Source organism: Sminthopsis crassicaudata, chromosome 4 (genome assembly GCF_048593235.1).
Source record: "Sminthopsis crassicaudata isolate SCR6 chromosome 4, ASM4859323v1, whole genome shotgun sequence".
NCBI classification, from domain to species: domain Eukaryota; kingdom Metazoa; phylum Chordata; class Mammalia; order Dasyuromorphia; family Dasyuridae; genus Sminthopsis; species Sminthopsis crassicaudata.
The window spans coordinates 236,164,684-236,308,862 of NC_133620.1; the positions used below are offsets into that span (position 1 = coordinate 236,164,684).

The 144,179-nt window shown below is 33.6% G+C and overlaps 1 pseudogene; it reads left to right on the forward strand.

Moving 5' to 3' along the window:
* The first annotated feature begins 9,594 nt into the window (after positions 1 to 9,594).
* LOC141540717 (casein kinase II subunit beta pseudogene) lies at positions 9,595 to 117,550 on the forward strand (annotated as a pseudogene).
* Positions 117,551 to 144,179: the final 26,629 nt, after the last annotated feature.

Consider the following 144,179-nt stretch of genomic DNA (forward strand, 5'->3'; position numbering starts at 1 on the left):
ATTACCCCCATAGGATTATTTAATTAAAAGGAAACAATATTACATTAGGTAATCTGATTTCAAATTAGATGAAAGATTAAGAGTTCCACATTTTGAGGGAACAGTAAAGAGGTACAATTTCCTGAAATAAGAACAGAAAGTATCCCACTCCCCACATATCTATAAACAATCAAAAGAACTTAGAAACATTAATGGATTGATCATTACTGGGCCATTTTTAAATAAGAAGTGAGTTGTTTGAGATGTACAAGTGTGAGAAAACTCTTTGCATTTATTTTTGGATCTGACTAAATCTGTAGTCTGTACTATGTCCATAATTGAAGGTCTGTAAATAGTATGTAGAGATGCTACATTTTCTCAGCCATGCCATGCTAGGGTCAAATAAAATAATATTTTTTTTACAATTTACACAATTGAATAAAATTTTCTCACAAAACAGAACTTGTATCAGAGCCATAATTGAATAGGAATAGAACTGAGCTGGCTCTAGAATTGAGTCACAAGATGGAGTCAGTATGATTCACTCAATTCCCACAAGTGATCACTTACAGTGCTATTCTCCTCAATGCTTTCTATTACTCCATTGTATGACAGAAGTAACTTGGGAAAACTGATGAAAATCTGCCTAAAAGAAGAGGAATAGTGCATAATTATTCAGTTGCAACAAACAATAGAAAATTTGGCCTAGTTGCTCCACATCAAGGAACTTTACCAACTTTACCAAGGAACTTTACCAACCTTTCCTTTGATCCTATTTTTAAGGCTTTCTAAAGTACAAATTCTGAGTGTTTTGATTTGTTTTTTATTGTTTATGCACTCTAGATTTGCTGCCCATTTCGCCATACTAAGAGTATAAATTATAGAGTAATATATAGTATACATTAAAAAGAGTAATAATGTAAATATGCTTTTTTTTTCTTTTTCATCTTTTATATCAACCAGTCTCCTAATATGAATGGCGTATCCTTCTTGAAAGCTTTATGATTAATGTGTTTTTTTCAGGAGGAAACTGAGGCATTTTAAAGTACTGTATTCATTAATTTGTTAAATTTGACCTAAAAATTAAACTAAAACTTTCAACCTCTATTCTTCTTTTATGTACAATACTTTCACAAATATTGAATCCAAATGACACTCAGATGTCATAAAAGAGTTTCTATAAGATGAAATAGAGGTCGAATGTCTTTTTTGAGAAGTCATATAAGTTGATATCATAAATGTATATCAAATAATTTTTCAGAAATTCAAAAAGCATAGCAAATAATAAAGCTTCTCTGAAAATTATAAGCAGTCTTTATCTAAAACCAAGTGCAAGCATTATCTGTAATGAGGATAAAATAGAAATATTCCCAGTAACATCAGGAGTAAGGCAAGGATGTCCATTGTCACCATTATTATTCAATATTTTACTAGCAATGCTATCTTATGTAAATGTAAAAGAAGATATCAAAGGAATCAAAAGTGGCAATGAGGAAACAAAATTATAACTCTTTGCAGAAGATATGATAGTATATTTAGATGGAGAATTAATTAGAAAACTTGTTGAAACAATTAACAACTTTAATAAAGTCAAAAATATAAAATAAATCTACATAAATCATCTGCATTTCTATATATTTCCAAAAAACAGTAGGAAGATAGAGATATTCCATTTAAATCAACTGAAGACAATACAAAATACTTGGAAATCTACCTCCCTAGACAAACTCTGGAAGTAGATGAAGACAATTATGAAATTCCATGCAAGTAAAGGTATCTTAAAAATTGAAGAAATATTAGTTCCTCATTTGTAGTTACAGAATGTTATACAATAGTATTATTAACAGTAGTACAGAGTGTTATATGATAGTTATTGCTAGGCATGTCTTAAAGTTAACTAAAACCTGCTCATGAGAGCTAATTGTTCAGTTTTTTAGAATGAGTATTTATAATTCAACATTTGAAAACTGCTATAAATTAAGCCATGATTTTTGTTTCTTATTGTTTTGTTGACTAAGTTAAAAATGATGGAGAAAATGCCAACGATTCTGTTTAAATTTAAAATTATGTCATGCATATTTTCCCCAAAAAGCTAGTTTTTAAACATTTATCAGAATGCCCTTGGATATTGCCCTACCAAATACTCATAATCTCCAAGCTACATGGCCTCGAAAAACTTCCCCAAATAGAGATATTAAAAAATCAAAATCCTGTGTGAACAGAATGAAGTGCATATCATTGTAAATGTAAATGTAAAATCATTTTTACGTAGGGAAATAGAGTCTCAGAGAAATTATTGCATAACATAGTGACAGCAGATCCTTGTAGAGGCATGTAATACATTCAATTCTTTGATTCCTTTAGTAAATAAAATGTCTTGTCTAAGACTCATAACCATACTTTTAGATAGGTGCAAGAATCATAAGCCCCATTTTGTAAATACAGAATTTGAGTCTTTGAAAGCTTTGTCTAAATTCATACATCTTATAAATGGATATGTAAGTATTCTATACCAAATTTTTCATTCCAATATCCTTTCTGTAATGATTTTGATGCATTTTTGAAGACTGAGAAGACCACTTACAGGTCCAGGAAAGTTGGGACATTGTACCTACTCCCTTTCTGCTAAGATAATCTTCTCTTCTGGAGCACTTAGGGTAGATGGGATTCAATGCTAGAAAACACTGACTTCTAAAAAGAAGGATCAAACTCCAACCCCTCCCCTCTACAATCTTTGGATTGTAATGTATTCTACATCATTGTCCTAATGGATAATTGCTTAAGGCTTAAGTGTTGGTTGATCTCTAATGTCTCTATGAAAAAGAAGAAACATGTACTTAGTGTACACTATGAATCAGGTATGGGACTGATATTTCTTTTCTTCATGTAAAGGAAATGTGAAACACGCATGTTTAATAACTGAAATAACTGAACCTGAAGAATGAACAATGCTAAATACTGTGATCCGCTAAAAAAAAGAGTTGTAAAATAATTTTAAAATGAGGAATGCTGATGGGGTATAGTTATATTTCATTTTGGCTATTCATTATCTCCTCAAATTACATGTCTGTCAATGTTATCCTTTCTGATCCTGTGTCACCAGTTAGCTAATTATGTGCCCAGGATCTATCAAAATCAAAAGGTCAACTAAAAAACTAGACATGTCCAGTGCAATAACAATGTTTTTCACTTACCCTGGAAAGAAAGCTATATATATATATATATATATATATATACACACCTTTATGTTTACACATGCATATATTTGGCAATCAGTTTTATTTTTTGATTTTCTCTAGAATTCAAAACCAAAGCCTGTACTGGACATGATCTAAAAAATTGAATATAACAATTATTAGATGTAGTTACAATTATAATTAGATATAAAATGTAAAAAAGTAACACACTTGGGAAACTCTGGGTAAGGTATAAGACCCTTCAGCTCAGAGGAAGCCTGCTAACAACATCTGGTTTGGCTCCCCATCTCCTCAAAGGCTCTCAGTCTTCCTGAGAAGTCAGGGGATGGTGACAACCTGTATTGAGATTGAAACAGAATGAGACCAGGTGGAAGAGTGATAGTAGGTGGCAAACTATGTACAATAGCAAGTTGTTTATGTGGTCCCACATGCTCAGTGTTGTTTTTGTTATATTATATAAAGAAGAAAGTCCTTGAAATAAATGGACCCCATTTTTCCACCAAAAAAAAGTAACACACTTAAAGAATCTGTATTTTTTTTTTGCAGAATACATAAATATTTTTACTTTTTATATACATTTTATTTAATTTATTTGTTTAAGCATTTCTCTAGCAATTGTTTTGACATTTTGTGGTCTCAAATTAAATATATTGGTGAATGAAATTAACTCAAGTTTATGTGTACATGTGTATGTGAGTGTGTTTGTATTTATGCATACATATAAACACATTAATACATACCACATATTCTATGGATATGTGTTGGTATACCTACACACTTTTCTTTTTTGTGCTTTACCCCCCCCCCCACCAAGGAAACAAGTGTATGTATGTGTATATTTTTTCCAGGAAAAAAAAATACACACTCACATATGTTTATGTGAATACATACATAGATTTATGTATATACATTTCCATATACATTATTGTAGTCATTGTATATATGCTTCTCTGGTTCTACTTAACTTTGTATCATTTCACATAGTTTCCTATGTCTCTAGTATTTATATTATTATTTCTCATGGGACAATAATGTTCCATTAATTCATTTATCACAATTTGTTTAGCTGTTCTCCCTTCAAGAAGCATATTTTCTTTTCACATGTTTTTCTGATAGAAAAAAATACTATGATGAATATTTTTTTTTTTTAATTTTATTTTTTTTTTTATTTTTAATTTTTTATTTTATTTTATAATTATAACATTTTTTGACAGTACATATGCATGGGTAATTTTTTACAACATTATCCCTTGCACTTACTTCTATTCAGATTTTTTCCCTTCCTCCCCCAACCCCCTCCCCCAGATGGCAAGCAGTCTTATATATGTTAAATATATTACAGTATATTCTAGATACAATATATGTGTGTAGAACCGAATTTTTTGTTGCACAGGAAGAATTGGATTCAGAAGGTAAAAATAACAGTTTACATTCATTTCCCAGTGTTCCTTTTCTGGATGTAGCTGGTTCTGTCCACTATGATGAATATTTTGCCATATATGGAATTTCTCCCATGTATTAGATTTCTTTGGGATCAAAATCTGGTAGTGAGTCCCCTAGGCTTAAGTGTCATAAATACTTCAATTTTTAAAAATGAAGATATTTCTAAGGGGATAATATAGCATGGGTTCAATCTAAAGTAGGAATAAGAAATGTTTTCATTAGGTGTGTGTGACAAATTTTGTTGGTGGGGAAAGAAAATTGAGGTAATATTTTTGCGTAATCTTCTCAAAATGGACAATGCAGCAATGAATACATTTTGGAGACAGAAACTGGGGCAATGGGTGGAGACAAGTTTCAGAATCTTTGGAATCAATGTGAAATAAATAGTATGAGAATCATACAAGTTCATATTGAGTTACATATTTAGGCATATGTGCTGCTTTGCATTCCCTAATTACAAAACAAAACAAAGCTATCATTCTGAATTGGTTAGGATTTCTGAAGTCTTCTCTATTCCATTCTTTAATGATAGTTCTTTCTATGGAATTCTTCACAAGAGGTTATCCATTTTCTAATTGTTTTTGACTTCTTAGTCCAACACAAAGTTATTTGACTTTTTTTTTATTTTGAGAATCAGAGATTTGGAATGACTCTAGTTGCCAGCTAGTTCAACCCTTAATTGAATAATGTTTTCCATTGCATAATTTTGGCAAAATAGATATTTAGTGTCTAGTGGTGATGGCTTTAACCAATTCCTGAAGTTGTCAATTCTATTTTTGGATTATAAATATTAGAAACTTCTTTCATGACTAGTTCTATTATCTAGCATTTCCTTTAGTTAGAATAATTACCTTCCCCCATATCACACTGCACAATACTCATGCAAAAAATACTTTTGAGGTGAATGGTATGGGGTTTTTCATGGTTACAGAACCATAGACTTTTAGAAGACATACAGTGTAACATTCTTGTTTTACAGATGTGGAACTGAAGATTAGTGAATTTAAATAATTTGCCCAAGATCACAGATGTATTTGAACAAGTGGTAGAATTTCAGTTTGAGTAGAGATTCCTAGCATTACAAATTTAGCACTCTTACCAAACATCAATGAATATTTGGGCCAAGTATTTATCATCTAAATACATCAAGAAGTTCCTAAATTTCATTTGATCAATATGACAGTGAGAAAACCACCTCATCTCTGGTATTTACTTATAATGTGAGAGTAAAACATATCAATAATCCTAAGAATGAATATTTATTAGATATTGTTAGTATTTGTTCATTCAGGCACCAAGTATAGAGTTGGAACAGTTTTCACAATGACTCAGAGGAAAAAAAGCAAAACAAAACAAGAAAAACCACTAACAGGTTTTGGTGGCTTGCATAATTTAGCTTTGCTGATATGCATTGATTGAATTCATCAGAGAAGTGCTTAACTGAACTTCTTTCTTTGCCTTCTGCAAACATACAGTATTAAATCTCTGGATAAATGTTAAGTGATGGGAAGAATGTTGTTTATTATGCAATCCAATAATCTAGCAATGGAGTTGCTCATTAGGTGATTATGAGAAGAAAAGAATAAGACAATTACCATCCATTACTACAAGCTAGCATATATAATTGGATAAATTAGTGAAACAATTATGGGGAAATTTAGAATCTCTGCTATCAGTAAATAACACAATGGAAAGTGATGGAAGGAGCAATATGAGAGAAAAAAGAAATACCATTATGAAGACTCAATCAATCCATTAACCTGTAAGACTTACTATGTGCCAGGCATTGTGTTAGGCTTGGATATATACAAAGAATGAAGCTATGCCTATTTTCAAAGAACTTTTATTCTTATCTTATAAGATATACATACATACATATATACAATCACACACACACACACACACACACACACACACACACATATATATGTGTGTGTATAAGTGTGTATGTGTGTGTGTGTGTGTATGTATATCTTATAAGCAAAATACTAGATCTGTTTTAAAGGAATTCCAGGCAAGTTTTGGTAGATCAAAAGGTACCTGGAGAGAGTAAGGTGATTACTAACAAAGGGAGAAACTTAGGACAATAGTCCTAAGGACTATTAATAGCCATGGGCTTGAAGGATTTAAGAAAAGTATTTTAAGGATGGGGAAATTTAGACATATTTGTAGATGGTAGGGAAGATAAAGAGTACATAGAGAATATCTACATTTAAATGGGATTGGGCAAATATTGGTGAGAAAGATTGGACATAAGTTTGGGGGAAACATGTCAGAGAAGATGGGAGAAGAATGAAAATGTGAAGAACAAAGGTGTAAATAGAATGATTAGCTTAATAATAAAAGACTACTTTGTTATTAGTAATTGAGTGAAAGGAAGAAAGAGTGGGGCATAATGTCAAGTAAAATGAGATGTAGAGAATAGTGAACTCATAACAAATAATTTTTAAAAAGAAAAGTATGAAGCTAGTTTCTTATTTTAGAAATAGGGCAGAGGGGATATCTAGGAAATGTGAGAAGGGAAGAGAATTATCTGTAACATCTTCTGTTCAGAGACAGAAAATCAATTAGTGAAGAATGAAAGGATTGCTTTTCTTCAGCAAGTGCCAGTTGAGATTAGAGAACATAATTTTGTAGTTTACTCAATCAGTACAGTTGTCTGACTTCCTTCAGCTCTGTTTCTTTGCATACAAATAGAGGCAGAGTGAGTAGATGGTGGAAATAATTCAGAGTTGAGATGTGACAAATCAAAAGCAATAAAACTGGGCATGAAGTGTTTGAAAGTAAAGGACAATATGAAGTTAAATTGGTTAGGGTTAAATTGGTTATAGATTGGGATAAATTTTTGAAGTGAGGAAAATTTATACAGAGGTACGGATGTATGGGAGAATGAGATGAGAGTTAGAGGATTTGTGGAATAGCAGAGATTATTGTCAGATGAAGAAAAATCAGAGTTTTGGATCAAGGAAATGAAAAACTTATAGATGATGATGAGATTTAGAATATGACCTTTCTTTCTGCAGGGCTAAGTTGAGGAGACAAAAGGACTTGGAAAGTTAATAAGCTTCAGAGAATTTTCTTTTTTTTTTTTTAATAATACTAACTTTTTAAAAAATATGAGAAAGAAAAAAAAACACAAACAAGCAAAAAAAAAAAAAAAAACTCATGTAAACCACCACAACAAGAAAGGTGAAAATACTATGTTATATATACATTCAATTTCCATAGTCCTCTCTCATGATGCAGATTTTGAGAGAACTTTCACATGTTGAAGTCCCCTAGTATAATATTAGGAGTTGGGGTAAGGGAAGGAATTCTGAACTAATTTTTGAAGAAGGGAGAATGATCTAGGGGGAAGCTATACAATAGTAACATTGAATTTTTTCACTTGTAGATAGTGAAAAAAAATAATACTGTGAACTTTAAGAGAGATGAAATTATTAAGCAGTGATAGATATGTTTGATCAATATCCTATGATGCAGACCTTAATAGCTTTCATTACCACCTTTCCCCCTTTAAGTCTTTTTGTTATGATTCTGAGTTAGCTCCTTTTCTCGTCTTTGACATCTTTCATTATTCTGGGATATATAAGGAAATAAGCATGGGAAAGAACCAGAAGTGTGAATTAATTTTGAACCTAGCAGTTATACCCCAAAGCTATCCCTTTTGGCAAGAAATCTATAAACTCATCTTTATAAATTAAGCAAGAAGATTGAGAGAATACACAAAACTTTCTTGTAAGATTTAACTTGGGGATAACTAAGTATATTGTATTAAAGTAATTATTTATTTGATCCTTAGGCTCTAAGTTTTCCTTTTCTGAATTATACACTCTGTCCAAGCTACATAGATGGGGATGGGGACAGAGCTGTTGCAGTCAAGTACAAAAGATAAGAGAAAAGCAATTATTAGAATCCAACAAAAAAGTTTAAAATGATTAAATATAAAACAAAAATGAATTTTAATCATATTGATGAACAAGGAAAACTTGATTTTTTAAGCACAAAATGTCTCATTCTCAGTCCCTTGAAATTGAAAGAAAAACTCTGTCACTTTTTTTGTATAAATCATTTTTAACATTCAGCAGCCTTCAGGGATAAAGATTCTGTCTGGGGTCCTAGAATAGACTTCATATTGGATTGCAAAGTAAATTTGTCTTCCAAAGAACTGAAGGGTGAGTTTGTTTCATTATGACAGAATTAAGCATTCCAATAATGAGATGAGCAGTTGGAAGGAAGTACAAGCAAGAACATAAAACAGAAAATTTAGCATAAGGGAAACTGCAACATCGCAAGCCAATTATCATGGAAGCATTCAACATATTTGAGAATCAAATTATCTTGTCATTTCTGTTAGTAGAGAGTTCATAAGTAATGAAGGAAGAAGAAACTTCACACACAATCTCTTTTTTTTCTTTTTTCCCTGAGGCAACTGGGGTTAAGTGACTTGCTCAAGGTCACACAGCTAGGAAATGTTAAGTGACAGATCAAATTTGATTGACTCACTCAACAGCTTTCTGGTATAGTTCAATTAGTGAGGAAAATAGAGAAACTATGTTGTGATAGAAAGACTCCTCAATCTTAAGTCAGGAGAGATCAGAATTTGAATGTCATATCAAACTTCAATTTTCTCCTAACTCATAGAACTATTGGAAGAGATCAAAAGTGATCATGTAAATAAAATTATTTTCAAATCTTAATGCATTATGTGAATTTAAGAGATATTACTTTAGGAAGAAGTCTTCTATTGTTAGAGACAACTATGCTGTTAGAAAGAGCTCAGAATGAGAGGCCAGCCAAAATAGAGGAATAAAGTCAGAAACTTGCTTAATTTCTCCCCCAAACCATTCCAAGTTCCTTTAAATAATGACTCCAAACAAATTTGAGAGCATCACAATACCCCAAAAGATAGAGGAGAACATTTTCCAACTGAAGACAACTTAGAAGGTCAGCATAAAAGATTTGTGACACCAGGATGAGAGTCCAGCCTGAAGTCCTGGTACAGGCCTTGCCAGCAGAATTCCAGCTCCATCCCAGTCCAGGCCTGGCCCTAATGTCAGCTAAGCAGTACCTCTTGAGTCAACAGCAGTAATGGTAGATTCCAGATCTCTCAGCATGGAGAACTTAGAAGGTAAGCAAAAAAGATCTATAGAACCAGGATGGGAGCTCAGTATATAATCCCAGCTCAAACCCTTGCCTCTCCCCAGCCTGAGCCCTTGTCTCCTACCCAAACCCAGACCCAACCTCAGCCCCAGATGCCCAGAGGTTGGACCTCTGAATCAGCAGCAGTACTGGAGGCTTCTAGACCTAGCCTGGGGACACCAGAGAGCATTTAGAAGGTCAGCAGAGAATGTCTGTGGCAATGGGTTGGCAGTCCAGTGTTCAGTCCCAGTGCAGGCTGTACCAGTGTAGCCCCATCCCCAGAGCCAGCATTAGCAAAGTAGGACTCTATTGCTTTAACATTAGATTTTACAGCCACAGGGGGACAGGACACTCCTAACAACTCCAGAACAAAGGATTTGTGTGGTTAGGTTGCCAGAAGGACCTCTGAAAAAAGCTGCACCAAACTCCTGAAGCTTGGGACAGTGAGCCTTAAACCTTGGAAACAGAACTTTATTTAAGCAAAGAGTTAAAAGCTGAGTAATAGGCTAGGAAAAAGAGCAGACAATGGAAAAAAGTTTTTGGCCATTGAAAGTTATTGTGGTGACAGAAAAGATCAAAACATATACTCAGAAGATAACAAAGTCAAAGCTTATACATCCAAACACTCCTAGAAAAATAAGAAGGCCATGGGAGAATCCAAAAAGGTTTTTGAAAGTCAAGTAAGAAAGACAGAAGAAAAATTGGGAAAAGAATTCAGATTGATGCAAAAGGAAGTAGAAATACCTAATAAAGAGAAGATTGCCTTAAAAAGCAAAACTAGCTAATTGGGAAAGGAGGTACAAAAGCTCACTGAGGAAAATAATTACTTAAAAATTAGAGAGCAAATGAAAGTGGATGCGTTTATGAGAAATCAAGATACAATAAAGTAAAGCCAAAAAATGAAAAAAAAATAGCAAAAATTGTGAAATATCTCATTGTAAAAACAACTAGCCTTTAAAATAGATCCAGCAGAGCGAATTTAAAAATTATTGGTCCAACTGAAGGTCATGATCAAAATAGAAGAGTCTGGACATCATCTTTCAAAAAATCATCAAGAAAATTTGTCCTGATATTCTAGAACCACAGAAAGAAATCTCAAAAAAAAAAGAAAAGAAACAACCTCCCAATAATATTATAGACACATTGCAGAACTCCCAGGTCAAGGAGAAAATATAGAAAGCGTTCATAATGAAACAATTCAAGTATAGCTAGTATTACAACCAAGAATCACCTGCCTAGCAAAAATGAATATAATCATTCAGAGGAAAAGGTGGTCATTTAATGAAATAGAGGGTTCTCAAGCATTCATGATGAAAATACCAGAGCGGAATGGAAAATTTTATTTTCAAATATAGGACTCTTGAAAAGCAGAAGGAGGAAATCAGAAAAGTGATATCATAAGGGAATTCGTAAATTTTATCAGTTTACATTCTTATATGGGAGAATGATGCTTGTAACTCATTGGAACTTTCTTCTTATTATGATAGTTAGAGGTAGTATATATAGACCAAGGGTATGGGTGTGAGTTGAATATGAAGGGGTGACATTTTTTAAATTATAAAATAGAACTGGAGTGGTGCAAATTATCTTCCATAAAAAGAGGTAAGAAAAAGCTTTTATAGTGGAAGCAAAGAGGAGGAAGAGAGGATGAGTGAATGAACTTTATTCTCAACATATTTGGTTCAAATGGGAAAGAGCATACATACTCAATAGGAGTGTAGACATCTATCTTACTTTGAAGGAAAAAAGGGAAGGGAATAGGATAAGGGAGGGGTGATAAAAATAGGGCATATTGAGAATGAAGTGTACAGTACCAAAATATTTTTGAGGAGGGATATGGTGAAAGGAGAGATAATAAATGGGGGGAATACAGTTATTAATAGTAATTGTAAAAAATTATTTTGAAGCAAATTTCTCTAATAGGGCCTCATTTTTCAAATAGAGGAAACTGAGTCAAATTTATAAAAAATAAGAGTCATGGCCCAATTGATAAATAATCAAAAAGATATGATTTGTACCCAAAAGATTATAAATTCATGCATATCCTTTGATGTAACAGCACCATTATTAGGCATGAATATCAAAAGAGATAAGAAAGAAAGAAAGAAAAAGGAAGAAAGAAAGAAAGAAAGAAAGAAAGAAAGAAAGAAAGAAAGAAAGAAAGAAAGAAAGAAAGAAAGAAAGAAAGAAAGAAAGAAAGAAAGAAAGAAAGAAAGAAAGAAAGAAAGGAAGGAAGGAAGGAAGGAAGGAAGGAAGGAAGGAAGGAAGGAAGGAAGGAAGGAAGGAAGGAAGGAAGGAAGGAAGGAAAGAAGGAAGGAAGGAAGGAAGGAAGGAAGGAAGAGAGGAAGGAAGGAAGGAGACAGGGAGAGAGGAAGGGAAGGAAAGGAAGGAAGGGAAGGAAGGGAAGGAGGGAAGGAAGAAAGAAGGAAGGAAAAAAGAAAGGAAAGAAGGAAAAAAGAAAGAAAAAAGAAGGAAAGAAGGAAGGAAGGAAGGAAGGAAGGAAGGAAGGAAAGAAGGAAGGAAGGAAGGAAGGAAGGAAGGAAGGAAGGAAGGAAGGAAGGAAGGAAGGAAGGAAGGAAGGAAGGAGAAATCAGAACTGTACTCACATGCTGGTTTTGATACTTCCTAGTTGTATCACCTAATAATGCACTACCCTTATAATAGATTTGTGAGGGAGTAACTTTGTAAACCTTAAAGAAATGATCAAAATATTGTTACCCTCACTACTTCTATGCAACTGACTCCTCTGATTGTCCAGTATAATAATACTGAGAAAGAAATAGCATAGGTATCAGTAAGGAATATTCTGATCCACTAGAAAAAAGAAAATCAGCATTCCTGTCCATAGATTAATTAAAGTCTCTTGTGATTTTGATTAGTATGAATTTTCTAGAGTCTGCCCCACCCAAATCATTGGATTATGCAGAAGAGAATACCAGAGCTTGGAGGGATTTGGGGGACTAGCTCCCTTTGACATTTGTGGCAATGAAGAGGTATGACTTTTTTGTAGTGAAATATAATATAAAATTTCTGAACTTTTAAAAATTGTTGACCAGATTCTGGATACTTTTTTTCCCAGCCAAGTATCACTTTCTGCAGAAAATCTTTGTGATCACTCCAACTGCCAGTCCCCTCACTTCTTAACTGCTCTGTGTTTCATTACTTTATATTTATGTTAAATTTGTTATATAGTATTATACACACATATAGTAAATTTCTATATACACATATATATCAAATTCTGCATAAATAAAAATACATGCAAAACATGTGTAATAAAAAATGAATTATGGACAAACATATCTTCCCTGATGGAATGAAAACTCCCTCTGAATAGAAAGTATCATTTTAAAAATCTTTATATTCCAATATTTAGCAGGTACATAATAAGTATTTAGTAAATATTTTTCAACTAAATGGTTGAATTTTTTATATGGAAATTGAAGTAATTAAGAAAGTGAAAGTACATTTAGAAAACATTATCAACTGAAAGTACTTTGATAAAAATAATTTTATACATCTATGTGTAAACAGCAACGACTGAAGATGAAGAACATAGTGCCTTGGTGGGTATGGTTAACCTCAAAGTCCCTGGGATATTTATTTGATCTGCCTAGATTTCTACCTTAGTTAAAAGTTTCACTTTTCTCAGTTCAATCAAAATTCACCATTTGCAGCAGGCTTGCATTGTGCACACTGGTATTTATTGATTCCCATTATTATCTGAGATGGCTGATACTTTGCTTTCATAGGCTGCATTGATAAAGTATGGTTAACTTCCTTGACATTTTACTGATACCCATTTTCATCTTGATTGTTCAAAAAGATTCTTTTGAACTCTAGAAGGAATGCTCTTATTTTTCCTTTGGGCTTTTGGGGAAACACAGAGAAAATATAGAGATTTAATTTCATTGATTTCATTGATTTAATTTCATTTATTTAATTTAATTGAAAGGCAAATATGCTGCCTTTCAAGCACTGAATAGCAGCATCAACATACACATTTTTGCTAGTAAAGATATTATAATTCTCCTAATCACTAAATTCTCTTAATTCACTAAAACAAGGCACTACTTATAGGGAAATATATTCAATTTTACTTTATCAGAGCTAACATCACTAATACAGATGTCTGTTTTTGATGAAGATAAAAAGTGGCAATCTAGTTCTTTCTCTTTGTTAATCAAAGCTTTTTATTCACTCTTGAAAATATTATTTGTTATATTAGATGACTCATGGGAAGAGATTGAGAAGGGATATTGAGAGAAATTTTGGTGATATTATTTTGGTGCCAATGCTTTTCAGGTATGGTTTAGATTAATCCAACATTTTAAATTTTATTTCATGACCCAAAATGTGGTTTCATAACTGAATGAGGGAGTTAGAAAATTATGATTTATTTTCAATTAATGTTTGATTTGTATACTCATTTTAGGTTACTACTTGCTCAGGGGCATGTAAAAATTTATTGGGTATAAAAGGGACATGAGTATAAAAGTTTAAGAAGCCCTGGATTAAATGAACTCTGAAGTCCCTTAACAATTTAAAAACGAATCAGCAATTCTGCATTTCAAAGTCTTCAGTAGACCAGGAGTTAAATATAAATATTACAGTGCAACCAGCTTAAGTGAATTTTATCTTGATCTTGAGATACAGAGTGGGAAGGAGAGAGAAACACAGAGATACATACTGGGAGAGAGACACTAAACCAGAGAGGCAGAGGCAGAGAAACAGAGACAGAGACAGACAGGATGGGAGACAGCAAAGAATTTGGCATTGTTTAGACTGAAGAAGAGAAATTTCAATAAGTATCAGTAGTACTAATCATAATTTAAAGGGTTGCCATATGAGAAACAAGAAGAGTATGTGGAAGTTCCAGAAATATAAGATGGCAGGAAAATTTCAAAAATTTTCATTATAATTGTATTTGATCCTGGATGATTTCAGAAGAATAGAGATTCTCCCTCTCTGAAAATTTTCTTATTTTTTAATTATTAAAGCCTTTTATTTTCAAAACATATGTATAGATAATTTTCAACATTCACCCTTGCAAAACTTTGTTTTCCATTTTTCCCCTTCCCTTTCTCACCCCTTCCTCTAGATGGCAAGTAATCCAATATATGTTAATGATATGCAATTCTTCTATACATATTTCCACAATTATGCTGCACAATAAAAATCAGCTCAAAAAGGGAAAAAAAATACATAAGAAAGAAAACCAAATTCAAGCAAACAACAACAAAAAGAGTGAAAATACCATGTTGTGATCTACACTCAATCTCCACAAATCTTTCTCTGGGTGCAGATGGCTCTCTTCATCACAAGACCATTGGAATTAGGCTGAAACATCTTACTGTTCAAAAGACTTACATCCATCAGAATTGATCATTGATTTTTCTGTGTTCAATGATCTCTTGTTTCTACTCACTTCACTTAGCAAAAGATCATGTAAGTCTACTTGGATCTCTCTGAAATCATCCAGCTGATCATTGCTTATTCCATAATATTATTCCATAATATTCATAAACCATAATTTATCCAGCCATTCTCCAACTGATAAGTATCCATTCATCCTCCATTTTCTTGCCACCACAAAAAGGACTGCCACAAGCATTTTTGCACATTTGGTTCCTTTTCTTCCTTTATGATCTCCTTGGATCACTGCTGGATCAAAAGGCATGAAAAATTTGATAGACCTTTGGACATAGTTCCATATTGCTCTCCAGAATGGTTGGATCAGTTCACAATTCCACTAAGAATGTATTAGTGTCCCTGTTTTCCCACATTTCCTCCAACATTCATTGTTATCTATTCCTGTCATCTTTGCTAATCTTAGAGGTATGTAATGGTAACTCAGAATTGTCTTAATTTGTATTTCTCTGATAAATAGTGATTCAGAGCATTTTTAGAATGACTAGAAATGATTTTAATTTCTTCATCTGAAAATTGTTCATATCCTTTGACCATTTATTAATTGGAAAATGGTTCGAATTCTTATAAATTTGAGTCAGTTGTCTATATATTATAGAAATGAGGCCTTTATCACAACTCTTGAATGTGAAATTTTTCTCCCAGTTTATTGTTTCCCTTCTAATCTTGTCTGCATGTTTAAACTTAATATAATCAAAATTATCCATTTTGCCTTCCATAATGTACTCTGGTCCTTTTTTGGCCACAAATTCCTGTATAATGTTTTCTCTGTGAGCAGGTTTCTTGGGAGCTCTGAATCTCTTCCAGCTCTTGTCCTTCCCCAATCCAGACCGCTTGTCCAGGCCCAATGTTGTCTTCTTTTATCCTCCTAGAGAATGGGCATGTGAGAACTTAGGGGCTTGTAGGAAAATTACTTCAACCAATGAACTTGTTCCTTTTAAAGGTTGTGTAAACTCCTTTTCAGAATTCCTTTAAAAAGTGTTAACTCCTTTAAATATGTAAACTCCTCCTCAGAAGTTCAAAGGTGTAAACTCCCTCTAAAGGCCTTAATTAAAGGTGTGAATTCTGGGCTAGAGAATTGCGCAGACAACCTGAGTTCTTACCTTATCTTGGTAGAGGATGTTTGATGTGGGTCAATGACTAGTTTCTGCCATACTAATTTCCAATTTACCCCACAATTTTTGTCAAAAGTTCTTTTCCCAGAAGCTGGGGTCTTTGGGTTTATGAAATACTAGTTTACTATAGTCATTGATTATTGTGTCTTAGGAACCTAGCTTATTTCATTAACTTATCACACTGATCCTTAGCCAGTACCAAATGGTCTTGATGACCACTGCTTTATAGTATAATTTTAGGTTGGGTACAACTAGGCTACCCTCATTTGCATTTTTTCAATAATTCCCTTGAAATTCTTGAACTTTGGTTCTTTCAGATGAATATTGTTATTATTTTTCTAGCTCTGTAAATTAATTTCTTGGGAATTTGGTTGATATAGAACTGAATAAGTGGATAACATTTGGTAGTTTTGTCATTATTATTATATTAGCATGTTTTGTCCATAAGCACTTGATATTTTTCCAATTGATTATATCTGACTTTATTTGTGTAAACACTGTTTTGTAATTGTGTTCCTATAGTTCCTGAGTTTGTCTTGGTAAATAGACTCCCAATATTTTATATTATCTACAGATATTTTAAATGAAAATTATCTTTTTGCTCTCTTGTTGCTGGATATTATTGGCAATATATAGAAAGGTCAATTACTTATGAGAGTTAATTCCATATCCTGCACTCTTTGCTATAAATAATTTCTAGTAGTTTGCTTTTAGTAGTTTTTTTTAGTTTCTTCTCAAGGATTCTCTAAATATACCATCACATAATCTCAAAAAGTGATAATTTGTTTTCCTCATTACCTATTCTAATTCCTTTAATTTTGTTTTCTTCTCTTAGTGCCCAAGCTAACATTACTAATGCAACATTAAATAGTAATTCTGATAGTGAGCAACCTTGTTTCACCCTTGATTTTAATGGGAATGGTCCTAGTTTATTCCCATTACATATGATGTTTGCTAATGTTTTAAACAGATGCCATAAATAATTTTAAGGAAAACTTCATTTATTCCTATACTCCCTAGTGTTTTTAATAGGAACGGGTTTTGAATTTTGTTATATGCTTTTTCTTCATCTATTGAGCTAATCATATGATTTTGGTTAGTTTGGTTATTGCTATTGTCAATTAAACTAATAGTTTTCCTAATATTGAACCAACCTTGCATTCCTGGCATAAATCTTAATTGGTCTGAGTGTATTATCTTGGAGATAATTTGTTTCAATCTCTTTGCTAATATTTTATTTAATATTTTTTCATCAATATTCATTAGGAAAATTGGTCCATAATTTTCTTTTTGTTTCTGGTTTAGGTATCAGCACCATATCTGTGTCATAAGAGGACTTTGGTAGGACTCCTTTTCCTCTATTTTTTCTAATCATTTGCAAGTAATCAAATTAATTGTATTTTAAATGTTTGATAGAACTCACATGAGAATCAATCTGCGCCGGAGATTTTTTCTAAGAAGTTGAATAATATCCTGTTTAATTTCTTTCTTTTTTTTTTTTTAATGAGACTATTTAAATAATTTATTTCTTCTTCTGCTAATCTGGACAATCTATATTTTTCTAAGTATTCATCCATTTAATTTAGATTATTAGATTTATTGGCATATTGGCAAAATGAGTCATAAATATTGCTCTAATTTCCTCTTCATTGGTGGAAAGTTTACCCTTTTCATTTTTGATACTAATAATTCAATTTTCTTTTTTTCCTAATTAAATAAACTAAAGTTTTATCTATCTTGATGGTATTTTCATAAAGTCAATTCTTAGTTTTGTTCATTAATTCAATAGTTTTTTCACTTTAAATTTTATTAATATCCCCTCTTATTTTCAGAATTTCAAAATTGGCATTTAACTATGGGTTTTTAATTTGTTTCTTTTTCCTAGCTTTTTAAATTGCAAACACAATTCATTGATATTCTTTCCTCTATTTTATGCAAGTAAGAAAATAGAAATGTAAAATTTCCCCTGACAACTACTATGGCTACATCTCATAAATTTTGGTATGTTGTCTCTTTATTGTCATTTTCTTGGATGAAATTATTGATTGTGTCTATGATTTTTTTGTTTCACCAACTCATCCTGTAGGGTTAGATTATTTAGTTTAAAATTAATTTTGGTCTATTTCCCCCTGGCATTTTATTACATATAATTTTTATTACATCATTATCTGAAAAAGTGCATTTACTATTTCTGCCTTTCTGCATTTGATTTTGAGGTTTTTATGCCCTAATCCACAGTCAATTTTTGTGTAGGTTCCATGTACCACTGGAAAAAAAAAAAAAAAAAAAAAAGGATAGTCCTTTCTGCCTCCATTCCATTTTCTTCAAAGTGCCTAATTTTTATAAAATTCTATTTGTCGAGGCGGGTGGAGCCAAGATGGCAGAGAAGATACACGTGAATTTGTAAGCTTCCATCTTCCCTCAATACCAACTAGTTAAATCAGCCTCAAAAATAACGCTGGACTGATAAAAACCACAAGAATTAGAAGCACAATTTACCAGCTGAAGAGAATCTGGAATTTCAACAGGAAAGGTAGGTTTCCAAGGGAAGAAAAAAAGATCAGCATGGACAGGGTTAGGTGGTAGCACACTGTGTCAAATGGGCTGGGGAGAACTCTGGGATCAGAGAAGCCACTGAGATAGAGGAATCTGGCACAGGCTGATAGCTCTACTCTGCTTATAAAAGAGCATATCAGAAGAGAAATCAAGCCACTTTAAAATATAAAGCCAGATCCTACATCCACCCCAATCTGGAAGTGGCCTAGCACCAATCTCAGCATGGCTGTGCAGCTGCCTTCTCCTGCCCGGGGCTTCTCCTTGGGGTAGTTGAGAGCCTGAACAGTGGGGGACACAACCCAGGGCAGCCTCTAATCCACATATTGTGAAGCTCAACCTGAGGCAGTGGAATTCTAGCAGCAGCAGAACTCCAACAGTAGCAGAACTCCCAGAGAAACAGAACCTTCACAGCAGGGAATGTGGTTTCCAGGCATTTGCTTCTGGTTTGAAAGCAGGGACTTTTAGTGTCAGCTGTTAATATCCACGGCCCCATGGGAGGCTTTGACTGGTGTCTGTGACATTTTCACTGTTCAGCCTTAAAACTCAGGGCATTTGCTAGGCTACACAGTGGGGCTCCTCACTGGGCACTCATTGCAGCACAGCGGTGCTAACCATCTCTGAGGCATTTCCAGGAAGGGGGGGAGGGGAACTCTCTCCCAGAGCTTTCTCTTAGCCCAGGTACAGGATTGCTGTCATCCAGTCTGGGAGGAAGCTGATAAATAAATTTGTTATCCAAAGGCACCCCCCCCCCCATAGAGTGTTAACAACGAGTAAGAAGTTGAAGAGAATGATTGACACCTTTTATACAAAGAAAGAGAGGGTATCCAACCCTGAAGAGGCTAACAGCAGACAGTCTCCAGGTAACACCCTAAAGAGGATTGATACCTGCCCCTCATCGCAGAAGAGACTACTAAAAAGTTAAGAGAGTTTGAAGGAAAATGGGGAAAGGAAAGAGAAGCTATGATAGAGAATAACAATGTCCAGAAATTTGAGTTGTAAAAAATAAAGAATTCACAGTAGGTGCAGGGAAACAAAATTTTTGAATTAGAAAAGTTAAAAAATCACAGGAAAGTAGGATTTCTGAATTGGAAAAGATAAAAAATTCCCAAGAAAGTAGGATTTGTGATTTGGAAAAAGAAAATAATTCACACGCTCAAAAAATAGTGAAATGGAAAAAAAATTCAACAGAGCAAAATAATTCATTAAAAAACTCAATTGGAGATATACAAAAAGAACTAAAAGATGTGAATGAAGAAAATAACTCATTAAAAATGAGGATGGAACAAATAGAAATGAATGCTTCATAGAGAACCCAAGAATCAGTCAAATAAAACAACAAAAAAAAAAAAAAAGAAAGAAAGAAAAAAAAAAAAAAGAAAAGAAAAGCTGGAGAATAACGTCAAATACTTACTGGGAAAATCTATGACCAGAAAAATCTATAGATCTGGAAAATAGATCTATGAAAGATAACCTGAGGATCATTGGACTTCCCAAAAACTATGATCAAAAAAAGAGCCTAGATTCTATTTTACAGGAAATCATCAAAGAAAACTGTCCAGAGATAATAGAAACAGAAGGGAAAATAGGTGTTGAAAGAATTCATCAAACACCTTCTGAAAAAGAACCTAAAAAAAGAACTCCACAGAACATTGCGGCTAAGCTGCAGAACTACCAAACAAAGGAAAAAATATTGCAAGCAGCTAGAAAAAAGCAATTCAAATATCAAGGGGCCACAATAAGGGTCATTCAAGATCTGGCTGCCTCCACATTAAAAGATCGAAGGGCCTGGAACCTGATATTCTGAAAGGCAAAAGATCAAGGATTGCAACCAAGAATAAACTACCCAGCTAAGTTTAGCATTTTCTTCCATGGAAGAAGATGGTCATTTAATGAAACAGAGGAATTCAATTAGTTTCTAAGAATATCTATCACATCTGAGGGAATTTAGAGAGGGGGAGAAACATCGTGTGAATCTTACTCTCATCAGAGTAGGCTCAAAGAGTAAATAATTGACATATTTGTTTTTCAGAGAATTCTCTCTTACCTCATTAAAAGGGGGGAGAAGAAAAAGGGAACAGGAAAAGAGGAATAAGGGAAGGGTACAAGAAAGGAGAAGGGACTTAAAAGGAGGGGGGAGGGATACTAAAAAGAACCGGCTGTGGGGTCCATAAATTCAATATTGGGGAAGGGGTTCAGGGGGGACAAGGGGAAAAAAGCATAATCAGGGGATAATATGATGGCAGGAAATACAGAATTAGTCATTTTAAGTGTAAATGTGACTGGGATGAACTCTCCCATTAAACGGAGGAAGATAGCAGACTGGATCAAAAGAAAGAACCTTACAATATATTATTTACAGGAAATACATATGAAGTGTTAAGATACATACAGGGGAAAGGTAAAAGGCTGGAGCAGAATCTATTATGCTTCATGTAAAGCCAAAAAAGCAAGGGTTGCCATCCTTATCTCAGATCAAACAAAAGCAGAAATAAATCTAATTAAAACAGATAAGGAAGGAAACTATATCCTGCTAAAAGGTAGCATAGAGAATGAAGCCATATCAATACTAAACATATATGCACCAAGTGTATAGCATTTAATTTCCTAAAGGAAAAGTTAAGAGACTTGCAAGAAGAAATAGACAGCAAAACTATAATAGTAGGAGATCTCAACTTTGCACTCTCAGAATTATATAAATCAAACCACAAAACAAATAAGAAAGAAATTAAAGAGGTAAATAAAACATTAGAAAAACTAGGTATGATAGACCTTTGGAGAAAATTGAATGGTGATAGAAAGGAGTATACTTTCTTTTCAGCAGTTCGTGGAACCTATCCAATAATTGACCATATATTGGGACATAAAGATTTCAAAATTAAATGCGGGAAGGCAGAAATAGTAAATGCCTTTTTCTCAGATCACAATGCAATAAAAACTACATTCAATAAGTAGTTAGGGGAAAATAGACGAAAAAGTAATTGGAAACTAAATTATCTCATCTTAAAGAATGACTGGGTGAAACAGCAAATTATACAAACAATAAATAATTTCACCCAAGATAATGATAAAGATGAGACATCATACCAAAATCTGTGGGATGCAGATAAAGTAGTAATAAGGAGAAATTTTATATCTTTAGAGGCTTATTTGAATAAAATAGAGGAAGAGCAAACTAATGAAATGGGCCTGCAACTTAAAAAGCGAGAAAAAGACCAAATTAAAACACCCCAACCAAAAACTAAACTGGAAATTCTAAAATTAAAAGGAGAAATCAATAATATTGAAAGTAAAAAAAAGGTATTGAATTAATAAATAAAACCAAGAGTTGGTTTTATGAAAAAGCCAATAAAATAGATAAACCTTTGGTAAATCTGATCAGAAAAAGGAAAGAGGAAAATCAAATTGTTAGTCTTACAAATGAAAAGGGGGATCTTTCCACCAATGAAGAGGAAATTAGAGAAATAATAAGGAGTTACTGTGCCCAACTTTATGCCAATAAATTTGATAACTTAAGTGAAATGGATTACTACCTCCAAAAATATAGGCTTCCTAGATTAACAGAGGAGGAGGTAAACTGCTTAAATAGTCCCATTTCAGAAAAAGAAATAGAACAAGCTATTAATCAACTCCCCAGAAAAAATCCCCAGGACCAGATGGATTTACATGTGAATTCTACCAAACATTTAAAGAAAAATTAGCCCTAATGTTATATAAACTATTTGAAAAATAGGAAATGAAGGAGTCCTACCAAACTCGTTTTATGACACAGACATGGTACTGATACCTAAATCAGGTAGATTGAAAACTGAAATAGAAAACTATAGACCAATCTCCTTAATGAATATTGATGCGAAAATCTTAAATAAGATATTAGCAAAAAGACTTCAGAAAATCATCTCCAGGATAATACACTATGATCAACTAGGATTTATAACAGGAGCACAGGGCTAGTTAAATATTAGGAAAACTATTAGTATTATTGACTGTATTAATAATCAAATAATAAAAACCATATGATCATCTCAATAGATGCAGAAAAAGCTTTTGATAAAAACATCCATTCCTACTAAAAGAGTATAGGAATAAATAGACTATTCCTTAGAATAATCAGGAGCATATATTTAAGACCGTCAGTAAGCATAATATGCAATAGAAATAAACTGCAACCTTTCCCAGTAAGATCAGGAGTGAAACAAGGTTGCCCACTATCACCATTACTATTCAATATAGTACTAGAAACACTAGCCTTGGCAATAAGAGCGGAGAAACAGATTCAAGGAATTAGAGTAGGAAATGAGGAAATCAAACTGTCACTCTTTGCAGATGATATAATGGTATACTTAGAGAACCACAGAGACTCTAATAAAAAGTTATTAGAAATAATTCACAACTTTAGCAAAGTGGCAGGATACAAAATAAATCCACATAAATCCTCAGGATTTTTATATATCACCAACAAAATGCAACAGCAAGAGATACAAAGAGAAATTCCATTCCAAATAAATGTCGAGAGTATAACATATTTGGGAATCCATCTACCAAAGAAAAGTCAGGAATTATATGAACAAAATTACAAAACACTTGGCACAAAAATGAAGTCAGATTTAAATAATTGGAAAGACATTCAGTGCTCATGGATAGAACAAGTGAATATAATGAAGATGACAATACTCCCCAAACTAATCTATTTATTTAGTGCTATTCCAATTAGACTCCCAAGAATCTATTTTAATGACCTAGAAAAAATAACAACAAAATTTATATGGAGGAATAAAAGGTTGAGAATTTCAAGGTAATAAATGAAAAAAAAAAAAGTCAGATGAAGGTGGTCTAGCTGTACCCGATCTAAAGCTAGATTATAAAGCAGCAGTCACCAAAGCCATTTGGTATTGGCTAAGAAATAGACCAGTCGATCAGTGGAACAGATTAGGTACACAGGACAAAATAGGGTACAACTATAGCAATCTAGTGTTTGACAATCCCAAAGATACCAACATTTGGGTTAAGTATTCATTATTTGAAAAAAAAAAAAAAACAACTGTTGGGCAAACTGGAAATTAGTATGGCAGAAATTAGATATGGACCCATACTTAACACCATATACCAAGATAAGATCAAAATGGGTCCATGATTTAGGCATAAAGATGAGATCATAAATTGATTAGAGGATTAGAGGATAGTCTACCTCTCAGACTTGTGGAGGAGGAAGGAATCTATGACTAGAGGAAAACTAGAGATCATTACTGATAACAAAATAGAAGATTTTGATTACATCAAAGTAAAAAGCTTTTGTACAAACAAAACTAATGCAAATAAGATTAGAAGGGAAGTAACAAATTGGGAAAATATTTTTACAGTTAAAGATTCTGATAAAGGCCTCATTTCCAAAAGCTATCAAGAACTGACCCTAATTTATAAGAAATCAAACCATTCTACAATTGATAAATGGTCAAAGGATATGAACAGACAATTCTCAGATGATGAAATTGAAACTATATCCACTCATATAAAAGAGTGTTCCAAATCACTACTGATCAGATAAATGCAAATTAAGACAACTCTGAGATACCACTACACTCCTGTCAGATTGGCTAAGATGACAGGAACAAATAATGATGAATGTTGGAGGGGATGTGAGAAAACTGGGACACTGATGCATTGTTGGTGGAGTTGTGAAAGAATCCAACCATTCTGGAGAGCAATCTGGAATTATGCCCCAAAAGTTATCAAACTGTGCATACCCTTTGATCCAGCAGTGCTTCTACTTGGCTTATATCCCAAGGAAATACCAAAGAAGGGAAAGGGATCTGTATGTGCCAAAATGTTTGTGGTAGCCCTTTTTGTAGTGGCTAGAAACTAGAAAATGAACGGATGTCCATCAGTTGGAGAATGGTTGGGTAAATTATGATATATGAAGGTTATGGAATATTATTGTTCTGTAAGAAATTACCAACAGGAGGAATACAGAGAGGCTTAGAGAGACTTACATCTACTGATGCTTTGTGAAATGAGCAGAACCAGAAGATCACTATACACTTCAACAATATGGTATGAAGATATATGCTGATGGAAGTGGATATCTTCAACATAAAGAAGATCCAACTCACTTCCAGTTGATCAATGATGGACAGAAACAGCTACACCCAGTGAAGGAATACTGGGAATTGAATGTAAACTCTCAGCACTACTATCTACCCAGGTTACTTATACCTTCGGAATCCAATTCTTAACGTGCAACAAGAAAATTGGGTTTACACACATATATTGCATCTAGGTTATACTGTAACACATTTAATATGTATGGGATTGCCTATCATCTAGGGGAGGGAGTAGAGGGAGGGAGGGGAAATTTTGGAAAAAATGAATACAAGGGATAATATTGTAAAAAAATTACTCATGCATATGTACTGTCAAAAAATTATAATTTTAACATTAATAAAAAAAGAAAAGGGGAGACACTCTAAGGGGGGGAGGGAACCAAAATATTGAGGGATGAGTGAGGCAAGTGGTGCTCACAAGTTTAATACTAGGGAAGGAGGTAAGGGAGAAAGGAAAGACAAAACCTTAATCTGGGGTTAGCAAGATGGTAGGAAATACAGAATTAGTAATTTTAACCATAAATGTGATGTGGGTAAACTCCCCCATAAAGTGGAATTAGATAGCAGTTGGATTAAAGGTCAGAATCCTACAATATGTTGTTTACAGGAAACACCCTTGAATGAGGGTAATACATACAGAGTAAAGGTAAAAGGCTGGAGCAGAATCTACTATGCTTCAGGTGAAGCCAAAAAAGCAGGGATAGCCATCCTCATCTCAGATCAAACAAAAACAAAAATTGATCTAATTAAAAGAGATAAGGAAGGTCATTATATCCTGCTAAAGTGTAGCATAGATAATGAAGCAGTATCAATATTAAACATATACACACCAAGTGGTATAGCATCTAACTTCCTAAAGGAAAAGCTAAGAGAGTTGCAAGAAGAAATAGACAGCAAAACTATAACAGTGGGAGATCTCAACCTTGCCTTTTCAGAATTAGATAAATCAAACCACAAAAAAATAAGAAAGAATTCAAAGAGGTAGATTACTAGAAAAATTAGATATGATAGATCTTTGGAGAAAACTAAATGGAGACAGAAAGGAATATACTTTCTTCTCAGCAGTTCATGGAACCTATCCAATAATTGACATAATAAAAATAGGACATAAAAACTTCAAACTCAAATGCAATAAGACAGAAATAGTAAAAACATCCTTTTAAGACCACGTTGCAATGAAAATTACATTCAATAAAAAGCCAAGGGAAAATAGACCAAAAAATAATTGGAAATTAAATGATCTCATACTAAAGAACTATTGGGTGAAACAGCAAATCATAGACATAATTAATAACTTCACTTGAGAAAATGACAATAATAAGACATCATACCAAGACGTGGGATGCATCCACAGCAGTAATAAGGAGAAATTTCATATCTCTAGAGACCTACTTGCATAAAATAAAGGAAGAAGATTAATGAATTGGGCTTGCAACTAAAAAATGCTAGAAAAAGAACAAATTAAAGACCCCCAGTCAAGCTCTAAACTTGAAATTCTAAAAATAAAAGATATCAATAAAAGTGAAAGTAAACAACTATTGAATTAATTAATAAAACTTAGAGTTGGCTCTTTGAAAAAACACAACAAAATAGAAAATCCTTAGTAAATCTGATTTACAAAAGGAAAGAGGAAAAACAAATTGTTAGTCTTAAAAATGAAAAGGGAAAAATCCCCACTAAAGAAGAGGAAATTAGAGCAATAATGAGTTACTTTATGCCAATAAATTCAATAACTTAAATGAAATGGAAGAATACCTTCAAAAATATAGCTTCCCCAGATTAACAAGGGAAGAAGTAAATTGATTAAACAGTCCCATTTTAGAAAAAAGAAATAGAACAAGCTATTAACCAAGTCCATAAGAAAAAATCCCCAGGACTAGATGGATTTACACGTGAATTCTACCAAACATTTAAAGAACAATCAACTGCAATGCTATATAAACTATTTGAAAAAATACAGATTGAAGGAGTTCTAACAAATTCCTTTTATGACACAGACATTGTACTAATACCTAAACCTGATAGGTTGAAAACAGAGAAAGAAAATTATAGACCAATCTCCCTAATGAATATTGATGATAAAATCTTAAATAAAATATTAGCAAAAAGATTACAGACAATCACCCCTAGAATAATACAGTATGACCAAGTAGTATTTATACCAGGAATGCAAGGCTGGATCAATATTAGGCAAAAACACTATTAGCATAATTGACTATATCAATAACCAAATTAACAAAAAAAAAAATATGATCATCTCAATAGATGCAGAAAAAGCATTTGATAAAATCCAATATCCATTCGTACTAAAAATACTAGAGAAGATAGAAAAAATTGACTTTTCCTTGAAATAGTCAGGAGCATATATTTAAAACCGTCAGTAATCATCATAGATAATGGGGAAAAACTGGAGCCTTTCCTAGTAAGATCAAGAGTGAAACAAGGTTGCCACTATCACCCTTATTATTCAATATTGTATTAGAAACCCTAGCCTCGGCAATAAGAGTCAAGAAAGAAATAAAAGGAATTAGAGTAGGTAATGGGGAAACCAAACTATCACTCTTTGCAGATGATATGATTGTATACTTAGAGAACCCCAAAGATTCTACTATAAAGCAATTAGAAATAATCCACACCTTTAGCAAAGTTGTAAGATACAAAATAAACCCATATAAATAATCAGCTATCTTATATGTCACTAACAAAATCCAAAAGTTAGAGTTACAAAGAGAAATTCCATTTAAAGTAACTACTGATACTATAAAATATTTAGGAATCTATCTGCCAAGGGAAAATCAGAAACTATATGAGCAAAACTACAAAACTCCTTCCAAACAAATTAAGTCTGATCTAACCAATTGCAAAAATAGTAAATGTCTTGAATAGGGTGAGCAAATATAATAAAGATGACAATACTAACTAAATGAATCTATTTTTAGTGCTATACCAATCAGAGTCCTGAAAAATTATTTTAATGACCTAGAAAAAATAACAACAAAGTTCATTTAGAAAAACAAAATGTCAAGAATTAAAAAGGAATTAATGAAAAAAAATCAAATGAACATGGCCTAGCTGTAGTAGATCTAAAATTATATTATAAAGCATCAGTTACAAAAACCATTTGGTATTGGCTAAGAAATAGACCAGTTGATCAGTGGAATAGGTTAAGTCCAAAGGATAAAATAATCAATAACTAATAATCTAGTGTTTGACAAACCCAAGGACCCCAGCTTTTGGGATAAGAACTCAATGTTTGACAAAAATTGCTGGGAAAATTGGAAATTAATATGGCAGAAACTAGGCATTGACCCACATTTAACACCACACACTAAGGTCAGGTCAAAATGGGTTCATGACCTAGGCATAAAGAATGAGATTATAAATAAATTGGAGAAACATAGAATAGTTTACCTATAAGACCTGTGGAAGAGGACTGCATTTATGTTCAGAACATAACTAAAGATCATCTTTGATCACTAAGATCTTTTATTATATCAATTTGAAAAAAAATTTTGTACAAACAAAACTAATGCAGATAAGATTAGAAGGGAAACAATAAACCAGGAAAACATTTTTACAGGCAAAAGTTCCAATAAAGGCCTCATTTTCAATTTATATATGGAATTGACTCTAATTTATAAGAAATCAAGCTGTTCTCCAATTGATAAATTGTCAAATAATATGAACAGACAATTCTCAGATGAAGAAATTGAAATTATTTCTAGCCATATAAAAAGATGCTCTAAGTCATTATTAATCAGAGAAATGCAAATTAAGACAACTCTGAGATACCAATACACACCTGTCAGATTGGCTAGAATTACAGAGAAAGATAATGCAGAATGTTTGAGGGGATGTGGGAAAACAGGGGCATTGATACATTATTGGTGGAACTGTGAAAACATCCATCCATTCTGGAAAGCAATTTGGAACTATGCTCAAAAAGTTATCAAACTGTGCATACCCTTTGACCCAGGAGTGTTACTACTGGGCTTATATCCCAAGGAAATACTAAAGAAGGGAAAGGGGCCTGTATGTGCAAGAATGTTTGTGGCAGCCCTATTTGTAATGACCAGAAACTGAAAACTACATGGATGCCCATCAATTGGAGAATGGCTAAATAAATTGTGGTCTATGAATATTACACAATATTATTGTTCTGTAAGAAAGGACCAACAGGATGATTTCAGAAAGGCCTGGAGAGACTTACATGAACTGATGCTGAGTGAAATGAGCAGGACCAGGAAATCGTTGTATACTTCAACAACAATACTATATCATGATCAATTCTGATGGATGTGGCCATTTTCAACAATGAGATGAACCAAATCAGTTTCAATAGCATAGTAATGAACTGAACCAGCTAATCCCAACTAAAGAAGTCTGGGAGATCACTATGAATCACTACATAGAATTCCCTCTAATTTTGTCTGCCTGCATTTTGGATTTCCTTCACAGGCTAATTGTACACTGTTTCAAAGTCTAATTCTTATTGCACAGCAAAACAACTGTTTGGTTTTATATATATATATATATATATATATATATATATATATATATATATATATATATATATATATATATATATATAAAGCTATTAGAAATAATCCATACCTTTAGCAAAGTTACAGGATACAAAATAAATCCACATAGATTCTCAGCATTTTTATACATCACCAACAAAATCCAACAGCAAGAGATACAAAGAGACATTCCATTAAAAATAACTGTCAATATCACAAAATATTTGGGAATCTAGCAATGAAAGGAAAGTCAGGAATTATATGAGCAAAATTACAACACATTTTCCACACAAATAAAGTCAGATTTAAATACTTGGAAAATTATTAAGTGCTCTGGGATAGGCTGTGCAAATATAATAAAGATGACAATACTCCCTAAAGTAATCTATTTATTTAGTGCCATACCAATCACACTCCCAAGAAATTATTTTAATGACCTCGAAAAAATAACAACAAAATTCATATGGAAGAACAAAAAGTTGAGAATTTCAAGGGAATTAATGAAAAAATAAAATAAAATGAAGGTGGCCTAGCTGTACCTAATCTAAAACTATATTATATTACTATTGATCAGGAAATGCAAATGAAGACAACTCTGAGATACCAGTACACTCCTGTCAGATTGGCTAAGATGACAGGAAAAAATAATGATGAATGTTGGAGGGGAAAACTGGGACACTGATACATTGTTGATGGAGTTGCGAAAGAATCCAAGCATTCTGGAGAGCATTCTGGAATTATGCCCCAAAAGTTATTAAACTGCATACCCTTTGATCCAGCAATGCTACTAACTGGGCTTATATCCCAAAGAAATACTAAAGAAGGGAAAGGGGCCTATATGTGCCAAAATGTTTTTGGCAACCCTTTATGTAGTGACTAGAAACTGGAAAATGAACGGATGCCCATCAATTGGAGAATGGTTGGGTAAATTATGGTATATGAATGTTATGGAATATTATTGTTCTGTAAGAAATGACCAATAGGATGAATTCAGAGAAGCTTGGAGAGACTTACATCAACTGATGCTGTGTGAAATGAGCAGAACTAGGAGATCATTGTACACTTCAACAATGATGCTGTATGAGGATGTATTCTGATGGAAGTGGATATCTTCAACAAAGACAAGATCCAATTCAGTTCCAATTGATCAATGATGGACAGAATTAGCCACACCCAGAAAAGGAACAATGGGAAATGAGTGCACTTTTGTTTTTCTTCCCAGGTTATTTTTGCCTTCTAAATCCAATTATCCCTGTGCAGCAAGAGAGCTATTTGGTTCTATTGTATCTAGGATATATTATAACATAATTAATATGTATAAGACAGCTTGCCATAAAGGGGAAGGAGTGGAGGGAGGGAAGGGAAAAGTCAGAACAGAAGTGAGTGCTAGGAATAATGTAAAAAATTACTCAGTAATATGTTCTGTCAATAAAAAGTTAAAATAAAAAAAATTGCTAAGAATATGTGATTTAAAAAAAAGAAAAAGAAAAGAAGAAAATCAAATTATTAGTCTTAAAAATGAAAAGAGAGAACTTTCCACCAATGAAGAGGAAATAGGAACAATAATAAGGAGTTACTTTGCCCAGCTTTATGCCAATAAATTTGAAAATCTAAGTGAAATGGATGATTACCTCCAAAAATATAGTATTCCCAGATTAACAGAGGAGGAAGTAAATTGCATAAATAGTCCCATTTCAGAAAAAAGAAATAGAAAAACGTTATTAAACAACTCCCTAAGAAAAAAATTTCCCATACCAGATGGATTTACATGTGAATTCTACCAAACATATAAAAAACAATTAGCTCCAACACTATATAACTATTTGAAAAAATAAGGAATGAAGGAGTCCTACCAAATATCTTTTATGACATAGACATTGTACTGATACCTAAACCAGGTGGGTTGAAAACAGAGAAAGAAAATTATAGACCAATCTCCCTAATGAATATTGATGCTAAAATCTTAAATAAGATATAGCAAAAGACTACAGAAAATCATCCCAGGATAATGCACCATGATGAAGTAGGATTTATACCAGGAATGCAGAGCTTGTTCAATATTAGGAAAACTATCAGTATAATTGATCATATTAATAACCAAGTTAATAAAAACCATATGATCATCTCAATATATTTTGAAAAAAAAACAGTTAGTAAAATATAACATCCATTCCTATTAAAAACATTTGAGAGCATAGGAATAAATGGACTTTTCCTTAAAATAATCAGTAGCATGTATTTAAAACTATTGGTAAGCATCATATGTAATGGGGATAAATTGCAACCATTCCCAATAGATCAAGAGTGAAACAAGGTTGCTCACTATCACCATTTCTATTCAATATTGTATTAGAAATGCTAGCTTTTGCAATAAGAGTCGAGAAAAAGATAAAATGGATTAGAGTAGGTAATGAGGAAACCAAACTATCACTCTTTGCAGATGATATGATGATTTACTTAGAGAACCCTAGAGATTTTACTAAAAAGCTATTAGAAATAATTCACACCTTTAGCAAAATTATAGGATACAATATAAACCCACATAAATCATCAGCAATCTTATATGTCACTAACAAAATCCAATATTAGAGTTACAGAGAGAAATTCCGTTTAAAGTAACTACAGATAGTATAAAATATTTAGGAATGTATCTGCCAAGGGAAAATCAGAAATTATACGAGCTAAACTACAATACACTTTCCATGCAAATAAAGTCTAATCTAACCAATTGGAAAAATATTAAATGTTCTTGGATAGTGCAAGCAAATATAATCAAGATGACAATACTCTCTAATCTAATCTATTTATTTAGTGCTATATCAATCAGACTCCCAAAAAAACATTTTAATGACCGAGAAAGAATTACAACGAAGTTCATATGGAAAAACAAAAGGTCAAGAATTCAAAGGGAATTAATGAAAAAAAATCAAATGAACGTGGCCTTGTTGTATCAGATCTAAAATTATATTAGAAAGCAGCAGTTGCAAAAACCATTTGGTATTGGCTAAGAAATAGACTAGTTGATCAGTGGAATAGGTTAGGTTTAAAGGACAAAACAGTCAATAACTTTAATAATCTAGTGTTTGACAAACCCAAAGATCCCAGCTTTTGGGATAAGAACTCATTGTTTGACAAAAATTGCTGGGAAAATTGGAAATTAGTATGGCATTAACCAGGCATTGACCCACACTTAACACCATATAACAAGATGAGGTCAAAATGAGTTCATGACCTAGGCATAGAGAATAAGATTATAAATAAATTAGAAGAACATAGGATAGTTTAACTCTCAGATTTGTGGAAGAGGAAGGAATTTATGATCAAAGAAGAACAAGAGATCATTTTTGATCAGAAAATAGAAAATTTTGATAATATCAAATTGAAATGTTTTTGTACAAACAAAATTAATGCAGATAAGATCATAAGGGAAGCAATAAACTGAGAAAACATTTTTACAGTCAAAGATTCTGATAAAGGCCTCTTTTCCAAAACATATAGAGAATTAACTAAAATTTATAAAAACTCAAGCCATTCTCCAATTGATAAATGGCCAAAGATATGAACAGACAATCCTCAGACAAAGAATTGAAATTATTTCTAGCCATATGAAAAGATGCTCCAATTCATTATTACTCAGAGAAAATGCAAATTAGGACAACTCTGAGATACCACTACACACCTGTCAGATTGCCAAGAATGACAGGGAAAGGTAATGAGTAATGTTAGAGGGCATGTTGGAAAACTGGGACAGTGATACATTGTTGGTGGAATTGTGAATACATCAAGCCATACTGGAGAGCAATTTGGAACTATGCTCAAAAAGTTATCAAACTGTGCATACTCTTTGATCCAGCAGTGCTATTACTGAGCTTATATCTTAGCGATTTTAAAGAAGGGAAAGGGAAGAATGTTTGTGTCAGCCCTCTTTGTAGTGGCCAGAAACTGGAAACTGAGTGGATGCCCATCAATTGGAGAATGGCTAAATAAATTGTTGTATATTTCAACAACAATACTATATTATGATCAGTTCTGATGGACATTGCCATCTTCAACAACGAGATGACCCAAATCAGTTCCAACAGAGCAGTAATGAATTGAACCAGACACATCCAGCAAAAGAACTCTAAGAAATGAGTATTAACCCTTACATAAAATTCCCAGTCCCTCTATTTTTGTCTGGTTGCATTTTTTATTTCCTTCACAGATTAATTGTACACTATTTCAAAGTCTGATTCTTTTTGTACAGCAAAATAACTGTATAGATATGCATACATATATTGTATTTAAGATATTTAACATGTACTGGTAAACCTATCATGTTGGCGGAGGCAGTGGGGGGAAGGAAGGGCAAATTGGAACAAAAGATTTTGCAATTGTCAATGCTGAAAAATTATCCATGCATATATATTGTAAATAAAAATTATAATAAACAAGAAATAATATATTTTGTCCCTATGTTAACCTTTCTGCTTCTCCTGAGTCCTGTGTTTACAGATTAAATTTTCTGTTTATTTACATTTTTTTTAATAGAAATGATTGAAAGTCTCTTACTTTATTGAATCTCCATTACTTATCCTCGAGGATGATTCTGAGTCTCATAGTGTAGTTAATTCTTTGTTTAACCCTTTAACCTTTAATTCCAAGAATATGTTTTTCTAGGCCCTTTGTTCTTTTATTGTAGAAGCTACAAGATCCTGGGTAATCCTGACTTTTGTTCCTTGATATATGAATTGTTTTTGTCTAAAAACTTGTAGTATTTTGCCTTGAGATTGTAGTTTTGATGTTTTGCAACAGTGTTCCTTGGAGTTTTCCTTGTTGGGTCTCTTTCCAGAGGTAATCAATAGATTCTTTATATGAATATTTCCTCCTCTATTTAGAGAATATCTGTGAAGTTTTCATTAATAATCTCTTGCTATCCAGCCTCTTTTGTTGTTCATGACTTTCAGGTAGGCCAATAACCTTTAAATTGTCTCTTCTGGATCTATTTTTCCATGTAGTCTATTTTTCGAATGAGATATTGAATGTTTTCTTCCTTTTTTTTTTCATTTTTAGTTTGATTGAAGTTTGCTATCTCCACAGTCATTAGTCTCCATTGTCCTGTTATAGTTATTAATGTGTGACTTTATTCATTTAGCTTTTGTATCTCTTTTTCCATTTGGCTAATTCTATTGGTTAAGGTATTGTTTTCTTTGAACATTTTTCCCCTTCCCTTTCCAAGCTGTTGAGTCTCTCATGCATACCTCTCATTGCCTTTCTCATTTTTTTCATCTACCTCTCTTACTTGCCTTTTGGATTCTTTCATGAGCATTTCCAGGAAACCTATTTGGGGTTGAGACAAATTCATATAACACTTTGAGATTTCCTCTGAGGACATTATATCCTAGTTTGAGTTTGTGTTTTTGTGTTTTGTTCTGCCCTCTTACCATAGTAGTTTTTTTTTTTTTTTTTTTATGTTCAAGTTTCTTTTCTGTTTCTTGCTCATTTTCTTTTCTTTTGGTATTCTCTCTCTCTCTCTTTCTCTCTCTCTCTTCTCTTCTCTTCTCTTCTCTTCTCTTCTCTTCTCTTCTCTTCTCTCTCTCTCTCTCTCTCTCTCTCTCTCTCTCTCTCTCTCTCTCTCTCTCACTTTTACAGTTACCTGTGCTCCTGGGATAAAGAGAGCTGTCCTAAGCTTCCTGTGCAGCTCTGAGCCTTGGCTTTGTGTATATAGGCAGTTTGCCTTCTGAACTGGGACTGGAAGCTAACCCTCTGATCTGCTCTTCGACTGACCCAGTATTGAGGGACTTAATTGATGATTTACTGTGATTATGACCTTCTCACTGACTTTCCCAGAGTCTCTCTGACCTGGACTGAACATGCTTTTCACTTCAATGAGAATGACCTTTCCTGAAGGTTTTCCAGCCTATCTTTAACTGAAGGATGGTTTCATTCTATCAGAGTCTCTGCAGAGGCTTGGTTTCATTTTTTTTTTTGAGGGAGACTGAGAGAACTTGAGCAGTTTCCTGATTGTACTCCTCCATTTTGGTTCCACCACACTTGTACATCATTATGTATGTAGACATATATGGAAAATAAACATAAGGTATTTATTTAAAATTGATTGTATTCTATGATATTTTGATGTTTGCAATCACTTCATGTACATTTTCTCATTTGATGCTTATGACAACCCTGTGAGGGAAGTGTTGTTATTCTCCCCATTTAGTAAATGAAGAAACTGAAACACAGATACTTTAAATGACTTACCCAAAGTCACTAAGTGTCTGAGAGAGATATAAAACCCAGATTTTTCTGATTTCAAATACAGTGCTCTGTTCACTAAATCAGATTTCTTTTTGATCTATTTCACCCAATTCACAAAGTTATTGTGAGAAACAGATGAGTATAAAATACTCATTAAGCCTTAAATATCAGCTCTTATTATTAACTTCTAATTCTTATTAGCTGTGTTAGCTTCATGCTATTGTTGCTGTTCCTGCTGGTGCTGTTAAAACTGTTGTCTGTCCTTCATTTTCAAAGAGGAAGAATGGAATCATGGATAATGTTTTGAATTGTAGGTGAATTTAAATGAGGCAAAATTGTTCTTAATCTTAACTTGTCTTTCATAGTCACTGAAGTACACTGGCAAGGCAAATATAAAAATAATAGGCAATAGCCAAGGATGCAATGGATGACCAAGTTCTAAATGCTCCACAATATCTGTTTTAGCTTCTTTCATGGATGTTGGAGACAATTGTTCTTTTCTGGCCATTCTGCCAGGGAGGTGTCTTCACATGCTTGGGTTATATATCCCTAACTAACTGATTAGTTTGAGATCTGTTGATTATTCTCAATCTGGTTCAGCAGTCTGACAAGATAGGTACTGAAGTGTAATTGCTGTGTAATACTTATTCATGCTGTATATGATTTACTTTATTTATCTTTACTATAATGAAATAAATATATTTTTTTCTTTGTGTGTCTAATGTCTAATATAGTATTTAGAACTAAATATAGGAGATGTTTTTGTTGTTTTTTTCATTGATTTGTTGATTTATTACCTGAATCAAATTCTGATGATTTCAACTCTGTGATTGTTTGGATTCTGGATTTAATATACTTCATAATTTCTGGATTTGTAATATGAGTGGAAAAATTAGCAGTTGAAAGGAACTTCAGTGGCCATTGAGTCTAAACAATACACAAAAACAATCTATACCACAATAAATATAAAAGTAGACACTCAATCTATGCCTTAAAACTTTCAAAGAGGGAAACATACTGTCTCTTATTGCAGACCATTCTCATTTGGAATTACAAAGTGCTAATTTAGAAAATTTTTTTCTTTCTTTTGGACACTAACTTAACTTTGTATCTTTGCAGTCAAGAATCTCTCCTCTGGGGCCAAAAGGAAAAATCTATTCCCTTTCAATCTCTTAAAAAAAACAAAACAAACAAACAAACAAACAAACAAAACACCTCTCCTTTCCTTCCTGAATCTTTTTTTTTTTTTCTCTCCTGGCTAATCATCCAGTTCTTTCAATGGCTACACAAATGCTATGTAAATGTAATAATCTTTCTGGCACAGGTTGAACTGGCTGCCTTGCAAAAGGCACTGAGTCTCTAAAGACCCTGAAAATAATAATTCTCAGCTCAGTAAAAGAAAAAGTCAATATGAGCTCAAGATTAGAAGACAAAGTTTTCACTCCTATATTGGGAATTTTAAGGATCCCTCAAGAGAGAAGAGAAAATACACAGAGAAGAGAGAGATTTCAGGGGTTACCACATTTACTACCCTGCTTCAAACAAGACCTAAAACAGTTGTATCCCAGGAAATATCAACAGTTTCCCTCATCACACTCAAATAAAATATAAAATGATAAGCTGCAAAGTATAGGATTCAGAAGCTTGTATAATATATAGCTCAGTTGGCTGAAGCATTAAAACAAAAACAGAATATAAGAGGAATTAGAGCTTTTACTATTTTATCTTTTCTATTCCAAAAGGATGTGACTAGTACCTTTTTCTAAGTGCATCTTTTTATTTGATTAAAAACTACAGACCCCATGACTGAAATAACCTCATTTCTTTTTACAAAACTGTGATTGAACTTATCCTTTCTCTTTGCTTATGTCATTTTATTCAAGCCATAAGTGGGGAAAAACATTCTTTTTTTTTCATGGCTAGGATTTAAATGTAACCTCACTATTAGATGCTCAAAATCCTTCAACAATTTGGTTGTACAAACCTGGATAATTTCCAGTTTAACAATTACTTTTTTCAACATATAGCACATAGAACTAAATCCCCTGTTTTAAAAGAGGTCTGATATACCAGAACTATCACTTCTCTGTTCTTGGAAGCTATCTGCTCTTAATGACATCAGCTTTTCTGGTGCCTCACATCATTTGGAGTGATTACAAAATGGGGAGATATGAGAATTAGTAAGTAGTTGATGAGGAGATCTTTGGGGGCATAGAAATATTAAGGAATATAGAGAATAGAAAACAAGTAAGGTGCCCTGTTTCTAAAATGTTGGCAAGATGGACCAAAGTTGACTTATATATCGCTAGTGTTTATGATTTTATAATAAAGGCATTTTCTTTCTGGGAAGACTCACAGGAAGTAATGTGCAAATTATGTAGGATTTTCATGCCAGGGAAGGCATTTCCATTTTGTGTTTTGCAGCTCTTTAGTGGTTAGGGAAACACATATTTTATTGACTGCTGAGTTAATGGATGCTTTTGGTAGTTTGTGTGTATATATGTGCCCAGAGCTGTGTGTAACAATAATCTTCCCAACTTTAAAAATAAGCATTTTAAAAGAACAAATAATATTTCTGAAAGCTTGTTTAAAGGTCTTATATCTTTATATTAGCTCTTTCATCTATTTATTGTTCCAAGATTCCAAGATTTGGAACATTCTGCATGTATTTGATGCACATAAGCAGAATATGAAACCATTAGATATTTGCTTTCAAGATTTTTTTGAACACTCAATTCTTTCATTGCCCTTGCCAAATATTGCTCTAATATGTATTTTACTGCATTTTCTAAGTATCATATTTACTGCACCAATGTCAAGACAGCTATAATATTATTCATTCATTTGGGAATTTTTGGGCATGGAAATTAAAGCAGTTTGTCATTTCCTTCTTTAGCTCATTTTACAGATGCACTGTAAATAAGGTAAATAGTATTAAGTGACTTGTCTAGGGTCACACACTAGTAAATGATTAAAGTCATATTTGAACTCAGGAAGGTGAGGTTTCCTGATGTCAGGAACAGCACTCTAGCCACTGCATCACCTAGATGCCGCCAAAGCAGATATGCATGTTGATGGAAACTGGGCATCATATACATTGTTAAGTTTTTCAACCTATGAAAGGTTGAATCAAGAGAGTATTTACACATATCAGATGTGATTTTCATTGACAAAGACAGATTTTCATAAAAGTCATATTTTGAATTACTTATTAGTTAAATCATAGAAAAGCAATAGATTTCTTTGTGGAATCATATATTTGACTGGGGAATAGGGAAGAAAGGCAACAATTATCAATTTTATCACAACCTCTAATTCAAGCCCTTCCTAAATTCCTTCAACATCTCCTCCCCCATTGCATGTGTATTTTCTCCAAACTACCTTGTATTCATTTTGTACCTATTTTATAAATACTTATTTAAATACATTTTCCTCTTATGAAACATAAGCTCTTTGAGGCAGGGACAGTTTTATTTTTGTCTTATGTATCTACCATCACCTAGCAAAGTATTAGGTACATATTAATGTTCAATGAATATTTATTGATACAAATTAATAGCATTATAAAAAGAAATCCTTCTGCACATTATCTTGTTTTTATTTATAACTTTTACCTTCTTTGGCTAATGAGAATACTCCCTTAAGTAAGAGATGAGAAGAGAATCCTCAGTTCTTGCTCTTTATGGCTAATTTATCTCAAGTATCTTTTGTGGTTCATTGTATGATTGATAAAAGGATATTGAGAAGAACTACACAAAATCTGTGTGTAATTTTGAGCTAACTTACCTATCCTTAAAATCTGCTCTTATTGATATTAAATAAGAAATTCAGACAAAAGCATGGGAGTTTGTGCTTGAACTTCATGTGAAAAGCTGATCACAGAGAAATTAAGTGACTTTTCCTGAGCTGTAGTCAGAGATGGGAAACATAAGTATATTCCTTTCTGTTGAAACTGGAGTATGAGGTAATTTGTCCCAGTTATTCCAGGACATTTTCACAGATGTAATAAAAGGTGTCTTTTTGCCTACCTCCATTTTTATCTAATCAATATGTCACCATCACTTGAAGCAATTTTCTCAAAAAGAATTTGAGAGAAAAATTTGTAGTCATTTAAAAAAAAAAGCAAGTCTGACTTTCAGAAGTGTATGGGAGAGGATGGGGCGGAGCCAAGATGGCTGAGAAGATACACGCGACTCTGTGAGCGTCCTTATTCCCTCACAACCAATTAGATAAATTCAGCTTCAAAAATAGCGCTGGGCTGATAGAAACCACAAGGACTGGAAGCACTACTTACCTGCTGAAGAGAATCTGGAGTTTCAACAGAAAAGGTCAGTCCCCAGGGGAGGAAAAAAACAAAAAAGAGGCCACCACAGACAGTTGGGTGGTGGCACACTCTTCCACTTGCGCTGAAGAGGGCTCTGGAATCAGAGAAGTCACTGAGACAAAAGAATCTGGCACAGGCTATTACTTCTTCTCTGCTTATAAAACAGCATTTCAAAAGAGAAATCAAGCCACCTTAAAATTTAAAACCAGATTAGAACTTCCCTGATCCTGGGGGGTGACTCAGCAGATCTCTGCACTGTGGGTGTGGCCAACTTAAAAGGAGAAATCAATAATATTGAAAGTAAAAAAACTATTGAATTAATAAATAAAACCAATAGTTGGTTTTATGAAAGAGCCAATAAAATAGATAAATCTTTGGTAAATCTGATCAGAAAAAATAAAGAGGAAAATCAAACTGTTAGTCTTACAAATGAAAAGGGGGATCTTTCCACCAATAAAGAGGAAATTAGAGAAATAATAAGGAGTTACTTTGCCCAACTTTATGCCAATAAATTTGATAACTTAAGTGAAATGGATGACTTCCTCTAAAAATATAGGCTTCCTAGATTAACAGAGGAGATAAATTGCTTAAATAGTCCCATTTCAGAAAAAGAAATAGAACAAGCTATTAATCAATTCCCCAGGAAAAAATCCCCAGGACCAGATGGATTTACATGTGAATTCTACCAAACATTTAAAGAACAATTAGCCCCAATGCTATATAAACTATTTGAAAAAATAGGGGATGAAGGAGTCCTACCAAACTCCTTTTATGACACAGACATGGTACTGATACCTAAACCAGGTCGATCGAAAACTGAGAAAGAAAATTATAGACCAATTTCCTTAATGAATATTGATGCTAAAGTCTTAAATAAGATATTAGCAAAAAGACTTCAGAAAATCATCCCTAGAATAATACACTATGATCAAGTAGGATTCATACCAGGAATGCAGGGCTGGTTTAATATTAGGAAAATTATTAGTATAATTGACCATATTAATAATCAAATTAATAAATACCATATGATCATCTCAATAGATGCAGGAAAAAGCATTTGAAAAAATCCAACATCCATTCCTACTAAAAACTCTTGAGAGTATAGGAATAAATGGACTATTCCTTAGAATAATCAGGAGCATATATTTAAGACCGTCAGTAAGCATAATATGCAATAGAAATAAACTGCAACCTTTCCCAGTAAGATCAGGAGTGAAACAAGGTTGCCCACTATCACCATTACTATTCAATATACTAGAAACACTAGCCTCGGCAATAAGAGCGGAGAAACAGATTCAAGGAATTAGAGTAGGAAATGAGGAAATCAAACTATCACTCTTTGCAGATGACATGATGGTATACTTAGAGAACACCAAAGACTCTGCTAAAAAGTTTTAGAAATAATTCAAAATTTCAGCAAAGTGGCAGGATACAAAATAAATCCACATAAATCCTCAGGATTTTTATATATCACCAACAAAATGCAACAGCAAGAGATACAAAGAGAAATTCCATTCCAAACAAATATTGAGAGTATAAAGTATTTGGGAATCCATCTACCAAAGAATAGTCAGGAATTATATGAGAAAAATTACAAAACACTTGCCACAAAAATAAAGTCAGATTGAAATAATTGGAAAGACATTCAGTGCTCTTGGATAGGCCGAGCGAATATAATAAAGATGACAATACTCCCCAAACTAATCTATTTATTTAGTGCTATACCAAACAGACTCCCAAGAAACTATTTTAATGACCTAGAAAAAATAACAACAAAATTCATATGGAAGAATAAAAGGTCGAGAATTGCAAGGGAACTAATGAAAAAAAAAAAAGTCAGAGGAAGGTGGTCTAAGTGTACCTGATCTAAAGCTATATTATATAGCAGCAGTCACCAAAACCATTTGGTATTGGCTAAGAAATAGACCAGTAGATCAGTGGAACAGATTAGATACAAAGAACAAAAAAAAGGGTACATCTATAGCAATCTAATCTTTGACAAACCCAAAGATACCAACATTAGGGACAAAAATTCATTATTTGAAAAAAACTGTTGGGAAAACTGGAAATTAGTGTGGCAGAAATTAGATATGGATCCACACTTAACACCATATACCAAGATAAGATAAAAATGGGTCCATGATTTAGGCATAAAGAATGAGATAACAAATAGATTAGAGAAACAGAAAATAGAATAACTCTCAGACCTGTGGAGGAGGAAGGAATTTATGACCAGAGGAGAACTAGAGATCTTTATTGATCACAAAATAGAAGATTTTGATTACATCAAACTAAAAAAGTTTCTGTACAAACAATACTAATGCAAACAAGATTAGAAGGGAAGTAACAAATTGGGAAATATTTTTTAAAAGTAAAGGTTCTGACAAAGGTCTCATTTTCAAAATATATAGAGAACTGACCCTAATTTATAAGAAATCAAACCATTCTCCAATTGATAAATGGTCAAAGGATATGAACAGACAATTCTCAGATGATGAAATTGAAACTATTTCCACTCATATGAAAGTATTCCAAATCACTACTGATCAGAGAAATGCAAATTAAGACAACTCTGAGATACCACTACACACCTGTCAGATTGGCTAAGATGACAGGAACAAATAATGATGAATGTTGGAGTGGATGTGGGAAAACTGGGACACTCATACATTGTTGGTGGAGTTGTGAAAGAATCCAGCCATTCTGGAGAGCAATTTGGAACTATGCCCAAAAAGTTATCAAACTGTGCATACCCTTTGACCCAGCATTGCTGCTATTGGGCTTATATCCCAAAGAAATACTAAAGAGCGGAAAGGGACCTGTATGTGCCAAAATGTTTGTGGCAGCTCTTTTTGTTGTAGGTAGAAACTGGAAGTTGAATGGATGCCCATCAATTGGAGAATGGTTGGGTAAATTATGGTATATGAAGGTTATGGAATATTATTGCTCTGTAAGAAATGACCAGCAGGAGGAATACAGAGAGGCTTGAAGAGACTTACATCAACTGATGCTGAGTGAAATGAACAGAACCAGAAGATCACTGTACACTTCAATGCTGTATGAAGATGTATTCTGATGGAATTGGATATCTTCAACATAAAGAAGATCCAACTCACTTCCAGTTGATCAATGATGGACAGAAATAACTACACCCAGAGAAGAAACACTGGGAAGTGAATGTAAATTTTTAGCACTAATGTCTATCTCCCTAAGTTACTTATACCTTCGCAACCTAATACTTAATGTGCAACAAGAAATGGTATTTGCACACATATATTGTATCTAGGTTATATTGTAACACATGTAAAATGTATGGGATTACCTGTCATGGGGGGAGGGAGTAGAGGGAGGGGGGATAATTTGGAAAAATGAATACAAGGGATAATATTATATAAAAAAATTACTCAAGCATATATACTGTGGGAAAAAATTCTAAATAAAAAAATAAATATTTCTCATAATAAAATTATATTTATCTGCCACATGTCAAATATCTTTAGGGAAAGAAAACAATAAAGGATTTCGTATTAAAGACATTTTGACTGATGATTCTTGGGGAAGCCAACATTTAATTTAACATATCAAGCTGAGAGCATTCCCACCAAATGCTAGTGGCATGAAATAACTTCATTAATCATGAATAAATATCTTTATCAAAATAAGCAGTAGAAAGTAATTTTGGGTGGCAGCTAGGGAGCTCAGTGGGTAGAGTACCAGCCTTGAATTTAGGAGGACCCAAGTTCAAATCTGATCTGAGACACTTAACATTTCCTAGCTGTGTGACCCTGGGCAAGTCACTTAACCCCAGCCTCAAAAAAAAAAAAAAATGAAAAAGAAAAAAGAAAGAAAGAAAGAAAGAAAGAAAGAAAGAAAGAAAGAAAGAAAGAAAGAAAGAAAGAAAGAAAGAAAGAAAGAAAGAAAGAAAGAAAGAAAGAAAGAAAGAAAGAAAGAAAGAAAGAAAGAAAGAAAGAAAGAAAGTAATTTGGGAAATTATACAAAATAGGTTTAATGGAACAGAGGTGAACTCTTGGGTTGGGGTATTAAAAATACCTCAGCTTTACCAAAGTTAGAACAACATCATTTAATAGATATCTTAGCATTCTATAAGGTTGCAAGTGCTGAACATCAGAGATGAAGAGATATGCTTCCTCACTAATTGTTAATTCCAAGAAGCTGTATCTCTAAATACACAAAAGTTCACACATGTTTCTTTCAATCATATTTCTTGAAGTTTTTGCATCTGAGAACTAGCAATTTTGCTCTTATAAGCACCAGGTGTTTAATTTTCTAATTCTTAGACATTCAAGAAAAATGCCCAACCCACCTAGACAGAATGAGATGTTATAGTAATAAAGTTCATTTCCCAACCCATTCTAGTTTGCATCACATTTATAACTAGCAAAGTATTTTATCTGAGATTTTTTTTTCTTTTTTTAAGAATTAATTTATTTTGAATACACATTGCTTTTTAAATCATGTTAGGGGAGAAAAATAAGAGTAAAAGGGAAGAATCATGGGAGAGAAAAAAACAAACAGAAAAAAGAAGTGAACAGAGCATATGTTGATTTACATTCAATCATCATAGTTCTTTTTCTTTATGCACATGACATTTTCTATCCAAAGTCTATTGTGATTGTCTTGGATCAGTGAACCAATAAGAAAAACCAAGTCTTTCACAGTTGACCATAAGACATTTTTGATGTTATTGTGTACAATATATTATTGTTTTGGCTTCTTTCTCTTAGCCTCAGTCCGTGTAAATCTTTCCAGGCTTTCTAAAATAAACTTGTTCCTAATTTTTTATAGAAAAATAATATCCCATTATTTCCATATACAACATTAGCAGCCATTCTTCAATTGATAGGCATCTATTCATTTTCTAATTCATTGGTACCACAAACATTGGTGCTGCAAACATGTGTGCACATGTGAGTTTTTTTCCCCTCATTTATGATTTCTTTGGGCTATAGACCCAGAAGTGGCATTACTTGGTCAAAGAGTATACACAGTTTTATAGCTCTTGGGGCATGGAGTGGTTGCATCAGTCTTCTTCAAAGATCACATAGATAAATTGCCACTTGCTCTCCTATTTCCTTATAATATCACTTTTATGCCCAAATCAAATTCCCATTTTGACTTTATTTTTGCATGGAGTGTGAGATGTAGGTTTATGCTAAGTTTTTGACATCTTATTCTCCAATTTTTCCATCATTTTTTTTTAAATAGTGAGTTCTTATTGCAGAAGGTGGAATTTAGGGATTTATCAAATAGTAGATTGCTATGGGCCTTGATTATTGTATCATGTATATCTCATCTATTCCAGTGATCTACCACTCTATTTCTTAGCCAGTATGAAATGGTTCTGATGACTGCTTCTTTATAAAATAGTTTTAGATTTGGTACTATCCTTTTTTTTTAATTAATTCCATGTATATCCTTGGTCTTTTGTTCTTCCAGATGAATAGTGTTATTATTTTTCTAGTTCTATAAAATAATTTTAGGCAGTTTGTTTGGTAAGGTACTGAACAAGTAGACCAATTTAGGCAGAATTGTCATTTTTATTATATTAACTCATGAGCAATTGCTATTTTTACAGTAGCTTAGATCTGACTTTATTTGTGTGAGAAATGTTTTTTATTATTTTCATTTTCTTGGTAGGTTGACACGCAGATATTTTATTTTGTCTACAGTAATTTCAAATGGAACTTTTCTCTTATCTCTTGCTACTGGGCTTTGTCAGTAATATATGGAAATGCTGATGATTTATTTGTGCTTGTTTTATATCCTGCAACTTTGCTAAAGCTATGAATTATTTCAGAAAGTTTTTGTTTTTCTAGGATTCTTTAAGTATATCATCATATCATCTGCAAAGAATGATCATTTTATTTCCTCATTGCCTTTTATAATTCCTTTAATTTATTTTTCTTTTCTTATTATTAAAGCCAACATTTCTAGTACAATGTTTAATAATAGTAGTGATAACGGGCATCCTTGTTTCACCCCTGATCGTACTATGGATTCATCCAGTTTCACTCAATTACAAATAATTCTTGTTATTAGTTTTAGATAGATATGGCTTATTATTTTAAGGAAAACTACCTTTGTCCTATACTTTATCTAATACTTTAATTGAAATGGATATTGTATATTGTCAAAAGCTTTTACTGCACCTACTGAGATTTTCATCTGATTACTATTGTTAATGATATCATTGATTAGGATAATAATTTTCCTGATATTAAACCAGCCTTGGATTCCTGATATAAATTTGACTTGGTCATAGTGTATTTTCCTGCTGATAAGTTTTTAATCTCTTTTTTTTATCAAAGCTTTTTTTTTATTTTCAAAACATATGAATAGCAATTTTTCACCATTGACCCTTGTAAAAAAAATCTTATGTTCCAATTTTGCCATCACCCTACCCCCTCTCCTACATGGCAAGTAATCCAATATATGTTAAACATGGTAAAATACATGTCAATCTAATATAGGCATTGTATATATATACAATTAGATTGCTGCACAAGAAAAATCAGACAGTGGGAAATCTTGTTACAACCTTGATCTTATTGGGAATGCTTCTAGTTTGTATCCATTACATATGATGGTCATGGTTTTCAATAGTTGCTTCTTATCATTTTAAGAAAAATCCATTTATTTTTATACTCTGTAGTATTTTCCAATAGAAATGGGTATTGGATTTTGTCAAATGCTTTTTCTGCATCTATTTAGGTAATCATATATTTTTTGTTAGTTTGGTTATTGATATAGTCAATTATGCTACTAGTTTTTCTAATATTAAAACAGCCCTGTATTCCTGGTATAAATACTACTTGATCATGATGTATTATCCTGGGGCTGACTTTCTGTAACCTCTTTGCTAATATAAATTTAAGATTTTTGCATCAATGTTCATTAGGGAAATTGGTTCATAATTTTCTTTCTCTTTTTTCACCCTATTTGGTTTAAGTATCAGCACTATATCTGTGTCATAAAAGAAATTTTATAGGACTTCTTCTTTCCCTATTTTTAAAAATAGTTTATATAGTATTGAAATTAATTGTTCTTTAAATGTTTAATAATTCCATCTGGCCCTGGAGATTTCTTCTTAGAATTGATTTATAGCTTGTTCTATTTCTTTTTCTAAAGTTAAATTTAAATAATTTATGTCCTCTTCTGCTAACCTGGGCAAGTTATATTCTTATAGATTACCCTTCATTTCACTTAGATTATCAAATTTATTGATATATAATTGGGCAAAATAGCTTCTAATTATTGCTCTAATTTTCTCTTCATTGGTGGAAATTTTTCCATTTTCATTTTTGAGAAACAATTTGATTTTCTTTTTTTTTCTTTTTTTCTAATTAAATTAACTAAAAATTTATCTATTTTGTTGTTTTTTTAAAAAATCAACTCTTAGTTTTATTTATTAATTCAATAGTTTTCTTATTTTCAATTGTATTAATCTCACCTTTTATTTTCAGAATTTAAAATTTTTTATTTAATTGAGCATTTTAATTTGTTCTTTTTCTAGCTTTTTTTAGTTGAAGTTTAATTCATTGATCTTCTCTTTATTTATGCAAATAAACATCTAGAGATAGAAAATTTCCCACAATAACTACTTTGGCTGCATCCTATAAATTTTAGTATGTTAACTCATTGTTGTCATTCTTTTAGATGAAATTGTTGATTATTTCTATGATTTGTTATTTCATTCATTGTTAAGATTAGATTATTTAGTTTCCAATTAATTTTTGTTCTATTTTCCCCAGGTCTTTTATTGTATGTGATTTTTACTGCATCATGATCTGAAAAAAATGCATTTACTATTTGTGCCTTTCTGCATTTGATTTAGAAGTTTTTATGCCTTAATACATGGTCAATTTTTTTATAGTTTCCATGAGCCACTGAGAAAAAAAATACACTCCTTCTGGTCTCTATTCAATTTTCTCCAAAGATTTGTAATACCTAACTTTTCTAAAATTCTATTTACCTCCTTAACTTCTTTCTTCTGTAAAAGTCTTGAGTTTTTTGTGAATTGTAGCTTTAATATGAGCTAATAATATGAAATAAGTAAGAAACAATATGAGCTAATGACATGATAAATAAGAATATGACAGTAATATTATATAAGTAAGAAGAAGAAACAATATGAGCTAATAATATGACATGATAAATAAGAAACTAATTTAAACTGAGGCAGCATTAAGAGTGAAATAGCATCCTGGAATTAGAAGGCATTATCTCTCTTGTATTCTTATAAATTTGACAGGTTTTATATATTTTTAACATGAGATCTTTATCAGAGACACTGGCTATAAAATCTTTCCCCAGAAATTTTTTGTACTTGTGATATGATTTATTTTGAGTTTGACTGAATTTAATCATTAATTTGGTATGATATTCTAGCTTTTTAAAGTCTTTTTTTGTTTCTGGTTATTTTCCTAAGTTTCAGTTACTCAATAAATATTTGTAAGGTGTTAACTATATGCCAAGAACTGTTCTAAACTACTAGGGATTTAAAAAAAAATCAATCCTTATATTTAAGGAACTCATATTCTTCTTTCTTTTTTAATTCATAGAAAAGGTTATGTCATTTAAAAATAATAATTATTATTAGCTTGGGTTTTTTTTATTAAAGCTTTGTATTTTCAAATTACATGTGTAAATAATTTTCAACATACTCTATATGTGAAACCTATGCTACAAATTTATTCTTCTCCCCTTCTTGACTCCATCTCTTTCTCTAAATGACAAGTAATCCAATATATGTTAAATATGTGCAATTTTTCTATACATATTTCCACAATTATCATTCTGCACAAGAAAAATAAGATCAAAAATAAAAAAAAATATGAAAGGAAACAAAATTCAAGCAAACTATGATGGAAAAGTGAAAATATTGTGTTATGATACATGGGAATCACTTCACTGGTGAAAAGAGCCACAATTATGAGAACTGATCATTTGTATAATCTTGCTATTGCTGTGTACAATGTTCTCCTGGCTCTACTTGCTTAATTGAACATCAGTTTATGTAAGTCTCTCCAGGCCTCTAAAATTATCCTGCTGATCATTTCTTTTCTTTTTTAAATAGCTTTTTTATTTACAAGATATATGCATGAGTAATATTTCAGCACTGACAATAGCAAAACCTTTTGTTCCAATGTTTCCTCTCCTTTCCCCCCTCCCTTCTCCTAGATGGCAGGTTGACCAATACATGTTAAGTATGTTAAAGTAAAAGTTATAGATAATATATGTATACATGTCCAAACAGTTATTTTGCTGTACAAAAAGAATTAGACTTTGAAATAATGTACAATTAGCCTTTGAAGGAAATAAAAAATGCAGGCAGACAAAAATAGAGAGATTGGGAATTCTATGTAGTGTTTCATAGTCATCTCCCAGAGTTCTTTAGTTGGGGTTAGCTGGTTCAGTTCATTACTACGCTATTGGAACTTATTTGGTTCATCTCATTGTTGAAGAGGGCCACGTCCATCAGAATTGAACATCATATAGTATTGTTGTTGAAGTATATAATGATCTTCTGGTCATGCTCATCTCACTCAGCATCAGTTCATGTAAGTCTCTCCAGGCCTTTCTGAAATCATCCTGTTGGTCATTTCTTAAAGAACAATAATATTACATAATATTCATGTACCACAATTCATTCAGCCATTCTACAGTTGATGGGCATCAACTCAGTTTCCAGTTTTTGGCCACTACAAAGAAGGCTGCCACAAACATTCTTGCACATACAGGTCCCTTTCCCTTCTTTAAGATCTCTTTGGGATATAAGCCCAGTAGTAACACTGCTGGATCAAAGGGTATGCACAGTTTGATAACTTTTTGAGCATAGTTCCAAATTGCTTTCCAGAATGGCTGTATATATTCATAATTCCACCAACAATGTATCAGTGTCCCAGTTTTCCCACATTCCCTCCAACATTCCACATTATCTTTCCCTGTCATTCTAGCCAATTTGACAGGTGTGTAGTGGTATCTCAAAGTTGTCTTTATTTGCATTTCTCTGAATAATAATGACTTGGAGCATCTTTTCATATGGCTAGAAATAGTTTCAATTTCTTCATCTGAGAATTGTCTGTTCATATCATTTGACCATTTTTCAATTGGAGAATGGCTTGATTTCTTATAAATTAGAGTCAATTGTCTATATATTTTAGAAATGAGGCCTTTATCAGTACCTTTGACTACAATAATGTTTTCTCAGTTTATTGCTTCCCTTCCAATCTTGTCTGCATTAGTTTTGTTTGTACAAAAAACTTTTCAATTTGATATAATCAAACTTTTCTCTTTTATGATTAATAACTTCTTATTTGGTCATAAAATTCTTTTTCTTCCACAGGTCTGAGAGGTAAACTATCCTATGTGCTTCTAATTTATTTACAATCTCATTCTTTATGCCTAGGTAATGAAGCCATTTTAACCTTATCTTGATGTATGATGGTAAGTGTAGGTCACTAGTCTATCTCTTAGCCAATACCAAATAGTTTTGGTAACACCTGCTTTATAATATAATTTGACATCTGGTACAGCTAGGACACCTAAATTTGATTTTTTTTTCATTAATTCCTTTGAAATTCTTGACCTTTTGTTTTTCCATATGAACTTTGTTGTTATTTTTTCTAGGTCATTAAAATAGTTTTTTGGGGGGAGTCTGATTGGTATACTGCTGAATAAATAGATTAGTTTAGGTAGTATTGTCATCTTTATTATATTTGGTCACCCTATCCAAGAGTATTTAATATTTTCCCAATTGGTTAGATCTGACTTTATAGTTTTGCTCATATATTTTCTGATTTTCCCTTGGCAGATAGATCCCTAAATATTTTATACTATCAGTAGGTACTTTAAATGAATTTTTTCTTTGTAACTTTAACTGTTGGATTTTGTTAGTGATATGTAAGAATGCTGATGACTTATGTGGGTTTATTTTGTATCCTGCAACTTTGCTAAAGGTGTGGATTATGTCTAATAGCTTTTTAGTAGAATCTCTGGAGTTCTCTAAATATATCATCATATCATCATCAAAGAGTGATAATTTGGTTTCCTCATTGCCTACTCTAATTCCTTTAATCCCTTTCTCCACTCTTACTGCCAAATCTAGCATTTCTAATTCAATATTTAATAGTAATGGTGATAGTGGGCAAGATTGTTTCACTCCTGATCTTATTGGGAATGGTTCCAGTTTATCCCCATTACATATGATGCTTACTGATGGTTTCTAATAGATGCTATTATTTTAAGGAAAAAGTCCATTTATTCTTATATTCTCAAGTGTTTTTTTAATAGGAATGGATATTGGATTTTATCAACTGCAACTAGTGAGATGATTGTATTTTTTTTTTGTTAATTTGATTATTAATATGATCAATTATACTAATAGTTTTCCTAATATTGAACCAGCCCTTCATTCCTGGTATAAATCCTACTTCTATTTGATCATGGTCTATTTTCCTGGGGATGATTTTCTCTAGTCTTTTTTTCTAATATTTTATTTAAGATTTTAGCATCAATATTCACTAGGGAGATTGGTCTATAATTTTCTTTCTCAGTTTTCAACCTACCTGGTTTAGGTATCAGTACCATATTTGTGTCATAAAAGGAATTTCATAGGACTCCTTCATTCCCTATTTTTTCAAATAGTTTATGTAGCATTGGGGCTAATTGTTCTTTAAATATTTGGTAGAATTCACATGTAAATCCATCTGGTTGTGGGGATTTTTTCTTGGGGAGTTGATTAATACCTTGTTCTATTTCTTTTTCTGAAATGGGACTATTTAAGCAATTTACCTCCTCCTCTGTTAATCTGGGAAGTCTATTATATTTTTGTATGTAGTCATCCATTTCACTTAAGTCATCAAATTTATTGGCATAAAGTTGGGCAAAGTAACTCCCTATTATTGCTCTAATTTCCTCTTCATTGGTGAAAAGATCTCCCTTTTCATTTTTAAGACTACCAATTTGATTTTCCTCTTTCCTTTTTCTAATCAGATTTACCAAAGATTTACCTATGTTATTGTTTTATTCATAAAACTAACTCTTAGTTTTATTTATTAATTCAATAGTTTTTTTAATTTCAATATTATTAATTTCTCCTTAATTTTTAGAATTTCAAGTTTAGTCCTTGATTGGGGCTTTTTAATTTGCTCTTTTTCTAGCTTTTTAAGTTGTAAGCCCAATTCGTTGATCTTCCCTTTCTCCATTTTATCCAAGCAAGCCTCTAAAGATATAAAATTTCCACTTATTACCGCTTTGGCTGCATCTCACAAATTTTGGTATAATACTCATCTTTGTCATTATCTTGAGTGAAATAATTAATTATATCTATAATTTGCTGTTTCACCCAATCATTCTTTAAGATGAGACTATTTAGGTTCCATTTACTTTTTAGTCTATTTACCCCTAACTTTTTGTTAAATGTACTTTTTATTGCATCATTATCTGAAAAGAAAGCATTTACTATTTCTGCCTTCCTGCATTTAATTTTGAGGTCTTTATGTCCCAATACATGGTCAATTTTTGTGTAGGCTCCATAATGTGGAGAAGAAAGTATAATCCTTTCTGTCACCATTCAGTTTTCTCCAAAGATATATCAAAGCTAATTTTTCTAATATTCTATTTTTATTCTATTCTATTCTATTCTACCCTATTTATTTATTTAATCTATTTTTCTATTCTATTTTTTCTAATATTCTTTTTACCTACTTAATTTTTTTCTTATTTATTTTGTGGTTTAATTTATCTAATTCTTAGAGTGCAACACTGAGATCTCCCAGTATTATAGTTTTACTGTCTATTTCTTCTTGCAACTCTCTTGACTTCTCCTTTAGGAAGTTAGATGCCATATGACTTGGTGCATACATGTTTAGTATTGATATTGCTTCATTGTCTATGCAATAAATCTTTAGCAAGATATAATTTCCTTCCTTATCTCTTTTAATTAGATCAATTTTCACTTTTGCTTTGTCTGAGATAAGGATGGCTACCCCTGCTTTTTTTACTTCACCTGAAGCATAATAGATTCTGCTCCAGCCTTTTCCTTTTACTCTCTATGTATCTCCCAGCTTTAAATGTCTTTCCTTTAAACACCATACTGTAGGGTTCTGACTTTTGATCCAGAATGCTATCTATCTCTGCTTTATGGGAGAGTTCATCCCATTCAAATTTACAGTTCAAATTACTAATTCTGTATTTCCTGCCGTCTTGTTATCTCCAAATTATGCTTTTCTTTTTCTTGCCCCTCTTTACCCTCTTCCCCACTATTAAATTTATGGGCCCCATGTGCATCACACAGCTCTCCCTCTTTAGGATCCCTTCCTCCTCCCTTTGAATCCCTTCCCTTTTCTTGTACTCTTCCCTTATTACTCTTTTACTTTTCCCTTTTCCTATACCACTTTGTAATGAGGTGAGAGAAGATACTTTGTAAAACAAATATGTCACTTATTTTCTCTTTGAGCCAATTTTGATGAGAGTAAGATTCATACAATGTTCCTCCCCCTTTCTATATTCCTTCAGATATGATAGGTTTCCTTTGCTTCTTCTTGGGATGTAGTTTCCCTCTTTTTATCTCCCCTTTTTCCTTTTTCTGACACTATCCCCTTTCCATTTCTACTTCCCTTTTTATATTAGATTGGTAAAATCCAATTATACATGTGATCTTTATGTATATCCACAACATCAATACAGTTCACAAGAGTTCCTTTTACCTTTATCTGCTTCTCTTGAGTCCTATAGTTGGAGATCAAAATTTTTGCTTAGATCTGATTTTTTTTTTTCCTTAGAAACAAATGTCATTCATCTGTTTTATTAAATACCCATATTCTTCCATGGAAGAAAATGCTCAGCTTAGCTGGGTGGTTTATTTTTAGTTGTATTCCAAGTTCTTTTGTCTTTAGGGATATCAGATTCTAAGCCTTTCGATCCTTTAATGTGGAGGCAGCCAGATCTTGAGTGACTCTTAATTGTGGCACCTCGGTATTTGAATTGCTTTTTTCCTGGTTGCTTGTAATATTTTTTTCTTTATTCTGATAGTTCTGAAATTTGGCCACAATATTCCTTGGAGTTTTTATTTTAGGGTTCTTTTTCAGAAGGTGTTCGATGAATTCTTTCAATGCCTATTTTACCTTCTGATTATATTACATCTGGGCAGTTCTCTTTGATGATTTCCTGTAAAATAATATCTAAGCTCTTTTTTTTTCATCATAATTTTTGGGAAGTCCAATAATCCTCAGATTCCCTCTCCTAGATCTATTTTCCATGTGTGTTGCTTTTCCAAGTAGATAGTTAACGTTTTTTCTAATTTTTCATTTTTTTGGTTTTGCCTGACTTATTCTTGATATCTCGATGAATCATTCATTTCTATTTGTTCCGTTCTGATTTTAATGAGTTATTTTCTGAATTACCTTTTTTTTAAACTTCTTTTTGTATGTGTCCAATTCAGTTTTTAAGTGAGTTCTTTTGTTCTATGGATTTTTTTTTCCATTTCACTATTTTTTTTAGAGAGTTATTTTCTTTTTCCAATTCATAAATCCTATTTTTTTGGGAACTGTTAATGTTTTACATTCACAAATCCTACTTTCCTGGAAGTTTTTTATCTTTTTCCAGTTCACAAATTCTGTTTCCCTGCACTTTGGGGGAGTTCTTTACCTTTTTCAATTCATATTTCAGGAAGTTGTTACTCTCTTGCATAGCTTCTCTTTCCTTTCCCCATCTTTATTAGCTCTCTTTTAAGATTTTTAATAGTTTCTTTTAGGAGATATTTGCGTGACAGGGGCCAGGTTACATCCTTCTTTGAGGTTTTGTCTGGAGACTGTCTGCTATTAGTCTCCTCAGGGTTGAAAATCTGCTCTCTTTCTGTATAGAAGTTATTGATCTTCCTTTTCATTTTTTTACTCATTTTTTAAAAGCCTGTAGGGGGGCAGCTAGGTGGTGAAGTGGATAGAGCACCAACCTTGAATTCAGGAGGACCTGAGTTCAAATCTGATCTCAGACACTTAACACTTCCTACCTGTACGACCCTGGGCAAGTCACTTAACCCTAGCCTCAGGAAAAAAAAAAAAAAAAAAAAAAAAGCCTGTAAGGCCTGTAGGTTTCCAAAGTGTTTCCAAATATAACTTCTAATTTGAGCCTTTTAATAATTTTTAAGTAGTGATCATAGGTATTGTTATCCATTTTTACTCATAAAAATACTCTAATTCACAAACACAAATCTTGTGGATGTCAAGTCCAAAAACTTTCCACTAAGCCATATTTTTTGAAAGGAAATATTTTAGTTGATTATTTGCTAAAAGTGATAATAAGCAGATTCACTTCTGCCTTGGAATCTACAAATTTTTTTTTAATATAAAAGAAAGAAGGTTGATGGAAAACATGGAAGTTCTGTACTTCCTATGTGTGGGTAAATATTGGGGGAATGTGGAACAGGATAGGTAAGGGAAAATATAAAATAGAACCTTTAAAATGGGTTCATTTAAGTTGCTCTTGAAAATTTTGGCATGCCAATGTGATCAAGATTTTCCAATTTCTCTGAACAGCTGTTCTAGGATATGTGATAAGAAACAAATAAAATATGAATAAAAGGGAGGGATTGGTTAACACTAGATAATATGCACTTATAATTAACCAGGATTATATGCCCTTGTAATTAACCAGGTCTATCCACGGTTTTTATCATTTTCATAATGCACTGATGCCTGGATATAGGGAGTATAGAAAAAAGGCATTGGGGTTTATCAAATACTGAGGATTGGTGCACCAGAAGACAAAAGTGAACCAAGCATTTGATGAGTACTTATTATTTTCCAGGCACTATAATGTTCTTCTCTAAAATATAATTTCTCTGGGTGCAGGTTTCTTGGTGGGGCTTCTGGAGGCAGCCTTCCTTTCAGTTCAGTTCAATAATCACCTCAAATGCAGCCTGGAGTTGAAATCCAGATCCTTTATTTTCTCTTTCCAAATATTGTCTCCTTCCTTGGACCCAGTTAACTTTCTTAAAGGTCTATCTCTCTTCTTGGTTCCAAGAGCTCTTGCTGCTAGTCCTTTGCCTCTGCCACCTTCAGCTGTTCTTTTTCTGAATGTCTTCAGTCAGCAGAAAGGTGGAAGTTGAAATGAATCTGACTCCGCCTCCAAGAGTGGGCTTGTGTGTTAGTGGGCTTGTGGGAGCTCCTCCTTATATAAGCTCTCTTAAAGATGTGAATCTTGTGGAATTTTACTAAGTACTAAGTCATAATCATTATCTCTAACAATTCCAGTGACTTAGCACCTTGTAAGAATTCTAACAAGGCACTGTGATAAGTACTGGGAATACACATTCTGAATGAATGACAAACCTTCCTTTCAAGATGCTTATATTTTAATAGAAGAAGAGAGAGCCTAAAAAAGCTAAAAAAAAGATGTTGGATAGGAACACCTCCTAAGGGGGCACAATATAAAAAGTCAAGAGTTCCACTGGAGAAGCTCAAAGACATGGCAGATTTGTGTCTTGTATTTCTAAAATCAAATGTTTTTCAATAGTTCTCAAATATACATGAAAGGATTTAGGGGTGGAAAACATTTCTAATATGTGAAATTCAGTTCTAGAATTACCTTCAAGCATGAAGAATTTTTTGAGGCAGAGTGGAACAAGTTCACAAATGCAAATATGTCATGTCAATGCAGATAAATATTGTTGTTTTATTTGTTCTTTGAACTTGAAGAGATCCAAAATGACATCATAACATTGGGGTCAAGATATAGTGTAACTGGATGTGGATGACAGTGCAAGCTCAGAAGACTTTACTGGGCACATACAGTATATATAAACATTTGGGAGAAAAATGTCTTTAAGTTTGCACATCTCATGTTTCTTTTGAGCTATTATAATCTGCTTTGCTCACAGAGCACAATATTATCTTTGATATGGGCATACCATCCTGGACAAATGTCTCACAATCAATACTAAGGAACTTTAAAAAGTCTTTGAGCATATCCTTATATCATGTCTTCTGACTACCATGTGAACACCTATTTTGTGTGAGTTCTCTGTAAAAGAGTCTTTTAGGCAAATTTGCATTTGGTATTTGAACAATGTATCTGGTTCTTTGGCAGTTCATTTGAAGAAAGGACTTTACTAAGAGGATTCTGAGAAGATGGCAAACTAAGTTACAAAACTTTTAGCTCTCCAAATTTCCTCTCCAAAAAAAAGTCAGAACATGGACTCAGAGCAGCAAAAATAAACACAGGGCAAAGCAGTGTCCTCCTATAATAATTTGAAAAAGCCCCAGGAAAGACCTGAACTCTGAGGTTACATTTGTTCTAAAGTGCAAACATGTTTTGGCCTGCTCTGCAGAATTAATCAATAATAAGTCCCAGGGGCACCTGGGTTGAGAGGAAATCTTAGACTGAGAAACTTTTACCTTAAACACAGTGTGAGAATCTGATGACTGAGTAGCAGAAGACTAAAGAACCTTTCACTGTCAAGGGACACAGTTCTATTGAAGAAATGCATTCTAGGCTGTGTTTGTAGGGTGTCTAGTGAGTGCAGTAGCTAGGGGTTGAGACTCTGTTGGCTGTGGGCACTTGCAGGAAAGTAGTATCTCTTGTTTTAGGTCAAGGATACATAATACAGCTGTAGTTTGCAAGTATCAGAGGGATGGAAGGCTGCAAGATCATTTGTGTGGCTGGGAATCCTAGCTGTGGCTTAGGAGTGAAGAGGAGAGTCCAAGATTGGGCCCCAAGACAGATAACAGAAAATAAAAGTCATAAGAACTTGAGTCTTGGGGCATCATTTCTCTATATCTTATGACTGCAACTTAATTTCAATAATAACTGCTAAAAGCAAAATAAAACAATAATAAATAAAGATAAGTAAGCAAAGGAGAAAGAACCCAGTAATAGTTACTATGGGAATAGAAATGATCTGGATTCATATTCAGAGGAAAATAAGGGATCTAAAAAGTTTCTCCTTTTTCAGTGAAAAATGTCGAATGGTCCTAAGCATAAAAATGTTTCTTGGAAGAACTTAAAAAGGACTTTAAAATTTAAATGTGAGAGCTTGAGGAAAAATTAAAAAAAAAAAAAGAGCAATCCAATAAAATCAAGAAAATAATGAAAAAAATCAACCAAGTAGAAATAGAGAATCAAAAACTTAAGGAAGAAAATAATTTTTGAAAAATTAAAATTGTCCAGGAGGAAGATAATGACATTCTAAGACACCAAGAAATCATAAAACCAAATCAATATAATGAAAAAAGGGAAAAGAAAGTGAAACATCTCATCAGAAAAACAACCAACCTGAAGAATAAATTGAGAGGAAATTATACAAGAATAGTCACAGTACCTGAAAATTACAATTTAAAAAAAAAGAATCTTGATATTACAAAATGTTATTTAATTAATATTATAAGAAATTTTCAATGAAAATTGCTACAAAGTTCTAGAACAATAGGAGAAAGTAGAAATAGAAGAAATCCTACTGATCATTACCTAAAAGAGACCCCAAGTGGAAAACTAACAGGAATGTTGCAGACAAATGTCAAAGCTCCCAAGTCAAGGAAAAAATATGGAAGCAACAAGAGAAAACCACTTTAAATATCATGAATCTACAATAATGATCATAGAAGATTGAGCAGCTACTATGTTAAAGGACTGTAGGTCTTGGAATATTATATTCTGAACAGCAAATGAGCTGGGATTACGTATGGGTAACTTATTTAGCAAAGTTATGCTTTTCTGAAAAAAAAAATGAAATTTAACAAACTCAAATACGTTCAATTTTTTTTTTTTTTTTTTTTTTTTTTTTTTTTTTTTTTTTTGTGAGAGAAACCGCAGAATTGAAGGGAAAATTTGGCATGTAATATCTAGGAGAAATATAAGGTAAACAATAAAGACCAATCATAAGAGACCCAATAAGGTCAAATCCTTTACTATATATATATAATTATATATATAAAATCAGTATTCAAAATTGTTATCATAATTTTAGTAGTTTGAAAGAAAGGTATGGGCTGTGATCAGTATGATGAGGTGATTTTTTTTTTTATATATATATATATATATATTTTATAATATTATCCCTTGTATTCATTTTTCCAAATTAGCTCCCCTCCCTCTATTCCCTCCCCCCGACGACAGGCAATCCCATACATTTTACATGTGTTACAATATAGTCTAGGTACAATACATGTGTGTGAATATCATTTTCTTGTTGCACAATAAACATTAGAATCCGAAGGTACATGCAACCTGGGCAGACAGATATTAGTGCTAACAATTTACATTCCCCTCCCAGTGTTGCTTCTCTGGGTGTAGCTACCTCTGTCCATCATTGATCAACTGGAAGTGAGTTGGATCTTCTTTATGTTGAAGATTTCCACTTCCATCAGAATACATCCTCATACAGTATTGTTGTTGAAGTGTACAGTGATCTTCTGGTTCTGCTCATTTCACTCAGCATCAGTTGATTTAAGTCTCTCCAGGCCTCTCTATATTCCTCCTGCTGGTCATTTCTTACCGAGCAATAATATTCCATAACCTTCATATACCACAATTTACCCAACCATTCTCCAACTGATGGACATCCATTCATCTTCCAGTTTCTAGCTACAACAAAAAGAGCTGCCGCAAACATTTTGGCACATATATGTTTCTTTCTGCTCTTTAGTATTTTTTTGGGATATAATCCCAGTAGTAGCGCTGCTGGGTCAAAGGGTATGCACAGTTTGGTAACTTTTTGGGCATAATTCCAGATTGCTCTCCAGAATGGCTGGATTCTTTCGCAACTCCACCAGCAATGTATTAGTGTCCCAATTTCCCCACATCCCCTCCAACATTTGTCATTATTTGTTCCTGTCATCTTAGCCAATCTGACAGGTGTGTAGTGGTATCTCAGAGTGGTCTTAATTTGCATTTCTCTGATCAGTAGTGATTTGGAGCACTCTTTCATGTGAGTGGATATAGTTTCAATTTCTTCCTCTGAGAATTGTCTGTTCATATCCTTTGACCATTTATCAATTGGAGAATGGTTCGGTTTCTTATAAATTATGGTCAGTTCTCTATATATTTTGGAAATGAGACCTTTGTCAGAACCTTTGTTTTTAAAAATATTTTCCCAATTTGTTACTTCCCTTCTAATCTTGTTTGCATTAGTATTATTTGTACAGAAACTTTTTAGTTTGATGTAATCAAAATCTTCTATTTTGTGATCAATAATGATCTCTAGTTCTCCTCTGGTCATAAATTCCTTCCTCCTCCACAAGTCTGAGAGGTAGATTATCCTCTGTTCCTCTAATCTATTTATTATCTCCCTCTTTATGCCTAAATCATGGACCCATTTTGATCTTATCTTGGTATATGGTGTTAAGTGTGGATCCATATCTAATTTCTGCCATACTAATTTCCAGTTTTCCCAACAGTTTTTTTCCGAATAATGAATTTTTATCCCTAATGTTGGAATCTTTGGGTTTGTCAAAGATTAGATTGCTATAGATGTACCCTTTTTTGTCCTTTGTATCTAATCTGTTCCACTGATCTACCGGTCTATTTCTTAGCCAATACCAAATGGTTTTGGTGACTGCTGCTATATAATATAGCTTTAGATCAGGTACACTTAGACCACCTTCCTCTGACTTTTTTTTCATTAGTTCCCTTGCAATTCTTGACCTTTTATTCTTCCATATGAATTTTGTTGTTATTTTTTCTAGGTCATTGAAATAGTTTCTTGGCAGTCTGATTGGTATAGCACTAAATAAATAGATTAGTTTGGGGAGTATTGTCATCTTTATTATATTCGCTCGGCCTATCCAAGAGCACTGAATGTCTTTCCAATTATGTAAATCTGATTTTATTTTTGTGGCAAGTGTTTTGTAATTTTTCTCATATAATTCCTGACTTTTCTTTGGTAGATGGATTCCCAAATATTTTATACTCTCAACATTTGTTTGGAATGGAATTTCTCTTTGTATCTCTTGCTGTTGCATTTTGTTAGTGATATATAAAAATGCCGAGGATTTATGTGGATTTATTTTGTATCCTGCCACTTTGCTGAAATTTTGAATTATTTCTAGTAGCTTCTTAGCAGAGTCTTTGGGGTTCTCTAAGTATACCATCATGTCATCTGCAAAAAGTGATAGTTTAATTTCCTCATTTCCTACTCTAATTCCTTGAATCTCTTTCTCGGCTCTTATTGCCGAGGCTAGCGTTTCTAGTACTATATTGAATAGTAATGGTGATAGTGGGCAACCTTGTTTCACTCCTGATCTTACTGGGAAAGGTTGCAGTTTATTTCTATTGCATATTATGCTTACTGACGGTCTTAAATATATGCTCCTGATTATTCTGAGGAATAGTCCATTTATTCCTTATACTCTCAAGAGTTTTTAGTAGGAATGGATGTTGGATTTTGTCAAATGCTTTTTCTGCATCTATTGAGATGATCATATGGTTCTTATTCATTTGATTATTAATATGGTCAATTATATTAATAGTTTTCCTAATATTAAACCAGCCCTGCATTCCTGGAATAAATTCTATTTGATCATAGTGTATTATCTTGGAGATGATTTTCTGAAGTCTTTTTGCTAATATCTTATTTAAGATTTTAGCATCAATATTCATTAAGGAGATTGGTCTATAATTTTCTTTCTCAGTTTTCGATCTACCAGGTTTAGGTATCAGTACCATGTCTGTGTCATAAAAGGAGTTTGGTAGGACTCCTTCATCCCCTAGTTTTTCAAATAGTTTATATAGCATTGGGGCTAATTGTTCTTTAAATGTTTGGTAAAATTCACATGTGAATCCATCTGGCCCTGGGGATTTTTTCCTGGGGAGTTGATTAATAGCTTGTTCTATTTCTTTTTCTGAAATGGGACTATTTAAGCAATTTATCTCCTCCTCTGTTAATCTAGGGAGCCTATATTTTTGGAGGAAGTCATCCATTTCATTTAAGTTATCAAATTTATTGGCACAAAGTTGGGCAAAGTAACTCCTTATTATTTCTCTAATTTCCTCTTCATTGGTGGAAAGATCCCCCTTTTCATTTGTAAGACTATCAATTTGATTTTCCTCTTTCTTTTTTTTTGATCAAATTTACCAAAGGTTTATCTATTTTATTAGCTTTTTCATAAAACCAACTCTTGGTTTTATTTATTAGTTCAATAGTTTTTTTTTACTTTCAATATTATTGATTTCTCCTTTTAATTTTTGTATTTCAAGTTTAATTTTTGGTTGGGGGTTTATAATTTGGTCTTTTTCTAGCCTTTTAAGTTGTAAGCCCAATTCGTTAATCTTCTCTTTCTCAATTTTCTTCAAATAAGCCTCTAAAGATATAAAATTTCCCCTTATTACTGCTTTAGCTGCATCCCAAAGATTTTGATATGATGTCTCATCATTATCATTATCTTGGGTGAAATTGTTAATTGTTTCTATAATTTGCTCTTTCACCCAGTCATTCTTTAAGATGAGATTATTCAGTTTCTAATTACTTTTTGGTCTATTTACCCCTAACTTTTTACTGAATGTAGCTTTTATTGCATTGTGATCTGAGAAGAAGGCATTTATTATTTCTGCCTTCCTACATTTAATTTTGAGATCTTTATGTCCTAATATATGGTCAATTTTTGTATAGGATCCATGAACTGCTGAGAAGAAAGTATATTCCTTCCTATTGCCATTCAGTTTTCTCCAAAGGTCTATCATACCTAGTTTTTCTAATGTTCTATTTACTTTTTAAATTTCTTTTTTGTTTGTTTTGTGGTTTGATTTGTCTAAATCTGAGAGTGCAAGGTTGAGATCTCCCACTATTATAGTTTTACTGTCTATTTCTTCTTGCAGTTCTCGTAACTTTTCCTTTAGAAAGTTAGATGCTATACCACTTGGTGCATATATGTTTAGTATTGATATGGCTTCATTATTTATGCTACCTTTCAGCAGGATATAGTTTCCTTCCTTATCTTTTTTAACGAGATCTACTTCTGCTTTTGCTTGATCTGAGATAAGGATAGCTACCCCTGCTTTTTTGGCTTTACCTGAAGCATAATAGGCTCTGTTCCAACCTTTTACCTTTACTCTGTATGTATTTCCCTGCTTTAAGTGTGTTTCCTGTAGGCAACATATTGTAGGGTTCTGCTTTTTGATCCAATCTGCTATCCGTCTCCGTTTGATGGGATCGTTCATCCCATTTACATTTACAGTTAAAATTACTAATTCTGTATTTCCTGCCATCGTATTATCCCCAAATTATGCTTTTTTCCCTTGACCCCCCTGATCCCCCTCCCCGATATTTAATTTACAAACCCCCCTTGTGACGCGCAACCCTCCCTCTTTTTTTTTTTTTTTAGGATCCCTCCCCTCTCCCTCCAAGTCCCTTCACTTATTCTCCTTTTCTTTTTCCCTTTTCCTCTCCCCCCTTTTAATGAGGTGAGAGAAAATTCTCTGAAAAACAAATATGTTAATTATTTACTCTTTGAGCCTCTCCTGATGAGAGTAAGATTCACACAATGATTCTCCCCCTCACTAAGTTCCCTCAGATATGGTGTATTTTCTATGTCTCTTCCTGGGATGTAGTTTCCCTCTTTTTATCACTCCTTCCCCTTTTTCTGAACCGACCTCCTTCCCTTTACTACACCCCCCTTTTTTTCTTTTATATCAGTAAAATCAAATTATCCTTGAGTATTTTTTATATACCCACAACAGAGTTACAGTTCTCAAGGGTTCTGTGTACCTTTTTCTGTTTCTCTTCAGTCTTGTGGATGTAGATCAAATTTTTTGTTTAAGTCTGGTTTTTTTCTTAGAAACATATAGAATTCATCTGTTTCATTGAATGACCATCTTCTTCCATGGAAAAAGATGCTAAACTTAGCTGGGTAGTTCATTCTTGGTTGCAGTCCTTGATCTTTTGCCTTACGGAATATCAGGTTCCAGGCCCTTCTATCTTTTAATGTGGAGGAAGCCAGATCTTGGGTGACCCTTATTTTGGCACCTTGGTATTTAAATTGTTTTTTTTCTAGCTGCTTGCAGGATTTTCTCCTTTGTGTGGTAATTCTGCAGCTTAGCCACAATGTTCCGTGGTGTTCTTTTTTTAGGGTCTATTTCAGAAGGAGTTCGATGAATTCTTTCTACATCTACTTTCCCTTCTGTTTCTATTATCTCTGGACAGTTCTCTTTGATAATTTCCTGTAAAATAGAATCTAGGCTCTTTTTTTGGTCATAGTTTTCTGGAAGTCCAATAATCCGCAGATTATCTCTCCTAGATCTATTTTCCAGGTCTATAGATTTTCCCAGTAAGTATTTGACGTTGTTCTCCAGCTTCTCATTTTTTTTGTTTTGTTTGACTGGTTCTTGGGTTCTCTGTGAATCATTCATTTCTATTTGTTCCATCCTGACTTTTAAGGAATTATTTTCTTCTTTCACAGTTTTTAGTTCTTTTTGTAAATGCCCAATTTCATTTTTAAATGAATTATTTTGCTCTATTGAATTTTTTTCCATTTCCCTAATTTTTTTTTGAGAATTATTTTCTTTTTCCAATTCAGAAATTCTATTTTCTTGAGACTTTTTTATCTTTTCCAATTCAGAAATCCTAATTTCCTGTGTTTTTTTAACCTTTTCTAATTCATAAATTTTGTTTCCCTGCATCTCCTGTGAATTCTTTATTTTTTCCAACTCCAATTTCAGGACATTATTATTCTCTATCATAGCTTCCCTTTCCTTTCCCCATTTTTCTTCAAACTCCCTTATTTTTTAAGAGCTTCTTCTAGGAGAGAGTTATGATATGGGGGGCAGGAATTGTTCCCCTTTAGGTTGTTATCTGCTGACTCTCTGCTGTTAACTTCCTCGGGGTTGGATACCCGCTCTTTCTCTGTATAGAAGGAATCTATGGTTTTTCTAGCTTTTTTGCTCATATTTAAAAAAATCTTTTGGGGTCTGTCCCTGGGGTAGGAAATTATTTACTTCTTTACCAGCTTCCTCCCAGACAGGATGGATGCAGTGGCTCCTGTGCCTGAGCTAAGATAGAGCTCTGGGAGAGAGTTCGCCACCCCCTCCCTGGAAGTGCCTCAGAGGTGATTAGCACTACTGTGCTTCGAGGGCGTAGAATAGTAAAGACAGCACGAAGCCCAGCCTATGTGTCCGGGTGGGGAGTGGATGTCTGCAGCAGGTGACGTGAGAAGCCCCTGTGCTCAAACTGGAAGTGTCTGCCAGAAACCGCCGTCCCTAGTTCAAAGGTTCCGCTTCTCTGGGACTTCCTGGAGCTGAGTTCCACTCCCTCCAGCTAAACTAGGCAGTGTGTGTTGCCTTGGGCCGTATCCACCCACTTGTCATCTCTTAACTATTCTCAGGAGGTAGCTGAGGCCACACCCCCTGGTGCCAAGTCTCTGCTGAGTCACCCCCAGGATCCGGGGAAAATCTAATCTGAGTTTTAAAATATTTTGGCTTTCTCTTCTGAACTGCTAAATAATTAGCAGAGAAGAGCTAACAGCCTGTGCCAGATTCCTTTACCTCAGTGGCTTCTCTGATCCCAGAGCCCTTCCCAGCGCAATGGGCGCAGTGTGCCACTACCCCACTGTCTGTGCTGGTCTCTCTTATTCCTCCCCTGAGAACTGACCTTTCCTGTAGAGACTCCAGATTCTCTTCAACTGGTAAGTCGTGCTTCCCGTCCTTGTGGTATCTATCAGTCCTGAGCTAATTTTGAGACTTAATTTATCTAATTGGTTGTGAGGGAGTGAGGACGTTCACTGAATCATGTGTTTCTTCTCCGCCATCTTGGCTCTGCCCCTGAGGTGATTTTTTTTAAGTTAATACTTTTTAAAAATGTATTTATTTAAAACAAATGCAGAGTAAGACAAAAAACAAAATTAAAAAAAGGCAGAAAAAGAAAAAAATTGTCATGCGCCCTGCAGAACATCAGGGAAGATTCAAAATATGAAACAATAAATTTCCATTTCATGGAAGCTTATATAATAATGGAACACATTATAATCATGAAATTATATCATATATATTATATAATGACATTATTATATATTAAATTACTATTCAATTTTCTTAGCTTCCTTGAAGGTTTTTTTTTTGTCCCCTGTTGTGTACTTTTTACTTTATTCTTTTCCCCCTTTCCTCCCCCCACATCCTCCAAGTAGATTACAGTTAATCACAAATATATTTATGTGTGTATATATATATATATATATATATACACATACATATACACTCAGACACATGCAACCACACCCACCCACATATACATATATCTATCTATATACACAAATGGATATATATATATATACACACATGCATGTACACAAACACACATACATTTAAAACAATATTAATGTGGCCTATATATAAGGTAGATTTCTGTTGAGATTACTAGGTGCTAACTCAGTTGTCTAATATAGCATAATACTTAACAATTCTCTAGCTCACACCTTTAGTTCACACCTTTAGTTCAAACATTTAAATGAGTTTACACCTTTAAAAGGAGCTAGTTCATTGGTTGTAGGAGTTCCCACATGCCATTGGGAGTACCCACAAGCCCATTCTCTGGGAAGATAAAAGGAGGCAACATTGAGTCTGAAGAGTAGTCTGGATTGGATCATGGACGAGATTTCCCAGGAGAATTTCAGGGAAGCTGGAGGAGATTCAGAGCCAGGATTCAGGAAGAAGGGGATTCGAGATTCTACCTTCATGCTGACTGGAGGCTTTGGATTCTACCTTCATGCTGACTGGAGGCTTTGGATTCTACCTTCATGCTGACTGGAGGCTTTGGATTCGGAGAGAGAGAGATTCAGAGAGACTGAAGCTGGCTGGAGAGATTCTGACAGGAAAAGATTCAAGACATTGAAAGACACAATACAGAATTAAAGCTAAGGCTGCCTCCCCAGAAGCTCCCCAAGAGATCTCCTCCTAGAGAATGATCACAAATCTAGAGACAACAGAACATTTACAGATTTCTAACATGGTTGAATCTTTAAATTTGACTTTGTCCAAGGTCAAGGATTACTAGCCCTAATTTTTTTTCCTACCTGATTATTGTTATTGTTTTAATGAATATTATTTCTCCTTAATATTCCACCTGCCTTCTTACGGCAACAAGAATGCTCCGTTTTTCTAAGCTCTGCTTTCACTTTACTTTTGATGGAGTTAAATTCTTCCTTTATACTGCTAGTAGACCATGTAAAGCTTTTATTTTTCAGCTAACAGGTTTTGAATTTTTTCTTCATTTTTATCAAACCAATTCTGATATTTCTGAGTGTTCTGGCCCAGATGAGTAAATTTTGTTCTCTACATGAAATCTCTTAAACACTGTCCATTCCTTTTCTGTTCTATTGTTGCCAAAAACATGTTGGCTCAGCTTCCCCTCCAAATTCAGATGCAGAGAAGCATTGTAATCTGTTGACATTCAGTCTTCAGTTACTTGTCACACTTTGCTGAATGCTTTGATTGAATGTGAATGGTTAGGTTGAAAAAAGCTATAATTGTTCAGCATTCTGTGCCATACAATACTTTAGTCACTCTCAAATCCTGTCTATCCCTTTTCCTTACAATGACATACTTTATTAAATGCCAATGTTTTCTGGGAAGGTACATCCATGAAACTTTATTGCATGTAGGTAAATAGAATATAGTATTGATGATAAGAGTCATGACATGAAGAAGTCTTTTGTTGTTACCATTGCTGTTGCTATTACTGATTATCCCAAGAAATCCCTTCCATGTATGATACTCTGTATTTGTTCTGGTATTAAAATCACCCAGAATTACAAGTTTGTCCTCTTTTGGCATATTGATGATGAGAAGGATCTTCAGACTTTCATATTTTTTCTTTGACTTCATCAGGTTTTATTTTGAGGAGTGTACACACTGATCATGATTGTATGGTATTTTCCTGAAAGTGGAAATTGCATTATCATCACTTTTTTGAGGCATATAAGCTTGTTGATTAGATTATATTTCATTGTGAATCCTACCTCAGCTTCATGGAATTCCCCATCAATGCAGCCACTTCAGAAAAAAAAGAAAAGGAAAAAAAAAAAAGCCTATCCAGTTCTGATTTTGTTAAGTTGGTGCTGCAATAAGATTTTTTTTAAACTGGGTTTCTTGTCCATAAACATGCAATTTTTGTACATTTTAAAAGCTATTTTTGTAATTTGAACACAGGCCAAGGGTAGACAATTTTCAGTGTACTAAAAGGCCTCTTTTTTTTTTTTTTAATCAATTTATGGTGATAGGCCGTTTTATGCCTAAGTAGATTGATTTTTCAAAAAAAAAAAAAGGTACAAAAAAAGTGCTTACTTTGCTGCAGAGATCTATTATATTTGAATTTCTGATCTTGTGGCATAGATTTTGAGACCCTTTTTCACTTGCATGAAGAGATTTACTGATAAATATTTAATGACTTTATCTAAGGGGGAGATATGCCAGAAATAACAGAAATGAAAAAAGCATAATGTATATTTGTAAGTATTTCCACATTTATCACATTTTACAAAAAAAAAGTTGAACCAACAGGGGAAAAATGAGAAAAAAAATTAACAAACAAAAAAGATGAAAATATTATGTTTTGATCCACATTCAGTCTTCATAATTCTCCCCCTAGTTGCTGACAGTATTTTCCACCTTAAGTCTATTATAACTGCCTTGGTTCAACAATTATTGAGAGGAAACAAGTCCATCAGTTTTTAATCTATATTTCTAATAGTTTCTCTATCAATTTCTGTAACATTCAACAAACCATAAGCCAAGCCTTGATTTATGGGATTTGCTAATTTTTGAGGACCAGAAACTTAGATGTACTTTACCATTCTAAACACTAATGGAATGAATAGAATGGGACTATTTTATCTTTTGTACTTGTTTCATGGATTACCATGGTCAAAGTTTTTATTTTTCATCAAGTGGCGAACCCATTGGCACAACAAAAATATTCAAAACATTTAAAGAAAATGATGGCAATACAGGGATATCCTGCTCTATTTATATACTTCTTTCAACCAACCAAAAAGATGTTTAATTGAAATTTTAAACAGGTGATATACAGAAAGTCATAGAGAAATGCCCCACAGTTTAAGTGCCTTTTTTGGTATTTGGTTTTCTTGGAGGTGCCCCATAGTTATCACAGGACAAGAGTAACAGCAAGTCCTGACCCATTTGTCTATTTATTCAGCAAATGTTATTTAGGAATTATAAGAACATAATTGTGCATGGTGAATTTGGACATGAAGATAAAAAAAAGAGCCAAAGAGACTGCCAGTTCTCTGACTCAAAGGTGGCAGTCAGAGGACAAGAAGTCAGTCTTGGTCACAAGTAGAATTCTCCTGTTCTGCAAAGGATAACAACTTAACAAAAAGATAAACAAAAAGGCAAATAATACGGAAAATTCACAGCATAACTATCCTATTGGACCCATTTATATTTTCATTATTGACTATTCATTTTATTATTATGTAGATCTAGTTGCAAGACAGAAGCAGAACTCAGACATATCATTATTGTAAATATGTAGATTTATAAACCTTCTATTAGCAGACATTTCAATGCAACTGTTAGCTATAAAAATTGTCTTTCAGGCAGAGACTGCAATTTAGCTCATACATTGTCTGCCATATTTACAAACATGAAAAGTGATTATAAATGAAAAGCTCAACAATAGTCCCTTGTGGGCAGATTGGTAAGAGGAATAGCAACATATGTGCTGTTCCCCATATTTCACCAATAGGTGGCACCATCTTCTTCTATAATTTTTCATTATCTTTTAAAAAGAGGAATTTGAGGGTTTAGTTTACTTTTTTTTTTTTTTTTGTATTTTGAATACAACATCTAATGTATACATGCATACACAATATATATGCCTATATTCCCAGCTACAAACTATCAAGATTAACATAGAACAAATCTCTTTTCACTCAGTAGTGCTATCTTCCTTCATTTCATCTGCATCCTACAACTATGGTAATTTTATTATCATTGTCTTTTTAAATTTTACTTAAGGGAAAACAAAACTATGGATTTGTAATAAAGGTGTCAAAGGAAAAAAAGTTTTATTTTGTTATGTTTTGCCTTATTAGTTAATACATAGGTATATCAAGTATGGGGGGGCAGGTAGGTGTTCCAATAGAAAGAATGCCAGGCCTAGACCTAAGAAAACTTTTGTTCCTGAATTCAAATATTCAAATTTGGCCAGAGACACTAGATATGTAACTTTGGGCAAGTCACTTAAATTAGTTTGCTTCAGTATCCTCATCTATAGAGCAAACTGGTAAAGGAAATAGCAAATCACTTCATTATCTTTGCCAAGATAATCCCCAAAAAGTGGTAATAAAGAATCAGACACAATTCCAAAAATAAAAAGGGAAGCTACAAATATCAAGTATATAAAGATCATGTCTATAAATACACACACACATACATACACAAAATGCACAAATACATGTAGGAATTGCATAGAAAAGATGCCTACACAGGGATAGAGTAAGAGATTAAAAACATATCAAAATTTAAATCTTAGTGGAGATTTTGTTTTGTTCTGGTATTTGTAGTTAATTAAGATCTCTTTCTTAGATCTCCTACAATTTTTTCAGGATAAAGATCATTTCATTATGTCTAAAGTCCATTGTCAATGAACCAAAGGAATTGTAGTTACATGAATACATAAGTTAGATTAAAAATGTTAACTGTAGATCTGTAGATATGAGTTAAGAAAATGCCTTTCTTCTAGGAAACAATTATGTTTTCAAAGAAGAGGAGGACACTTTATAGGGAAAAGTAGTTTCTCTTTTTGTTGTAAAAGATTGTAGTAAAATGACTGAAGTCTTACTTATCTAGTATATTGCTTTTACTAGTATTTTTTCCTTTTGCTTTTTCTATCTTTTTGTTTTGTTTTTCTTTTTCTTTTTTTTTTTTTTTGATTTGCCAGAGTGAATGGGAATATGTCATCATGTACATGAATGACATACTGAATAAACTCAGTGAAGATATAATGAGAAAAACTGCTGATTGCAGAAAAAAACCCCAATCTTTTAATTAAAAATCTGATATTGTAGGCATACATGTAAATTAAATATACACTTAATACATAACTAAGAGCTATTCCACCAAGGAATAAGTGGTCAAATGATATGAAAAAATAATTTTCAAAAGAGAAATTTAAAATTGTTTACCAACAATATTAAAGCCTGTTGTAAATCATTAATAAAAGTACCTATGAATCAGAACTTTTTTAGTTTGCCTCATAGTTGGCAAATTGTCAAAGAAAGTATAAAAAGTTGTTTGGGGTAATGTCAGGGGAAGATAACTTTTCTAATATACAATCAATAAAGCTGGGAAAATTTTCCAACCATTCTATTATTTTGGAATTATGATAAAAAAGTTATTAGAATGTTCAAATATTTTCATATCTCTTCACATAGACATCCTGTGCCAGGAATCTAATCCCAAAGAAGAGAAAAATTAACAAAAAATATCCAAAGCAACACTTTTTCTGTTCAGTAAAATACTTGACTTAAAGTAGGTGCGTCACTTGGGGAATGAGTAACCAAATTGGTACATCATTATAAGGGAATATTATTATAGCCTTTATATTTAATATAGAAGTTTGGAACAGAAAACAAGAAATGCTTGAGAGGCCATTTCATTGTCTGACCTCTCTCTTCTTCCCTCCGCCTCCAATTTATCTCATTCCCCATCCGCAACACCAGTGTTAACAAAGGCTGCCTAGAAACTCCTTCAGATATTATGATCCACAGCTGTGGAGACTCTCAGAGAATTGACCTGCCATTTAACACTATATTATGACAATTTCCCCTTACTATGAGCAATAAAAGAGAATAAGAATACCTGGTATTCTCAAATATGGACAAGGCATTTTTTTATACCTGTGTATAAAGGAGAAAACAAGACCATGGATACAAAAGGGAATGCCCAAATCATGTTCTTCTCTAACACAAAAACTGGATGACTAATTTATACTCTCAAAACTAAGCTGAAAAGAGAAAGAATATATAGAGGATATGGCATAGAATTGAAAGATGAATGGATTAAGCCTAACTTTGAAAGACAGAATTATAAAGTCAAGAGATGTGTGAAAATACCTAATTAATGAGTACAGTCATCAAGTTGTGACTGGACAGTCAATAAAACATTGTTTTTTGTGGAACAAATTTTTAAAAATATTCAATGTCTTCATAATGTCTTTGGTTAAACAAGATGTTACAATTTGTTATCAGTTGTATCTGAACAATTTTCTTCAACAAAGATGCTTTTGTCACCAAGAATGTTATCTATGACCTATGATCTGTGTAAACATAGACATAAATGAATAAAACAAGCAGGTATTAACATTTATTGCCCTGCTTTTGAAAATACACAATGTCCATGGGCATGATTAGTCCAGTTAATCTCAGGCCAATGCTCAGTGTCATTGCCTGAAGTTTATGATAGTTTTCAAATTAACTGCATAATAAGCACATGGCATTGGTTTCTGAAAAAAATACTCTGATCCTGTTTACAGAACTTTCTTTTGACTTTTCTTTAATCTTGTCTATCTTCATTGTTGCTATATTCTTCAAGTCTATTTTAGTTTTCAATCAATCCACTATAGCACCTATTATGTATCAGGTACTGTGTTAAGTACTTTTTATTACTATATCTCAGTTTATTGTCATAATGACACTAAGAATTATATATACACTATTATTTCAGTTTTCAATCAATCCACTATCACACCTATTGTGTATCAGACATTTCACAGTTTAGGAAACCAACAAACAATTAGAAAGTGTTTGAAGCTGGATTTGAATTTGCCTACTTTATTCTAGGCCTAGCCATCCATGCACTGTTCCATTTAGGGGCTCTTTAAGCATCTTGGAACTCTTTAAATGTTTATTTTCTAATTCCGTGAACTATTTAAGTAAGGTAAGGGATCTACTTGTCTTCCACCTCCCTTCTTCATGAAAAACCTACCCCTTGCTAATAATGAAATATAGTAATATGATACAATCATGATGTAATGCCATTCTACCTCTAATCTCTGTGCTTTTGAACAAAGGATCCCTCTGCCTGCTAATATTTAGCCCCCTGCTATCTCTAGATTTTTGCAAGATTTATTTCACATGATACTTTCTACATGAGATTTTTCCTAATTTTCCCATAGATGTTAGTATATTCCTTCTTATTTACAATTAATTGCATTTATTTCTATATGGTTTACTGTTATGGGCCAGAACTTTTGTACTTGAAACAAGCATTCTTACAAGGTGTTAAGTAAGTGGAATTGATAAGACAATGGTTATTTTACTTTAGCATGGTGATTAATAGTTCTCTAGTTCAGTACATGTACTTAATATAGTTCTAGAAGATTCATACCTACAATGATGTAATTATAATAGAGGATATAACAGCCAGGAGGGAATGAGAGACAGATTCATTCCATAGTCCACTTTTGTGGTGGCTGGAGGCTGAAACACAAGCCCTTGGATTCAGAGACAGATTCATTCAACTTGATCTCACACCACTGTGGTGGCCTGGCCTCCTGCATTTCCCCCATTGAGACCAAAGCTGGTCTGAAAGGCTCTCCAGAAATCTGGCCTGGGCCCCAGACAAGGAAACTAGATTGTGAAGGAGATAATAAAGGATTTGGACTTTAACACCTGGCTATTCTTGTGGTGATTACTCAACTGAAAGGAAGGCTGGTCCAGAGACCTCTAGAAACTAACAAGAACATCTAAATAAAGTAAATTACAAATCCATTTGCATATAAATATCAGCTATTATTAATATGTGACTTCTGTTTTCAATAGGCACTAACATTTTTGTTTGGTAGGAGTGGGGATTAGGATATGGTAGAGTCTGGAATTATGATTTTGTCAGCATGAACAATTTCTGGTTTGGAAACTTCCTTTAGCTATAAACATTGTCAATTTATTTGAGACTTAAAGTTTTTAAAAGTTGTGGGGAGGGGCTGTTAGTTGGTATAATGGATAGAGCACCAGCCCTGAAGTCAGGAGGACCTGAGTTCAAATCTGTTCTCAGACACTTAACACTTCCTGACTATATAACCCTGGGCAAGTCACTTAGCCCCAGGGACAAAAACAAAAAAACAAACAAAAAAAAATGTTGTGGAGGAACACAGAAAAGTTAAGTAATTTACTCATTAATACTTAGCTAATAACTGTTAGAGGAAAGATTTATATACTGGTTTTCCTGACTTCCAAGACCAATTCTCTATCTGTTTGCTATATCACCATCTATCAGATGTTCACATTAGATGGTATTTAATGACATGATAGATGGTATGTAATAAGATCAAGTTCTCTAGCTACCTTGCTCTTTATAAAGAAATTGAAATAGAGATGAAATGACCTATTAAGAGTTCATAATCTAGCAAGTAATAAATCTGAATATAGTGTTCTTTCCATTTTGCCCTCCCTAGATTAAGTAATAGCAGTGTGTTTATCTAAGTTATAATGAAGTTTTACAAACTATTTGGCAAAATAAAAATCTGAAACAGTGAAATTTTAAATTATAGGTTCTTTGTTGTTCAGTAATGGCAGTTTTCTCAAAGCTTTCCTCCTATAGTTATACAATCCCTTTTACTTCTGCACATACCAAATATATATATATATATATATATATATATATATATATATATATATATATATATATATATATATATATATATAGTTCTGTTGATGGGTCTACTTTCAAACTTCAAGATAAAATGCATTCATATTAAGTATATCCATTTATAGACATTATACTAAAAATTGATCAGTGTATTCCTTTAGGTATGTTAAATATGACTTCTTGTTCACTTATACATAATTTTACTATGCTTCACAACTCTTTATAATTAGTACAAAAGAAACTTCAACCCAGGCTAAAGGTGGAATTGTGACTCTGAAAGAAAATGCCTTCTTTCTATACTTATTCTTTCTTCTCCTTCCACATCAAACTACTCTTAAGAATTTATGGAGATACAGAAGGTCTAGTCCAATCCATACCTAAACTCCCTCTATAACATCCCTGAACAATGGTCATCCAACTGAAACTTGAAGATATCCAGTGAGAGAAAAATCAATACTTCATTGAAATAGCCATTTCATTTTTGTGTAGTTCTGGGTTTTTTGGAAGCTTGTTGTAATTTCTAAATATTGTTTCTTGTTCTATGTACTACATTTAAAAAAAATCATATTCTAGCCTTTTTAATCTAATAGTCTTTTAAAATACTTGAAATTAAGTCAAATCAATAAAGATTTTTTTAAGTGCCTTTCATCTAAAGAATATTGTGATAAGCACTGGAAAATTGAATACAAACTAAAAGAAAGACAGTTCTAGCACCAAAGAGAAAAAAGGGAAGAAAATAGAAAAATGTAGATTAAAATGGAAGGAGAAAGTGTTAATGTACTATCATCAGGAGTGGGAAGGATGAGAGAGAAATCCTGAAATATTAAAGTGAATCCTAGACAGAATTGAATAAGTGAACATGTCTGGCCCATGTTGTTATTTAAATGGATGGTCTGAAGAGAACTGATTAATCTGGGTGACAAAATCATTTGGAATTTTGTGGGACAGGTACTAAACCCCCTTTCCAAAATTAATTAATCAGAGACATCTTCAGGTACAAAGAGAAAGCGTTTACTTAGTCCCAGCAGGGAGAGGCCCAAGCATACCTGGGAAGCATCCCAGCTCCCACCATGTGCTCCTGTCTCTGACAAGCCAGAAGGTTGTCAGGAGTTAAATATCAAAAGACCCAAGTTTTTTCATTGGATAGACTAAAAAGGAAGTAACCATCCTTGACCAATGATCACCAATGCTGCCTAATTCCTGTAGGTCCTGTCACCTCCTGTCACTTCCTGTAGTTGACCTAAAGTCTTATTCTTTTAGAGACCTCTAGGCCCAGAGACCATGTGACTTCCTGCAACCAAGGGCCCAAGGCCTGATCTTTTGCCTGTGGAAACAGGAATCACATGACTTAGATCTAGTCTTATAAACCGAAAATGTCACCCAATCAGTCCCATTCAGAATGAAAAGGTTTGGGCAGCTAGGTGGCACAGTGAATAGAGCACCAGCCCTAAAGTCAGGAGGACCTGACTTCAAATCTGGCCTCAGGCATTTAACATTTACTGGCTGTGTGATCCTGGGCAAGTCACTTAACTCCAATTGCTTCAGCAAAAAAGAACAAAACAAAAACTATTTAGAATGAAAAAGGTTTTGGGAACATAATGGTGGATACTTGTGTTCTAAAGTTGATAAGACATGGTAGAGAAAGAACTCTGGAGATGCAGAAGTGGAACGCAACAAGGAATAAAGGGTAAACTTGAAGATACTTATTACCTCTTCTCCCCTCAAAATTTCCCCTTTCTGTTAAATTATCCTCCAATTTTTTCATTATGTATCATATGTTATAGTTTCCAAGTCAGATTCTTTAGCATCCTATTAACCAATAATTACCCACGTTTTAGATATATTGAGCATATACGTTCTTAACAAATTCTTGTCAACAAGGTTTGAAACAATTCCCAGATAATTCTGAATGCAGGCAAGGGTCTGGTTAGGTGTGGGCAACAGAAGGAGATAAGATTTATTTATTAACTACAAAGTGAAAGTACTTAAGGATACAAAAGCAAATGAAATAGCTCTTCATCTCCTAGAACTTACTTTCTACTAGAAGGATACACTTCTACACTGATAGAGAAGTACATGATAACTTGAAGGAGGAGAGAACAATAAGCTATCTCACTCTCAGATATGCTTTTAACTTACTATATTTTTGTAGGTTTATGGATATTTGAGCAGTCTGTAATGCTTTCCTTAACACAATCCCTTCTAATCATTCTCATTAACTAGTTCCACTCTACAATTTTACAAGAATCAATAACTTTTGATTCTCTTACTCCTAAACTGTCTCTTGCTAAAAAAAAGCCCAATCCTAAATAATTTCATCATTTTCTTCCTCTACTAGACATGTGTCACTGAACAAAGCCAGAGGCAAATCATGTAACAAAGCCAATTGTAATGTAGTCACATAAAGAGGTTTGGAGAGCAAAGATGAAGTACAAAGATTGTGAAGGAGGCATTGTCCTGCCAAAATGTAAAGGTCTTGGACAAAATCCAATTGTGATTTTGTGCCATACTTTGGGAATGGATAATTTTTATAGACAGAAGAAGTGGAGAGAAAACAAGAGTGTTGTTTTGAGAAATGGTTGGGAAGAAGTTTTGCTTGAAGGATAAGTGTAATGCCAGAGAAACGGAGCAAGATAGAGATTAGAGAGTATTTAATAATTTATTAAATAGGAGAGATTTACTGGGGCCAAATGACTCCATGATTGGTCGGTCCCAGGGCTGAATGAGACTATCATCTCAAAGAATCCAGCCCTGAATGTCCAATAACAAGATTCTTTTATAGGGTAACAAGAACAATGACATAATGAGGGAGGTACCTGGATGGGGATGACCCAATGAGGGGAGGAACCTAGGATGAAGATGACCTAATGGGGGGAGGAATCTAGGATGAGGATGACATAATGGAGGCAGGCATAATGAAGGGAGGTACTGGAGAGGCTCCTGATATTCTAGTGATGTCTAAAATGGATAAAGACCTTTATCCCATCAAACATTAAGAGGGAATGACTATAGCCTAAAGTCTAAGATATAAGACCTTTATCCTATCATTAAGGGGGAATGGTTATAACCTGAGGCAGAGTAACTGAATAGGACAATTAGGGAAACTGGGTCAGAACTGTGGCACAACATAAGATCATGGAAGAATGGGGAAGGATACTTGAAGGATAAGATCAAGGAGAATTAGGGAGAGAGCATAGATATTTGAAGGATAAAAACAAAGTGTGGGAAAATGTCAGGAGAAATTTGGGGAAAATAAAGTTTGGAAAAACAAAGAAAAACGGAATTTTAGGGGAATAATTTCACAATAGATAAAGAAATTTTGATCTTAGGCAAAGAGCATGCTGGCTTGAATTCTCATCAATTAGGTCTACAACAAATTTATATTTTCTAATCTCAATGGGTCCTTCATATCAGCAAGATTTTTTAAAAGTGACATTTAATTTTATTTTCTCTCCTTAAACTCACTTCTTCCCCACAGTTGAAAGTCTCTCCAGAGGAAATAAAGTCCAATCACTGGTTACAAACTCCCTCTTTTTTCCTTCTCAAAACTCTTTGATACTGTATTTTATTCTTTCTATCTTTAGCCTAATGGTCTAAGGTCAACATTGTCCAATAGATTACATTCCCTTCTAAATTCTTTATCAGATAGCTATCATCTACACTTTTTAATCTATTCTTCAGTCTCTCCTTATCAATGGTTTCTTTTCTTGATGCTTAGGAACACAAATGAATCTTCTCCTTTTTAGAGGGAGACAATAAACTATTTACTCAAGTAATTTCCCTAATTCTCTTTTATCTTAATAATGAAACTCCGGGGGGGGGGGGGAAGTTATTTACAGTTTTTGCCTTCACTCTCTGTCCTCCTACTCATTTCTCTAGCCTTTTCAATCTTTTGATCTTATTACTAATCTAAAACTGTTCTATCAAAAGTTCCTATTAAGTATTTGATGATCAAATATGATGACATTTTCTTAATTTTCAGGATTCCCAACAACTTCGTAACATTTGATGGTATAGATCACCCTCAACTTTAATTTTTTTCCCTTTTCTGTAATTTTGTGATACTGCTCTGTTTTGATGTTCTTCTTATGTTTTTGTTTGTTTCTTCTCAATCTCCTTTGTTGGTTCAAATTTCACAATCATTTTCCTATCTGTCAGTATTTCCCAAGGCTCTTACTAAAGCTTTTTTTTTTTTTTTAAATACTTTCCTATTTAATGGTTTTATCAGCTATCATTTTAATTATCATTTCTATATTTAAAATAAAATTCCTAAATCATGTATACTCCATCCTAGCTTCCATCCTAAGCTTTAGTTCACCCTGTCACTAATTGTCTATTAAATATTTTATAAGGGCTATTCCATAGGCATCTTACATTCAGCATATTCCAAACTAAAATCATTCTAAATACACTCCTCTTCTATATTTCCCTATTTATTTTGAGAGCATCATCATTATTTTAAGTTATTCAAGTATACAACCATTTTTAAAATTCTTGATTCCTCCTGCTCCTCCACTCCATATATCCAAGTGCCCAGTCTTATTTCTTATTCTGCAGTATCTTCTATGTTTGTCATTTTCATTTTCACACAGATTCAAACACTCATCAACTTTTGCCTGTGCAACTGTAATTGCTTTCTAATTGATTTTTTTTTTGCCTCAAGCTTCTCCAGTTTCCAATCTATACTACCAAAATGATTTTCTCAAAATTTAGTTCTAGTCATGTCACTATTCTACAGTAAACTCTACTGTTACTCTATTGCCTCTAGAAAATAACAACAAACCAAAATCTACCTTTCCAAACTGATTTTATATTATCCCATTTTTTGCACTGTTCTAGCCAAAATGGTCTTCTCACAGTTCTGCATGCTTATCGCTCAGTCTTTTCTCTTCAGCCTTTCTGCTGGAATGAATGCCTTTGTAAGAATTACCTCTCAAAATTCCTTACTCTCTTTAAAATTGCCTAATTGTTACTTTTTACCTGAAGTCTTTCTTGATCACAGGCATACTTAATTGTAAAGGGCTAGAACTGAGCAATGCACTTGGATAATGAAGCACATGAGACAATTGGACAGTTCCCTATTAACTTGTTTGAAGGTTGACTCTCCCCAGCTTAAGGATCATATCTTAAACCAAAACCATTATAATTCTCTGGCCACCAATAGATGTCAGGCCAAATCCCATTTGGTCATTGTTTAGGTCCTGATTTACTAAGATCGAATGTAAATAAAAATAATTTCTACTTTGGCCAGAAACCCCTTTTCTGTGAGGTTCTTCCCCTCATAGATTTATTCATTTTTTTTGACTAGATAAAAAAAGGAGATTCTTTAGCTATATTGCTACCTAGCCTTAAGCATTGAATAGGTGCAGCTTCAATCAAACTGAGAACTGTTGAAGACCTTAGCTTAAAAAGGTTAAGGTCTCCCTTTGTGTCAGGGCCATCTCTAGTCATGCAGATCTATATATGGCCAACACATTTATATGGCTCTGCAGGGAAAAGTGAGGCAGCTGACTTTATAGAAGCCTTTCACACTTAAATCCCATTCACTTGAATGTCATGGCATCAGTTCCCTGATGCCATGGTCCTCTTTGAGAATGAAAAACCAATAGCTTAACTGAAGAAGACCTTCCAAAGGTCATCCATGTTTTTCCAATGATATTTTTTGCTTTCATTTTTTCTAAATTTCTCCCATATTATGCTCCATAAGAACAAATACACATACCATTTTTAATTAAAAAAGAAAAGAAAAAGTCAAGAAATTTAGAAAGAAAAATCAATAAGTTGAAAAAATAAAAAAGTATATTATGGTTTTAAAAATTTTTGCCATGTAGTTGAGATATGTTTTTCATCTCTCTTGAGACTGAACTTGCAGTCATTTGCAGCATTAATATTCTATTGTTTGTGCTTGTTATCTTTCCATTTATATTGTTATAATTATATTCATAAAATAAGTTTCTTCATTCTGTTTATTGTACTTTGTATTTCCTCAATGAATATCTTTTTATGCTTCTCTATATTCATCATATTTGTTAGGTCTTATAGCATAAAAATACTACATTTATGTAACAGCGCATTTCATCATCTCCCAATCTAGGAACATTTATTTTGTTATCATTTTTTGGCTATAACAAAACATGATGTTATGATCATCTTATAGTACAAACAGTAGAACTTCATCAGTGATGTCTTATTTTCCAAATTTAAGAATTCCTACTTTCCTCATCTTAAAACTTAAAACTGTTAACCACCTCCATCCCCAGTAATCTGTCTTCATCCAATTTTCATGATACTATTCATTCCTCATTCTTTTGCTACCTATTTTACTGATTATTTTCAAATCTCTTTTTCTCTCTCTCTTTTTTTTAATTCCTTCTACCCCATTCTTTTTTATTAATGTGTCTAAATGTTAGTATCTCCCAAGGTTCTGACCTGTAAATAAGTACAATCATTCTGGAAAACATTTTAGAGTTATTCACAAAAGAGTTCAACAGTAGAATGTTATGCAACCCAGCTGTACCATCATTAAATCTGTGTACACTCTACCTTGATAACTTTGTCCACTTTCATGGATTTATTCTTTTTTTTTTTTTTATTCATTTTTCCAAATTATCCCCTCCCTCCCTCCACTCCCTCCCCCCGATGGCAGGTAATCCCATACATTTTACATGTGTTACAATATAACCTAGATACAATATATGTGTGTAAATACCATTTTCTTGTTGCACATTAATTATTAGCTTCCGAAGGTATAAGTAACCTGGGTAGATAGACAGTAGTGCTAACAATTTACATTTGCTTCCCAGTGTTCCTTCTCTGGGTGTAGTCATTTCTGTCCATCATTGTTCAACTGGAAGTGAGTTGAATCTTCTTTATGTTGAAGATTTCCACTTCCATCAGAATACATCCTCATATAGTATTGTTGTTGAAGTGTATAGTAATCTTCTGGTTCTGCTCATTTCACTCAGCAACAGTTGATTTAAGTCTCTCCAAGCCTCTCTGTATTCCTCCTGCTGGTCATTTCTTACAGAGCAATAATATTCCATAACCTTCATATACCACAATTTACCCAACCATTCTCCAATTGATGGGCATCCATTCAACTTCCAGTTTCTACCTACAACAAAAAGAGCTGCCACAAACATTTTGGCACATACAGGTCCCTTTCCACTCTTTAGTATTTCTTTGGGATATAAGCCCAATAACAGCAATGCTGGGTCAAAGGGTATGCACAGTTTGACAACTTTTTGGGCATAGTTCCAAATTGCTTGCTAGAATGGCTGGATTCTTTCACAACTCCACCAACAATGCATCAGTGTCCCAGTTTTCCCACATCCCCTCCAACATTCATCATTATTTGTTCCTGTCATTTTAGCCAATTTGACAGGTGTGTAGTGGTATCTCAGAGTTGTCTTAATTTGCATTTCTCTGATCAGTAGTGATTTGGAACACTTTCATATGAGTGGAAATAGTTTCAATTTCATCATCTCAGAATTGTCTGTTCATATCCCTTGACCATTTATCAATTGGAGAATGGTTTGGTTTCCTATAAATCAGGGTCAGTTCTCTATGTATTTTGGAAATGAGACCTTTGTCAGAACCTTTCCTTTTAAAAATATTTTCCCAATTTGTTACTTCCCTTCTAATCTTGTTTGCATTAGTATTGTTTGTACAGAAACTTTTTAGTTTGATGTAATCAAAATCTTCTATTTTGTGATCAGTAATGATCTCTAATTTTCCTCTGGTCATAAATTCCTTCCTCCTCCACAGGTCTGAGAGGTAGACTATTCTCTCTTCCTCTAATCTATTTATGATCTCATTCTTTATACCTAAATCATGGACCTATTTTGATCTTATCTTGGTATATGGTGTTAAGTGTGGGTCCATATCTAATTTCTGCCATACTAATTTCCAGTTTTCCCAACAGTTTCTTCTGAATAATAAATTTTTGTCCCTAATGTTGGTATCTTTGGGTTTGTCAAAGATTAGATTGCTATAGATGTACCCTTTTTTGTCCTTTGTATCTAATCTGTTCCACTGATCTACTGTTCTATTTCTTAGCCAGTACTAAATGGTTTTGGTGACTGCTGCTATATAATATAGCTTTAGATCAGGTACACTTAGACCACCTTCCTCTGACTTTTTTGTCATTAGTTCCCTTGCAATTCTCGACCTTTTATTCTTCCATATGAATTTTGTTGTTATTTTTTCTAGGTCATTAAAATAGTTTCTTGGGAGTCTGATTGGTATAGCACTAAATAAATAGATTAGTTTGGGGAGTATTGTCATCTTTATTATATTTGCTCGGCCTATCCAAGAGCACTGAATGTCTTTCCAATTATTTAAATCTGACTTTATTTTTGTGGCAAGTGTTTTGTAATTTTTCTCATATAATTCCTGACTTTTCTTTGGTAGATGGATTCCCAAATACTTTATACTCTCAACATTTGTTTGGAATGGAATTTCTCTTTGTATCTCTTGCTGTTGCATTTTGTTGGTGATATATAAGAATGCTGAGGATTTATGTGGATTTATTTTGTATCCTGCCACTTTGCTAAAATTCTGAATTATTTCTAATAGCTTTTTAGCAGAGTCTTAGGGGTTCTCTAAGTATACCATCATATCATCTGCAAAGAGTGATAGTTTGATTTCCTCATTTCCTACTCTAATTCCTTGAATCTCTTTCTCGTCTCTTATTGCTGAGGCTAGCGTTTCTAGTACTATATTGAATAGTAATGGTGATAGTGGGCAACCTTGTTTCCCTCCTGATCTTACTGGGAAAGGTTGCAGTTTATTTCTATTGCATATTAAGCTTACTGAAGGTCTTAAATATATGCTCCTGATTATTCTAAGGAATAATCCATTTATTCCTATACTCTCAAGAGTTTTTAGTAGGAATGGATGTTGGATTTTGTCAAATGCTTTTTCTGCATCTATTGAGATGATCATATGGTTTTTATTAATTTGATTATTAATATGGTCAATTATACTAATAGTTTTCCTAATATTAAACCAGCCCTGCATTCCTGGTATGAATCCTACTTGATCAGAGTGTATTATCCTGGGGATGATTTTCTGAAGTCTTTTTGCTAATATCTTATTTAAGATTTTAGCATCAATATTCATTAAGGAAATTGGTCTATAATTTTCTTTCTCAGTTTTCAATCGACCTGGTTTAGGTATCAGTACCATGTCTGTGTCATAAAAGGACTTTGGTAGGACTCCTTCATTCCCTATTTTTTCAAATAGTTTATATAGCATTGGGGCTATTTGTTCTTTAAATCTTTGGTAGAATTCACATGTAAATCCATCTGGTCCAGGGGATTTTTTCCTGGGGAGTTGATTAACAGCTTGTTCTATTTCTTTTTCTGAAATGGGACTATTTAAGCAATTTATTTCCTCCTCTGTTAATCTAGGAAGCCTATATTTTTGGAGGAAGTCATCCATTTCACTTAAGTTGTCAAATTTATTGGCATAAAGTTGGGCAAAGTATTTCTTCTCCTTATTATTTCTCTAATTTCCTCTTCATTGGTGGAAAGATCCCCCTTTTCATTTGTAAGACTAACAATTTGATTTTCCTCTTTCTTTTTTCTGATCAGATTTACCAAAGGTTTATCTATTTTATTGGCTTTTTCATAAAACCAACTCTTGGTTTTATTTATTAATTCAATAGTTTTTTTATTTATTTTCAATATTATTGATTTCTCCTTTTAATTTTTGTATTTCAAGTTTAATTTTTGGTTGGGGGTTTTTAATTTAGTCTTTTTCTAGCCTTTTAAGTTGCAAGCCCAATTCGTTAATCTTCTCTTTCTCTATTTTCTTCAAATAAGCCTCTAAAGATATAAAATTTCCCCTTATTACTGCTTTAGCTGCATCCCACAGATTTTGGTATGATGTCTTATCATTGTCATTATCTTGGGTGAAATTATTAATTCTTTCTATAATTTGCTCTTTCACCCAGTCATTCTTTAAAATGAGATTATTCAGTTTCCAATTACTTTTTGGTCTATTTATCCCTAACTTTTTACTGAATGTAGCTTTTAATGCATTGTGGTCTGAGAAGAAGGCATTTATTATTTCTGCCTTCCTATCTTTAATTTTGAGATCTTTATGTCCTAATATATGGTCAATTTTTGTATAGGATCCATGAACTGCTGAGAAGAAAGTATATTCCTTTCTATTGCCATTCAGTTTTCTCCAAAGGTCTATCATACCTAGTTTTTCTAATGTTCTATTTACTTTTTAAATTTCTTTCTTGTTTGTTTTGTGGTTTGATTTGTCTAAATCTGAGAGTGCAAGGTTGAGATCTCCCACTATTATGGTTTTACTGTCTATTTCTTCTTGCAACTCTCTTAACTTTTCCTTTAGAAAGTTAGATGCTATACCACTTGGTGCATATATGTTTAGTGTCGATATGGCTTCATTATTTATGCTACCTTTTAGCAGTATATAGTTTCCTTCCTTATCTCTTTTAATTAAATCAACTTCTGCTTTTGCTTGATCTGAGATAAGGATGGCTACCCCTGCTTTTTTGGCTTTACCTGAAGCATAATAGATTCTGCTCCCCTTTTACCTTTACTCTGTATGTATCTCCCTGCTTTAAGTGTGTTTCCTGCAGACAACATACTGTAGGGTTCTGATTTTTGATCCAATCTGCTATCCTTCTCCGTTTGATGGGATTGTTCATCCCATTCACATTTACAGTTAAAATGACTAATTCTGTATTTCCTGCCATCATATTATCCCCAGATTATGCTTTTTCCCTTGACCCCCCTGAACCCCTTCCCCAATATTTAATTTCTAGACCCCCCCTTGTGACGCACAGCCCTCCCTTTTTTTTTAGTATCCCTCCCCCCTCCCTCCTCGTCTCTTCCCTCATTCTCCTTTTCCTTTTCCCTTTTCCTCTCCCCCCTTTTAATGAGGTGAGAGAGAATTCTCTGAAAAACAAATATGACAATTATTTACTCTTTGAGCCTCTTCTGATGAGAGTAAGATTTACACAATGATTCTCCCCCTCTCTAAATTCCCTCAGATATGGTGTATTTTCTATGCCTCTTCCTGGGATGTAGTTTCCCTCTTTTTATCACACTCTCCCCTAGTTCAAAGGTTCCGCTTCTCTGGGACTTCCGTTCCACAGCCTCCAGCCAGCGGAGCCAGGCACTATGAGTTACCACCCCACCCACTCTTCAATCTCTTCACCACCCCGAGGTGAAAGCCTGGATTTCCTATGTCGGCCACACCCCCGGTGCTGAGATCTGCTGAGTCACCCCTGGGATCCTGGAAGATCCAATCTAGTTTTAAATTTTAAAGTGGCTTATGAACTCTGAACTGCTGTTTTATAAGCAGAGAAGAGCTAACAGCCTGTGCCAGATTCTTTTATGTCAGTGGATTCTCTGATCCCAGAGCTCTCCCCAACTCAACTGATGCAGTGTGCCACTACCCCACCGTCTGCGCTGGCCTCTCTTCTTCCTCCCCTGGGAGCTGACCTTTCCTGCTGAAACTCCAGATTCTCTTCAGCTGGTAAGTCGTGCTTCCAGTCCTTGTGGATTCTATCAGTCCAACACTATTTCTGAGGCTGATTAAATCTAGTTGGTTGTGAGGGAAGAAAGGAGCTTACACAGTGGCGTGTATCTTCTCTGCCATCTTAGCTCCGCCCCCCGGATTTATTCTTTTAACTGAAAAGTGATATCAGCATCCACTCAACTGATTCTAACAAAAATCATTATAATTCTGAGAAATCTCACACTTATTTTGTTGTTTTGCAAATGGACTCTATTATGCAGAATATCCAAAATCACTGCTCTCATTAGGCTTCTTATAAACTAATGAACTTTAACTCTTCCTTTGTCTATGGGGCAACATAGATTTGTTGTCTGGATGTATATCAGATGATATATTCTGCAACCCTATATTGCTGGGGATACAAATACAAAAGTAAAATATAATTCCTGCCCTTAAGAAGATTACAATCAAATGCAAGAAGATATAAGATTAGCTGAGATAGAAAAATAACTCATGTACAAAATTATTTATAGCAGCTCTTTTTAAGATAGCAAAATTTGAAACTGAAGAAAATATTTACTGTTAGGTTCTTACTAAGTGCTAATGAGATAATGAGATATTAGGTTCTTACTAAGTGCTAAGTTGGTACTTAACAATTCTCTAGTTCTGGCCTTTACTGGGAGTTTTACTTGTGAACTCCTGGGGAGGAGCTTACATGCTTAGGAGGAGCAAGTTCATTGGTTGAAGTAATTTTTTCCAGAAGCCCTTGCGTTATCGCACACCCATTCTCTGGGAGGATAAAAGAGAGCGGCACTCAAGAGATAGAGAGTCTCTTGTCTGGGCCAGACTTGAGGTGGCTCTCCAGAGGAAAAAGAAATCACTACTCTGGACCAGAGTTGGCGGCAACTAGAGACAAGGGCTCTCTACAGGAAGAAGAATCTGTCTGAGCGATTTGAGTTGACGCAGCAGATCTCCTCCCAGAGAGCGATCGGCAGCTTCTGGAGACAACAGCACATTACAAATTGGCGTCCACAATGTGGGACAAGGACTTTTGCTTATCCTGACAAGGACTTATTCTGAGCCCTTCAGAGGAGCTAGACTAGACCATTGCAACTAAGTTATGGTATATGAATGTGATATAATCCTTTCATATTGAAAGAAATAAGAAAATATATTATGTAGAGATGTGTATAGACTTATATTAACTGATAAGGAAAGAAATAAGCAGAATTTGAGTGATTCATACTATAAGAACAATGATAAATATTTACTGATTGATTGAACGTAAAAATGAATAATTGTGAAGACAAACTAATGAAGAATGAAATGAACAGAGGCAGGAGAGAAAATTATACAATAATATAAAAAACACATTAAAACTATCAATTATGATCATTGCAATTACTATGCATGATTGTTGTAGTTTGGTCACTTCAGTGATATTCAACTCTTTGTGACTCCTTTTGTGTTTCTCTTAGCAAACATACTAGAATATTTTTTCCATTTTCTTCTGCAGCTCATTTTACATATGAAGGGTTAAGAGACTTGCCCACGGTTATACAGTTTCTGAGTCCAGATTTGTACTCAAGAAGATGAGTCTTTCTGACTCTAGGTCTGGCACTCTATCTATTGCACTATTTAGCCAGTCATTATTCAAGATTACAGAGAATCAATGGAGAAACACAGTATTTATTTCAACAATATGACATATCACACACACACATATATACACACATACATATATACAGTATACATTATATAGCAATATTATGTTATTTATTATATTATTACTGTTTGTTACAAGGAAGTTCCCCCTTCCCCATTTTAATTCAGTTAAGGGGGTGTAGTGTGCTTTCTAGAGCCTCCAAATTGGGCTGCCAAAATATATTATCCAGATTAACTCTCTGGAGAATCTTGGGAGTAGCCTGAGTCCTTAGTCTTAGTGGAGGAGTGAAGAAGTCAGGAGATCCATGAGGATGGTCAGAGATGGAGTCTGTTTATTTCAAGTCCTCTCAGCCCTTAAATAACTTAGTATAATGACATCATTACAGCACACTAAGCATGTGCCAACCAGAGAACCATTATATCATCACATCACACTGAGCAACTGCTAACTAAAGTAATCATCACCACAATACACAATGCAAGTGCTAATTATAAGTACCCTGCTATTGATATGTAAATATCTCTCTTTACTGTAAGTAGCTCTTGCTTCAAGTAGAACACTGGTAGTAACACCTTCCTTGACTTCTCAGGAAGATTGAGAGCCCTTAGTGGAGATGGGGAACCAAACCAGACATTGTCAGCAAGTTCCCTCTGGGCTGAAGGGTCTTATACCTTACTTAGAGTTCCCCCACTATCTATGGTCCTCTACAAAGGAGAAAAAGTAGATTTCTGTTAACTAAAAAAACAAAAATTAAGAGGTAGTGGGATGTCACATATGTGAAATGTTGCATGCATTTTAAAGAAAATCATTATAGTGTGAGTTTTATTTAATCATTTTACTTTGTTATGAGAGATCTCTAATGGAATGAAGGTAATCTGTAAATAAAATGTAAAATCAAAACAAACATGTTGATAATGTAATGCTGGAGAAATGGAGGCAAGATAGAGATTGAAGAGTTTTAATATTTTATTTATTGGAGAGCCTAATTGATTGACTTGACAGGACTCTTGTCTCAAAGTATCCAATGGTGAATATGAGAATCCCAGGTTTTTTAGTAAGACTCTAGTAAGAAGAGAAACAAAGGCAGGAAGCAAAGAGTGGGATGTTTCAGGACCATAAATTTGGTTCTAGCATGATGGAAAACTATAAATTCTCACTAGGAAGCCAGAGTCAGGATGTCTGAATAAAAAGAAGTAAAGATGTCAATTAGATATTGGAGATAGTCCTATTTTTTGGAATGTTTAGAGGGGGTAGTGCAGCCCTAATGGACAGGAAATAGGTGGGGGTTGCATACTAGCATTCAGGAAAATGGAGATATAATTCAGGGAAACTAATGAAGGGAAACTGAGGTAGAACAATTCAATGAGACTGTGGGATAACAATAAAATTAAAAAATATATATATATATATATATATATATATATATATTTTTTTTTTTTCTGAAACACTTCATCTTGATATTGCTTTAGCTTAATGATATTCTATTTTGTATTAGATGATTTTATGTGGGTACATTAATTTGCTTTATTCTTGCCCTTCTAACACTTTCCCACCCCTTGATTCATCAAATTAGAAAAAATAAGTCACTTGAAAGGAAGAGTTGTGCCATTTACTATCGTTGTATTTCATATCTATATAATCTCATGCACAAAGTTGTTGTTTTCCTAACATTTGGTAATACCATCATTTGAATTTTTCTTTTTTTCTACTCTATGTTTCTCAAGATACTTAATTAAAAATAAAAGGGAAGTGATTATAGTATGAAATGAGTAAAACTGAACTAAAGAGAGATTTTAGCAATAGACATTCAATTGTCTTCAAATCTTCTATATCCTTTCTTGTATCCAAGAATATTCCTGTAGTTTCTTTATTTGTCCTCTGCTCCTAATGTTAAAAATCTGAAATAACATTTTAATTACATAACATCTACATAAGAGAAAACATCTTCCATTAGTGATCACTGAGAGAAGACTCACTCAGAAGTTAACTATACTTAAAATGGTTGATGCCTAAGAGAAAGTATAAGAAAGTCATTAGAGGTAATTGAGGTGCTATTTTTATTGTCCCTTAGATACTCTTTAATTCCTTAATAGACTTTTAAAAATCTTCTGTGTGTGTATGTACACATTTCTTGACAGAAAAAAAAAAAAGTTCCTTCAATACTAATTTAAAGTAAATATCGATCAATTCAGCTATGACAATAGTTAAGGGAAGGAACTCATCATTGCTTTTCCAATAAGGTACTTCACATTTTATTTTTTATTTTTCCTTTTTTTAAATTTTTTTATTTTTGGTTTTGCTTTATTGTATCTTGATTTAACATAAAGTCATTAGCTTCCATTTTCTTAATTCTACTTTTTAAGGACTTATTTCCCTCAGGGAGCTTTTATACCTTCCTAATCGGCTAATGTTGCTTTTTTAAGGCACATTTCCTCATTAGCTTTTCCTTTTCCTTTTTCATTTCCTTTCCTCATTTCCTTTTGCACTTCTCTCAATTTTTTCCCTAATTTTTCCTCTATCTCCCTTGATTTTCAAGATCCCTTTTAAGTTCTTCCATGACCTGAGCCAATTTCTTATTTTTTCTTGGTGGCTTTGGATATAGGTTCTTTGACTTTGTTATATTCTGAGTGTGTGTGTTTTGATTCTCCTTGTCACCATATTGACTATCAATGGTCAGACACTTTTTGTTGTTGTTGTTTTATGCTCATTTTCAGAGTAACAAGGATTTTTAACTGCATTTAACTCTTTGTTAAAGTAGGGTTCTGTTTCCAGGTTGGAGGGTGCTTCAGGAGTTTTGTGCAGCTGTTTTTCAGAAATTCTAAGAATCTGACCATAATCCCACTTTCCTGTTCTTGAGCTGTTAGGAGTGTCCCTGCTCAACTGTAGCTGTAAGATCTAGTCATGCTTACCTGGGCTTGGGCTCTGCTGACCTAAGCTGCACTGGGACTGCACACACAATGGTGTGCAGGGGAAGATCTTTCTATAGATCTTCTCCACTGACCTTTCACGTCCTCCCTGGTATCCCCAGGGTTAGAAGTCCAGAAGCATTCAGCACAGTCCCACTTCAATGACATACTGGAGCTGGGGTGGAGACTAGTCTACAATGGGATTGCACACTGTGTTTCCATTCTGGTTCCACAGGCGTTTTCTGCTGACCTTCCAGCTCCTCTTTAGTGTCTCTGAGCTGAGAGGTCTGAAAGCCACCAGTATTGTTGCTGATTCAGAGGTCTGGGTGGACCAGGGCTGTGGCTGGGTCCAGAGCTATGCTGCCCTGCTCTGCCTCAGAACAGCACAGTGGACTTTCACCTTGGTGTCCCAGACCTTTTCTGCTGAGTTTCAAAGTTGCCTTTGGCTAGAAAATGTTCTATTCTGTTTTTTGGGGTGTTCTGGTACTCTAAATTTGTTTAGAGTCATTATTTAAAGTAATTTGGAACAGTTTTGGGGAGAGGTTGGGAGAGTTCCTGCCTTTACACTACTATCTTGACTCTGTAATTCATTAAAAATGGAACTTATCATTGTTAATATCAGCTATTAGTAAAAATAAAAGATGATTTTGTATAATGTTTCTTAGTTACAAAGCACTTGCTTTACATCATATCTTTTGATCATCATAATACATTTGGAAAGTATGCAGCATATTATTCCCATTTTGTAGATGTCACCATTGTACCATAAATTGGTACCCTTGAATTCTTCTGCCCCCAGATATTTTTCCCCTACAAATAGACCAAGAACTTGAGAAAATATTCAGTGTAGAAAAATGGTACTTTCTCCACTTGCCATGTCACTCATAAATGTTTTCACCATGACACTTAATTAACTCTTTCCAGGTACTATGCTTTAGCCTAGATGTGTAAAGGCAAAAATGAAGCAGTACTTGACTTCAAAAAAACTTGAGTTACATGGATGGGGTAGAAGGTCAGATATTCTAGAAGAATGATTAGTAACCCCTACCATTAAATAAGGCAGGAAATGATTGACATTGATAGCTGTGTTCCTTCTCTGATGGGAGTAAAATACAGAGGAAGGTTTTACTCCATTCTTTCTATTCCAAGTGTAGAGAAGTGAAAAACTCTTCAAGGTCATAAATTATAAATGTTGGAGTTGAGGCTAGAGCCCAAGTTTTCTGTTGATCCTTCTTTCATATTCATGTGGAGAGGAACTTTCACAACCTCATCAGCAAAGTTGATTCCTGAAAGAAGTTCCTAGTGGTGGTATTTACTTTTTACAACTCAAATAACATTTTTTAAGAGGCACAATAAGAAATTCTATTTGATTCATTCCTAAATATTATGTATCATAATTGACATCTGGCTGTAACCTGTTTACAGTTTTAAAGAACTATTATTTATGAGAGCAGCTATATGGCACAGTGGATAAAGAGCTAGACTTGAAGTCAGAAAGGCACAATTGTGTGTTTACCTCAGTTTCCACAACTGTAAAATGAATTGACAAAGGATATGGCAGGCCACTTCAATATTTTTGCCAAGAAAAGCCCAAATCTAGGTGTGAGAGACTTGGACAAGACTGAAATGAATGAACAACAAAAACTATTTGTTAGGTTATTTCTTCTTAAACACTGAAGGTATTCTTTTTGAGTGATTAGGAACATGGCAGTGAAGATGAGGAAGGAATGCAAAGGAGAATTCAGTCCATAATAAATAAGTCTTAGCAACATACCTTTCAATATCTATGTCTAAATTTTCAAGACAGTAAACACATGGTTGGGAACAGACTTAATTGAAGGATACAAGCATGATAGCTTCAGAGGATCACTATACCAGACACGTGTTTTAACAGTGAATAAATTGGATTTGCCTGAGTATGGGAATCAGTACCATCCTTTATTTCACTTTTCTTTCTGATTGACTGTGAGTGGGCAGGATTCACTCCTACCTGCTACTGTGCCATAAATTAGATATCCTTGAGTCCCTCCACCCCAACTCTCTAATTACTTTTTTCTACAAATAGGCTATGAAGCTATCAGAAAATATTCAATGCACATAATTGATCCTTGCAAACATTTTCTTTGACTCCCATTTTGTTGTTGTTCAATCATTTTTCAGGCTTATTTGACTTTCAGTGACCCTATTTGGGATTTTCTTGACAAAGATACTGGAGATTTCTTTCTTGAGCATATTTTACAGATGAGGAAACCAAGGAAAATAGGGTTAAGTTAGGTTGTCTCAGGTTATATATCTATTACATGTCTAAGTCCAGGCTTAAACTTAGGAAGATAAATCTTCCTGACTCCAGGGCCAACACTCCATCCACTGTACAACCTTGCTGCCCCAATGCTATACCACTCACGAAAATTCTCCCTTCTCCCTTTATCTACTTGGGAGAATAGAAATTAATGAATGAAAATGGGTATTTAAAAATAATCTGAGTTCTGTCTTCCTTTCTAGTTTCATTTTATATTATTTGACTTTATATACTCTCCAGTCAAATTGGTTTATTAGCTTTTCCCTATACAGGACATTTTAATGTTCATGTTTGTGTCTTTATAGACATGAAATATGCTATGTCTGAAAATTCACTTCAAAAAAAGTTCACTTTCTTCATTTTCATTTTGTAGAATTCCTCTTTTTCTTCAAAGCACATATTAGGTCACTCTTCCTACATAACAGATTTCTCTATTCCCTGAACTCTAAATGTATTCTCCCTCTTGGACTTCTTTTAAACTTTTTTTTTTGCCTGTGACAGGATTAAATTGCAATTTCATTTTGTATAGAGTATTCCCAATGAAGATACTCCTTCTACTAATACATGATGGAATGCAATGCTTTTAGTTAGTTGTGTATATCATTTAGAAAGTCACATTTAGTGACTTTCCTAAGGTCACATAATAGAAATCATATGCAAAATTTGAATGCAAATCTTCCTGATCTCAATGCCACTTTTCTATCCACTATATTACATTGACTTTCTTTACCTTGTAGATATACTTGCATATAAATTAAACCTCTCTTTCTCATTAGAATGCTGAATCCATGAAAGAACAGACTATTTTCCTTTTGTCTTGTTTTTTCTAGTGCCTAACACAGTTTCTCACATATACTAGTGCCTAATAAGTTTCTCACATATGCTAATTGTGTGTGTATTGAAAAAAAATTAACTATTTTTGCGTAGCATAATACAATTTCCAAGATACTTAAGATCCATCAACTCATTACATCCCAGGTAAAACCATATAAGGTAGACAAAGCAAATAATATTATTCCCATTTTATAGCTCTGAATACTAAAATTTCAGAAAGTTTGAGGCTCGTCTCAGATCAAACAGCTAGTAAGTGATATAGCTAATAGTTTTCCCTTTGTTCTTGTTCCCTTTAAAAAACATCCCTTGGAGCTACTCTGAATAAAAAAAAAAACAAAAAAAAAACAAAAAACAAAAACTAAGCTGAATATCTATTGGTCAGAATTGGTAAAGTCATTTTTTGAGAAAATGGACAAAATTAGTTTTTTGCAAAGGCAATATTTTGCTGAAAGTCTTAAATTAGTTGTTGAGATGTAGGACAAACCAAAATTTTGGATAATTACTTGGAAATGGTGATAGCAAACATATGATCATCAATTCACTGGCTCTTAGAGCCAAAATGAGAAATTATAATGATTACAGTCCTACATGTCAGTCATTATTTCTTAAGTAGTCACCTCCTTGGGACTCCAAGTAACTGATTAACAGACAGGGGAAGAAGGGAATAAGAATTTAGACAGAAACTATGATGTGCTACACGATTACAAAAGTATTCTCTTAACCTTCTGAGCTAGGTATTGTAATTATACCCCTTTCATAGATGATAAAACCAAGGAAGATAGAGATGAAGTGATGTCCTCAGGATCACAAAGCTAGTGACTTAGAATGGATTTAAATCAGTACTTCATGACTGGAGAAGGCCCAGTGCTGCTCTATCCATTGTGCCACCTATGTATCTTTTTTTTTTTTTTTTTTTTGAGGCTGGGGTTAAGTGACTTGCCCAGGGTCACACAGCTAAGAAGTGTTAAGTGTCTGAGTCCAGATTTGAACTCAGGTCCTCCTGAATGTAAGGCTGGTGCTCTATCCACTTCGCCATCTAGCTGCCCCCACCTATGTATCTTGAAGATCAATTGAGTATCAAACAAAATTTTACCTCTTCCTTGATATGCAATAGATGCAATAGGTCATTAATCAATGATTGCTTATTAATTGATTGATTCTCCACAACAGTCTGAGAGAGAAGTTATTCCATTATAGGCTTTTAATGAAACACTGTGGAAAACAGATCAAAATTTAAGTACCCTTAGATACCTAAGTCTTGTTTCAGTCTGCACCCTGATCTATAGCTATCCCCAACTTCTATGCAACACTCAATTTCCATAAGTCTTTTGATTACTTTCATGAGAGTTTTCCTTGTAACTCCCTCACATTGATAATCAGCAGAGATTAATGAATGGATATAAAACAAAGGTTAATTGAAAATACTGATAAAGATAGCTTTAGATTGAATTAAAAAGATCCCTAAACAAGTCCATGATTTGGGGCTCCTTCTTATTTTACCTAATTTCAACTTCCTGTTTTCTCTGTATATTTTCCTATGCCCTTGGCATAATAACTAGTTAGAAATCAACCCAAATTCATGTAGTTCCTACTCTTGAAGCCTCATGTCTAATAGTAAATTTCAATTTAGTTCCTAACTGCAGAAACCTATGCTTTATAGCACCCGAAGGCATGTTTTTATCTTACTCATGTTATGCCAATAAAACACAATATAACATATCATAACAGCATAATTAAATATAATATAATGCATCTTCCATAATGCCACATGACAATGGATAACAGCACCACTTATTTTGACACTAAATATACTTTTGAATGCATATATTTATGCCACTTGCTCTATAATTATTCTGATGAAAATTTTAGGGGAAATATATTTCAAAAATTCTCATGTTTAGTCAGTAAGGGGGTTAATATTTAATTTGAATCTCTATCCAGGGCATTTTCTACTGTCAAGAAGTTAAATAAATTCTTTATTTGGGCCAAGATAGAAATTCTCAGTATCTCTTACAGAGACATGGGTACAATCTCCTATGTGCTCTCATACTTGGAAAGAAAGAAACTCTTTAGGAAACTTTCTCTGTACTGAGGAAAAGTTTTGGAGACTGTGTGTTTTGTGCAATGGCAGGAACACTTTTCTGAGTTCACATGACTCAACCTCTCTTACAACTTCTTGGCATGATCTAAGCACTCTGTTACTTTTCAGGTCATGTCTACCCCACATTCAGCCCTGTTAGGACTAGGAACCCCATTATTCTGTTGTTGCACTCCATTTTTAGAGGTGACACAAATTGAAAACATAGATGTCATCTCCTAAAATCCTTAACAAATTATATATTGGTTTGAATTGAAGTTCAGGGATATCTTTAAAGGGCAGGATTAGAGGGAAAAATACAGCCTAACAATAAAATAAATAAATGAAAATTATAAACAAAAAATAAAAACAATAAAAATATAGTCTAACACATCTTTTTAAAATGAAGAAAAAAGTGTAATAGAAATGTTATAAATAAAGCCAGGCAAGGAGGATAATATTGAAAGGTACAGGTTGAGCTTAAAAACAAAAGTAAGCTGTAATATGGATTGTTAGTTTTGTGTACAATCCTCTTTTTCTGTCCTTCTTAGTATATACAAATGTTAATTCTACTTGGTGTTTAAGTTCAGAATGAAAATTTTAAAAATTAATTTTAAAAAGTCAGTTAATCATGTCTTAACCTCAAGGCTAACTAAATGTATGAATGAATAAATGCCTCAATCAATGAATGGACAGAGAAGGTAGATTAATGAATGGATATAAAACAAAGGTTAATTGAAAATAATGATAAAGATAGCTTTAGATTGAACTAAAATTTTAGAAGTCTTTCTAAAAGTTTTGGTATTCCTCCCCTTTCCTAAACCTCAACTCTGCACCATTTAAGTATGCACTCTCAAGTCGTAAAGACTCATCTTTATGAGTTCTGATCTGTCCTCAGCAATTTCCTTCACTTAAATTTGTTTTCCTCAGTTTCCTCATGAGTAAAATGATCTAGAGAAGGAAAATCCCCCCTTTGCAAAAAAAAAATATTTCACAATCTTATGCAACTATGAAATCCCACCACTACTTGATTCAGCATGTACACATGTGCATGTGTGGTAATATTTACCTTAGGCTTCCTTCTGATCCCAGTGAAATTGGAAAGCTTGCAATGACCATAACCTGCTGTAGCTTCAGCCTCTGTTGATGTTTTCTCACATTCCTCATTGTTCTATGCTTGCTTTGTGTCCTTTTCATTTAATATACATTGAGGGTCTACCTGACTTGTGTGGCTGCCTCTGCTACCATTTAATAATGATGTTGTTATTTTAGAATGAGACCACCTAGGCCACATCTTTCAGTTTGATTTTCAATTCAGTTATTAAACAGATGCATGGCTTCTGCTCAAGCAGTGCACAAAAGGGCCACTTAGACAGCTATGAGACTTTAAATATTCATTCTCTCTTATGGAATGCTATAAGTCCATCTGAGATGATATAGGAGGAGTGAATTTCAGCCATATTTTCCCAGCCTCATACTCTATGCAGGATCTAGGTCATATAGTGGATTGATCAGTGGATTTTGACTCAGGAAATCTTAGTTTGATTACTGCCTAACATATTAACTGTGTGACTTTCACAAAGTCACTTAATTTTTTATGGCTTCAATTTCCTCCTCTATAAAGTGGCGATGACTTTCCCCACAGAGTTGTTGTGTGGATTAAATAAGAAAATGTATTTAAAGGACTTTGTGAATTTTAAAGCTATATAAAGACTAAATTATTATCTTCTACCTTCATTTATTATGGTAAAACCTCTTTTTGAATCTCTCTGAAGCTGGCAATAAATATTATTATATCTTGCCCAATGTCTTTTGACCTCCATTAAGTCCTTAAAAACTATTATCAAGTCATACAAATGACCCTGGACTTTCAGTAGATCTCTCCAAAAAAGCTCTAGAAACACTGCTAGAAATAGAAGAAAAGTCAATCATTCAACCCTCAAGGGAAAGATCCCACAGACATAGTTTATTAGGACATTATCAAAATGAGTAATTCCTTGAAAGTGATAAAGTGAATGACAGATATGATAAGTAAAGGAAGGAGAATGAGTTGTCAAGCTATATTAGATTCAAGGTATATGAACAAAATGTTTAAGTTTAATATACTTTCCATTTCTAGACTAGGTGTTAGGGAAGATAGCATTACTGGGGTGTTTTCCATTCTTTTCCCTTCTCTTTCTGCTCCAGCTAGGCTATGGAAACTCCATCTTGACTACTTGACTTCTCACATTATGAGGATGATATAAAAATCATCAGTTCCATTTCTCATAGTGAGATGGAAACCATTAGATTTTACCATTGCATAATAAAGTCCTCTAGGCTTTACCATTTGTCCCATTCATTACACACCTGCAATCATGGCCTGCTAAATTACTGATACAACCCAAGGACTTATGGGCCTTTGCCACTAAATCCTTATAACTTTTAGATCTAGTCCTGTGCTTCTCAACTGAACTTTGTATGTTGTTTCCTCCAGTGTTAGCTACTTCAGAGGAAAGATTGTCTACCTTTTTGCAGTAGTACTTTCAAAGCTTAGCAAATGTCTGGTGCATATTAAGTGTTCAATAATTTTTTCATGTATTTTCATTTATGTAAGTTAGGCATATGCAAATATATATCTTTAGCCTATTAAAATAGTCATCATGTAACTCTGAAACAATTTGGTACATGGTGATTCTTTCATTTTTGTCAAATATCCACTGTCAAATATCCACAAAGAAATATTTGTTTCCATAATGAGAGGCAATACAAATCCTTAGGGGAGAAAAAGCAGGCAAGAGTTGGGATTTTTGCCTCATATTGCTTATTGTGAAATACTTATTATCGGACCTATAATAATAATGGCTCACATTTTGTACACTATCTACTCTTTGCCAGGCATTGTGCTAAGTGCTTTAAAAATATCCTCACAATAACTATAGTACATAGATGCTATTGTTCTCATTTTTCAGATGAGATAATTGAATTTAAAAAAAAAAAAAAGTTAAGAAACTTGTACAGGGTCATACAGCCAGATTTGAACTGGAAGCCTTCCTGGTTCCAGACTCACCACTCTATCTACTCTATCTACTATGCCATCTAGCTGGCTCATTATGGAAAGGCTCATCATGAGGAAACAATGTGAGATTATTCGAAATTTTGATTCAAAATGAAATAGATATCAATAAAAATTAAAAAAATAGAATTCCCTGGTTTTGAAGTGAACATTTTTGGCTTATTCAATTTGTGTATATAGGTATGATCTTAGGATGTTCCACATCACTCTTTGAGGAACATTCTAGAATGTAGAGGCAGTTCTTTCTTTGAGGGGTTTGGAACACACACACACACACACACATATATATATATATATATATATATATATATATATATATATATATATATATATATATATATATATATTTAAGAAGTAAAATTACAACTAGAGAGAAAAGATGAAGCATCCAACTAGCTAAGAGTCAAGATCTTAAGTAGGAGAGTTTCATGTAATACAAAGTTTCTTGTCACAGAAAAGTAAAATTGAAGGTAATATCTTGCATTCATTTTATCTCCCAAACGATTATTCAACAATGTCAGATAATTATTACAGAAGTGGGTGTTCTCCGACAAATTTTCCTATGTTCTTTGACATTGCCCTATCCTGGTTCACTTCTTAGGCCTATTAAAATCTTGAGAGCATTTCTCAGAGCCTGTATTGTATGTTGACTTCTTGTTTTGATCATTCTTTCAAAGAGAATGTGTAAAAAGTACAAGAAACTGTTAAATAATAATGAGGTGCAATAAAATGAATTCGGCTTTATAAGGGATTGATTGGCAGCAGATGCATTGAAAGAGAGAAATTTGCTCTGAAGTTTGTGAAATTATAAATGACCTAAGGACCAATTTCAGGTAGTCTAATTTTCTCTTTTATTTTGCATACTGTAGGATGAAAAAAATATAATCCTTCTTTCATAAATTCAGTGCATACATAATAGAATTATAGAAGTAGAGCTCAAATGGACCCAGAGAGCACTGAATCCAATCCTTTTAGGTTAAGGACTATGCCTACATATAAAACCCAGAAAGCCTATAAAGGGTTAAAGAGGACTATACCATTAAGGAGTGGATTGGTTCTCCAAAAGTTCCACAGCTGTGAATCATAACACAATTTAAGGAACTGCAAACCAGCCTTTATTGATATAGATGTTGCTTATGAATTGTGAATGAAATAAATTAGAGGCAAGAGTAAAGAGGAGAGAGGAGAGTGGACAGAGAACGCAACTGCCTCTCAGTATCCTTGTATTGTTATTATCCTCTTATATGAAGGGATCTATTCCGCTGGTCAGAATTAGATCCCCAGCAGCCACTAGGAGTTTGCTCCCATAATACTCATGTTTTAGATAATAAATACTGAAGTCCAGTGAAATTAAGCAACTTGTTAGGTCATGAAAATAATTAGTATCAATTACGAGATTTGTATCCAGTTTATTTTACTCCAGAACAAATCTTCTTTTCATCATGCTGCATTTCCTATGAGAAACCGTAAGGTACAGTAAAATGGGCATTGGATTTACAATTAATTGGATCAAATTTTGGCACATGAATTGAGAATATAATGATTTTAGGTCCAGAGATTTAAATATTTCCACTTGTTGCAAAGGCCATTTGGTGAGAAGAAAATTTTGACAAGGTTTATTTGAAGTTCCTAACTACTATTTAGAGAGTAGATATAGGAGAGAGAGTATTTAATACTAAACTAAGATAGGAGAACTTGCTCAGAGTAACAGTACATGTTTGTAATCCCAGCTACAGGCGAAGATAAGACCAGTGGATTTCTTGAGAGAAGTTAAGGGAGTTAAGAATTGTAGTATACTATGCAAATTATGTGCCCACTCTGAATTTGGCATCAATATGGTAACCCTTAGTACTGAGGATTCATCAGGTTCCCTAAGGAGGGATGAAATTACTGAGTTTGGAAATGGAGCAAGTCAAAGCTGCTGTGCTGACCAGATTAATTATGTCCTTACCTGAATTTCCAGTCCGGGTGAAATGAGGAAATCCAATTAAAAAATAAAATTGGAAACACTGCTATAAAGGTGTATACTTCATCTGGTACCTTCAATGTTGGTTCAACTTTTCAGAGAAATTCCAAATGAAATTTTGATGTTGACAAATATGATTCCATGGGTAAATAGAATAGATGTCAGATACTCAGAACTGCTATAATTGATCTACCAGATATTCTATGAATAGGGAGAACATGTTATAGTAACAGAAAATGTCACACAAATCCAAGATACATTTCTAGCTATGGACTACAGATGTCAAATAAAAGCCTGCTCTGGATCCCCCAAACTTCACTTGAGAAGGCAGGTCTATGGGAAGTTGCTTGAATGGATAGAGTCACTCTTCCTAAAAGGAAATTTAAAAAAAAAAAAAAAGACTTGGGAATAGAGGGCAAAGCATTCTAGAACAGCAAAATCAGAGTTCAGAAAATAAATTTCAGTTATCTTGATTGTTATGTACATATGCTGAAAACAAATTAACAGCATAATCCAGAATTAATATATCAGAAACTGAATGACTCTAGATTAACATCAGGATTATTAGTTATTATTATTATTATTATTATTAGTATTAGTATTTGGCATAATTCATATATCTATATGTATATATATGTATATATAGATAAATATACCTACATGTAGAGGTAAGAAAATCTAGAGAAGTATACTTGAAACAAGGTGTTAACTCAGGGGAATTTATGAAATGATGGTTCTCTGGTTCATATATATACTTAGTACTTAGTATGATGATGTAAATTTCTCTATTTCACATATACATAATGTGCTGTAATGATGTAATTGTAATAGAAGAGCTAAGAAGGAATGGAAGAGAGACATTCTATCTTTGACTATCCTTCTGGTGGCTCTCCTGCCTCCTGCACTCCCACTAAGATCAAAGCTTGTCTCGAGGACCTCTGGAAAACTAACCCAAACATTATACCTACATATCTGTATCTATATGTAGATATAAATAAATATAGATATATCTATACATACATACACCTTGATATTGATCAGAGAGACTGGAATAGAATAAGCATTTATTTATTTAACATTATGTTAAGCACTTTTTACTAATACTTTTTCATTTGACATTAACAATAACCACAAAGAAGATGATATTATTATCCTCATACAGTTGAGGAAACTAAAACAGACAGCACTTATGTGACTTGCCCAAAGTCACATGGCTAGTAAAAATATGAATTTGTATTTGAACACATCTTCTTGATTCCAGGCTCAATGCTCTATTCTCTGTGTTACCCTAAGTTTTACTTAATTTTAGTCATGATTCACAAGTTTGCTATTCTTTGGCTCTTTCCACATGGACCTATTAGACCTATTATGCTAGAGTTTATGAGGAATCGAGATAAAGAAGGTCTTATTGTATTGAAAAGTAGATAAAAATTAACAATTATATTTTAGCCATTCTATAAGATTTCAAAAGATATCATTTCTGTCAAGGCAAGAATTATGCCTCTGTGTACTGGGTTAGGTGGATTACTTATATTTGAACTACATGATTTGAAAAAAGGAGGAAATGTTATTCTTTTCTATGTATATTCTTAGTGCATAGCACAGTGTTTTGAATACAGAAAATTTTCAATAACTTTTTTTTTGTTTATTCATTGATTAATATGAGCTTAATGTTCCTGAAGAAAGTTGTGGACACTGTTGTGTAAGTTGGGCACTATTGCTCTGATAGGTTCAGTCTGGGAAAATATCTCTGACTTATAAGTATTGATGGTTAAAAATATAGGCAACGACTCCCATTGCCTCAAATTATTAGCAGTGTTCTACAGGGAGGAAACTGAACCCCAATATCCATGCAAGGCCTGACAGTCCAGGTTTTTCATGTAAACATTTAGTGGAAGATAGAAACTTATAGTGATAGAACACATCAGGAAAAGATTGCCTTACATCAACAAAGTATCCAACTAAGTTTCCTTTTGATGACTCTATAGTATATAAAGAATGGAAGAATTATTTGAAGAATCTCAGTACAAGATACAAACCAGGAGATGTGGGGGTACTTATGTATAAATTCAGGAAATCCAAGTAGAATTTTAGGATTTTTAGTATAGTAGCTAAAACTTGTGATATTTTATGAGAAATAGAAGAGATTCTAATCTAAATAGCCAAACATTGATTTTATATACATACATACATATATATATATATATATATATATATATATATATATATATATATATATATATATATATATATATATATATATATATATACATATATATATATATGTATATATATATATATATATGTATATATATATACAGATAATATGTATTTGGTATACATTGCAACTTGACTTGTATTTTTGTAACTTATCATCATATGTGCTTTTCATATATTATATGCTTCTATATATTCTATATATTATCTGTGTATTTGACAATTAAATGAAACTATTTATATGTTCTTATTTTTTATCTTTTTTTCCTGATACAATGAGATTTGCATCCTTATTTTAATATGGCCCATCTTATTATAAATACTATTCATTATATGTTATGAATTTTATTCACCACATCTACTACCATTAGCTTTCTGTTGTTTTCATGTGAATACCATTAATTATATGCCTCCTTGTAGGGTATATATACTGCAAACCTGATATAATCTCTCAATTTACCCTAATTTCATCAATGTTCACAAATGTTTATATGCATCTAGGAAATTTAAAGGGGCTGAAGTTTTGTTTTGTTTTGTTTTTTTGATAAAATACTTAGAGAGTCTGAATATTTGTTGGATAAAATACAGTCCAAGCCACTTAGACTTTGCTGCTGATAGCTATGCATAATAAAGGGTGAGTTTGGATTAGACAGGTAGAGAATATTCACCTTGGCTCCTTAACATAGATTTTGTTCTGGCTCAGTTTCATTTGGACATAAGCCAGAGGTTCTGGGAATATATCATCTAAGGATAGATATTTATCTGGTTCAGAAATCTCTGATTGACCCCAGGCACAGGGGTCAAAAAGCATTGGCCTAACCTTAGTCTAGAGGCACTTTATTTATTTATATTTACATATAGATACAAATATGTAGGTGTAATGTTTGGGTTAGTTTTCTAGAGGTCCTAGAGACCAGCTTTGATCTTAGTGGCAGTGCAGGAGGCAGGAGAGCCCCCAGAAGGATAGTCAAAGATAGAATGTCTCTCTTCCAGTCCTTCTTAGCTCTTCTATTACAATTACATCATTATAGCACATTATGTATATGTGAACTAGAGAAATTTTACATCATCATACTAAGTATGTATATGAACTCAATTCCACTGAGTTAACACCTTGTTTCAAGTATACTTCTCTAGATTTTCATCCCTTTGGCTTTTGTGTATGGTGACTACCACTAAAAAAATTTTGGCCACTATACCTTAGCAACTTTACTTGCTGTGCCACAGTTCTTTTGTATTATCCTGACTCAATTTCTCTGATTATCTTGAAAAATCCAAAATCTCCAATTGGAGAAATATTAAGTGCTTTTGGATAGGTCAAGCGAATATAATAAAGATTACAATTCTACTTAAACTAATCTATTTATTTAGTGCTATACCAATCAGACTTACAAAAATCTATTTTAATGACCTAGAAAAAATAACAACAAAATTCATCTGGAAGAACAAAAGGTCAAGCGGTTCAAGGGAACTAATAAAAAAAAAAAATCAAATGAAGGTGCACTAGCTGTACCAGATCTAAATCTATATTATAAAGCAGTGGTCACCAAAACCATTTGGTATTGGGTCAGAAACAGACTAGTTGATCGGCAGAATAGGTTAGGTTCACAAGATGATATGATGGTATACTTAGACAACTCCAGAGCTTCTAATAAAAAGCTATTCAAAATAATCTACACCTTTAGCAAAGTTGCAGGATACAAAATAAACCCACAAAAATCATCAGTACTCTTATATATCACTAACAAAACCCACTAGTTAGAGATACAAAGAGAAATTCTCTTTAAAGCAACTGCTGATAGTATAACATATTTAAGAATATCTGTAAGGGTCCATTAGAAAGGTTAGGCAAGCGCAATTGAGATGTAAGTAGGACAATGGTTTCTCAGGTCCCTGGATGTGATTGGAGTTGAGTACTTAGGGACTTCCTTTGTGGATGGGACCTCCAGCCATGGTGGGAATCCTAAAATCTCACTCTGAAATCTGATCAAGTTTGGGATGTTACCTTCATCATCCATTGGCTTATGGCCTAGGAATAAAGACCGATTAGCATTAGTTAGGCAAGAATGGGCCTAATATCTATCTACCAATGGAGTCAAGAACTATATGAGCAAAACTACAAAACACTTTCCACAAAAATAAAGTCAGATCTAACCAATTGGAGAAATATTAAGTGCTCTTGGATAGGTCAAGCAAATATAAAAAAAGATTACATATATTGTATTTAACATATACTTTAATATATTAACATATATAGGTCTGCCCTGCCATCTAGGGGAGGGGTTGGGGGGAAAGAGGGGAAAAGTTGAAAAAGAGGGTTTTGCAAGGGTCAATGCTGAAAAATTACTAATGCATATATCTTGTAAATAAAAAGGTATAATAAGAAAAGAAGGAGGTGTACTGCTGTCAATTAATTTCCCTGAAAACTGTAAACTGAACAGATGCAGCAACAGCATCTTCCTTTTACTGGCTCATATCTTTATTCATATTAATAATTAAAAATAAAAATTTAAAAATCCATTCTTTTCTTTTGTTTAATGAACTATGGATTTTGTCAAAGAGAAGAAATATACTATTTTACTTATTTCTTCCTTTAACATATCTCTCTCTGTCTATGTATCTATCTATCTGTCTATCTTATCAGCTTTTATATACCAAGAATAGTTCCAGACACTAGAGAATGCAAATACAAACAGAAAAAATAATTCTCTCCTTGAATTACCTACATTATACAGAGAGATATAATACTTAAATAGACAAATATAAACACTATAATTTGAGATATTGAGCACAACTATGGAAACACCTTTCATAGGAAGTGGCACCGGAATTGAATTTTGAAGGATGTTAATGATTCAAATAAATGATGGGAAGGAGGAAGGATAGAAACTTGTCACAATGTGCAACCTATGCAAAGACCCAGAGGAAAGGAATAGGGTTTCAAGTCATGCAATAGGAGAATACTAGTTTGTCTGAAACAGAAACCGTATGAAAATGAATGGGAATAATGTGAAATCAAATTATCATATAGATAGGAGAGAAATTCTAAGTGACTTTAAATTGAGACATCTTCCTGAGCTTAAATCTAGCCTCAGATACTAGTTACTGGGCAAATCATTTAGTCTTGTTTGCCTCAGTTTTTTCACCTGTAAAATGAACTGGAGAAGAAAATGATAAGCCACTATAGTTGTTTTGTTGCTGTTGTTGCTTTTTGCTAAGAAAATCTCCAAATGGGGTTATGAAGAGTTCAATGACAGTAAAAATACCAACAACACCAACAAACCACTGGAGCTTTTTAAATGGGGTATGACATATTGAGAATTATATCTTTGCTGTGCAGAGATGCAGAGATGGGAATAAAGACAGTAAATACTAAAAACATAGAAGATAGCTAGCTAGCTTGATAAAGTGGAGTACTTACATGTCTATGCTAGACACTGGGCTAAGTGCTACGGATATACATATATATATATATATATATATATAATACAAAAGGAGTTTTTCATGTTCATATATGAATGAAATGAACCTAAATTAAGGCTCTTCCCCAAATGGTGGTTCCAGTGAGTGTGGCATTAATCAGATCAGGAATTCAAAACCTAGGTATCTCCAGAGTGGTGGGTATCACATGAGGTATCATTTCATCTATTACAGTAATCAAAGAGGGAGATACTAAAGATTTGAATTTAGATAATGGATATGTAATGGAAAAGAAGACATATTGTGTGAGATAGAATTGGCAAGATTTGGCAATTAGAAATGAGAGTGACACAGGGGGAAGAATATTAAAACCTAGGAAATGCTAGGATTGAAATAAACAGAATTAGAGGGGGTTAAAGGCAAGATATACTTGAGGGAAAAGATTAGTTCTGTTTTGGCCATGTTGAGTTTGGGATGCTTAAAGGAAAGCTCAAGGCAAGGGTTAGTATATATAGCATATAATGCCTATGACACATTCTAAAATCTTCTGTTTTCACCTGTTTTTCTCTCTCTTTTAGGATATAAAGTGATCAGGCTATACAGCAAAGGTACAGAATAAATTTATCAAATTTACGTCTTTGGCCATAATACCTAACTGACAGCGTCAATGCCTTCAGAGATATATCTATATAAACAATTCCTATAAAGTATATGTCAAATCTTGCAAGATGCTGAACAGTCATTTCTAGAAAGACAGTTTCTTATGGATGTTCCTGCTTGCATTTCTGATGTCATTATGAATGCAGATGGTGTGAAGTCTGAGAACTCAGTTCTCCTTCCTTTCTGTTTGGGCTAGAAACAGTAAGTGAATTCTCTATTAGTATGCAAGAAAGATACTTTATAGTCTGTGATACAAATGCACTATGTTTACTAGGATAATTATATTATAACCAAGGAAATTATGAAGCTTTGTGCTGTAAAAAAAAAAAAAAAAAACCTACTCAAAATCACCAGGAAATTAGCTAAAATGAAGAAGAGATGGTTTATAGTCAGGATTGCTTCATCTATGGAGGATTTGATGGGCCCAACTGAAAGTTACAGCAAAAATAATAATGATAATTTTTATTAGTAGAAAAATTTAAAAATGCATGCCAGATAATACTTGTCTTGAGCTCAAGATACTTTCTTTACTTATTTCCATTTTTTCTTCACCCTTTAACAACTCAATTAAATCTAAGACACATGTATTAAGCACCAAGTGTGCTTTATAAATGCTCAGAGATAGTTTCTAAAAAATAGAGGAAAAGAGAAATAAAATAACAGCATATAGGTACTTCAAATATATCTAATAAATTAATTTTGTTTTCCAGGCAAAGTCTTCAAAGGTGGCATGTATTAATGAACAAAAGTCCAGATTAATCAACTCTAAGTTTTAGTCCCAGTTATTTCATGTTCATATTTGGCTCTTAATATTATAGCTATTATGGAATTATTTATAAGATCTTCTAGAAAAATTTATGTAGATTTTATAGATGGAATAGAGCCAATTACATTTCTGACCTTAGTTTCTATTCATAAAGTCAGATACTTTTTTTTTTTATTTTTCATTTTATATATATGTTAATGCCCAAGGACCTCTGATACAATTTAGGTTATCACCTATGCAAATTTCAAATCTTCAGCAGTTTAATAGACATAAGCCACGAGGGAAAAAAAGAAAAAGAAAAAAAAAAACCTCTTTACTTGGTGGCCAACCTACTGATGATCAACCAGAGACATAATCAATTTCTGGGTGTATTCTCAAAAACTTGCTAATTTGATGGGAGCTTTCAGAAGTTGTGCTTTACTAGCAAGCCTTTCAAGAACCCAAGATCAATTGACAAGCCATTATAAGACATCTGTACATGCATAATATTGAAAAAAAATTCCAGAATTATCGCCAGGGTAATGGCAGCATTAAACAGAAGAACAGAACAACCCAAGAATAAAAATTATTATCTTAGTTCCTGTCTTATATTTTCTTTTCTGAAATTACTAATCTTTTCTGAAAGATAACGAGAAAGGCATGCTTCCTTACCCTTTGATCCAGCAGTGCCTCTACTGGGTCTGTATCCCAAAGAGGTCATAAAAAAGGGGAAAAGGACCCACCTGTACAAACATGTTTGTAGCAGCCCTTTTTGTAGTGGTAAGGAACTGGAAACTAAGTAGATGCTCATCAGTTGAGAAAGCTAAATAAATTATGGTATATGAATGTAATGAAATATTATTATTCTATAAGAAATGATCAACAGGATATTTTCAGAAAGGCCTAGAAAGACTTACATGAACTGATGCTAAGTGAAGTGAGTAAAACTAGGAGAACATTGTACATAGAAACAACAAGATTATATGATGAACAACTGTGATGGACTTGGCCCTTTTCAAAAATGAGGTGACTCAGGTAATTTCCAATAGATTTGTGACGGAGAGTGTCATTTGCATCAGAGAAACAGAGAGAGACTCTAGGGACAGTCCAGAGAGAGAACTATGCGAACTGAATATGGATCACAACATAGTATTTTCATTTTATTTATTGTTATCTGCTTGCTTATTGTTTTTCTTTCTAATTTTCTTTCCTTTTTGATCTGTTTTGTGTGTGTGTGTGTGTGTGTGTGTGTGTGTGTGTGTGTGTGTGTGTGTATGTGCAGCATGATAAATGTGTAAATATATTTAGAAGGACTGCACATATTTAACCTATATTGATTACTAGGTGTTTAAGGGAAGGGGTAGAGGAAAAAGAAGGAAGAAACATTTAGAACACAAGATTTTGTAAGGGTAAATTTGAAAACTATCGTTGCATGTTTTTTAAATAAAAAGTTGTTATTTTTTTTAAAGAGAGAAAAGGATGCTTCCAACATTATTTACTATCTTTCAAGTTTAGCTTTCCTGAATTCATTTGTGTATCACCCAATCAATAGGAAAAATATTCTGTGATAGCAGACTTCTTAAAAAGTATGAATACCACCACTAAGTTATCTCACATTTGAAGAAGTAATTATGCCCTAGCTGATTAGGAAATCTAGTTTTTGCTAACCTTAGGTGATAATTACTATAAACTACATAGATTATATAGTACCAAGGTGAATGAACATTAATTTTACAGTAGTCCCTCAAACTCATCTTTTATGTCTAAGGAAAACAAAATCAGTATATTAGGTTATTATAGTTTTTATGTTACTTGTATTGTTTTTTTTTTTCATATGATTTCCTGAGTATGTAATAAATAGAACTGATTTATTACTCAACAGATTTTATATATCTTATGAATCAAAAGGGGGGAAAAGCATTTATTAAGTAAATGCTATATGCCAAATAATTTTCCACAAACTTGGAATACAAATCCAAAAATAAGACATCTATTCTCAAGGAACTTACATTCTATTAGAGGGAAACCACTTTCCAAGGAGTGTTGACCTATAATTTCAGTGTTGAAAAAATGAGCAGCTATGTTAAACCTAAAACCCACATTGAGCACTGAAAGCATTTATGGGAGGGGATATTCTTACCAATATTTTGAGGAGTCCATAGGACTGGGATTTGTTTTAGATATACCCCTAGAATTTTACCCTAGTATGAGACAGAGACAGAGGGAAAGAATCTGTTACCTTTTTGAAATAAGTTAATCTTGAAAAAACTAAGGTTAATGTGAAACTAGCAACCATTTACTGAAGCTTCATAAGATGCTGGATACATAAGTTGAAAGTTACAAAGTAGTGCCTAGTATTAACTATCAGATACCAAATAAATTAAAATAACATTCCTCTCATTCTTCTTTGTGATTTAGAGATTGCTTTCAAATTTTGAATGCAGTGCCAAGGATTTGTTTGCAAGTGAGATAAGTAAAGTTTTGGTAAATAATAAAATAAATAAATACAAAACCAAATAAATAAATTTGGTAAATAAATTGTAAAGATCTGCCTGTCCTCCTTTCTTTTAGTCTCATATTTAGAATATTTTCTGAAATAAATTTTTATTGATAATGATTGTTTTAAATGCAGAGAAGTTTTCCACCAGAACATAAATCAAACAGATGTAGAGGTTTTGGCCATATAGTATAAGAAAAGATAAAAATATAAAATTAACTAAGGTCTTATATGCTTTCTTCTGCCCCTGCAATGAGAATGACAGAAAGATAGAAAAGAGAACAACTGAGAATCAAACAGCTCAAAGATCATCACAATAAAACAGTATAGTTGTTAGTACTCCAAATATATCTTTGTCCAAAGTAAAGAGTTTAATGCACTGCTGGAGTGATTTAACCACATCACATTGAATTGGATCAATACTTTGAATCAAGTCAGAAGATAAGAAGACAATGCATCTAAATTGAAGGATAGGTCACAACTTTTTTTTTTTTTTTTTTTCCCCAAAGGGATCAATAAATGAGTATTTAGAATTGTGTACTAAAACAGTCACCTGAGTGAAGTTTTCAGCTGATTCATATTAGGACAGAGTCAGAACTGATTACATTGACCAAGATCTCCAATAATTACAGTTGCACTTTCACACCAACTAGAGTTGAAGAAGGATTTATTCTTTGTTTTAACTTGGATAGCCTATTTGTGAGATGGGGGTATTCCCAGAATGTGCATATACTCAGAATGATCAAGCTCCTTGCTTTACTTTCATGGATGATAATGTGCTACACATCAAATTCTATTTGCACTACAAGTATATGCTTCACTAAGGCTGTCATGGAGTGTCATACACCTTTCTTTTTAATGATTGTTTCATTCAAGAGATTCCCTAAAATATACAAGTACTTCTCTTGATTTTGTGCTTAATCCTTTGCTCCTCATAAGAAATTGAAGGTGGGGAGGCTTAATAGATAAGATATTGGTGCCTCCTGAAAAAGGAACTGCTTGATGATTTGTTTTGCTCTGTGGAGCAGTACAGGAAATAGCCATGGTCGTCACAAGCTGTGAGACAGAGAACTGGTACCCAAGGAAATGAAAACAAACAAACATATATATATATATATATTAGAACTGTTATTATCTGTATTTACAATAGAGATACTCCATGACAGATAGCAGCATTCAAAGTTCTCTTTTTATTTATCTTACCTTACATCTGCTGAACAAAACCAGTGTGTAGACATCAGAGGCTTGTTTTAATAACAGTATTGCCTAAAATTAAATTCTTGACATACCAATCATTCTTTGAAGCATTATCATTTTTCATATGAAACATTTGGAAATGATTTTAATGAATGTTTTAAACTGACTTATCTGCTTTATTTTTGTGGTGAAGAAAGTATTTCAATTATCATTTAAAAAAAAGAAACTTTATAAGGGATTGGGAGGGGCACTTTAATCAAGAAAGACATTGGTCGATTTTTATTTTTTGACTACTGAAGAAGAAGACCTAAAGGATTTTAGAGAAGGAAATTAATTAGTTAATAGCTGGGAGAATGAGAAACTACATTTCCCCCTTTCAGAGGAGGGAAAACTTAAAAGGATTTACTTTTTAAAGTGGAAAACAATACAAGTCAGCTAAAAGAAAAAGTGGTACAGTGGATAGAATGTTAACACCTGAAGTGAGAAAGATTCTTCTTGAGTTCAAATATGTTCTTAAATACTTCCTAGTTGTGTGATTCTGGGAAAATCATTTAACTGTGTTTGCCTCATTTTCTTCATTTCTAAAATATTTTTTTCAAATAGTTTACATAGCATTGGAGTTAGTTGTTCTTTAAATGTTTGGTAGAATTCACCTGTAAATCCATCTGGTCCTGGGGACTTTTTCTTAGGAAGTTGGTTAATAGCTTGGTCTATTTCTTTTTCTGAGATAGGACTATTTAGACTACTTACTTCTTCCTCTGTTAATCTGGGCAAGCTATATTTTTGAAGGTATTCTTTCATTTCATTTAAGTTATCGAATTTATCGCATAAAGTTGAGCAAAGTAGCTCCTAACTATTGTTCTAATTTCCTCTTCATTAGTGGTGAGTTCTCCCTTTTCATTTTCAAGAGTAGCAATTTGCTTTTTCTCTTTCCTTTTTTTAATCAGGTTTACTAAGGGTTTGTCTATTTTGTTGGTTTTTTCATAGAACCAACTCTTAGTTTTATTAATTAATTCAATAGTTTTTTTTACTTTCAATTTTATTAATCTCACCTTTTATTTTTTGAATTTCAAGTTTTGTGTTTGTCTAGGGTTTTTTAATTTGTTTCTTTTCTAGCAATTTTAGGTGTAAGCCCAATTCGTTGGCCCTCTCTTTCTCTATTTTATGCAAGTAGGCCTGTAGAGATATAAAACTTCCCCTTATTACTGCTTTGGCTGTATCCCACACATTTTGGTATGATGTCTCATTATTGTCATTTTCTTGGGTGAAGTTATTAATTATGTCTATGATTTGCTGTTTTACCCAATCATTCTTTAGTATAAGATTATTTAGTTTCCAATTATTTTTTGGTCTATTTTCCCCTGGCTTTTTATTAAATGTTATTTTGATTGCATTATGGTCTGAAAAGGATGCATTTACTATTTCTGCCTTACTGCATTTGATTTTGAGGTTTTTATGCCCTAGTATATGATCAATTTTTGTATAGGTTTCATGAACTGCTGAGAAGAAAATATACTCCTTTCTGTCTCCATTTAGCTTTCGCCAAAGATCTATCATATCAAACTTTTCTAGTATTCTATTTACCTCTTTGACTTCTTTCTTATTTATTTTGTGGTTTGATTTATCTAATTTTGAGAGTGCAAGGTTAAGATCTCCCACTATTTTAGTTTTGCTATCTATTTCCTCTTGCAGCTCTCTTAATTTCTCTTTTAAGAATTTAGATGCATCACCACTTAGTGCATATATGTTTAATATTGATACTGCTTCATTATTGATGCTGCCCTTTAGCAAGATATAATGCCCTTCCTTATCTATTTTAATTAGATCAATTTTTGTTTTTGCTTGATCTGAGATGAGGATGGCTACTCCTGCTTTTTTGGTTTTGCCTGAAGCATAATAGATTCTGCTCCACCCTTTTACTTTTAGTTTGAATGTCTCACCCAGTTTCAGGTGTGTTTCCTGTAAACAACATATAGTAGGATTCTGACTTTTAATCCAGTCTGCTAACTGCTTCCTCTTTATGAGGCAGTTTGCCCCATTCACATTTATGGTTAGAAGGACTAATTCTATATTGCTTGCCATCCTATTAACCCCTGCTTACGCTTTTCCCCTCTCCTTCCCTCTTACCCCCCTACCCAGTATTAAACTTGTGAACACCACTTGCTTTTCACAGCCCTCCCTTTTTAGGATCCCTCCCCCACCTTAAAGTTCCTCCCCTTATTTTACCCCTTTTCCTCGAAATTTCTGTATTCCCTTCCCCTTAGCTTACTCCTTCCCTTTCACTTTTCAATGAAGTGGAAGAAGTTTCACCATAAATCGAATATGCCTATTGATACACACTATGTTCATCTCCCTCCTTTCTTTCTCTCAGATATAATAGGTTACCTTTGCCTCTTCATGAGATGTAGTACCACCACTTTACACTTTTTTATGATATAATTTCCTTTCCACCTCTAGTTTCTAAGACAAATTGAACATATTTTCTTACATATTTTTTGGCAGAAGTTCTGTATTTGAAGATCAAACCTTTTATGTAGGTCTGGTTTTTTCATCAAAAATAGATGGAATTCATTTATTTCGTTAAATGTCCATCTTCTTCCCTGGAAAACGATGCTCATTCTTGCTGGGTAAGTTATTCTTGGCTGCATACCAAGTTCCTTAGCCTTTTGGAATATCATGTTCCAGGCCCTTCGTTCTTTTAATGTGGACACTGCTAGATCCTGGGTTATCCTTATTGTGTATCCTCCATATCTGAATTGCTTTTTTTCTAGCAGCTTCCATTATCTTTTCCTTTGTCTGATGGTTCTTGAACTTGGCCACTATATTTCTTGGCGTTTTCATTTTAGGGTCCCTTTCAGTAGGTGATCAATGAATTTTTTCAATGTCTATTTTACCCTCTGTTTCCAAAACATCTGGGCAGTTCTCTTTGATAATTTCCTCAAAAATGGTGTCCAAGCTCTTTTTTTCCTCACATTTTTTAGGGAGTCCGATTATTCTCAAATTGTCTCTCCTGGATCTGTTTTCCAGGTCTGTTGTCTTTCTAATAAGGTACTTGACATTCTTTTCAATTGTTTCATTTCTCTGGTTTTGCTTGACTACCTCTTGGTTTCTCCTTGAGTCATTCATTTCTACTTGTTCCAGTCTAATTTTCAATGATGTATTTTCTTCACTCACTTTTTTTTATATCTCTTTGTAATTGTCCAATTGAATTTTTATCTTCTATGGAATTTTTTTCCATTTTATTTTTTAGAGAGCTGTTTTCTTTTTCCAGGTCACTAATCCTGTTTTCCTTGGATTTGTTTACCTTTTCCAGCTCACTAATCTTGTTTCTCAATGATTTGATTTCTTTATCCACTCTGTCTTTGAATGCATGGGATGACTTCTCCAGGCTCTCTTGCCAAGCTTCCCTTTCCTTTTCCCATTTCTCCTCTAGCTCTCTTATGAGAGCCTTTTTGATTTCCTCTATGAGATTGTTTTGTATTGAGGAGCAGCTCATATCCCTCTTAGGGGATTCATCTGGGGACAGTCTGTTTTTAGTCTCCTCAGTGTTTGAAGTCTGCTCTCTCTCCATTCAAAAGCTGTCAATGGTTAGAGTCCTTTTGAATTTTTTGTTCATTTTGTCAGAGTAGGAATCGAAGAAAACAAATTGACAAGAGAAACAATTGGTCTGTTTTGCGGGGGATGAGGCTGGATGGTATTAATGGGCTTCCTCTACAGACTAGGGGTAGGGCAGCAGAGAGCCACTAACAGAATAGCAATGACTGTACTGAGTCTGTGCTCTGAGGCTCTGAGAAAGTGCTGAATCAGTCCAGATGGGGGTTGGGGGTGGCCGGGTTCTGAGAGACCCTGGCTTTCTGGGGTTTTAATCTTCACTTCCGGTGTTTACATCCTCTCCACTGATCCTAGCTTGCTGCCAAGATGGAGTATCCACACTGGGGAAAAAGTCTTTTTGCAGAAACGGCAGAGATCATACCCCTCCCCCTCTGGTCTGAGCTGTGTGAGCTGCCTGTCTTGCTCTGGCTGCCTGCCCTCAGTCTGTGCCCAGTCTGATTGACCCTCCCCCGAGCAAACACAGACCTTTTCTGGAGACTTTCAAGGATGTCTTCTCTTGGTGATTATTTGTGGATTTCTTTCTGGGTCAAGCATTAAGTCTGAGGCTTGTCATGAAGTAAGTTCTGAGAGAAAACAAGGAGCTCAAGCAGCTGTCTGCCTCCATGCTGCCATCTTGGCCAGAAGTCCTTTCATTTCTAAAATAAACTGAAGAAGGAAATGACAAACCATTTCAGTATCTTCACCAAGAAATCCAAAATGGAGCCACAAAGAGTTAGACATTACTGAACAACAGCAAAAATAAGAGGAATGCCAAAATTGAGCTAAGATAAGCACAAAATAATTAATTTAGAAAGAAAAGGAAGTAGGAAGGCATGTTTGGTATTTTAACTCAAATATATGTTAACTTTCCAAACAAATTCCAGATTATAAGGAATCAAATGAATAACCCAGTTTAATATAGATGGACAGATAAATAGTATTTTACTAAATATAAACCATCATTAAGAATTTTTAGATGAAATTCTTTTGGTCCTTACCAAAGGAAAATTATCCAGATAAATAGCAATGCACTACATGACGATATAAACCTAACTATGTCCCAAGATCTCCTTTTCTACTTTGATACCAATTTAAATAAGATTTTGCAAAAAGAAATTCAGCTTCACCTAGTTCCAACTTTCTATAACTAATGGTTATAAATGCACTTAAAATTCTTAATGCTCAAAGCCTAATTAACCTATTATGATCATAGGTTTTGGTAAAATAAACAATATCTGAGACATATTAAAAAAAATAAAGTGAATCATGTGGTAATGGAACACTTCAAGAAGTTAAAGGAATGAGAGACATGAAAGGTAGCCTTTCTTCATAGATAAGTGTAGAAAGAAGAGAGTTAGTTGGAATTCAATGAAGAGACCTTTAGAAGAGGCAGAATCTTCCAATATGGGAACTGTACTTATTAGTATGTACCTTTTACCATGCCAGTTGATGTTGGCATGAAAGAAGACTTATGGTTCCAGCCTTCATACTTGAGCTGATCCTGAAGGCTGAGCAATCAGGACAGGAAATGCTACTCTGTCAAAATCTCTGTCACTGAACTCAGAGAGCTTTAAAGACAGATGACAGGAATCTTGCTGAGAGGTTGGCATGGCTTTGGTGAGGCTGCTGCCACCCCTGGGAGCAACTTGTCCTTCTCCATACCCAGTCCCAGCCCACTGACATAAAGTAGCTCAGAGGACATATCATGGATCTCATGGTTCCGTGGGCTTCGTGGCAATCAATTCTTCTGTGAGATGGATGAAGACTATATCCAAGATAAGTTCAACCACAATGGCTCAACAAACAAGTGTCCCATTATAGATAGGTATTAGACATGATCCTCAATTTGGAATCTGATGAGGAATTGGAGAACAACTGCAACCAGAGTGAATTGATTGAGTAGGCAGCAGAGAATGATATGGATTATTCATGCCTGCTGCATCCTTACAAACCGTGGCATGGCCCAGGTGTTGGAAAAATATCAGCAGGGAGACTTTGGCTATTATCTCCATGTATATTGTGAAAATCAGCCCATATTGCCCATTGGCCTATCACACATACCAGGTGAGACCATGGAGAAGCTGTACTGCCCTAAGTGCATCGATGCTTACACCTCCAAGTCAGCCAGGCCAGGCACTACCACACAGGTGGTGCATACTTTTGCAATGGATTTCCCCACATGCATCCTTCCCTTCCCCCCCAAACCTCAGTCTGTGATATCATTCCCCCTTCCCCAGTACACACACCTTTCCAGATCCCCTAAGGATTTTTAGTTTAAATTAAGAAGTCATTATTGTGATGGTGTGGTGGGAGTATGAAATAAAGTAGAGGAAAAGGCAAAAAATAAAAAGAAAGAAAGAAAAAAAAGAGAGATAATAGGAGTTGGGACCACTGTCTTCTGGGATGCCAACTAAAGTTAAGCTGACATGTGTTGATCAGATCCAAAGAGCATTTGAGACTCTGACAAATTAGTACAGTTGGGTAATAATCAGGCTAATTTTTGCTGAAATTTGCAGTGTTTTTACATGAGTTTCCTTGAATGAAACCAAAATCTGGGAAAAGTAGTAGCAGAATACCACATATATTGATTAGGCTCAATAGATCTATATCTATTGATATAAATATAAGGATGCAATATTCCCTTCAGAGTTGCACAGGGCCTAGTCCTAATTTAAAGTCTCAGTTAAGGAATAAAGACTGGAAAAATGAGTAAATAAAAGTAAGAGTTAAAATTAAGACACAGAATCAGTAGAACAGAACAATTTCACAGCACTACAAGCAATGCCTAAGAGAAAAACTCACTTCATATAAAAGGTTAATAAAAATTCTTGAAAGAAAACAAATACAATCTAAAATCATATTATCAATGAAATTAGAAGTGTAATCAAGAGCAAAATAAATGGGAATGGTAGAGAATAGATTAGGAAAGAAAATTAATAATTTAAAGCAAGAGTATAAATCACTACCCAAGTAACAGACTTGTTATTCAATATACAATATGTTCCTGGTTCTGCTCATTTCACTTTTCATCAATTCATGGAAGATTTTACAAATATTTCTGAGAGTATTTATCATTTCTTAAAGCACAGTATTATCCCACAACAATCATATACACTAACTTCTTCAGTCATTCTCTAATTCATGGACATCCCTCAATTTCCAATTCTTTGTTACCATTAGAAGTGCTGCTATAAATATTTTTGTTCACATAACTCCTTTTTCTATTTTAAAATATCTTTGGAATACAAAACTAATAGTTATATTGTTTGGAGAAAGGTTTATAGCCTTTTGGGCAGAAACATCATAATCCTTACATGAACTGATGCAGAGGAAAGTGAACTGAACAAAGAGAACATTGTATACTATGACAGCAATATTAATTGATGAACAATTGTGAATGACAGCTATTCTCAACTGTTAGGATTACTAGGTGAGAACTCAGGTTGTCTGGACAGTGACAAGATGAGAATTCAGGTTGTCTGGACAATTACAAGGTGAGAACTCAGATTGACTTGACAGTTCTCTGGCTCAGACCTTTGGTTTGGGCCTTTAAAGGGAGTTTACACCTTAGGAATTCTAAGAGGAGCAAGCTCATTGGTTGGAGTACTTCTTCCCAGAAGCCCTTGCATTATCCCACGCCCATTCTCTGGGAGGATAAAAGAGGACAGCACTCCAGAGATAGAAGAAATCTCTGTACTACATCAGGCTTGACGCGGCTCTCTGCAGGAAGGGAAGTCACTTCTCTGGACAAGAGTTAACAGCAACTGTTTGGAGACAACAGTTCTCTACAGGAAGAAGAATCTGTCTGAGAGATTTGAGTTGACACAGCAGATCTCTTCCCAGAGAGCTTCTGGAGACAACAGCACATTACACTCAACAATATAATGATACAAGATAATCTCAAAGGATCCATGATGCAAAGTAGTGTCCACTTCCAGACAAAGAACTTATGGAATCTGAATGCACATTGAAGAATACTATTTCTCACATTTTTTCTTTTTTTTTCTATTTTTGGTTTAAATGTTCTTTTACAAAATAACTGCTTTAGAAACATGCTTTAAGTGATTATATATAGAGAGCCAGAATTCTGGAGAAGTATACTTGAAACAAGTTTTAACTCAGTGGAATTCATGAGATAATAGTTCTCTAATTCACATATACTTAGTACAGTGATATAATGGTTTTCTAGTTCACACATAATCATTATATTGTAATGATGTAATTACAATAAGGTATATAAGGTCTAAGAAGAACTGGACATTCTATCTTTAACCAGTCTCCTGGTGGTTCTCATATCTCCTGCGATAAGATCAAGATTGGACCAGAATCTAGATTCTATTCTTGGCCATTTTCTCTGTGTCTATCCTGCTGAGATCAAGGTCCTTAAAGGACCTCCAGAAAGCTAGTACAGACATTATAATTATACATATATATCTTGTGATACATTGTTGATTATTTTAGGGAAGGGGAGAAGGAAAAGGAAGAGAATTTTGAATTCTAAAAAATAAATGTTGAAAATTGTTTTTACATGTTTTGGGGAAAAATATTTTTTTTAAAGAAGCATCATAATCAAAATCTACAGATCCTCTTTCAAATTAAAACTATATCAAACATACAGAAAAAAAAAAGAAAGTTTCAAGTATTCTGCAGCTAAATTCATGGTCCCAGAGGCCAGGGAATTAACATGATAAAAAAGAGGAAAATTCAGTAATACAATCATCCACAATTACTTCAAAGAACTTATGATGGAAATTCTTATCCATAACCAGAGAAAGAATTGATCAAGTCTGAATCCTGACTAAAGCACTCTCTATTTCTCTCTTTATCTATCTTTAACTTAATTTTTCTTGAGGGCTTTTACTTTCATTAGGGTGGGAGAACTATGTTTTCTTTCACAACTTAACTTTTATGGAAAGGTTTTACATAACTTTACATGTGGTTTCTTAATTGTTGGTAGGAATAAGGAAGAGAAACTAGAACTCAAAAATTTTAAAAACAAATAAAAATCATTTTGAATGTAACTGGAGAAAAATATTAAATTATAAAAAGAAAAAGCTCAGATTTTAAATACTAAAAAATATTGGAATTGCCTTAGGCCACTAGATTGCTGAGAAGAGCTAAATCTATCTTAATTTTTTTTTTTATTGTTGTTTGTTTGTTTGTTTGTTTTTCTGTATAAAATGTTCATTCTCTTTGCTTCACCCAGCAACAGTTCATGTAAGTCTTTTTAGCTTTTCTGAAATCAGTCTGTTCAACATTTCTTATAAAACAATAATATTCAATTATAATCATATACCATAAATTATTCAACCATTCCCCAATTGATGATGAGCATCCACTCATTTAAGCATTTTGCAAACATGGATCCTTTTCCCTCTTTTATGATCTTTTTGAGATACAGACCCTGTAGTTATCCTTCATTTTCAAAGAGGACTATTATCATCATTATGTGATTTTTGGTGCTTTGACTTGTACATGAATTATACTTCACAATGTCATCGGCCTCTTTCTGTATTCCAGAATAATCAGAGACCAGTGGCAGGATAAAAGTCAAGATGTTTGCTGATGTCCTTGGATGCAGTGGATGTCCTTGGTTTCTTCAATATCTGACCAAGGTCTAAGCATTCCACAACATTAGTTTTACCCATCTTCATGGTCACTGAAACAGACTGTACTCATCCACCCATTCTACTGGGAGAAGGTTTAACCTGCAAAGAGTAGAAATTCCTCTAATTCATCCATGTCCATTATGGCTAATCTGATTTGGCCCTTTTCCCAAGACAGTTTTGCCAGACTGTGGTTGTTGCAAATATTACCTCTTGGAGCCATACGTGCAAATTAGATGACAACGGTGAATGAGTGTCCCTGAGAATAAATAAATAAAAACATATAAAGTTACATATGTAATGGAGGTCAATCTTAGTGGAGAAGTCTCAAACATCTGGACTGTGCAGGTAAAGAAAAGAGGAATGTTTTACTTGCATCTTGATGGAATCCATAAATTCTAAGAGGCAATGGTGAAGTGAGTGGTACAGAGAGGGGAAATGGCTAGGGCCACGGCACACAGTGGGGAAATCAGTTTTTGTGTGTAAGTATCAACAAGTATTTTTGGGGCAGCTAGGTGGTGCAGTGGATAGAGCACCAACCCTGAATTTAGGAGGACTGGAGTTCAAATGTGATCTCAGACACTTAACACTTCCTAGCTGTGTGGCCCTGGGCAAGTCACTTAACCCCAGCCTCAGGAAAAAAACAAAACAAAACAAAACAAAAAAGTACTTTTCCAGTACTATACCAGTAGACTGGCATATAAAATACGTTTAATTTTTAAAATTCATTAAAGTGATATGGAAAAAGAAAGGAGAAATAGAAAAAGTTGTATGAAGCATTAATATTCCTGGAAGTTCTAGCTTTCATTGAATGAAAACGGGGATTCCTTTGACAACTGCATGGGGAATGTAAGGGGAAAGAAATGAGGCAGGGAGTCCAATATTTGTTTTTGCAAAATTGCTTTTGCAAATCAGAAAAATAATAAGAAAAGGCAATTTGAAGAGATTTACACTGTACCTCCATGGTGGTATACTGCATCTTGCTTAACTGTTGGGAGGTTTTGACATTTTTTTCCCTTCCTACTGTTTTTGGCTATTCATTATTGGATGAAGTAACTACATGGATGAAGCACTGGGTGATTTCTTCACCTTTTCTGATGAATGATTTATGGACTCTCCATAGTCCATAGTCCATAGCTGGGTGAATCTCACTTTGGGGCAGTGCTCCTGGGAAAACAGTGTCTACCAGAGTGTGAAGATGCTGCCATGGAGACAAGGCAAGTTTCATCTCAAATCAAATGCATTTTCTCTAGATTGTTTGCCACTCTGAGAAAGTAACTTAACCAAAGGACTTTTGCACTGTCACCATCTGTCATTTGTGTTCTAGACATAGATTGAGGGAAGGAAAGCTTAATACTGGGAGAAGCTTGTGTCTGCTACTCTCTTAAATTGTCAGTACTTGCTGTATTTTTTTTTCTGTATATTGGCATGTATTACTTCCAAATGCAAGTACATATATGCAATTGTTTGCTCTTAATGTAAGTAAAATGTTTGCTTTACTAGTATGTGGAGTACAAATGAATTAGTTTTGATTGGCTCTAAACAGAAGATGCATCCAGTGACATAGGGATTTTGCCAAAACAGAGTTTATTATATCTAGGCCTTAAGCAGAACCTCAGGAATAACAGAAATGTGGATATTTCCCATAAATTCTGACCTTTGTTTATGTAAAAGATTTTCTATAAATAAATTTTAAGTTCCTTGAAAAAAATTCCAAAAGACAAAAATATAATTTCAAGAATATGTTTCCCTCAAAATTGAGCATGATATTAAAGGAGAAATAATAGACTTTTCATGAAAGAGGACTTTGATGAAAAGACCAGAGTTGAAAAGGAACTTTGAGACACAAATAGAAAAACATAGGAAAGGTAAATATGAATGAATAGTAAAAAGAAACTATGCCAAAATGAAGTGCTTACATTATAATGGGAAAAGATAAAATGAGTTCCCTTCAAAACTGTGTTGTCACCATTTACTTTAGAGAATGTTAAATAAAATAGAGCTTCTGAAAATGCTATATTGGTAGTTTTAAAAGGAAAAACAAGGTATAATACACTGGAAGGAAAAAGGAGGAAGGGAATGGAAATTTCTATGTCACATAAAGGAGCTTAAATTGCAAGACCCTACCAACAAAAACAAAGGGGATGTGGAGGGCAAATATCACTAAAAACTATTTGAACTTGTCAAAGATAAACTGAATACAAAATATATATATAAATATATATATATATATATATATATATATATATATATATATATATATATATATATATATATATATACAGTGTTGTGCCAGGACCGAAAAACTAAATAAAGAATGGCAGGGCAAGGTTGTGGTGATGAAAATAGGAGAAAGGATAGATCCAGAGGCAGATTTAATTTAAAGAAACAAAGTTTAACCATACAGGCTAGATCATGAAGAAGGAAAAAGAAGGTAGAGAAAGGAGGGAAGAGGAAAGGGAAGGAAGGAAGAAGAAAAGAAAGGAAATAAAGCAAGCAAGCAAGAAAGAAAGAAAGAAAAAGAAAGGGAGGAAGGAAGGGAGGGAAGAAGAAAGGAAGGGAAGAAGGAAGGAAGGAACAAAGAAAGAAAAAAGAAAGGCAAGTCACTTAATCTCAAATGTCTCAGACAAAAAGAAAAAAAATCATGAAGAAATTTCAATAGACTAAAAAATGTGATGAAAAAATGAATGAAGATACTTAACATACAAGCACTGAAACTATATTATTACACAATATTATATAATGTAATATGATATGACATTATGAGTGTGTGTATTTTTTTTTTTTTTTTTGCTGAGGCAGTGTTAAGTGACTTGCCTAGGGTCACACAGCTAAAAACTGTTAATTCTCCAAAGGCACATTTGAATTCAGGTCCTCATGATTTCAGGGCTGGTATTCTATCCACTGCATCACCTAGCTACCCTGCTATGATATTATATTATTTTAAACTACAAAGTTTAAAAGAAAATCTAAATGATGTATCACAATAAATGGATAGTAAAAATAAAATAGTGGGATAATTTAACGTATTCTTCTGAGGCCCAGACCAATCTAAATAAAACAAAAGTTAAAAAAGAAAGTCATTAAAACTTAAATGTAATTTCAGAAAAATAAGATTTGATGAATTTATGTTAATAATTAACTATAAATAGAAAGAAATTTTATTATTTCTGAGCTGTAGATGGCAGCTTTACAAATTTTTTTCATATAAATACATGGAAGACAGTTATTAATGTTTATATCTTCATAATAAATATTATAATTGCCCAAGGAATAAACTAGGTTCCTCACTATATGGAAAAAATTCTAAAAATGATATTGATAAATATATTAATTCTTTTAAATTAATACATGGACTTAAGGCAGTATGCTAAAGTATTTTTGATTAGCATAGTTGTGGATATTCAACTGGTAATAGTTTCAATCTAAGTTTGAAAAATAATTTGCCCTTGTAATTATTGAATTAAAAATTTCATCTAAGTATTGGAAGGATTAATTTTTGCCTCTTATTAAAGATAAATCAAATTTTTGATAGTGAATCTTTATGGTGAAAATACCCTTATTTACCTAATTAGGGCACAAGCATGTTTTTCTCAAATCATCTTAAATTAGCAAACAAGCAACTTTCAGTGGCCAGACATCCACTTGTTTAGCATAGCTCAAGGGAAACTGAAAAAAAAAATCCAAAAAACAAACAAACAAACAAACAAAAAAAAAAACACACCATCCCCAACATTTGCTACATACCACCATTAGGATATCAGTTTAACGCCAGGTGAGCTGCCAAGTCCCTATTGTCCAGGTCTCAGTACCAATTACCTCCACCCCTTGGTGTAGTACCAGACACAAGGTTCCCCCATGGACCGTCAGGCAACATTAGTGCAGCACCAGGTAAACAGCCAACACCTGCAGTGACTGGCAAAAGAAATCAGAGATGGTACTCTTTTCACCCAGGAGCAGAGCTCAAAATTAAAAGGGAAAAAAAGGCCAAAAAAGATGAGCAAAAATCAATAAAAACAATTGACCACAGAACCTTATGGTGACAGAGAAGAATAAGACATAAACTCAGAAGAGGACAACAATGTCAAAACACTTACAGGTGAAATAACAAAGGAAAGAAGGTAGTGGACTTAAGCCAGAAAGAATTCATGGAAGAGTTCAAAAAGGAATTTAAAAAGCATATACTTTTATATGGTAAAAGAAAAAAAATGGTAATGAAAAGTGATTGGTAATGAAAGTGATGCAAGGGAATTATGAAAAAAAAAAATGTCAACAGCTTGGAAAAAAGGAAGCAACTGATTAAAATTTAGAATTGTCCAGATGGGGAAAAATACAAAAGCTAACGGAAGAAAAAACCTTAAAATTAGTATTTAATAAGAACAACATAAAAACTTCTTCTAATAATTTCTTCTAATAAGGGAGAGAGTTCCTGGCTCTCTTGCCCTCCCCTAAAAACTCATATCCTTACTGATTCCCTAGCTACAATAAGCATATAGGCAATCTTTTTTCTCTATAAGATCTGTTACTTGAAAATTTCCTTCTTTCAAGGATAACTATGAACTCTTAAATGTAGGGCTATATGTAATTTCCCTCCTATATTTGCAAGCTTTATTTTTAAGAACACACTGCCAGAGGTTTTTTTGTTTTGTTTTGTTTTGCTTTTTGCTAAATAGGTAGAAACAATTCAGGAACAATGCCACTATCTTTGTATCCTGTAAATATCAGTATTCCCCACAGCAAAGTGTTCATTGATTTCAGAAGCAAAGGTACAAATGAAGTGACAAAAAAATACATGCTATCCATTTCTTTGGAGAAAATGAAAGAGACTGACTTAATAAAGATATAGATATATCAACTTATGGGTATATCTGGATGTTTAACTGATATATAAATTTGCTTTGCATGATAGGGTTTATTTTACATAAATGAATTGTTTTTAATTGTGTAGGACATTAGGATATGGAGTGGAGAAGAGTCATAGGCAAGATCCTTTTTTAATGGAAGAGGAAAGGGAAGACCATTTAGAAACATAAAAACAAATCTCTGAAACTAATATATTGAAATTTTATATGTTGCTTTAAAAAGAGATAAGCAGCTCTGAAACCAGGAGGATCTGAGTTCAAATTTGGCCTCAGATACTTAATACTTCCTAGCTGTGTGACCCTGGGCAAGTCACTTAATCCCATTTGCCTCAGGAAAAAAAAAAAAGACAAGCTTTTCAGTGAGAATATTAGGTTTCAGATTTACATCCCCCCCTTTTTTTCTTTTTTGTATTCATAAATGTTCATTTTAATTGTTGTATTTAAGTACATAATAATTAATTAATTATATATTATACAATATACATCCATATGTAAATATATATGCATATTTGTATGTATATAAGTTTGCCTATACACACATGTATTTTGGGAGCCCTTAGTATTTAAAGGATGATAAGTCACCCTCTGAGCAGAGTACAGAACTCCTTAAGGGGATCCTGACCTTAGTTAATCAATCAGAAATCAAATGCTATATATAATTACCTGAAACTTAAAAATCTCTAGGAATACCAATGATTGTAGAAGAAAGATTTGGATTGTTTTGTGTTACTTTTTTTTTTTCCATTTCCAAATGCCAATAAAAGAAAAGAAGCAATAGCTTTTTAGTGACCTGATAAATAATTCTTTTGTTTCAGCTGAAAGCTGTAAACTTGTCCTATTGTTCTAGGAAAATAAAAATCCATTAAAATGTTTTCTTCTTTTTAGTTTCTAGGAATTGTGATTTCGTTTTTAGTGTTAAAAATGTCCCTACTGATTTAAATCAGCAACAAATTTGTTGGGGCACTGATAGTTTATACTACTTTATGACCAGATAACCAATTTGGGTTTAGAACTAAAGCTTGGGTTTTCTGGCCTCTGGTCAAATTACCCTCTAGGCCCACATATGATAGTATTACAAAGGAGAAATATATATTTTATATTTCTAGATATCTATTTCTCATGTCCTCCTTCCTTTCCAAACAATTGCCCTAAATGAAATGACATTGCCCCCTTCCTTCCCCTTCTATAAACATTGGAAGGAAAAAAAATCATCAGAGATAACAGGAAGATAATATCTAAAGTAAATCTTCAGGAGCATTAAGAGGCAAAGTCAAGGATTAGGAAAAATGAAACTCAACAGGATAAAAGGAATTTCAGTGAGATTGTAAATTGCTGTGCTTCTCCATTGTCTTTCTCAGACATGGTTGACTTTGTGCCATGCTATGTTTCTTCATTAACTTTGAAACAGGAAACCATCACAGTTTTTCTCATTCTGTCTTTTTAAGTCATTTATGAATAGTGTTTGTACTTCACACAGGCTATTGAGCCATGGTTAAAAAAATACTAGATGATCATTGGGCGGGACATTAAAAAGATTCATAAACTGTGTCTGGTCTTCCCAGAATGTTAGCATAGATCTCTGGCCAAAATAAATAGAAAAATAAAAGAATCACTCCTGAATTTCTTGGCTTCTTTTCAGATCAAATGTGGGCTCATTAGACTGTCTTCTCTGGCAATATGTGCCACTATCTAATGTTTACAAAAATGAGAGTCACCTTTGTTCAAGCTATCACTGAAGTAAAGAAAGGGATTTCTCTTCTTTCTTTTTTGTGCTTTTTTGTGTTCATTCAGTTTTTAAACTATCCCTTCCCTAGTAAGACAAGTCAGGATTATGTACAGTTATAACATTTTACTTCAATCTTCAATCTAATTGAATGACAAGCTTAGTAGATCAGGGAACAAGAGGGGTGTAATACAGCTTAACATCTGTGAGGATTTTGATTCAGTTCTATACTGCATATGAACATTAAACAAAATATATAGCTCTCTGATCAGGCTCTCATTAGACTTTTGTACAATTAGACAGTTGTTCCAAGATTCTTTGTTATAAATGGTTCAAGCTTATCCCTAGAGAGGTAAATTCAGAGATATTAAGAAGCAAATACTTGCTGCAATTATTCAAGATACTTAATGACTTATAAGATTGAGATAATCTGGTCAGATAATATCCCTTTTCCATAAGACAAAAGGTGAATCATAGACTGAGACAGCAAGAATGACTAATGAATCCATAGGTTCAAACACTGAACACAAAGAATTGTAATAAATCCTAAAAGCATCTTTTTCTATTTTGCCTATGATTGGTATATTCAGGTATGTTTTAAGTCCTATCTTAAGTTCTATACTTTTTTTTTATTTTATTCTTAATATTTGAAAATATTTCATTTCACATAGTAAGTTACAAAGATTCATAAAATTTTCTTAACATTTTATGATATGTAATTATTGGTGATTATAGAAAACATTTTTGTTTGTGATAATGTTCCATTTCCAATACAATGAAGCAGTTGAATTCTCAGTAATTTTTGAGGGGATATGTATTTGTATGAAGTCTTTATGAGGATCTGTAATATGCTAGATTATGAAGAATAGTGTATGCTTATCTGTAATTATTATCTGATCATATCTTTTATATGAATTTGGTAGATTTTATAATTTTTTTGTAATTTATGGTGATATATTGCACAATTTCTATCTCTTCCTTGAAAAACCAATGCCTCAATCAATTAATCTAGGTTCTTTAAGAATAATTTTTATTTAATAAGTTGTGGCAATGCCTAGTCTAATCTTATATTCTTATCTTAAACTCATTTCTATAAGTAAATTCTTTCAACTTAGCCATTTGTTTTACATTTCCTTATCAACACTTTTTTTGTTGTTGTTGTTGTTGAATTCATGTGAATATTATCTATGTAGGGTTTTTTTCATTCTACTTTCAGATCTCAGTCATTTAATTGGTTCTATCTAAGACTGGTTACATTAAATAAGCTCAATGATATCTCCCTATTGGCAATATTTACTATGTTGCTCTATGCAACAATGTCTTTTTTTGCCTAGAAATATTCTTCAAGAATTTCAAGGGAAATAATGAAAAAAAAATGTAAATTAACATCGCCTCAATGTCATCAGACTTAAACTGTATCACAAAGTTGTGGTCATCAAAACCATTTAGTACTAGCTAAGAAATAGAATAGTGAATCAGTGGAATAACTTAGGTTCACAAGACAAATAGTCAATGACTAAAATAATTAAGAAGCTCATGCTTCTGGAATAAAAAGTCACTATTTGACGAAAACTGCTAGGAAAACTTAAAAATAGTATTTCAGAAACTTGGCATTGACTAATACTTAACACGATATGCTAAAATAAAGTCAAAATAGGTTCATGGTTTTGACATAAAGGGTGATATTATAAACCTTTTAGGAGAATAGACTATGTGTCAGATCTTTGGAGAACATAGGAATCTATAGTCAAAGAACAACAATATGAGTAATTTTGATTATATTAAATTAAAAACTTATGGTATAAACAAAATCAATACAGTCAAGATGTCAATGGAAGCATAAAGCTGGAAAAAAAAAAGTTTTTACATCCAGTTTTCCTGATAGAGGCCTCATTTCTAAAATATATAGAAAATTATACTCATATTTATAAGAATAAAAGTTATTCTTTAAATTGATAAGTGGTCAAAAGATAAGGACAAACCATTTTCAGATGAAGAAATTGAAACCTTATTTACTAGTATGAAAAGGCATTCTAAATAATTATTGATTAGACAAATGAAAACTAAGACAACTCTGAGATACCAGTTCACTACTCTCAGATTAGCCAAGATGACAGGAAAATATAATAATAAATGTTGTAGGGAATAGGAAAACTGGGATACTAATACATTGTTGGTGGAGTTATGAATTAATACAATAATTTTGAAGAACAATTTGGAACTATGCCCAAAGGACTATAAAACTGTGAATACCTCTCATCCAGAGGTGTCTCTACTGAGTCTGTATACCAAAGAGATCTTTAAAAAGGGGAAAGGACCCACATATGCACAAATATTTGTAGCATCCCTTTTTGTAATGGTAAGGAACAGGAAGTTGAGTGGATGCTTATCAGTTTGGAATGGGATCAGTTGGGAATGGCTGAACAAATTACAGGTATACAAATATAATGGAATATTATTTTTCTGTAAGAAGTGATGAGCAAGTTGATTTCAGAAATGCCTGAAAGATTTACATGAACTGATGTTTAGACAAGTGAATAGAACCAAGAGAACATTGTAAACAACAACAAGAATAATAAGTGATGATAAACTATGATGGACTTGGCTTTTTTCAACAATGTGGTGATTCAAGGCAATCCCAATAGACTCATGCTGGAAAGAGCCATCTTCAGGCAGCGAGAGAACTATGAAGCCTTAATGTGAATTAAAGCATAAGATTTTCACCTTTTTTGGTGATAGTTTTTGTTTTCTTGTTATTTTTTTCTCTTTCTCAAGTTTTCTCCCTTTTGATCTGATTTTTCTTGTGCAGCATGATGAGTATGGAAATATGTTTAGAAGAATTACGCATGTTTAACCTATAATGAACTACTTGCTGTCTGATAGAAGGGGAAGAAGAGATAGAGAGGGAGAAAAACTTGGAGCACAAAGTTTTGCAAAGGTGAGTATTGAAAACTATCTTTGTATGTATTTGGAAAAATGAAATTTGCATTTGTACATATATATTTATATATATGATATACTGTATATATATATATGCAATATGTGTAATTATATATGTATATATGCATATATATAAATTTATATTTGTATACATATCCAGTTTATCTATATAAATATATACACATATATTTATGTATAGAAGAGAGAAAATCTAAGGAAAGATAGTCAAACCTTAAGGGAAATCCACATTATAAGAAAATATAAAGGAAGAACTGTCAAGGAAAAAGCAAGGGGATTGTGATAAGAGTAAGAGGGCCTGATAACATAATGTTGTCAAGGCCAAAGGAAAATAAATCTTCAAATAATGTAAGGTATCCTATCATGTCAAATGCTACAGAGAATCCAAGGAGGTTATCAGTTAAGGAAAGGTATTTACTTTAGATGTCAGATTTTAGAAAGCTAAAAATGAATGGCTATAGAAGCAATCAATATAGGCAGCTGGGTTAAACTATATATTTAAGGACTTTAGCAGTAAAATTCATGAATTGATCTATATCTTGGAAGGGCAGAGGGTCTAATGAAGGTTTGGGAGGGGATTAACTGTTGGTATTTTAAATCAGAGAAAAAGAAGCAAGTACTGAGAGAGTTGTTGACTAAAAGGAGGGGAGTTAATTGAGGGGTAATTCCAAGAAAGTGGAAATAATGCAATGCTAGAAATTAGCCTTGGTTAATTTGGTTAATACTTGGCTCTGGATAGTACTGTGACTTCTTACAGTAGGAATTTGGAGTCTGGAAAAATTGAAGAAAATAGAGAGTACTGGGGATATGGATTAGGGGATAAGTATAGCTTCTATAATGGAAGATAAGAGAAAGATTGTTCATGAAATGAGTTGCAGTTTTTAAGAGGCTAATCAGAAGTCAAATGGGTGAGGATTCAGATGTAGTCAATGTAATGGATAAAATATTTAAGGATGAATGTTTGGAGACCTCTTTGAGTATAAAAAAGTTGTTAAGGACCATGCCTAGGTGAAGGGTCAGATCAATTTTCCTAGAGCCTCCACAGCTCTGAATCATAATACTTCAAGGAGTTACAAAGCAGCCTTCACAGATGTTCCTTGTGGAATGGGAAAGAAATAAATTGGAGGCAAAAGGGAAGAGGTGAGAGGTCAGAGAATGCAACTACCTCTCAGTCTACTTGTATCATCATCATCATCCTCTCACATGAAGAGATCCATTCTACAAGTCTCAGTTAGACCTCCAGCAGCCACTGGCAAGTGACTCCTATACCACTACAAAAAGTTAGGTTCAATAAATGTAGATAGAGGGTAGGTTTTGAGGCTTTGGGAAATTGGAAATGCCTCAGAAAACATAGTTGTGGATAAAAAAAGAAGCATCAAATTATAGCTATTAAAGGCATAGGCACATTGATGGTTGATGTAAAATAGATATAAAATAAAATGTATTTTGACATTAATAGAATTTAAAAGCAAATGAAGCCATAAATCCAAGAGTGTTGAGAATTCATCAACATCATAAAAGAAATTACTTAAGAGGAGAGTAGGAGGTAGAGTGCACTAATTGCTGATCTCTATAATAGGTAAAAGGAAGTCATAAATTATTTTTTTCATGTGTGTGTATGTGTATGTATATGTATGTGTGTGTATATGCATGTACATGCAGGGAGTTTAGATATAGCGGGAACACAAGAATCATAACATAGCTTCTTATGTAGTTCATGTAAGAATATAGATGATATTTCTATCATTATCTCTGATTTGTCTTAAAAGCAATTTATAATAACTAATTATCTACAGAAAGTAAAGTCTAATAAAAGACATTGTATGGGCATTATATTGTACTTATGGTGTGGTATGGTTTGATATAAAATAAGACAGTTTGATACCCCACAAGAACACAGTAAATTCTAATCTAGTCTAGTTTTGCCTGGCTTAGACTACCCTAATATAACACAGTTTAGCTTGGTTTAACTTAAACTAGCATAGTCTGAGACTATACAGGACAATAATTTAAGGAATTAAATTAAAGGAATTAGAGTAGGTAATAATGAAACCAAGTTATCACTCTTTGAAGATGGTATACTTAGAGAACCCTAAAAATCAACTAAAAATATACTAGAAACTATTCACAACTAGCAAAGTTTCAGTATACAAAATAAATCCAAATACATCATCAGCATTTTTATATTTTACCAACAAGTCCAACAGTAAGAGAGAAATTCCATTTAAAATAATCGTTGATACATGGCTCTTTTCAACAATGACCAATGATTCAAACCAGTTCCACTTGTTCAGTGATAAAGACAGCCATCTACACCAAGAGGGAGGACCATGGGAACTGAATGTGGTTCACAACATAGCATTTAAATTTTTTTCATTTTTGCTTGATTGCATTTTGTCCTCCTCCTCCTCCTCCTCCTCCTTTACTGGTTTGATTTGATTTTTTTGGGGGGGAGGCAGCACAATAATTGTATAAATATGTATACATATGTTAGATTTAACAAATATTTTTACCTTCTTTAACATATATTGGACTATTTGCCATCTACAGGAGGGCATGGGGGAAAGGAGTGAACATTGGAACACAAGGTTTTTTGCAAGGGTTAAGTTAAAGAACTGTCCATGCATATGTTTTAAAAAATAAAAAGCTTTAATAAAAAAAAAATGAATGATTGCTATAACTCATAAGGGGCACACTGAGTCATATGATCTCTACAATCTCCTGATTGTGATTTCTGTGTAATCATGAGCCAAAGGGATTATGAAAACTCCTCATACACCTAATGTTGTATACATGTCCAAAATGTCAGCAGGCAATTTAACAAATAAGTGGCATAAAAAAAGGTTGAAAACATTAGTAAGTAAGCTATAAATTAAAAATAAGGAAATCATGTATTACCAATTTGGTTATGTGCATAATATTAATCATAAGTATTATTATATTAATTCTATCATATCATAACCAATTCTAAGTGAAATGAGTGGAACCAGGAGACAACTGTATATGGCACTGCAAGATTATACAATGATCAATTCTGACAGGTGTGGCTTTCTTCAACAAAGAGATGATTCAGGCCACTCCCAGTACTCTTGTGAAGAAGAGGGACATCTGCACCCAGAGAGAGGATTGTGGAGCACAATATAGTAGTTTTACTCTTTTTGTTGTTTGCTTGAATTTTATTTCCTTTCTCATTTTGTTCCTAAATAGCATCTATCTAAAAATCATTAGTAAGCACTATATATATAATGGCCATAAGCAAGAAGCATTCCCAATAATATTAGTGGTGAAACAAGGACAGCTTTTATCATCTCTATTATTTAATATTTATTATTATTAAATATTGTATTATTATTATTATACATTACACATATTATTTATGACTACATATATTAATATTGTATTATTTAATATTGTAGTAAAATGTTAGCTTTAACAATAAGAGAACAAAAAGAAATTGAAGGAATTAGAGTAAGTAATAAGGAAGCAAAACATCAGTATTTGCAGATGATAGTATTCTTAGAGAATCCTAGAATATCAACTGAAAACTATTTGAAACAATTGATATTTTTATGAGAGTTACAGAATGTAAAATAAAGTTTAATAATCATCAGCATTTGTATATATTACAACAAAGTCCAGCAATAAGAAATAGAAAGAAAAATTCCATTTAAAATAACTATAGACAATATAAAATATTTGGAGTTTACTGACCAAACAAACCTAGGAACTATATGAACACAATTACAAAGCAATTTTCACACAGAGTCAGATCTAGACAATTGGAAAATTATCAATTGCTCATGGGTAGTCCATGTTAATATAATAAAAATGACAATTCTACCTAAAATAATCTATTTATTCAGTGTCATTCCAATGAAACTGCCAAAAATATTTTATGGAACCAGTAAAAATAATAAGAAAATGTATATGAGAGAACAAAAAAAAAATCAATAATGTCAAAGAAATTTGTGAAAAAAAAATTCAAAGGACCATGGCTTAACCATACCAGTCCTAAAACTGAAGTCTAATGTAGGAGGCTTCAAAATCATTTGGTATTAGGGCGGAGCCAAGATGGCGGAGAAGAAACACACGACTCTGTGAACGTCCTCACTCCCTCACAACCAATTAGATAAATTAAGTCTCAAAATAAGCCCAGGACTGATAGATACCACAAGGACTGGAAGCACGACTTACCAGCTGAAGAGAATCTGGAGTTTCAACAGACAAGGTCAGTCCCCAGGGGAGGAAGAAGAGAGGCCAGCACAGACGGCTGGGTGCTCCCATACTGCGCCCATTGCGCTGGGAAAGGCTCTGGGATCAGAGAAGCCACTGAGGTAAAGGAATCTGGCACAGGCTGTTAGCTCTTCTCTGCTAATTATTTAGCAGTTCAGAAGAGAAAGCCAAAATATTTTAAAACTCAGATTAGATTTTCCCCGGACCCTGGAGGTGACTCAGCAGATCTCAGCACCAGGGGGTGTGGCCTCAGCTACCACCTGAGAATAGTTAAGAGATTGACAAGTGGGTGGATACGGCCCAAGGCAACACACACTGCCTAGCTTAGCTGGAGGGAGTGGAACTCAGCTCCAGGAAGTCCCAGAGAAGTGGAACCTTTGAACTAGGGATCACGGTTTCTGGAAGACACTTCCAGTTTGAGCACAGGGGCTTTTCACGTCACCTGATGCAGACATCCACGCCCCACCCTGACACATAGGCTGGGCTTTGTGCTGTCTTTACTATTCAACGCCCTGGAGCACAGCAGTGCTAATCACCTCTGAGGCAGGTCCAGGGAGGGGGTGGGGAGCTCGCTCCCAGAGCTCTATCTTAGCTCAGGCACAGGAGCCACTGCATCCATCCAGTCTGGGAGGAAGCTGGTAAAGAAGTAAATAAAAAATTTCCTACCCCAGGGACAGACCCCAAAAGATTTTTTAAATATGAGCAAAAAAGCCAGAAAAATTATAGATTCCTTCTATACAGAGAAAGAGCGGGTATCCAACCCCGAGGAAGTTAACAGCAGAGAGACAGCAGATAACAACCTAAAGGGGAACGATTTCTGCCCCACATCACATAACTCTCTCCTAGAAGAAACTCTTAAAAAATTAAGAGAGTTTGAAGAAAAATGGGGAAAGGAAAGAGAAGCTATGATAAAGAATAACAACGTCCTGAAATTGGAGTTGGAAAAAATAAAGAATTCACAGGAGATGCAGGGAAACAAAATTTATGAATTAGAAAAGGTTAAAAAAACACAGGAAAGTAGGATTTCTGAATTGGAAAAGATAAAAAAGTCTCAAGAAAATAGAATTTCTGAATTGGAAAAAGAAAATAATTCTCAAAAAAAATTAGGGAAATGGAAAAAAATTCAATAGAGCAAAATAATTCATTTAAAAACGAAATTGGGCATTTACAAAAAGAACTAAAAACTGTGAAAGAAAAGTCAGGATGGAACAAATAGAAATGAATGACTCACAGAGAACCCAAGAATCAGTCAAACAAAACAAAAAAAAATGAGAAGCTGGAGAACAACGTCAAATACTTACTGGGAAAATCTATAGACCTGGAAAATAGATCTAGGAGAGATAATCTGCGGATTATTGGACTTCCAGAAAACTATGACCAAAAAAAGAGCCTAGATTCTATTTTATAGGAAATTATCAAAGAGAACTGTCCAGAGATAATAGAAACAGAAGGGAAAGTAGATGTGGAAAGAATTCATCGAACTCCTTCTGAAATAGACCCTAAAAAAAGAACACCACGGAATATAGTGGCTAAGCTGCAGAATTACCACACAAAGGAGAAAATCCTGCAAGCAGCTAGAAAAAAACAATTTAAATACCAAGGTGCCACAATAAGGGTCACCCAAGATCTGGCTGCCTCCACATTAAAAGATAGAAGGGCCTAGAACCTGATATTCCGTAAGGCAAAAGATCAAGGACTGCAACCAAGAATGAACTACCCAGCTAAGTTTAGCATCTTTTTCCATGGAAGAAGATGGTCATTCAATGAAACAGAGGAATTCTATATGTTTCTAAGAAAAAAACCAGACTTAAACAAAAAAATTGATCTACATCCATAAGACTGAAGAAAAACAGAAAAAGGTACACAGAACCCTTGAGAACTGTAACTCTGTTGTGGGTATATAAAAAGTACTCAAGGATAATTTGATTTTACTGATATAAAAGAAAAAAAGGGGGGTGTAGTAAAGGGAAGGAGGTTGGTTCAGAAAAAGGGGAAGGAATGATAAAAAGAGGGCAACTACATCCCAGGAAGAGGCATAGAAAATACAACATATCTGAGGGAACTTAGTGAGGGGGAGAATCATTGTGTGAATCTTACTCTCATCAGAAGAGGCTCAAAGAGTAAATAATTAACATATTTGTTTTCCAGAGAATTTTCTCTCACCTCATTAAAAGGGGGAGAGGAAAAGGGAAAAGGAAAAGGAGAATAACTGAAAGGACTTGGAGGGAGGGGGGAGGGATCCTAAAAAAAAAAAAAAAAAAAAAAAAAGAGGGAGGGTTGCGTGTCACAAGGGGGGTCTGTAAATTAAATATCGGGGAGGGGGATCAGGGGGGTTAAGGGAAAAAAGCATAATCTGGGGATAATACAATGGCAGGAAATACAGAATTAGTAATTTTAACTGTAAATGTAAATGGAATGAACGATCCCATCAAACGGAGACGGATAGCAGATTGGATCAAAAAGCAGAACCCTACAATATGTTGTCTACAGGAAACACACTTAAAACAGGGAGATACATACAGAGTAAAGGTAAAAGGTTGGAACAGAGCCTATTATGCTTCAGGTAAAGCCAAAAAAGCAGGGGTAGCTATCCTTATCTCAGAGCAAGCAAAAGCATAAGTAGATCTCGTTAAAAAAGATAAGGAAGGAAACTATATCCTGCTGAAAGGTAGCATAAATAATTAAGCCATATCAATACTAAACATATATGCACCAAGTGGTATAGCATCTAACTTTCTAAAGGAAAAGTTAAGAGAATTGCAAGAAGAAATAGACAGTAAAACTATAATAGTGGGAGATCTCAACCTTGCACTCTCAGATTTAGACAAATCAAACCACAAAACAAACAAGAAAGAAATTTAAAAAGTAAATGGAACATTAGAAAAACTAGGTATGATAGACCTTTGGAGAAAACTGAATGGCAATAGAAAGGAATATACTTTCTTCTCAGCAGTTCATGGATCCTATACAAAAATAGACCATATATTAGGACATAAAGATCTCAAAATTAAATGTAGGAAGGCAGAAATAATAAATGCCTTCTTCTCAGATCACAATGCAATAAAAGCTACATTCAGTAAAAAGTTAGGGGTAAATAGACCAAAAAGTAATTGGAAACTGAATAATCTCATCTTAAAGAATGACTGGGTGAAAGAGCAAATTATACAAACAATTAACAATTTCACCCAAGATAATGACAATGATGAGACATCATATCAAAATCTTTCGGATGCAGCTAAAACAGTAATAAGGGGAAATTTTATATCTTTAGAGGCTTATTTGAAGAAAATAGAGAAAGAGAAGATTAACGAATTGGGCTTACAACTTAAAAGGCTAGAAAAAGACCAAATTATAAACCCCCAACCAAAAATTAAACTTCAAATACAAAAATTAAAAGGAGAAATCAATAATATTGAAAGTAAAAAAACTATTGAATTAATAAATAAAACCAAGAGTTGGTTTTATGAAAAAGCCAATAAAATAGATAAACCTTTGGTAAATTTGATCAAAAAAAAGAAAGAGGAAAATCAAATTGATAGTCTTACAAATGAAAAGGGGGATCTTACCACCATTGAAGAGGAAATTAGAGAAATAATAAGGAGTTACTTTGCCCAACTTTATGCCAATAAATTTGATAACTTAAGTGAAATGGATGACTTCCTCCAAAAATATAGGCTCCCTAGATTAACAGAGGAGGAGATAAATTGCTTAAATAGTCCCATTTCAGAAAAAGAAATAGAACAAGCTATTAATCAACTCCCCAGGAAAAAATCCCCAGGGCCAGATGGATTCACATGTGAATTCTACCAAACATTTAAAGAACAATTAGCCCCAATGTTATATAAATTATTTGAAAAAATAGGGGATGAAGGAGTCCTACCAAACTCCTTTTATGACACAGACATGGTACTGATACCTAAACCAGGTAGATCGAAAACTGAGAAAGAAAATTATAGACCAATCTCCTTAATGAATATTGATACTAAAATCTTAAATAAGATATTAGCAAAAAGACTTCAGAAAATCATCTCCAGGATAATACACTATGATCAAGTAGGATTTATTCCAGGAATGCAGGGCTGGTTCAATATTAGGAAAACTATTAATATAATTGACCATATTAATAATCAAATTAATAAGAACCATATGATCATCTCAATAGATGCAGAAAAAGCATTTGACAAAATCCAACATCCATTCCTACTAAAAACTCTTGAGAGTATAGGAATAAATGGACTATTCCTTAGAATAATCAGGAGCATATATTTAAGACCTTCAGTAAGCATAATATGCAATAGAAATAAACTGCAACCTTTCCCAGTAAGATCAGGGTGAAACAAGGTTGCCGACCATCACCATTACTATTCAATATAGTACTAGAAACGCTAGCCTCGGCAATAAGAGCCGAGAAATAGATTCATGGAATTAGAGTAGGAAATGAGGAAATTAAACTATCACTTTTTGCAGATGACATGATGGTATACTTTGAGAACCCCAAAGACTCTGCTAAAAAGCTACTAGAAATAATTCAAAATTTCAGCAAAGTGGCAGGATACAAAATAAATCCACATAAATCCTCGGCATTTTTATATATCACTAACAAAATGCAACAGCAAGAGATACAAAAAGAAATTCCATTCCAAACAAATGTTGAGAGTATAAAATATTTGGGAATCCATCTACCAAAGAAAAGTCAGGAATTATATGAGAAAAATTACAAAACACTTGCCACAAAAATAAAATCAGATTTAAATAATTGGAAAGACATTCAGTGCTCTTGGATAGCCGAACGAATATAATAAAAATGACAATACTCCCCAAACTAATCTATTTATTTAGTGCTATACCAATCAGACTCCCAAGAAACTATTTCAATGACCTAGAAAAAATAACAACAAAATTCATATGGAAGAATAAAAGGTCGAGAATTGCAAGGGAACTAATGAAAAAAAACTCAGAGGAAGGTGGTCTAAGTGTACCTGATCTAAAGCTATATTATATAGCAGCAGTCACCAAAACCATTTGGTATTGGCTAAGAAATAGACCGGTAGATCAGTGGAACAGATTAGATACAAAGGACAAAAAAGGATACATATATAGCAACCTAATCTTTGACAAACCCAAAGATACCAACATTAGGGATAAAAATTCATTATTTGGAAAAAACTGTTCGGAAAACTGGAAATTAGTATGGCAGAAATTAGATATGGATCCACACTTAACACCATATACCAAGATAAGATCAAAATGGGTCCATGATTTAAGCATAAAGAGGGAGATAATAAATAGATTAGAGGAACAGAGGATAATCTACCTCTCAGACTTGTGGAGGAGGAAGGAATTTATGACCAGAGGAGAACTAGAGATCATTATTTGTTAGGATTACTAAGTGAATTCAATAATTGATCACAAAATAGAAGATTTTGATTACATCAAACTAAAAAGTTTCTGTACAAATAATACTAATGCAAACAAGATTAGAAGGGAAGTAACAAATTGGGAAAATATTTTTAAAAACAAAGGTTCTGACAAAGGTCTCATTTCCAAAATATATAGAGAACTGACCCTAATTTATAAGAAACCGAACCATTCTCCAATCAAAGGATATGAACAGACAATTCTCAGAGGAAGAAATTGAAACTATATCCACTCACATGAAAGAGTGTTCCAAATCACTACTGATCAGAGAAATGCAAATTAAGACCACTCTGAGATACCACTACACACCTGTCAGATTGGCTAAGATGACAGGAACAAATAATGATGAATGTTGGAGGGGATGTGGGGAAACTGGGACACTAATACATTGCTGGTGGAGTTGTGAAAGAATCCAGCCATTCTGGAGAGCAATCTGGAATTATGCCCAAAAAGTTATCAAACTGTGCATACCCTTTGACCCAGCAGTGCTACTACTGGGATTATATCCCAAAGAAATACTAAAGAGCGGAAAGAGACATATATGTGCCAAAATGTTTGTGGCAGCTCTTTTTGTTGTAGCTAGAAACTGGAAGATGAATGGATGTCCATCAGTTGGAGAATGGTTGGGTAAATTTTGGTATATGAAGGTTATGGAATATTATTGCTCTGTCAGAAATGACCAGCAGGAGGAATACAGAGAGGCTTGGAAAGACATAAATCAACTGATGCTGAGTGAAATGAGCAGAACCAGAAGATCACTGTATACTTCAACAACAATACTGTATGAGGATGTATTCTGATGGAAGTGGAAATCTTCAACATAAAGAAGATCCAACTCACTTCCAGTTGATCAATGATGGACAGAGGTAGCTACACCCAGAGAAGAAACACTGGGAAGTGAATGTAAATTGTTAGCACTAATATCTGTCTGCCCAGGTTGCATGTACCTTCGGATTCTAATGTTTATTGTGCAACAAGAAAATGATATTCACACACATGTATTGTACCTAGACTATATTGTAACACATGTAAAATGTATGGGATTGCCTGTCATCAGGGGGAGGGAATAGAGGGAGGGGGGGATAATTTGGAAAAATGAATACAAGGGATAATATTATAAAATATATATATATAATAAAAAATTTTTAAAAAATCATTTGGTATTGGCTAAGAAATAGATCAATAGACATTTCAGCAGGCAGGACAAAGATGGCAGAGAAAAGTCAGTGACTTCCCCAGCTGTCCCCTAAAGCTCTTCAAATTCCTTTAAATAATGATTCAAAACAAATTTTAGAATATTAGAACATGCACAAAATAATGGAGTGGAATAATTTTCCAGCTGAGGACAATTTGGAAGGTCATCAGGAAAGATCTGTTCCACTGCGATATTAGTCCATTGCTGCCCCAGCCTTGCCTGGTCACTAGCAAAGTAGCATTGTGCTTTTGGGTCTCTGAATTAGTGGCATTATTTGACATTTCCAAACTTCTAAGTCCAGAGACTAAAGAAGATTAGCAGGAAAGTTTTGTCTTATTAGGGTAAGAGGGCCTTAGGAAACCAGAAAACCAAGAGCAATAGTGGTAGCAGTGGTAGCAGCAGTGTTGACAGTTTCTGAAAGTTTAAGCCCCAGGATATAATTTTTACTAACACTGAGGAAGGACTCTGTTACTTTTGCACACTAGAACTTATAGTCACAGTGGAATGGGAACCTTCTTACAATTCCAAGGAAGAAAAAAAATGCTTATGATTAGGTTCCACTAAGGATCTCTGAAAACAGCTGAACAAAACTACTGAAATTTGAAACATTACACTCTCTACCTTGGAAAAAGAGACCTACTTTATCATTTATTTATTTATTCATTCATTTATTTATTTGATTATGTATTCATTCACTCATGCAGTCATTTACTTATTTGTTATCATAGCTTTTTATTTGCAAGATATATGCATGGGTAATTTTTCAGCATTGAACATTGCAAAACTTCCTGTTCCAACTTTTCCCCTCCTTTCCTCCATACCCCCCAGATGGCAGGTAGACCAATACTTATTAAATATGTTAAAGTTTATGTCAAATACAATATATGTATACATATCCATAAAGTTATTTTGCTGCACAAGAAGAATCGGACTTTGAAATAAGGTAAAAATAACCTGAGAAGGAAATCAAAATTGCAAGTGGACAAAAACAGAGGGATTGGAAATGCTATATAATGGTTCACAATCATTTCCCAGAGTTCTTGCTTTGGGTGTAGCTGGTTATATTCATTACTGAACAAATGTAACTGATTTGGTTCATCAAACAGCCTACTTTAAAAAAAAATCAAATAAAATAAAAAAAAAAAGGTTAAAATCAAATAATAGACCAAGAAAATGAGCAAACAATAGGAAAAAAAAATTCTGACAATTGTAAGTTATTATGGGGAGGCAGAGCCAAGATGGTGGAGAAGATACATGCGAATTTGTAAGCTCCCATCTTCCCTCAATACCAACTAGTTAAATCAGCCTCAAAAATAACACTGGACTGATAAAAACCATAAGGATTAGAAGCACAACTTACCAGCTGAAAAGAATCTGGAATTTCAACAGAAAAGGCCGGTCCCAAGAGGAGGAAAAAAAGATCAGCACAGATAGGATTAGGTGCTAGCACACTGTGTCAAATGGTCATAACTCTGGGATCAGAGAACCCAATGAGATAGAGGAATCTGGCACAGTCTGATAGCTCTACTCTGCTTATAAAACAGCAGATCAGAAGAGAAATCAAGCCACTTTAAAATATAAAGACAGATCTTAGATCCACCCCAATCTGGAAATGGACTTGCACCAATCTCAACACAGCTGTGGAGATGCCTTCTGCTGCCCAGGGCTTCTCCTTGGGGTAGTTGAGTGGGGGGGGGGAGGAAGGGGGAGACACAGCCCAGGGCAGCCTCTAATCCACATAGTGTTGGGCTCAGCATGAGGCAGTGGAATTGTAGCAGCATCAGAATTCCCAGGGCAACAGAACCTTTGCAGCAGGGACCGTGGTTTCCAAGCAAACACTTCTGGTTTGAGCACGGGGGTTTTTCGCATCAGCTGCTAATATTCATGGCCCCACAGGAGGCTTTGGCTGGGTATGTGACACTTTCACTGTTCAGCCTTAAACATCAGGGCAGTCACTAGGCCACACAGGGGGGTTCCTCACTGGGCACTCCTCACAGCACAGAGGTGCTAACCACATCTGAGGCATTTCCTGGGAGGGGCACTCTCTCCCAGAGCTCTCTATTAGCCCAGGCATAGGATTGCAGCATCCATCTGGTCTGGGAGGAAGCTGATAAATAAATTTCTTACCCAAGGGCAGACACAGAGTGTTAACACAGAGTGTTAACAGTGAGTAAGAAGCTGAAGAGAATGGTTGACAACATCTATACAGAGAAAGAACGGGTATCCAACCCCGAGGAGCCTAACAGCAGAGAATCAGCAGATAACAGCCTAAAGGGGAACTATACCTGCCCACCATCACATAACTCTCTCCTAAAAGAGACTATTAAAAAATTAAGAGAGTTTGAAGAAAAATGGGGAAAGGAAAGAGAAGCTATGATGGAGAATAACAACGTTCTGAAATTGGAGTTGGAAAAAATAAAGAATTCACAGGAGATTTATGGAAACAAAATTTGTTAATTAGAAAAGGTTAAAAAATCACAGGAAAGTAGGATATCTGAATTGGAAAAGATAAAAAAGTCTCAAGAAAATAGGATTTCTGAATTGGAAAAAGGAAATAATTCTGTAAAAAAAATTAGGGAAATGGAAAAAAAATTCAATAGAGCAAAATAATTCATTTAAAATTGAAATTGGGTATTTACAAAAATAACTAAAAGCTGTGAATGAACAAAATAACTCCTTAAAAATCAGGATGGAACAAATAGAAATGAATGATTCATTGAAAACCCAAGAATCAGTCAAACAACAACAACAACAACAAAAATGAAAAGCTGGAGAATAATGTCAAATACTTACTGGGAAAATCTATAGACCTGGAAAATAGATCTAGGAGAGATAATCTGAGGATCATTGGACTTGCCGAAAACTATGACCAAAAAAAGAGCCTAGATTCTATTTTA